The sequence below is a fragment of the Gouania willdenowi genome, chromosome 5 (genome assembly GCF_900634775.1).
Source record: "Gouania willdenowi chromosome 5, fGouWil2.1, whole genome shotgun sequence".
Classification (NCBI taxonomy): Eukaryota; Metazoa; Chordata; class Actinopteri; order Blenniiformes; family Gobiesocidae; genus Gouania; species Gouania willdenowi.
This window is the reverse complement of record NC_041048.1, coordinates 36,584,880-36,706,503: the sequence shown is the minus strand read 5'-3', so window position 1 is coordinate 36,706,503 and position 121,624 is coordinate 36,584,880. Positions and strand designations below refer to the sequence as shown.

The 121,624-nt window shown below is 36.8% G+C and overlaps 3 protein-coding genes, 1 long non-coding RNA gene and 2 other non-coding genes across 10 annotated transcripts; 4 read left to right on the top strand and 2 right to left on the bottom strand.

Annotated features, from left to right (window-relative positions):
- Positions 1-26,936: 26,936 nt before the first annotated feature.
- On the bottom strand, positions 26,937-29,736 carry LOC114463839 (uncharacterized). The gene is made up of 4 exons (XM_028447661.1): positions 28,948-29,736; positions 28,613-28,768; positions 27,707-27,799; positions 26,937-27,228 (listed from the first exon to the last, which is right to left on the bottom strand). Exons 1-4 carry the CDS (start codon positions 29,335-29,337, stop codon positions 26,968-26,970), a joined length of 900 nt encoding a protein of 299 aa, XP_028303462.1. The 5' UTR covers positions 29,338-29,736; the 3' UTR covers positions 26,937-26,967.
- Positions 29,737-29,746: 10 nt separating this feature from the next.
- Positions 29,747-32,377, bottom strand: LOC114463840 (uncharacterized). Its single transcript, XR_003674128.1, has 3 exons — positions 32,337-32,377; positions 30,262-30,363; positions 29,747-29,957 (listed from the first exon to the last, which is right to left on the bottom strand). It is a non-coding gene; the product is annotated as an uncharacterized LOC114463840 (long non-coding RNA).
- A 35,402-nt stretch (positions 32,378-67,779) lies between these two features.
- On the top strand, positions 67,780-86,007 carry tmf1 (TATA element modulatory factor 1). The gene is made up of 17 exons (XM_028447496.1): positions 67,780-67,918; positions 69,233-70,512; positions 72,418-72,521; positions 73,548-73,674; positions 73,972-74,077; positions 75,011-75,153; positions 75,675-75,841; positions 77,333-77,489; positions 77,597-77,689; positions 79,389-79,545; positions 79,652-79,844; positions 81,916-81,985; positions 82,069-82,161; positions 82,246-82,368; positions 82,467-82,625; positions 84,163-84,288; positions 85,316-86,007. The coding sequence occupies exons 1-17, from the start codon at positions 67,780-67,782 to the stop codon at positions 85,454-85,456; spliced, it is 3,378 nt and encodes a 1,125-aa protein (XP_028303297.1). The 3' UTR covers positions 85,457-86,007.
- On the top strand, positions 80,336-80,408 carry trnar-acg (transfer RNA arginine (anticodon ACG)). Its single transcript has one exon. It is a non-coding gene; the product is annotated as a tRNA-Arg (tRNA).
- Positions 81,665-81,737, top strand: trnar-acg (transfer RNA arginine (anticodon ACG)). The gene has a single exon. It is a non-coding gene; the product is annotated as a tRNA-Arg (tRNA).
- A 1,399-nt stretch (positions 86,008-87,406) lies between the features above and the next one.
- eogt (EGF domain-specific O-linked N-acetylglucosamine (GlcNAc) transferase) lies at positions 87,407-118,674 on the top strand. 5 transcript variants are annotated; one of them, XM_028447630.1, is made up of 16 exons: positions 87,407-87,541; positions 90,598-90,847; positions 92,260-92,360; positions 92,523-92,631; positions 94,354-94,448; positions 94,527-94,631; positions 98,059-98,159; positions 99,233-99,336; positions 100,446-100,538; positions 105,103-105,174; positions 105,765-105,851; positions 109,345-109,413; positions 109,715-109,776; positions 111,192-111,311; positions 114,575-114,677; positions 116,119-118,674. In XM_028447630.1, exons 2-16 carry the CDS (start codon positions 90,650-90,652, stop codon positions 116,263-116,265), a joined length of 1,566 nt encoding a protein of 521 aa, XP_028303431.1. In that variant the 5' UTR covers positions 87,407-87,541; positions 90,598-90,649; the 3' UTR covers positions 116,266-118,674. The 5 variants fall into 5 exon arrangements, with proteins under 5 accessions (XP_028303431.1, XP_028303430.1, XP_028303434.1 ...); XM_028447629.1 differs by lacking the exon at positions 87,407-87,541 and having other exon boundaries at positions 90,480-90,847; XM_028447633.1 differs by lacking the exons at positions 87,407-87,541; positions 105,765-105,851 and having other exon boundaries at positions 90,480-90,847.
- The last annotated feature ends 2,950 nt before the right edge of the window (positions 118,675-121,624 follow it).

Sequence of the window (121,624 nt, the reverse complement as noted above, 5' to 3'; positions counted from 1 at the left end):
TATCTCTAGGACACCACAGTATTTTCAGTCTAGGCTGCACTTCCTGGCATCGGCATCTGTTGCATGACTGAGTGAATGCAACCAGTTTAAAACCCCCTCCTCATAACAGGAAACTGTTCTCCCAGTTTCCTGCACAACAGGCAACACTTCCTTAACAACACATTAACCCCTTATACCAGTGGGTCCCAAAACTTTTCACGGTACTATACCCCTTCACACCTATAACCTCAAGCCATGTACCCCCTACTCCTGTACACTAACGTCATATACGATGCAGCCCTACAGTGAAAGTAGTCTCTGAATTTTACCAGCATTAGCCAAGCAACAGCATTAACTTAGTATTAGCTTTAACCTAGCAATAGAATTAGCAAACGTTAGCATTAACCTAGTATTAGCTTTGACCTAGCAATATCATTTACCTAGTATTAGTATTAGGCTAACATTAGCAATAACCTAGCAATAGCACTAACGTAGTAATCACCTATCATTAGCCTAGCAATAGCAATTATCTTGTAGTAGAACAGGAAAAACCATTATAACCAGTAAAATGAGTTAGAAGGCCGTTTTACACAGTAGTATGTGTTAAAAACCCAGTATAAAGGGAAAACCAGTAAAAAAAAAAACCACTCACTGGATTTGATGCGAATCCATTTAAAAAATAGCCAATATAGCATCATGAATGTGATGGCGAGGAAAACATTATAGGCCCCTCCCACTGATCAAAGCCTGGTTTTTCATCAGCGACATCTTATACAGTAAGTTTCATCCAGTATTTTTAGGTCAACATGACATATCGTCTTTCCGCTAGAGCTGTTAGCGTCGAATGTTTGCAACTGATTTTTTTCATTGTGCCAAATTATAGAATTTTTCACCTGGTCTGAGGTGCGTGCCAATTTTTTTTAGAAGACTTTTACATTTAAATTCCAAACAACCCTACATGGGAAAAACACTGATTTAGTGCCTCCAGAATAGATTTATTTCTGTAGTTTTTATCATGTGGTGTGGGACCAAAACTGACCCTTGTATTTTCATTTCATGTTCTAATCAAGATCATTTCTATCATAATTATTATGATTATAATTTTTTTAAACTAAAAATAAACATTATAAAACCCATATTTTTCATTTGTTCATTTTCCACTCTCTCTCTCTCTCTCTCTCTCTCTGGAAAGTACCCCGTATGGGGCCATCTCGTACCCCTAGGGGTACACGTACTCCTCTTTGAGAAACACTGGTTTATATCACGTAAATGCAGTCATTTGTTGTGAAAGAACAAAAAAAATTCCACAAAATTCCTCTAAATTACATAAAAATTTGTTACAAAATCAATAATTTTTAAAACAAAGATCAAGCAGGGACTGATATTAAGAACCAAGGCACAATTGATGTTAAAACTGTTATTTTTCCCACCTAAGATCTGCAATTTTTGAGATTAAACTGAACTAAAATGAGTTTGACTTCCCTGCTCTGACAATTTGCGTACCCCTGGGGGTACACATACCCCACTTTGGGAACCTGGGCCTTATAGATATAACCTAATTGTGCAGTTAACTTGTGCTCTCTGCTCTGCGAGAGGATTTGGGTAACATAAAAAAAAAAAAAAACTTTAAACAGCTTCAGGATGGAGAGATTCCAAGGGCAGAGACACCTTGTGTACCCCAGGAAGGCTGCCTTCATCGCCCTGTTTGGGGTCTTTGATTTGACAGCTCCCAATGCTGGTTAAACGCCCACACATTGAGATGGGACCAGTCCTCATCTCATCCTCCCCCATCTTCTTTTTTACTTGAAGGTCAAACAAACGCAGCACAGCACACCTCTGGGATTTTCACAGTGGAGATGAAGTTGATGGAGATAGGTCGGAGAAGAACAATGAAAGAATGAGCTGTACTGGACAGCCACAAGGCCCGACTGACACACACACACACACACACACACACACACACACACACACACACACCACACACACGCACGCACACACGCACACAAACACACACGGTGCATACATATCAAGAGAAAAAAAAAATTCATCCTTTATGTTATGGTGTGGGAAGAAATAGACTTTGCTGCAGGTGCAAAGCAACATGAGGTTCAGAAAGATGATGCTAGTGCTTGTAATCAGCATTGCATTAACATTAACATTAATCAGCGTTACATTAACATTAACATTAATCAGTGTTACATTATCATTGGCACAGGGTCATTTCATGAATTAATAAATGGTTTAAGCCAGATCTGGGCACTTTGGGGGGCAACAAAAATGTGTTTGTGTGATCAAAGGGCCACATGATCAACATTCATGTCAGCATTTAGAATAATGACCAATCTGAGCATTAACACAGGAAACTACAAAGGGTTATTATAGTAATTTTGTGTGTTTTCCTGTCATTCACTTGTATGTTTGTTGTTGTCTTGCTTGTTATGCTTGCATTATATGCATTTCTGTTGTCCCTTTGTGTGTTTGTGTTTTTTGCAGTCAAATTGTGGATTTATGTTGTCATTTTGTGTTTTTAGAGGGATTTTTGTGTATTTCTGTTGTCGTTTTGCTTGTTTGTTAGTACTGTAGGTTTGTGGAGTCATTTTTTGTGTTTTTCATCTCTTTTGTGTATGTTTGTTGTATTTTTGTATATTTTTCCTTTAAAATGTATGTTTTTTGGAGTCATTTTGTGTATTTTTGTTGTCGTTTTGTTTATTTATTGTTCATTTTTTTCTTTCAAATTTATGTTTTTTGGAGGGATTTTTGGGTATTTATGCTCTCGTTTTTGTGTTATTTGGAGTAATTTTGTGTTTTACTGTTGTTGTTTTGTTCATTGTTGTAGTATTTTTGTGTGCTTTTGAAGTATTTTTTGTGTTTTTCATGTCTTTTACTGTATTTTCCAACAATGTTGTAATTCTGTGTATTTTTTTATGTATTCTTGCTTTTGTTTTGTGTATTCTTTCGTCATTTTGTACGTTTACTTTGGGGGGCGCATAAAATTAGACTGAGGCGAGGGCCGCTGGTGGCCCCCGGCCCGCCAGTTGCCTATGTTTGGTTTAAGCGATTATAACACACTGAAAAAAAGTAAAACATCGGATGAAATAAAAAAACAATTGAGGTAATCATTCACATCTAATGATTTATCATTGATTCAATGTAAAATAATATTTTCAATTTAATTATATTGTTTTGAATCCCTGCCAACTGTTTTATTTCATTGAGGCAAAGAAATTACCTACATTTAAAATAAATAAATAAATAAATAAATAAATAAATAATGTTTTCACTGGCACAATGTAAAAAATTATTTCACTTTAAACTTAAATGATTGATTGCATTTAACATAAATAAAGGCTAGAGCAAACAAATGACTGTATATTAAATGGCTCTAAATTAATAAATGTCCTATAATAAACTTTTAATACAAATTGCTGTTATGTCACAACCAATATTTAAAAATGCTTTATATTTGAATAAAATTTGAATAAACAATTATTTGAGAAAACATGTTTTGTTTTTTGTTTAAACATTTACAAACTGTGAAATATGGAAACACTTTGTTGACTAATGTGAAAATGAGTCCTTTATGACTGCTGCAGTATTTATTTATTTATTTTTTAAATGATTCTTTATTTACATTTTATTCTGTGAAGCTGAGTAATGTATTTTCCAATGTGCTCCACTAAACTAACCCAATCTCTGTGACTCAGATGTTTTGCTTCCACTTGTCACAGTATTATGTTCTAATATTCATTGTGCAGTATTGATGCCAAGTTATTTTTTTATGCTAGTAGTAGCACATTTATTGCTGTGGCGGAGAACCCTTTTGTTTTTGAATCGGATGACTAAAGATAGCCACGCTCTGCTTTCTTTTCTGGCTGTGAACTCACAATTGGCACAAATCAATGAACTTTTTTTTTTTGCTTTCTTTTCAACATAATATGTTTTGCTCTTGCTGGGTGTGCAAAGAGAACCTGTCAAGAGTATTGTATAATATTGCTGTTTAAAAGAATAGCTTGAGGAGTAAATAGTAGCCCCCCCCCACCTCCTCCCCTCCCACAGATGTGGAGCAGACGGTCAAAACATGTTTTTAGACACAGGACACGAGTTTCCTGGGCAGCTTGTAGCTGTGCACTGTCACCCCACCTGGAACATGGCTTGCCTGGAAGTGAGAAAGTGAGGATGGAGACTTTAGTAATAACATGTTGTAGTAGCAGAGAACACACCTACTGTATCTTCCCCAATCACCGCAGCTGTACAGTTAAAAACAAACAGAAATAGGGTCAGATCAGGAGGAGAGGTGAGGTCCATAGCACCGATAATCAGCTGTAAAAGTCATAGATTACAAGTACTGACCAGTGACATGCAGTCAGGGTAGGCAAGGTAGGCAATGCCTAGCCAAGGGTGAATTGATATTTTCATTATTTGTTTTAATTATAATATATTAATAATATAATTATAAAGGGTTTATTTTTCAATTCCCGGTAGCCTACAGTATATAAGTCTGAAAGTGTCAGTATTTTGTGCGTTTCATAGCCCAAATGACTAGTCATCGCTATTTCCTGGTACGGCAGAGACGCTACACAGTCTCAACCCGCTGTAAGGCAGGAGGAGGCCACACCCCCTCCCAAAAGCACATTACTGCTCTGCCTCTGGCCTCACAGCATGTTTTTATGTGTTTGCACATGTGCGGTCAGTTCCCCAAGATGAAAACCCTTTACGTAAAAAGGTAGCTCTCCACGCTGCCTTTGGACATAACCGCGCTATGCAAAATGCTGTACGTAGTTCACAATGCATTAGTGAATTGATCCAACGTGGCCTCTGCTAAGTTCTCTCGCTAGTGGGTGGGATAACACTACAGTCAGGATGACAGCGCTATGATAAAGAAACTTTCTTTCGAGGAAAAACGACAGCTTTTAAAAGATGGGAGACCAACACCTGAGCTACCAGACCTTCAGCAAAGGTAAGGTCAGAAAATTGTTTGTACTATAAACAGTGAATGGTACAAAAGGAAGGATTGGCATTGTGGATGCTCCTCACTGAGGATGAGTTGTTGTTGTTGTTATTTTCTCTGTGCTTCTGTGTTTCCAACACAAACAACGGATGCGCTGCCGTGTCATGAGATATATCTTGTTGGGAGATTATGGAAGCTATTTTAAATAATTGCTTATGTTTCTTTAATGGTGTTTTACAATGTTTATTTTGTTTGATTAACACTTGCCAGCAGAAACATGAAATTGTCATTGGTGGTCTCGATTTGCAACGTGCCTACCCAACCCTAGTGGTCATGGCACGTCACTGGTACTGACGCTACTGTAATTGAGCTGCTTTTATGGATACTTGTACATTTTTGAGTATATTTCTAAATCAGTAATTGTACTTGTACTTAGAGCAACACCTTGTAACTAGACCTGTAACTTTCATGTCGAGCGCCCCGAGTGGCCACAAGTGCCCCAGCACTGTTGCAAAAATCAACAGTCAGTCAGGCCAGTCTCCCTTGTCTTTTGACAAGTGCCATATTGCTGGTAGCAATTTACATCCCTCCTGGCTCCACCAACAACAGGAGTGAGGCTCTGAATGATCTCCACAAACACATCAGTGCGCAGCAGACAGCACACCCTGATGCTTTTCTCATCCTGGCTGGGGACTTCAACCACGCGAACCCCAAGAGTGTGCTTCCACAACTTCATGGCCACATCAAGTTTCCCACTAGAGGTAATAATATTCTGGACAATGTTTACACTGTAAACAAAGGGGCCTACAAAGCCCTCCCCCTCCCCCACCTCGGAGCCTCAGACCACTCCACTGTTATGCTAATGCCAGCATACAGGCCACTGGTTAAAGCCATCAAACCAGTTAGGAAGCAGGTACGGGTGTGGCCTGAGGGGTCCACAGAAGCACTCCAGGACTGCTTTTCCACCACTGACTGGAGTATGTTCAAACAAGCAGCCACCAACAATAACATCACCGACCTCCAGGAGTACACAGAGACCGTCACGTCCTACATGGAAAAGTGCATGGACGATGTCACGGTCACCAAGACCTTTACCATTCGGGCCAATCAGAAGCCATGGCTGACAGGTGAAGTCCATAGGCTCCTGAAGGCCAGGAACACTGCCTTCAGAGCTGGGGACGCGGGGGGCCTAAGGACTGCCAGGGCCAACCTGTCACGAGGCATCAGATTGGCCAGGAGGAAATACTCCAGGAGGATCGCAGACCGGTTCACCGACAGCAGAGATACCAGGAACCTGTGGCGGGGGGTCCAGACCATCACGGACTACAAGCCCCCTCCGCAGACCTGTGACAGTTCCACCTCTCTGCTAAACAACCTCAACAACTTCTTTGCTCGTTTTGAGGCAGACAACAGCACCCCAGCACAGAAGACGCCACCTTCTCCTGGCGACCAGGTACTGACGCTTTCCCGGGATAGCGTGAAGCGATCCCTCCAGAGAACAAATGCACGGAAAGCGCCAGGTCCTGACAACATCCCAGGTCGTGTCCTGAGAGACTGTGCAGAGGAGCTCACAGATGTCCTCACCGACATCTTCAACACGTCACTGAGCCAAGCTGTTGTCCCCACATGCTTCAAAGCCACCACCATCATCCCGGTCCCCAAGAAGCCGTCTCCATCCTGCTACAATGACTACCGCCCGGTCGCACTAACCCCCATCCTCATGAAGTGCTTCGAGCGGCTGGTCATGCAGCACATCAAGTCTGCCCTCCCCTCCACCCTGGACCCCTACCAGTTTGCATATCGGCCTAACCGATCGACCGACGACGCCATCTCCACTGCCCTCCACTCAGCCCTCACCCACCTGGAGACCAAGGACGCCCACGTCAGAATGCTGTTCATCGACTTCAGCTCAGCATTCAACACCATCATCCCGCAGCAGCTCATCCACAAACTGGACAACCTGGGCCTAAGCACCCCCATGTGCAACTGGCTGCTGGACTTCCTGACAGGGAGACCACAGGCAGTTCGGGTCGGCAGTAACACCTCCAGCACCATCATGATGAACACGGGGGCCCCCCAAGGATGTGTGCTGAGCCCCCTCCTCTTTACTCTGCTGACCCATGACTGCGCCCCATCTTCCAGCTCCAACCTCTTCGTTAAGTTCGCGGACGACACGACTGTGGTGGGTCTCATCAACAACAACGATGAGTCAATCTACAGGAGTGAGGTGAGCAGGCTGGCCTCGTGGTGCAAGGACAATAATCTCCATCTGAACGTGGAGAAGACGAAGGAGATTGTTGTGGACTTCAGGAGAACGCACACCCAGCATGCTCCTCTGACCATCGACGGTGCTGCAGTGGAGAGGGTGAGCAGCACCAAGTTCCTGGGTGTGCACATCTCCGAAGACCTGTCCTGGTGCCTCAACTCTGCATCACTGGCCAAAAAAGCTAATCAGCGCCTTTACTTCCTCCGCAAACTGAGGAGAGCAAGAGCCCCATCCTCCATCATGCACACATTCTACAGTGGCACCATTGAGAGCATCATGTCCAGCTGCATCACCGTGTGGTACGGCGCTTGCACCGTGTCCTGCCGTAAGTCTCTGCGGCGCATCGTGAGAATAGCTGAGAAGATCATTGGTGTCTCTCTTCCCCCCCTTCTGGACATTTACAACTCACGTTTCACCCGCAAAGCCACCAGGATTGCAGGTGACCCCACCCACCCGTCCTACAGCCTCTTCAGCCTGCTGCCATCTGGGAGGAGACTGCAGAGTCTCTGTGCTCGAACGAGCAGGCTCAAGAACAGTTTATTCCACCAGGCTGTCAGGAGACTCAACTCCCTCCCTGCTCTCCCTCCCATTCGTCCACTCATCCCCTTTCCCTTTCCTGCCCCTGCCTCCATCCCCCCTTCGCCTCCTTCCACCCTCTGCCCTCAGTTCTCTACCCTCCTTCACCCCTCTGCCCCCTCTGCCCTCCATCCCCCCCCTTTCATCCTGCCACAGTCTGCCCCTACAGGACCTGGCATCACCCCCCTCCACCTCCACCCCCCGCGTGCTCCACTAATTCACGCACCCTAAATTCTGCACAGCCGTCATTGTATTGTTATGCTATTTGTACTATTTGCACACTACCTCACTTTTTAACTTCGTAATTTAATCTTCACTCTGTTTATATTATTAATACTGTAATTTATTTATATTCTACCTCATAGTAATTTATCCACATTCTACCTCATAGTGGAACACTCACAAGTGCCTTGTCTGTCGATTGTCTGTTGTTCGTTATTTGTTGTCCGAATGTCTTTAGTTAAGTTATTTGTTGTATAGTACTGCTAGTTGTTTTTTTGTGTGTTTGTTGTGTGTTTTTGTGTTTTAAGTGCTCTTTTTATGCACTGCAGGTTTGCACTGGGGATTGGGGGGGGATTGCAATTTCATCTGTGCTGTATGTTTAACATGGTGCATATTTGACAATAAAGAACCTTGAACTTGAACTTGAACTTGATTGTGTATGCAGACAGTAGTTGACCTGTTGGTTGAAGAGAGATCATCGACTCACTATTAAAAAAAGTCAAGTTAGTTTTATGTAAGTAGGAATCTGTCGTGCGTTCACACCGAACGCGACTGAAGTGACTTAAGCGATTAGATTACATTCATATCAATGTATATGACGCAACCTCAAGTTATCCCCCCTCAAGCGATGTGACTTGCGTGATTTGAGCGACGAGGTCAAGCGTCACTCAAAATTAAAAAATTTCAACTTTTAAGCGACTTCCAGCGACAACTCTCCCATCCTTCACTGTCTGTAGAGCCGCGGCAGCAGCCCCTCCCACCCGCTAAAGTGCAGACGGCTGCAGCAGAGGGATGTACTACACTTCCACAATTTTTCAGGGCAAAATTAAAGCGGTTAACTTCTTGAATAAGCCTGAATTCTGCACACAACCGGTGTGGAGCAGCAGCCCCCAGCCAAAGGCGCCCCGGACCCACCCACCAGTCCGCAGTTAGCAGGAACAGCTAAAGATGGGTGCTCCCCATCCAACCTATATTTATATATTCGTGGCCATACCAGCCTGTCATTGCCCGATCCCGTTAGATCTTGGAAGCTAAGCATGTCTGGGGACCACTGAGAATTCCAGGTGCCACAGTGGGGTGGCAGTCGCTGCAGTGGTATCTGTCATTGTGTCCTTGGGCAAGGCACTTCACCTACATTGCCTAGTATGAACGTAGTGTGTGAGTGAGTGTTGGTGCTGGTCGGAGGGTCCGATGGCGCACTATGGCAGCCTCGCTTCCGTCAGTCTGCCCCAGGGCAGCTGTGGCTACAACAGTAGTTTGCCACCACAAAGTGTGGAGTGAAAGAATAAGGCCTTAATTCTGTAAAGCATCTTTGAGTGTCTATGATAACGCGCTATATAAAATTGATGCATTATTATTATTATATGTATATATGTGTATGTGGTGCAATAGCTCCGGAGGGTGGAAGTGGTGGTCCCATCCTCCGGGGGGTGGTGTGTTGAGGTGTAATTAAAATTGGAGGGATTAGTAGGGCAGCTAGAGGTGGGAGTGCACTACTTAGTAGCACAGGCAGCGGGCCCCTCCACCCCTTGCCCCACCATCCAGCCCCCCAAAGGTTGGGTATATGTGTGTGGTGCACCAAGTGGGTGAGCCAGACCAGCTGGGAGTAAGTGAAGTGAAGTGTCCATGTAGAAGGCCTGTCTGGTATGAGCCCGGCCCGTTCACAAATGGCGGGCCACCGGAGAGGGTAGATGGAGCACACTGGCACGCGGCGCTGTGGGCCCCAGGGACTTGCTGAGCAGCACAGCTGGAGACCCACCCCGCAGGCACCTCCCGAACCATGCCGGCCACACGGAGCACGGCGGGACCCGGGCAGATGGTGGGGGAGCGCACCCCGAGTCGCCGAACCCAAAGACCCACCCCCGGGAACACCCCCATCCCAACACCGCACCCCAGCCAGCAGACCAACCACCGGCGACGCGGATCCGCCAGGACAAGAGCCACAGGCCGCGCCCCCACATACACCCACCCAGCACGACCCCAAGGTACGCCCCACAGTCACTGTGTTTTATGGCACTTAAAATGATTGTATATTATGTGCATTATATTAACCCTCACCCCCACCCCACCAAACTCCACTTATGGTAGAACTTTTCTCATTTCACGGGTTCCCGGTATATTCATAATACTGATGCACAGACTACAGGAGAACCCAAGGAGAAGTAGTTCCTGTGCTTCGTGGGTGTTCATTTTAGTTTATAATAACACTGGATGGAAAACAAAAACAAATTATGAAAGAAAGAGTTTATCGATCATCAGAGCTCTTATAGCCTCTGCTACAACCTCAATGCTAAACATGTAGCGGCTAGCACGGACAGCTAACACGGCCACTCGGGCAGTGCTAGCCTCAACATGCTCCGAGCAGGCAGTTTTGCCAATCCACACTCTGGATGACAGGGTTTAGAGCTAAAATGAATACGTCCAATGAGTGATAAATACACATTGTCAGTGGATAAATGATTGTAAACAGTCCACCACTCTCGGTGGAAGAGGATGTGGGCGGGGCTAGAAGCGGTACTACAGATAGCATTGTCTGACCTAACTTATCAGCTCCTATGTAGAAAGACTATTTCAAACTAAATTCATCAGCTTCATCCGTTGCTCTGTTTATTCCATGTCACAGATATTCTAACTCTTTTGCACTCTTCAGTTTCTACTTCTCTGGAATGTTCTGTACTGTGTTTTTTTTTGTTTTGTTTTTTTATTTTAATACACACAAATAAATAAAAAATGTTTTAGAAAGTTTACAGAACATTTGGAAAAGCATGAATAAAGCTTGGTTAAATTTAAGTTTGTGCTTTGTGAACAATGCAATCATAATATTCTTTATTCATATTGCGTATTATGTTAACACTCAGTGATGAAAATAATGAACACAATTTTGTTGTTTAAGCTCATTTACTGTGATTCAGTCGTATACCAAAATCCATTTAAATTGGGAAAATGTTGCTTCTTTGGTCAAATACTGTTCGGCAATTAATTCAGATTAATCAAGATTAAATGATTACAAAGTTTCTAATAAATGAGCTTTTTTTTTAAATTCTAGTCCCACCACTAGTTTTAATACTACATCACATCAATGGATGATGCATAAAAGTAGAGCATGGAGTCTCACAGCTGCACAAACTGGTCATAATAAGTAAAGTGTATCATTTTCAGCTATCGATTCATCAGGCAAAGGTCTTTCACTGCTTAAAGTGACCCCCACACACCTTTGTAATTAGATGGCAAAGCGTTTGACCACTGCAGTGGGTCGAATCTTCATTGACAGGTTTTATTGATTGTGAGCAATGCACAACCAGGACCATGTTTTCCTCTAAGATGTTTACTATGAGCTTTAGATTCCGTTTGAGAAACTTCAGAGCTGATGATATGAAAGCAGGGTTCTCGCCAGCGCTGTTGAGCGTAGGGGCTCCCAACGCTGTGATTTTCATCCCCTATGTTGTGACGTCGGCCCCTACAAGAGGGATTTCTAGGCGTGCATTGGTTGTTTTACCTCTCTTTTTAATCTGCATTACCAAGAATGAAGACAAGCTTTGAGGAGAGACTGGCAGATGAGCTACATATGTACTGACACCTTTAAAACACGTCCAAGAAAGAGTACAAGGACTACAGAGAAGCATTAAGGATTGTGGGAAATGTAGGATTTTACTGGAAACTACGATGCGGCGGTGCACTCTATGTGCACTCGAGTATGAAAGCCCCCAACCTCTCGATCAGCCACGACCCCTCTACCACCTGGCCTTTAAAATTTTATGAATTTCGAACTTCTTACAAATCTTGCGCGTCAGAAAATACAGTTGTTATTTAATCAAACCATGGACTTTCTCCGCTAATTGTAGAGAAGAACTCTTCTCACACTTCTCCAGTGGCAGCAAAATACAGCAATATTCCTTCTAGGCAGAATGCATTATTGTTTCATGGCAAGAGATTATGTGTTCAAACGCATAACTCCTACTTCATCTTAAAACACAAATATGCAAATATTCTTCTGCCTTTGCACAATTATGAACATTGGTTAAAAAAGGTAGTTTAGCTGCTGATTTCAGTGTGAGAGAGAAATAGTTCACTGACAAAAGTATACAAGGATGTGGGATATCCTCAGGCTTGGCAAGTAACGGTAGTTACACATTTAGGCTCTCAGGTGTGAAAAAAACTACTCAATAAACAAACATATATTATGTCATAAAGCTCTCTACAAGAGCAACTAACATAAGAATATTTAATTATCATTGTACAACTATATTAACTGAATTTCTTTACAATCCACTGTGAGTGAACACAGCCATGACTAGAGCATGAATGCAGAATGCACAGAATCAAATCAGGACCTCCAAGCAGGAGGCAAAAATGCAAATCATTACACCACCATTAAGCTCTACCTGTGTTTTTATCGTCAGCAATATGATGAAGTATTAAACTGAAAAACAAAAGGAACAGGCACATGATTGTGTCACTGGAATAGCCTAATGCATATTTAATCTAAACCAGGCACACAATAGGTAGCCTACAGTATTAGAGCTCACTTAAATACACACTAGTTTCACTTCAAGTATTCTACTGAATAGTTAAAGCTGATGGGAAGTACAACTAAGTTTTTATAATGGCACCAACAAAGACATATAAAGACTTACAGATCAATAACTTTAAATAAAGGTATTTCTTCCACAATTTGGGAGGGGAGAACAAAGGTGCACATAGTTTCACAAAGATTGAAAGACTCATAAACAATGGCTTTGTTGACAAATGGTCATGTGATTTAAACTTCTGAAAGGTTTCGCGCATTGCTTTGTAGGACTGCGAGTTACGTAGACAGGGCCGGCCTTCCCGACAGGCAACACAGGCGGCCGCTTATGGTGCCATCTGCTGTAGGGGCGCCAAATTGCACCCCCCAATTTTATTTTATTTTTTCCAAATAATAATTTAAAAAGGTATAATAAACGTGAAACACACCCTTTACATTGTACATGTTTTCTCTTAATTGAATATTAATATTAAAAAAGTGTAACTATACCTGCTAATCTTTTGCCCATATTTATATTTATTTTATTTTCATTCTTGTCCTACATAATGTTGTTTGCACATTGTGTTCTTGGTTTTAAGATTTGTGTTAGTGACTAGTAAAACCAAACAGGAAAGTAGAAAGTCCACTCTTGCCTAGGGTACCGAATGACCTAAAGCCTGCTCTGTATGTAGAGGAATGCAAAGAGGGCGCAGAAGTGGAAACGTTTCTTTAATTTGTGTTTTTACTTCATTATTACTATGATTTGTTGTGTTTCTACGGCAGACAAGGAAGATAGTGATCCACTTCACTGTACTTTTGTTCTGGATTCTTTATGTTGTTCCCCCGTGTTATGACGTTTCTCCAATTTCTACCGAGGTTTTGAGGTTACACTGGCATCAATAGTGGATGAGAACAACTTTTGGATGAAATAGGGATACAGTTAAAAAAATATATGATTTATAATTCCCAGCAGCTTTAAAACGATAAGCAACTTTACCTTTGCTGTTATTGAACAAATGTGTTTTTGAACTGGAGGAGGAAACCAAGCCCCCAGAGAAATCTCTCTTCATCTTCACAGAGCAGACAGTGTCGTTGCATTATGTTAACATTTTAGGCTGCAATCAACACATCAGTTCATATCCATGTAAGCATGAAAACTTCCTATAACAGTGAGAATAAACTTTACCTCAGGTATGCTGTTACCTGACCCCAATTGCCTGCAACCACTGAAGCTGTACAGTAATAAAATAGTAGTCCACTGGCTAAAAATAAAACTATGTTAAGGGACTGTGTGCAAAGCAAACATTTGTGTCCTCAGACACCGTCTGTTGTAAGGACTGATGAGCAGGCATGGTCTACCTCTGTAGGTTGCACTGTTATCCTGCTTATTCTGTGCTTTTCTTTCTCACTTTAATATCCACAGACATTCACAAGCCCTGTGTGGTTGGATCCAATGAGCTCCCTGAGCCTGAAAGGTAAAGGTGCTCTTTGTTAAGGCTGAATGGAGCTGTGCATGTCCTACATCCAAAGTGTGTAAATGTGTGTGCTGTTTGGGCAGTGTGTAGATACTAAATATGGGGAAAAGAAGATGGACACAAAAAAGAGCTTATGAGCCAGAATTTACACTTACTTGATTGAACTCCATTAAGTTAAAGAATGAAAGCTTTTCATGTGGTTTCATACCAGTCCAAGACTTGGCGGTTCAGTGGTAGAGTGGGGCGTCCAATAATAACTCCATTCCCAGTCATTGTTGTTGTGTCCTTGGGCAAGGCATTTTACCCACATTGCCTTTTATTAATAAGTATGAAATAGATCTGGGCAATATATTGTGATTCAAGATGTACTAAGGTTTTTTATTTTTGATATAGAAAATGACAATATCGCCGATATCGAATTATCTCTTTTTTGATTTATACAATCACACCGTATAAATCATCATACAAGTATTTAATATTCATAGAGTACAGTCAAACATTGTCCTTCTTTACAATTTTTCAATATTTCTGAGGTATATATTTTATAGCTTATTTTGTATTAAAATATTAGTTTTAGGAGTCGCTGCTTTTGTTACTTCCCAGAACAGCTCAGTTGGATAGATTTCTGAGTGCGTCCTATAACCCAGACCTTCATCTAAACAAGCCACACTACAGAACTCACTCACACGTGCTGTCCCTTAGAAAAGAAAAGCCAAAAGTGACACACATTGGGCAGCTGTTTGGTAATTAATGTTCCTGTGTGGCATTTTTATCAGCAAATTTAACCTAGAAATGTCTTTCTGGTAAGACTTAATGGAGTCAAAAATATTAAGATTTATATTGTATATCGCCATTTTCAGACAAAATATTGAGTTGTCAGTTTTGGTCTATATTGCCCAGTCCTATGAATCATGCATGAATGTTGGTGGTGGTCAGAGGGGCAGCCACGCTTCTGTCAGTATGTCCCAAGGCAGATGTAGCTTACCACCACCACCACCACCACCACCACCACTACAAATGGTGTGAATGAAAAATGGTTTCTATAATGCACTTTGAGTCTCATCAAAAAAGCACTATATAAATCCAAGCCATTATTATTATTACTTGTAAGCAATGAGGAAGAGCCATGAAGGAATCAGTGTTAGCTCTGGTCAATGTTGTGATTGAAGTCTTTTTAGATATACTGTACATTTAGCTCCTGAGTATTAAAGATGCTTGGAACATTCTTTTTTTTTTTACCATATAAAGACAGTGCAGAATAGATCAATATATTAAAGATAATTTGTTTGCATTGTGTGATGTGGAGTCCGTGAACGGATGCTATAGAAGTTATTTTACTTCATTCTCACTGTGGTTTAATGTGTTTCTTTAGCAGACAAGGAGAAAAGTGTTTCTCTTGACACCCTTTTTGTTCTAGTTTTTTGCTGGTGTTCCCCGTGATATCACCTCACTCCGTGAGACATTTCATTTTGGCTTGATTTGGATCTTTCTGCGTAAACACCAAATTAAACATCTGGAACTGTTTTGATGCAATTTTCAGTGAAAACACCAGAAATGTGTTGGAAAGTCACTTTGGCAGAATTTATGAAGGCAAACACAAGAAATAATGGCAAGAATGACAGAAAAGCACTTATATGGATCAATATAAGGGACTCCACATCCCACAATACAATGCATGACACTTTTCCAACAATGTCAATGAGAGTGTTTACAATTGAGATCAAAACAAACTTTCAACATGCAATTTCAACCTTTTACATGTGTGGTTTTTTTTTTGGCAAATTATCTTTAATGTATTAATCAATGAGGCCTACACAATGTCTTTATCTATAAACACAGGTATTGTCCCTGTAGAGCTATAATTAATGAATTCATTAAGTAATTCCAAGACATTGTCCAAAACTTGCAGGTTTTTGTGCAGCTGTGTCAGGGTTTAAGATTCAGATCTCCTCACAGACACAGTACAGAAGGAGTCATAACCTACAATCTCTGCACCGATAGGGTGTTATGCTAAGAAATGCTTTGTTGATTAGCCCCATGAAACCTTTGTGCTACATTTCAAAAAGAGCAAAAAATTAAGGGGATTTCCAGCTTATTTTCACAATACGTGTTTTGTGTTTTCCACATGCACAGATATCGCTTTCCCTGGCTGAGATAATCAAACCGACGCATGTGGAAAACACAGATGGTTGTTGCTTTTGCTACTTCCGCCAGATCTTTGTGACCTTTTTACACAAAGATAACAGTGCAGTCGCTTATTCATAGGGCACCCCCCCCCTCCCGCATGTGCGCACACATACAAACACAATCCCCCCCAAGCCAACCCTCGCGGCTCAGACAATGGACTTCCTTCTTTCAAGCTGTCTGATAGAACCGTATCAACAGTCAGCGCCGCTGTAACCTTCTGTTTGTGTCTCCTGTGCGCTTTTGCTTTTGTGTAATTGGGTTTTCACTAATCAAGGCCCCTCTTTGAAATGGAGGTCAGAAAATCAGAGCTTTTAAAAAAGGTCATGTCTTCACCTTCGTAACAAAAGCAATTTTTGGTCATTTTCAGAAAAACATAAATCTAACATGAGAAAAATCTCAAAAGGCACCTTGTTATGAGGGTAAAGATGCATACAAATATATTTTATTAAAAAATTGTATTATAATGGGTTTAAGACAAAAACAGAACCAGAACCAATGATGCAAAGTTTTCAAAAACCTGCGGATGATGGTGAATTAAACTACCAAACCTTTTGGTTCTGCTGAAAACAAATGTATTTGGTATATAGAAGTGTTGGTGACTGATTCTTGTCCAACTCTTGACATTTTTGTCTAAGTCTTTGAATTTGACGTTGTTTGTCGTAAAAAGTCAGTGACTGCCCTCTATGGGTTGAAACCCAGCTATTACAATCCAATTTAGCTATTGACTGAGAATTAAAGTTTAGATTTTAGGCCCAACCAGGATGTCACGCATTAGAGTCGGGTTCGGGTCAGATAGGGCTTCAATATTTTATTATTTTTTTTTTTAAATCTCTATAATATTATTTTTTAATAAACACAAAAACACTTCTATATTGTTGTGGTATCATTTCTAAAGTGATTTCTGCTAGTAGTGGGACGGGATATTGACAGCGTTATGTTGCGTTTTGTTGTTCAGCGTTCACATTCACTGAATATTATTTGCCGATTTTGCTCATTCCTCACTTGCTGCTGGAGTGCAGGGAACAAATATGATTGGTGCTTCAGTCAGGTCTGCGCTTCACACACGGGCCGCCCGGTCTGGTCTGCATACTGTAACGGACTGGGTTCTATGTTCTGGTTAAATTCCACTTGTGTGTATTCAGTGGTTAACTGATGCTGAGATTTCCCATGGCCGACAAGGCATCATGGTTAGTAACCATTGGCTACGTGCAGCTTTCTCTGCCAATGTGTGTCTTTGTTTACATGTGTTCTGAGTGTTGATTGGCTGGGAGGCTGGGGGAAGGGCGGGCGTAAGCGGGGAAAAGAGTGAACAATTCTGTTCCCACGGTAGTGTGATGGTGTATGATGGTGTAAGACGGTTTTTTCGGGCCTACAATTTAAGTTAATGGGTCGAGCTCGGGTCGAGTCAGGCTTTATGCCTGCGGGCTCAGGTTGGTTTGGGCTGGATTTTTTGGGCCCGATTTAACCTCTTCTGAGAATGGTGGTTTGTGTTGTTTTGGTGGCTTCTTACATCATGAACCACCGCTGTTGGCCCCGCCCCTCCTATAAAAACTAGCACCTGTGGACCCTGCAATGAGTGGTAGGTAGGTTGGATTGAGAGAATAGTGAATAGAGAGGTATAGTGAGTACAGTGACGTGCAGGCAGGTCATCATGAAATGTAAAATGCTAACAATAGAAAAATAGGAAAAGTTATAATCCAAATTTCACACATAAACAAGACCCTTGAACCCCAAACTTCAAGATCCGATCACTCAGTTTTCATTTTTATTTTGTAAAAGAGAAATCAGCTACGCCCAAAAAAAAGTTTTTTTCACCTTATAATTAAAAAATTATTTTCTTGCTATTGACTTGTTAAAGAATGATAGAATAATCATAGCTTTTAAAACAAAAAATGTTTCAATCAAGGTCAAAATTGAAATATAATCAGATTCTTCACTGTAAATTCTAATCAAACCATTTCAGTGCAAGAACATAGAATATATGCAAAAATATCTTCTAGCGATTGCAGGATGAAAATGAATTAAAGTAAAAGTATGAGGAATGAACTGCTCCCCATTCACAAATATAGAATGATATTAAATAAATGCTCCAGGAGCCAAACATTCAAGGCATGGTTAGAATTTCCAGCATAGATGCATATCAGCCAAAACCGTGGGATTTAATAACTCTTTAAAGAATAAGTGATGGTTACATCTTGATTTTACAATCAATTGATGTAAATTCCTTTGATTGTATCTGTGTGTTTACTTCACTGTAACCCTGATCTTCAATGAGCTTTTGCAGGAGAGCGGAGGTTGTTTCTTGTTTTTTAGCTCTGTGAGACAAATTTAAGATCAGAGTGGAATTCCAGATGCTGGGTTACATCAAGGTAAATACACGAAATGCAAGGATGAAAAAACATTGGCATTAGCCATGCAGGGTGAGGGGTTGTGCGGTCATTTAACAAAGGGTGACGCACAAGGACACAGACAGGACATCAGACAAAGAAGCAAACATCTGCAGTATGTCAGTTATATTTAACACATTATCTCGTTCTTGGTCGTTAGTGTGACTTTTCTTCAGCTGATCCTTTGCTTCCCTGCACGATTATTGATGGGGATGATCCAAACACTCTTATATACAACCCTCAAACCTGCACACTTTCTTTCCCTTTGTGTCCTCTAATTCTCATGAGTGAAGTGCACCCAAGGGACACAAGCGGTCCAGCAGTCCCTCCTGTGGTTAGAAATTCTGCTGAGGTGTTTTCATTTGTGGCTGTGGAGGGTGTGTCCGGTTGGTACGTGGATGCTTCATATACAAAGAGGAAGGTTTCCTCAGCATCAGCAAAAAAGACAGAAAAAAAGGTCAATCTTTGTTTGTTGGAGCTGCAAAAATCACTAAACTGTGGAATTACCTTCACCATGTAAATCTGATCATGTGATGAACGTATCAGTACAAACACAAGGAAGAGTGTTTTTTTTAATTTACCACAAAGAAAACATTTGACCAACTGCCCTTATGATTACTTCAGATTTTACATTGTATTTATACAATAAACATTACACACTTGTAGGGCCCAAAGCTTAATTCCCTGTTGATAGTGATTCAACAGAAATGTCTTTAAATATTTGAAATTCAAAATTACATACATTTGCCTTCCGTAATATAGCACTGTGAATATAATTGGAAAAACTGTACTGTCGGGTGAACAGAAGCTGGGTTTTCATTACAGATTTTCGGCGTGAAACGACCTTGGGTAGATCTGATTCAGAGACAAAGATTTTAGGTGGTGGCCGTGGGGATGAGGAGGAGGAGTGAACAGAGCGTCATTCTACACGAACATCCTGGAGAATAGAGAAATAAACCAGCCTTGAATGGCTGGCTGTCTAGGGCAGTGGTTCCCAAACTGGGGTACTTGAACACCTCTCAGGAGGTACACAGAAACATTTGTCAGTTTATTTTAACATTATAAATTTATTTTTTTACATGCATACGGAATTTTTTCTCATTCATCAATAATGGTTTGTGGCACAACTCTTTAAAATACACCAAAAGGTGAATTTCAAATTCAAAACATAAAAAATAAATGAATAAAAAGGCCTAAATTCGAGGTTAATGTTTGACGAGACACAGGAAAGAGTTTAGACGAGCCTGCAGACACAAATAAATAATGTATAACATGAGCTAAGGGGTACATAAAGTTTGGGAAACACTGGTCTAGGGGGAGCCAATGTAGATAAACAATTTGTTTTTGGCCAGGCTAAGCACAATTTCCGTCAACAGTATATCCAATATGGTGGACCTTATCTTGAAAGCTGAGCAAGAAGAGAAAAAATGAAACATTTCAATATAGAAACATCTGAAATTCCTCCTCATGTAAGCGTTTTTGCAATATTTGAGTGATTTTTCAAAATTCGGGTGTTTTATTGCGCTTTTTAGATTTTGCGCATTTCCGAGGGAAATGGAAACGCAGCTAATGTAAGAGTTTGAATTATTTTTCTTTGAGCAAATTAGAAAATCTTCAAAAAAAATCCATGCACATTCTCATGAATACGTGAATGCAAGTGAAAAACACTTTCACACGAGTAAATAATATAAATATTTTACAAATTCATTGTAAGAATGTTTTTATTTCTTTTCTGACCAGCTTTTGACAAGAATCTTGATCTTTTTTGTTAATTTTAACATTCTGCCAATGAGGTCATATTTTCATCGCTATTTGTTTATTTGTTTGTTTGTTGTTTTATTAGAATTACGTCAAAAGTACTTCGCGAAATTTGTCTAAATTTGAACTGAAGATAGACCTTGTGCCATGGAAGATATCAGTATATTTTGGAGGGGATCCAGATCCAAATACTGATTCTGGATCAGTTTCAATAATCAAAAAATCCCTTTCACACATAATTGGTGAAATAAAATAAAAATAAAAAAATCTCATCTCGGTTCATAATTAACAGATCTTTATGAAATTTAACTCAGTTATGTTGGGTCGTTCCTCAACTGTTCCTCAATTACCCCCACCAAGTTTCATCCAGGTCGGATCTGGATTGCGTGTTTTATTGCGATTTTTGAAAAATATAGGTGTGCCCATACATTTGGACCTACTTTATCGTTATTAATGGAGATCTCAAAATAATTGCTTTGTGCTCTCTGAGTGATCTGGAAGCAATTAAGTCCAAAAGCAAAAGACAATCCAAGGAACAAAAACCCTGAACTGAAAACTCAGAATAGAATAGAATAGAATAGAATAGAATAGAATAGAATAGATTAAAATAGAATAGAATAGAATCAACTTTATTGGCCAAGTTATGTAAGTTATACACATGAGGAATTTGACTTGGTGAACTGTGCTCTCTCCAATAGTGTAAACATTAAATAATAACAATTAACTAGAAAAAAAATATAAACATAAATATAAACAGTAGTTAGACTAATATGTGCAAAACTAAATAAAATAATATAACAAGATAACAATAACAAGATAAGATAATAATAATAATAATAATAATAATAATAATAATAATAATAATAATAATAATGAGATAATAGTGCAGTAGAAAGGGGAAGACGCCGCTGGAGGTTGAACAAAGACTAGACAATAATCAGGCAGCTACTCTGTGACGGAGGCCAATCAGGAAAACAAGAACACCTGGGTGACAAACAGGATAAGCCTAATCACTCACAGAACAAACACACTTGTGAGGACATAAGCAGGACTACATGGAAACGCAAAAAGAGACTAGAGTTACCAGAAGGACACATAAAGAAACCTCCATCCATCCATCTTCATACCCACTTATTCCCGTTTATCAGGGTCGCGGGGATAAAGAAACCTAAAAAGTCCAAATGTAAATGAACAGGGACCAATTTAAATAAACCCAAAGAGGGCAAAAAACACACAAAACATGCCAGACCTAGACACAAGTGGCTGTTACTTTTTCTGAGTCATATAGAAATCATATCAAAAAGATGATCTAAGTTACATTAATCTGGAATCTAACAAATTTAAAACAAAGTCTTGGGATTTTTACAATTGAAGTTCATCCAGAAGCATGTGGGTGAACATCTGTTGCAATATCTCAGAAACAAATGTCCTCTTCTGCCTATCTAATCATACAGCATAGTGAAAGATAACTGTGATCATTCTGTTGAAGTAGCTGTACATGAACTTCATAATACCCTCTTTTCCTAGTCGAGTTGCTTGTCTTCTAGTCGGTCTGACGTACTGACTTTACGTTCCTTTGTAACTATTTTTGCAGACTGGCTCTACGGACCCTGTGGCACTACACAGAGTGATAACAACCAATCGCTGCTCAAGGTTAACAACTCATCAGAAGGAAGGCTTTTACCTTGTGTTGGTTACACAAGTCATTATCAAAATCCCTTTTAAATACAAGGAGACTGAAGAAATACTGAGATTCATGATGGACTCACACCCACACTAATGAAACTATTGACGCCTTGGTCTATTAGTTTGTCTCTGCATATTGTAATAATAAACCAACATGTGTGTATCTGACCAAAGACTCGTCATCCTTGGCTTTTAGGTCAACACCACAAAATTCAACGTTTGGTAGCTTATCCGTGATCTAAATACAACAGAAACTGAGGTATGGGCAAGTGTTTATTTCTTTAGACTCTAAAGCTTCTGAGGACAATAACGGAAGTAAAGACATAGTGTGGGCTTCATAGATAGAACAATTAAATGGTATTTCTTCTTATATACAGTGAAATATGCACATAAACAAATGTCAAAGGTTGAAATTGCTGCTCGCAAGATTGTTTTTGATTCCATCACAAACGATGGGTTTGTTAACAATTGGTCATGTGACTTGAACTCTGGCTTTGTGGGATTGGGAATTCTATAGAAGATTACAAAGATTGTTCAAAAAATATGAAACATTTTTACTCTATTCTGACCAAGATTCACCAGACAAGGAAGCTACTGGCTGTGTTAGAAATTGCACACTCCGTACTATGCACTACAAACTCAATGAGTATATACTGTCTACTATATGGTTAGAATGATGACCATTTTCACTGAAGTATACTTCCAAGTTTACCAAGATGCATTTCAAACCTACAACAACAAAAAACCTAAGGCTAAATATCTCTGTTGATTCTCCACTTTTGAAAGTTCGAAAAGCATTTTAAGTGAGAAAGTGACCAAGTAGAATATCAGCATGTGCTCATTTGATCCATAAAACGTGTGGAAACACATTTCATGCTCACATTTTGGAGATTTTCCAAGACCATCCATTGTGCTACTGACAAATATTCTGATTAACTTCAAAACAAGAACTCTATTTACAAAAGCTAAATATAAAAAAAACTATTGGAAAACAAGAAGAGATGCATTGACTTTTAGCTTGAAGCCAGTCACTGGACGATTTTACATTCCATCATGAGGTGGTTGAGTATGACTAGTGTGCCCACCGTGCATACTTAAAAAATATCCCGATATCGTATACATCCTGGTACTTCTTGCGTACTCAAACGTTCCATACTATCTAATGTGAATACACTACATGCTCATTTTGACGTCAGACTTGTTATGAGTAGTAAATTTTTTAAAACTGACACTCATTTGCTTGGTGTCATTTACAGGACGTCACTCCGCTAGACATTAAATTTCCACTATCAACATTTGCCATTGTTTTAACTCAACTGTCAATCTTGGAAAACAACAAAAATGTCCCTTTGGCAGTGTTTTTGAGATCACACTGGCACTAGTAATGGATTAGAACCACTTTTGGATGATGTACAGGTGCAGCTTCAAAAATGCCATGCCTGTTGATAGGTGACTTGATTTGAAAGAAACATAAAACAGTAGATTTTTTTTGTTGGACTGTTGAAAAGAGCCACAAGTGTGTCCCCCACAGGAAGGCGCCTCGTAACTGCAGGAAGATGGACATTCTCCATTCCTTTGGTGTTTCACATCTAATGTGGCACTAATATTTTTTTTAGTATAATACTAAGAAATGTCCCAGTCTCCTCTTCTGTCTACATGTATCGTGCTATGTTTTCTTGGAGAGCAGTGGTCATGTGACCAGGTATACTCATATTCTGTCATGTATTTGCGGAAAAAGTGTTTCCATCACACTTTTGCGACACTTTTCAACATTGAAACATCTGAAATTCCTCATGAAAGCGTAAAAACTTTTTAGCGATATTTGAGTGTTTTTTTTAAATGAATGTCTCCATTACCAGTTTTTATTGCGTTTTTTAGAATTTGCGCATTTCCAAAGGTAATGGAAATGCAGCTGTTGATTAATACATTTTTAGTATGAAACTAGATAGCACATGAAATATCTACAAAAGTATAGCATCGATGTACACTAGTATAGATTAGCTGAAAGGGTGCACAGTGTAAAACCCAGGCTGGGTTGTATTTAAGGAACAAATTAAAGTCCTGAAGCTTTTAACATCACATCAACTGAAGCTAAAGCCCTGCTGCTGTGTTCACATAAGATATTTTACCAATGAATCTATTGTAAAACACATTTAAATGAATATCCTTACAGTAATTTAGTTTTTATGACTGGAATATTTTAAGAACATATCCGCACTGCTTTAAAACTTTTACTCATTTCATATGATGTTACTTTTAATAACTAAAGTCTTTTTTTCATTCAAGTATTTTTACTTTTATTCAAGTATTATATGATGGGTTGTTATTCTTAGCACATGTCAGCGGATGTCAATCAACACAAATCCGTCCTCTGAAGATGATGTGCTCCCATGGCAGCCTAGAGGTGAAATAGGTCATCTTTGATACAATAAGCCTCGATCAATCGTTACCGCCGTCACCTCACATTGGCAGGATGATATTGTGTTGTCATTATTTGGAGCAATGAAAATCCCTCTTGCTGCTTCTCAGGGGACTCACATCCCTCCTCACCCCTCATTGACCCAATGGCCATTGTCAGTAATGCCCACACTGCTATTGGTTTTTAAATCCAGCACTGTGGCGCCAGTGCAATAACCAGGATTTAAATATCAGGTGATGGAGCCTCTTAAGAGTTACGTCAGTAATAAAGATTTATAGCCACAAGTAAGTGTCTTTTCCTCCATTAAAGGCATTAAGGTTAAAACGTGTTTAAGTTTCATGTGTAAATGTGTCGGGGATTTTGATCTGAAGGTGGAGCCCAGCCAACGTTATTATCAGACAAAACAAACAGCATTTATTTTCATCATCTTTGGATCAATCAAGTTTCATTCCTTTGGGGAGGAGCCATATCAGCGCCATTGTGCTCAATGTTGGTGTAAATAACTGTTGTAATAATAAAAACAGCTGATGTAAAATAACTATACATAATCAAAGAAAATGTCTTTAGAAATGACTGCCATTTTGCATCATTTCTAATTGTAGTCATTTGTTTAATAAATGAATAAATACATATTTAAAATAAATGCAAATTGAAGTGTTTAGGGTTTAGGTTGTTATTAGTTATTAGTTATCAATACATCATATACATTATAGGTGGGTCGATATATATCACATGCCAAGATAGTGCAATAATAAAATGTCACAAGATGTATTGTCGAGGGTACGAGTGGTATCGAGTAAAATCCACATTTTCATTCTTTTTAATATTTCTATTTAGCTGAAAAGATCATACCCAGAGTAAGTATGTAAGTATGTCTAGAGTTAAAGTCAAATAAAAGTATAGTTATTTTTCCAACTGCAATTTTTTTTTTTACCTTTTCATAAATATTGCATCGTATCGTTATCACAAACCCATTATCGTCCACTGTATTGTAAACTCAGTGAGCTGTTCCAACTGTGCACGCGATAATGAACACTTTGAACTATGGATTGTACACGCCTACTTGTGCGAAAGTTAATTCTCAGCATTGACAAAATTTTTTAAAAAATACAGAAAAAGACTTTGCATGAATTCAGGATTAAAGACTCAGAGTTTATGCATCCTCTCAACCTCATCCTTCTCATTAAAGTTGTCAAAAGCTGTATTTGTGTTTCAGGCTGATGAATATATGTATTACTGGTTCAATCAACAAATGTTTTTTTAAACAATTGTACAGTATATGACATTACTTTCTTTACTCTACACGGCGGCCCAGCCATTAACAGAGGGGCTGGGTCTCCACCCGACAGGCCCAAATGTGTGACGCTACCCACCACCCTGTTATAGTGCCTCTCCATTCCCCAATAGAGAGGGACTTCCCTATCCCCTGAGTGAATGTGTGTTTAGTGAATGTATGAAGTGCTATTTAAAAAAGGTGGATGGAGGGGAGCGGTGCCCCCCATCCAACCTATGTGTATATATGTGTATGTGGTGCAATAGCTCCGGAGGGTGGAAGTGGTGGTCCCACCCTCTGAAGTATATGACATTACATTATGATATTATTTAAGTGTGCACACTCAAAAAAACAACTCTTTGAATGAACATAAAAAAATCATGGAAAGTATTTCCACATAATTAAATGGCTTTCTTTCAGCATTAAGCAATTTTGTTAGTCCAACTTGATGCACTTGACTTGGTTCAACACTATATATTAGGGTTGATTTAACTTATTTTCTAGGTTTGGGACCTACTTAATTTAGATGTGTTGGATCAATTAATTCATTAGGGTTGATTTAACTTGATTCTTAGGGCTAGAACTGACTCAATATAATAGTATTAGATCCACTAATTTGACAGTAGTGAAATTACAAAACTATCTTAAGTTGATCCAACCCAAGTAAAATAAGTTAGCCCAACAGAAATGGTTAATGCTGAAAAAAAGCCATTAAATCACATGGAAATACTTTCCATGATTTAATTAAGGTAAGTTAAAGAATGCAATTCAAGTGTAAACACTTAAAGGTTTGCAGTGAATAGTATCAACAAAGACTACAGACTGCTTGGTGTCATGGGTAGAAAGAAAAGACAAATAGTAGATATTGCCATAAAAATGTATTTTGTCAAAAGTGCAAAGTTTTACACGAACAGTTGCTTGCCACAGAACAAAAATTGTTAAAACTTTTTTTAAATGACAATCTGGTGTAATACAGCATACACCGCTTTTTTTTTTTCTTTTTTTTTTAAGTGCCAAGAGAATGAATTATAGCACCTAGTGCTATAAAGGAAAAAATCATAACATGTAGATGCTGCCACAAAACTTTTTTTCTCCAAATAAACAATAATGCAACATTTTTTGCACCTGTATGTGCTGTTGAACTTACTGAAACACAGGTTAACAGAAGAACATGTTCATACCACATTTAGGGGATTTACAGTAAAAAACCAGTTCCAATGTAACTAAGAAAAATAAAAGTACTTCTTAACCCCCACCTGAACCAAGCACATTGTCTCCAGTTTGGCATTACCCAAATCTAAAAGCTGGAAAGCTCATAACAGCAACAAAATTGTGACAAAAGAGTAAGAGGTAAGAGGTTTTGACAATCTGTGTCAGGGACTCCTTCACAGCAAAAGGCACATTTACCAACCCATCGAGTACTTCCACCCCCTCCAGAATGATTCCAACATCCTCAGGGTCATCACCAGGCTGTGCTCCTTCATGTCGCATGACAAAGATTCCAAAGACCGTCTCTGCCATGGCCGTTCCAATGTTTTCGTCAGCCGTCTGACAAAAAACAAAACAAAAACATTAACAAAGCTCCTTCATTAGCCGTCCAGACATGGATCTCTTTAACTTCATGTCTCTGTGACATGAAGTTCAGTGATTGGAAGGAAGAGACAGAAGGAGTTAAAGAATAACTAACACCTGGACACAATTTTGTTGCACAATGAAAAATAAAGCACTTATGTACTTACTTACAAGATTACAAGAGACGGGGTGTGTCAATGTAGGATTACAAAATACATTTTGAGCAATGATACACCGATCATTCCAGTTGGCCAAACACATTTTTCTTATGTGCAGGTATCAATTTGTAAGTTAAGTGATTTGTTTAGAAATGCAATGCAGTTGGCAAGTAGGTAGATTTCAAAGAGGTTTTTAAGACCTTATCTTTCCAAATTTTACAGCTGATTGGAACCCAGAGGAAACCCCATTCATACCAAATGATCAAAATCTCAGCAAACATAAAAGATAAACATACCGTGTATTCCTTAACCAGCTTCTCCGGATCTTCATTCAAGTAGACACAAAGACCTTTGAGGACGCATTCTCGTCTGACGTCAATGCTGTCCGTCTAAGTATTCAGATCAGAGAGGAAATGCAAAACAAAAGTTAGGAAAACCATCTCAACCTTCTAGCAGAGAAGGTTTTTACAAAGTTTAGACAACTTTTAACTAGTTTCACAGGAAGTCACAACTTTGAAGCCATTTAGAGATTAGAGTAGTAGTGAATACAGTGGTTCTCCAAAGGATTGTGAACCCGTCATGAATAGTCTGACCTTTTCATAAAAGATTATTTGCACAATTTCAAACTGAAGCTTCTTTTCTTGTAAATCTACCCTCTTCAGTTAAATTTATGAAAGTGTACAGGAATTGATTTGAGCATGTCCTTTACTTTTATAACATTAGCCATTTCCACAATGGTCAGGCTTTCAGTTAAATCGTAACCCCTACTTTAACTAAGCACATGTTCTCCAGTTTGATTTGACCCAAAGCTTCATCAAAAAAAGTGGCAAAATAGCTACAAAAAAGAGACGTAAATGAGGATGAAAATGCAGCAAAACAGGCGACAAAGGAGCAACAAAAAAGCGTCCAAAATGTATATGAAAAAGCAACAAAGACAAATGAGACAAGTGAAAATGAGAACGCAGCAAAATGCATTAAAAAGCTACAAAAACACCAATAATATGATGAAAACGTGACGATATTGCGAGACAAAGTCTCAGATCAGTTTTTAAAGTCAATAAGGTTGTAAGCTCCAGTAGAGAAGCTTTTAGATTTGGGTAAAGCTGAACAAGAGATAATGTGCTCGGTTTAAGTGGGAGTTAAGAGGTTCAGTTTAAAAATATGACAGCAGTACAGGTTGAACAGTTTTGTTTTTTCCATACCTGGGTTATGGGTACCATGATGTTCTTGATTTTTCTCCCTTGAACACCACCTTTCTTGGCATACACCTTGAGCAGATTTGCAGAGTGAGCATCCAGCTCAGCAAAGAACTTTGACTGCAGATGCGTTGTTGTGATTCTCTTGAATTCGGAACTCACCTACAACAATAAAAAAAAAAAAACAATGGTAAACAGGACTCAACTCTGCCTATTTTGAGATCAATGTTACATTTGATATGGCAGTACATCTTCTTACTCTTAAGGAGTTTTGCATTTCTCTAATGTAGCACTGTGTATTAAATTAGTATCAGTTTATTCCGTCAAACATTCATTCTTACCTCACGCACATGGAAGAGAGCCGGCCACCTTGTCTTGAAATCTGCAATCATGGGTGCCTCTCGTACTACCTCTTCTCTTCCCTTCCCGTCATTATTTCTTTTCTGTACTTCTGACAGGAGGGCCACTCTTATCACTTCTAGCGTCTCTGCTGTTTCATCAGTTGTATAGGCTGGGCAATAATTCACTTCTGCTTTTTTTGGCCTCTTAACACCATAGGCAGGACTGACTTTGCCTTCAGGCTTTTGTTTTAGGGAATTCAATGTAACTTCACGGCACCCAAGCCCCCTGAGCTTTGTTCTGTAGTTAGCGAGTTTATATTTCAAGCTTGCCTTCCAGCCGCCATATCCAGAGACAGAACCTGGCTCTTTCAAACATGGATGCTTTGACATAAGAGCTTCTGCCACGTCATCAAACTTTGAGTCAGAGAGGTACACTTTGTACTGAATGATCTTTTCAGCTAAGCCATTAAGAATGGCAGATTTTAGTTTCACATCAGGATTGAACAAAGTTCCGGTTGCTTTGAAAGCAGCATTGGCCCTGTCCAGCTGTAGCTCAGCATCATAGGAGAACCTGGGAACTTGGAAGACCACTGGCCATGCAGTCAATCTTGAGGAGGTGGACTCGGGAGAAGATAGTATGTCTGTATCAAAAGAGCTACCAGATGAAACGGAGGAGTCATTTGGAGAGCAGGACGACGATGAAGCTAAGGAAGGAGGTGGTGCGAAGGGAGGGGGTGTGGAGCCACCAGGTTGGGCATCTGAAATATAGATGACCTTAATGGTACCTTTGTCCTGGACATCCGATATTGACAGCAAGTTGCTGAATTCATTCCCAAATTCTGCATCCATGAATTGAAGCCTGAAAACACCTTCTATTCCACACTGTCTCTTAATTTGCTGTGCGAGTTCATTGACAGACTCTGGAATCCCATCTGGAAGAATCAATCTCTGGGAATTGTTGTCTCCTAGTATAATTCTGAGCTTCACCGGAGCAGCCATTACACAACAGACTGTGTAAAGAATATGGAAAAAGAATATTGTAAGTTTAAACAAGAGTACATCTGAATTTTAACAGCAATAAGGACAAAAGACTAATCTATTATGCATTATCTCTCATCAATCCCTCATATGTTCTCTCTCTCTCCCTCTGAAGGTTACCCCACCTTATAAATGTATGTGTCTTTTTAACGTCACCATTCTGAGATGTCCCACAAAGTAATGTTGCCTATGACGGTGCTGTAGTCTCATGTTTTAGTAGCTCAAATCTACCGGATAGAGATACGTTACACTCCTTACAGTTCCACATCTCCTCACCTAAAGAAATTCACTGTTTCAGGTCGACGAATTTTTCGAGCAGGCACTTATGCAGTTGAATGGCAGCGTGGTCAGACAGGACACTCTTGTGGTCAGAAGTTGCTGTAATAAATTGAGAGAACAATTAATAATTATATCAATTAATGCCCATGAAAAAAAGCATGTAATCACTGACAGACGTGGATCTACAGCTCACAGACAGACTAGGAATTGATCAATAAACAGACATGAGTTCAAAACATAACCTTTTAAAAATGATATTAGTGTTTTCATGTTAACAAGACAGAAAAGTCTCATGTGTATCCGTATGCATTTCAAACGTAAATGAGCCATAAATAACATGATTATGATAAAAGTGCTCTCGTGACTGATATTTCTAGCACCGTTTCTGAATGTTTTGTATCATTGTAATATGAAATGGCTTTTCTTGTACTTTGAGTCATGTTATCAAATATTTTCAAATATGATATTCTGTTTCCAAGAAATTAAGAGGAAATTTACTCATTATTACATCTCATTTTTTATAGACAGACTTTTACACAGCAGATTAATTAATAATTAAGTTTCTTTACTCGTTTACATTTCCTTGAGCAAAGTCGAATTCCCTTTAAAAGAAAAGTTATAGCTGACAGAATCTAACATATGAATTTTATTTTTTTATTGCACTGTTCATCAGAGACAAAACAGTCCATGTCCACAATTTACTCATTGCCTGAGCTGTATTCATTTAATGAATAGTACTTATCACTAACTGGCCTCTTTTTGCTTTTGTACAACTGTGTGGATTTCCCTTTACGTGTGTTTTGTAGACAAGAGAAACTTTGCCATTTGCCTAGACCACAGCATTTCGATTATTTTTGCTCCATCTAAATTTCGTTCAATATGGACATGCTATATCTCTATCATTTGCATTTTCTGAGTACTTTTTAGTCGCTGGGTTAGTTTTGCAGATAAATTAACCCTCTGGGGTCTAAGATGTTTTTGCTGTTTTTTCATTGTGTTTGATTTTATCTTTATATATATATATATATATATATATATTATATTATATACATATCTTTATATTTCATATATGGAAATCCATAAACCTTGCATGTTTGGTATCATTTTTTTCAGGAGAACCTCCCAAATATGACTGAAGTATTTTCTTTAATACGGCATACTGTATTACACAGTGGATCTAAAACCACTATGAAAACTAAAATTTGAGTGGGAAAAAGTTAGTTTTTTTTGCTATAAAAGTCAAACATTTTTAACGAATCATTTTAATTGCTTGCAATCTATATAGCAAATCTAAACTATATATTTCAAAAACTTATAAACAGATGAATCAAAAAACACAGTTATATATAGCTATTTACAGTGAAATGGAAGCAATGTCTCAGGTGATTTTGTACAACTATTTACAAAAAAGTATGATTCACAAATACAGGGAAAGGCAAATTATTTCTGCCTCATTGTGTTGATATAAAACAATAAACTAGACACTACACTCTAATGTCACTCACTACACACTAACTAAACAGTCAAATCACAGTAATAAGCACTATAATCTCAAATCTCTCAACTCACCCTCTCTTTCTCTGTCTCTGTTTACCTGACGCTTGAAAACAAAAATACCGCTATATGTGGACATGATGATTGGACAATGGCCTTCTTGCTTCACAACACTTTCGCTTTCGTTTTAGACGCGCTCTTCCTGCACGGACAGCTCAAGAAAATGTCACCAAAAAAACACACGCACATTTTCCCTCATAACTCCACTTCTATTTGGCCTATCAACATGATTTAAAAACTGGTTTGTAGTTTGACATCCGCACTTTCGACACGGGTTGAACGGAGATCTAAGGACGCGTAAAGCGGCTTAACAAACGCCCAAGCCGCTAATGTTGCTAACTAGCCGGCTAGCGGCTAGTTAGCAACATTAGCGGCTTGTAAGCACTGCAGACCCAGCACTGAGGCACAAAAAGACAACATTTAGCTCTGGTTAAATCTAGCACTGGTTCTGATTTAGGTAGAGATCTGTGAGTAAAACCGCTCTATGAGGAATATTGTATTTCCATGGAAGAACTCACCAGTGTGTTGCTCTGAGCTCTCACCTGAGAGGAGTGTCCCGTAGGTGCGCTGCGCCGCACACCAAGTGGTATCAGTTACTTTTATCGAGACCACATTGCACCCTCCAGTGCAAAGCACATCTGATAAACTTCAGTAGCTTCTCGATCACTCGTACAGATGCGCCTTTTTTAAAAAAATATTGTACTGTCTGTGGACAAAACAGAGACAAAATAAAAGAAACACAAAATTAAAAAAAAAAAAAAACTGTCGCACATGCAACCACTTTAGCCTCAGTCTAGATCCTTGTCAGACGGTCGACTGTCAATATTTTTAAAAACAAATAATTTTGACTAAATATCGCTATAAATGATGGACTACTGCTATTTCTGCATAGTATTTCGTTTGCATTAAGATGGATGACAATAGATTTCTACTTACCAATTCCATGTGCACAGCAAAGGAGGTCGTCGTCCCATGTTTCCTTGTAAAGTATCGCGAGAGCAGGGTCTTCTCGTTCAATATGCGCTTTGCTTTTCCCGCCCACCATTAGGACGCAATTGCCTCACTTTATGCCAACATGAATGAATCTAATAAATTCAATGAGTTGTCAGATTTCATGCATTCATCATGATTTTATCATGTTCATCTTGGAAACATAAAATTATAGCTTTAATTATACATGTTACACTTTAGTAAATGTAACAGCCCACCAGTTTGCCTTTTTTGAGTGCAGGAGTAGGGGTACATACCTTCAGGTTAAATGTTTGAAGGGGTACGGGACTGTGAAAGGTTTGGGAACCACTGGTCTACAGAGCAGGAACAAGTAGATTTCCTTCTGATCCTCTCCAAGGACACAATGAACTGTTTGTATGGCTTTGTGGTTCTCTTTGTATTCACTACAACTCACTTAATCGCCTGATTACACGTGAATTAGCGAGACCTCCTCACAACAGATACTCATCACAGACGGAGGCGGTGGGGATTGAAGGACAGTCGATTACGCAACGGAGATGTTACGGAGTAGTTACGCATTCAGAGGAAATCCGGTGTTACACACACAGCTCAGCTACCTGCTCATTATGTTACACACACAGCTCAGCTACCTGCTCATTATGTTACACACAGAGCTCCAGAACGAATCAGCATCCATTTGTGCGTCTTTCTCATGCTAATGGAAACACAACACCTGACCATTCATTTATCGCCCAAACCAGTTCGGGCAAAGATTTAAAGCTATAATTCAGATCACACAGATGATATCAAAGATCACATGCATATAGGAACTAATTCCCTTGTAGCAGCCCCCTGTAGGACTGTTACCATGGAAAGACCCTTCATCCTTACTCTATAGTATTTTATGAGCTCCATTACACGGATTGCCCAAACATGGACATGCATAGACAATAAAATGCATGATAACGTCCTTTGGGCAAAAGATTAGATTCCTGTTCTTGAAGCTATGGACACTTAAAAATCACCACCAGTACCTTTCAGGGTATTTTTCCTCTGTGCAGATGCAGCGAGGTTTAAGTGTGTAATAGCAGGGGTCGGCCCACTTTCTTCCACACCAGCACATTTCATTACTCTGTCGAGGTGAGGTCAATAGGGTGAGGTCTGCTCAGGTCTTAAAGTGTTGGTGCACCGCTAATGTCAGAGAAATGTGATGTAATATGTGGCCAAGTGATTTTTTTTATAAAACAGCACGTCCTCCAGGGCAGACAGTGAGTGAAGCTTCTGTGGCGACAAGAGAAGGAAATGAAGCTTTCACTTTCTTAGTCAGATGGATGCCTCTGAGCTCCCTGTGGAGAGCGTCAGCGGACCACAGCGTGAATCACAAGGTGGACTCATTTCCACCTGCTGGTGGCCTCCATGGCTCAGCAGGAACACATAAACAAATCCTGAAATCAATGAGCCGTTTGCACATTTGCTGAAATCAGAGTTCCGTTTTTGCACGACCGTGACTGCTTTAGTAAAGCTCCAGAGGACAAGGCTGCTGCCACAATCTCATCACTGATGTGCATCCATTACTGAGGGAAATTAGAATGGGTCAGAGTCCTCACAAGGGCAGAGCACAACACTAACATGATTATGGTGATGACTGCCGACAGCTACTCCTCCACGCCCAGTGGGAACGGCACCTAAAAGGCTATTCCTAACAATTAATATCAACACAGAAATAGACCTAATGACAACCACTTTAACCCCTGCCTGACCATAGACTGGTGAATGTCAGAGGTGTACTGATGTATTCCACTCAAGTAGAAGTACTGTTACTTGATTGAAATTGTACTCAAGTACAATTAGATGTACATGTAGTGCTCGTCTCATGTAACTAAATTAATAACACTGTACTTGTATTATTACAGTAATTAATTAATCACACTGCTCATCGATTATGTACAATGAGCAGGGCCCTGGGTGTATTAATACTGAAACAGGAGAAACAGTGAAATATCCTTTGATGTCAGTGCCTCCAACTAAGTAGAAAAATAAGCGGTTGCTTTTATTCTACCAAGTGTTTTGTTAAATATGAACTCTGATGATTGTAAATATAATTATAGATAACCCTTAAAGAAAAACACAGAAGTAATGTAATCAAACAACAGATTTTAGTATTTAAAACAAAGATTAAACACAATAACATAGACAAGTGTCAGTCTTTGAGCTCTGTGGTACCCTTTCTTTGCAGGCCTGATGATGCTTGGAAAAAGTGGCAAAAAAATAAAAATGTTTTTGAGTACTTAAATGAATAAATGAATGACTTATTGAGTCTAAATTGACAACTTTAAACCAAGATACATACATAAAATATTCAAGTACAAGTAAAACGTAGCTCAGTTCAAAAGTACTGAAAGTAAAAGTTACTCATTACTTTCACCCCTCATGTTTATTTTTGGTAATAAATCTAGTTCCCTTGCATACTGTAAACATCTCATGTATAAACTTAAAAAGGAAGAGATGAAATCTTGCACATTTGGAACTCATTTTATATTCCAAAAATGTATCTGTATAAAATTAAAGTTTTGTCAAAATGTACAATTATTTAAAATAAATAAATAAATAAATAACACCAATTAATTCAATTCAAAATAAAAAATAAAAACATTCTCAGGCTGTAAGTATTGCTATGAACTCTAAAACTGAGAAAATAACCACCATTCAATGCTGTTTTGGTGCTGTGCATTACGTTTAATCTGGTTGTGATGCATTTGATTGTTGTCTAGTCATTTCATTTTTTTTGTAGTTTCACAATGTTTGTTGATCATTTTAAAACAAAAAAATGTAATTTACTCAGTAATGGTTGGGTGTAGAAATGTAACTAATTACTTCTTTTAAAACATTCTTAAGTACAAGTAAAATTACTGATTTGGAAATTTACTCAAAAAAGTACGAGTACAAATAACAGCAACTCAGTTACAGTAGCATGAGTACTTGTACTCCATTACTTTCACCTCGGGGGAATGTTGATATCTCAGCAGCCCTTCAACATGGCTGGTCACATTACATCAACTCAAGGTTTACTTAACATTTTGTCAGCAAATGTAATTAGTCAAAAACATACATTTCTGTGTCTCTAACAAATACAATTACCCGTTGTAATAAGATTTTTCCTCTCAAGGGGATTTCCTCTGGAATTCCTAATTAGTGAAGAGAGAAAACACAATTTTCATGCAGCCTGATCTGTAATGATAGTGCAAATAATGATTTTAATTATACAAGGTTTAGGGGGCAAAGAAGACTGTCGTGAAGCTATGATTCAAATACATTTAATTGTATTTAGATAACACCAAATACAGCACAATTATCTGATGGCAAATATAAAACATTAAAGACTTATTGTTTAGTGAAACAAGCAACATTTTTACATGAGCAAGCATAGAGAAAAAAAACAACTACTTACTATTAACTTAAAGTATAACGACATCAGACTCAGAGGTGGGGCCAGGAAAAGAGACGAATATGCAGGATGGACCAGGAGAGAACGTCAGTGGATGACCAGCTGATTGAACCACCAACTACAGATCAGGAATCTTCTGCTCCAAAGCCAGAAACGAGGAGAAAGAGAGGAAGAAAAGAGAAACAAACTGCAAAGGTGGAAAAATTATTAAGCTTTTAAGAATGTAACTGAAACATTTTTCACCAGCAGCCTAAACATATAGCAGCATGACTATAAAAAGACACACCATGCAGCTGAGGAAATGCACAACATCAGGAGTGATGAGATGAGGTAAGAAGAAAAAAATGTAAATATCACTTTCAAAAAATGTTTAGAGACTGTATAATAAAAGTACTTAATGACATATTTTTATGGTACTTATACATCAATGCAGTGTTGAAAAACCTATTTTTGTATTTAAATATGAAAGAACTTTCAATGGTTTGTTAAGTTGTATCTTATTATTATATATATTACATATAATAATAATTTTTATAAATTATCATTAATTCATTAATTATACTTATTTTTTATTAGGTGTGTCATTATATTTACCTGTAACACAATGTGTATAATATATATATTAAAAAAAAAAAAACCTCTTCCTCACCCACCGCGGGCGGGTCTCTTTTTCCTCCAAGCTCGGGTCCTCTACCAGAGGCCTGGGAGCTTGAGGGTTCTGCAGTGTCTTTGCTGTTCCTAGCACTGTGTTCCTTTTTCCTGATGTTGCAGTCACTCGGTATTGCTATGTCAACCACAACGGCTTTCCTCTGCTCTTTGTCCACCACCACAATGTCCGGTTGGTTCGCCATTACCATTCTGTCCGTCTGTATCTGGAAGTCCCACAGGATCTTAGCTCGGTCATTTTCTACCACCTTTGGAGGTGTTTCCCACTTTGACCTTGAGGTTTCCAGACCATACTCTGCACAGATGTTTTTGTACACTATGCCAACCACTTGGTTATGGCGCTCCATGTAAGCTTTCCTTCCCAGCATCTTCCACCCTGCAGTTATGTGCTGGATTGTCTCAGGGGCCTCTTTGCACAGCCTACACCTGGGGTCTTGACTGGTGTGGTAGATCTGGGCCTCTATTGCTCCTGTGCAGCCATGATGAGTGTCTCTGTGCTGTGCTTCAGTTCAGCTCTGTCTAGCCATTGGTACGATTTCCTGATATTTGCCACTTCAGTTATGTTTCAGTGGTACATCCCATGTAGGGGTTTGTCTAACACAAATATAAAATCCATGTAAAAATGTGTTCATGTGTATGTAAAATATGTACTTACAATATAGATGACACATTTATTATATGAAAAAAAGAAAAAAAATACAAAACCACTGTTAATGCGATAAAGTCCCAGCCATAATTTATATTTATAGAATATATGCATATCTATAGGGCTCAGTTGTGGATGCCCGCTTTTAGTCCGCATACATTTTGCCCGAGTATAATTGTGCCTTTAGACTATTGCTTCTCCACATTGTTTTTCCTTTTTTCTGCGTGTAAGCTGTTGTGCCTAATGCCACGATGGGGACTTTTTCTGCCGAAACTCCTGCAATTGAACTCATACTACCGATGGGACGTGAACAAACATCAACTTTAGTCAAGCAGCCAATAGACCCCTTAATGACCCATGTCACAAGTGACGTGGCGAGAGGCAAAAACAGGAAACGCCGCTGGCTAAAGCATAGATATACTGTATGTATATACACTAGATGACGCAAGCGGGATTTGCCAGCGTTGCTCAACGGCGGCCACCTTACCTCAGACAACTAATTTTCTGACATTCTGATGCGCTCTTTGGTATCTGTTGGAAGGTGAGTGATCAGCTTTAACAAAAATACCCTTAACTCGATGAAATATTGACGGATTTACAAACGGTTGGCCTTATTACAAACCTTATTATATGTAGGTATGACATAAGATGCTTGTACATGTTGAAATTGCTACTTGCCATTTGAAAATTGGTTGAAAACTGAGCAAGTTATTTAAATAGTACTTGCACCATTGACATCGATGTAATGAGCAGGGCCAGCTATCTGAGGTAAAATGGCTGCCACGTTGCTACGTCGCTCCCATTGTCTAATAGCGCGGGTAAGTCATCTAGTGTTTATATATACTGTATCTATGGTGGTTTGCCTCCAGGCTAAGCCCCGCCCAACAAAATACGTCACAATGTTTACAAACAATCAAAGGGTCAATAGTAACGTACAAAACAGCTCATGAAGCACTTGGTTTGATAACAGATCTCTGATTGGTTGTAAAAAAGCTTCACGCTCCTGGTTTTCAAAAGCTTGGATGCAAAGCCAAGAGAAGGCTCAGCGGTCCAGTGTCCTCTCAGAATACTTTGAATTACACAACACTCAATGGTTAGTATGATATCTTTTACGTACTTTAATTATGATTTTATGATTGACAATTATGAATTGATTCATACATTTCCAAATTATAATACAAACCAGGCGAGTTCCTCTAATAACTATTAGGAATGAGCCAGGACTGTAAATGATCCCATGGTGAAATATCACCGCATTTACATAATTTACCTTAAATGCATTTTTTGACACAGGTCTGACATAATTAGAAGAAGAATGTGGAGAAGATGAATGGATGAATGGATGGATGGATGGATGGATGGATGGATGGAATGTCCTTCACAATGACACTTCGTTGCAAACTCTTTCAATTACTGCATTTAAACGGCTTTAAGCAGCTGAATTAGCACTTCTGGAACTTTAATACAGTATATCTACTAACAGTTTGTAAACAGCCCAAGGCGCTCTCTGTATTTGAATTGGAACAGTTATAACTGACTGATTTCAGGATGAAGTTTTGTCTCAGCACAGCAGGGGACAGCTGCAGGCTCTCAATGGTGTCAAGCTACACTGCAATTTGAAGCAGGCAGTTGATTCCCACACAAGCACGTGGAAAATGCAGATTTAAAGGAAGAATTTTAAAGCTGATGGAGATGAAACATTTTTTATAGGTATCACTAAATCAAAGACCATTATTACTTCATTCTTACTGTGATTTCTTGTGTTTCTTCATCAGACAAAGATGATTGTGATTCACTTGACACTATTTTTGTTCTAGTTGTTTCCGGTATTCCCCCGTGATACCACCTCACTATGAGACACATTCAATTTCATCTTTGTAAACCCCAAAATTGAAATCTACCATTGTTTGCCACAACTTTAAATTTCACGAAAACACCAGAAATTTTTTTTTGGAGGCGAGTGTTTGAGGAAAACACAAGAAATCCCAGTAAAAATTAAGTAAAATTATGTCTATGCAACCATCTACGTGACTCCACATCCCACAATGCAATGTGCAAAACTTTTAGACAACATTGGTAACAAACTTTTGAGCGGCAATTTCATCATTTTACATCTATTTTTCCAGCAATTGATAATAAATGTATTGTTCTTGACGCTTACACTAGTGTTGTAGTACTCGAGACCAGTCGAGACCAGCACTGATTTCTGCCATTCTTCAACTTTATTGATGTGATAACAAGGATAAGAATCAACCCTGTGATAGTGCATGAGTGAAAGGTGGTGAAAGGTGGTGACCTTGAATTTTTAGTTGTTTTTGCATGTCAGTGGCTATTCGTACGGTTGCCGTATCAATATACCAACATTCTACCTGTACGCAGAGCCCCTCATTGGCCAGTTTAGGTCACATGATACATCAGTCATTGGCCAGTTTTTTTAAATTGATTTTTATGGTCTTGGTCTTGTCTTGGTCTCTGTGCATTCTTGTCTCAGGGAAGTCTTGGACTCTGATACTGTGATCTTTAGTTCAACACCACTACATACTATGGGTTTATTTGATAGCGAATGTTCCTCTCCAGCAGCTTTAAATGTCAGTGCCCGATCCTTTCACATCCTTTCAACGCATGCGCGTAGACTGCGTCACTTCCTTCACTCGCAATATTTACGACAGAGCTCCTGGGACGTGGTATTTGAATGTAAACTGACCATACAATGTTTGTTAAATATTTTAATAGTACACATGTAAATATATGACTGTTTTTGTGATGTTTTTAATCGTTAATTTAAAAAAAGAAAAATGACAAAAAGAAAAAACTACTTCAAGACAATATGTACAAAAATGGATCAAAACACAATACACAACAATGACAATCAAAAACCGAAAAACCGAAAATAAAATAAATACCTAAATAAATTGGAATTCACTCAAAACATATAATTTTGAATTCTTTTTAAATAGCAGGATTTCAACCTTTTAAAAAGTACAAGAACTGCCGTAAAATAGGTCTACCGGATGTAAAAACGTTTTGCTCATGGGTTGAAAGGATCCAAAATCAGGCCCGTGAAAGGATTGGGCAGTGACAGCTATCTCTAAACTAAATACAAAACTTTTTTGTAAATTCTTTTCACAAGGGTTGCACTGGACATATCTGGAAGCTGATTGGACACCCCAGAAGGTGATACCAGTTTTGACACGAGGATTGAGCCCCGCCTTCCCTTGTAACCAAGACCATACAGAGGCCTTACGGATACTTGTAATAAAAACATTTTTAAATGTGTCCTGGAGACATCTGTAGTATTTATATAAATTTGTGTGGTGTTTACATGTTCTCCTTGACCAAATCTGGGGTCGTTATGCATCATTTTGTTTCCTATAATAAGCTGGTTCGATTCACTGAAATCTAAATGTGTTTATCTAAGATTATCTTTTTTGTATTTGCTCTCTGATGGACAGAAATACCCCATATATATCTCCCTGTGTAATAAGACCCACACCTTGAACAAGATAAGCAGGCATAGAAAATTAGTGGCACTTTAATAACCTCAATGAAGTGATGATTATCTGTAAAATCCATGGATTATAGAGGAAGAAGAAGAGAAGGGTGGTAAACCAAAGAATGTTCTACACTGATGTTCACAAAAAGACATCAAGCTCTATAACAAAGCAGTTTTTTATTTTGTTTACTTTAACATGGATTCTTTATTTTTTCTCCCACAGATCATCACACACACAACCTATGGGCAAACAAATCTCTCAGCGCTTCCTCAAACTTGTCAACACTGGGATTTAGGATGTGTGTGATGTTGCTGAAGGATCAATGCAACTTCATCAAGAGTGAGTCGTCGTAATAACCATCCAACCTTTATGACAAAAATCGAACACACAAAACACACACAGGGCGACTTTAATAGGGTTTGTTTTTCCAGCTCAGTCAACCTCAAAACATCTCCAACATCCTCGGTTAAGCTTAAAGCTGCTTCCAGTCACGGTGCATTGAAATATTACACGCCTCTGATAGGAGCTTTATATTGTGTATGTTTTTATGTGTTTGATTTAGAGCGTGTGCTTCTGTGTAACACATGAGTCGAGTCATATCTATAAAGTGTAGGAAGTGTTGATGTGTCGGTTCGGAGCTTTCCCAGAGTGGCACTGAAGTTGAATAATTGCAATCTTTGTTAGAGGGACGCGATAAAGACATACAGTAAATACAGCAAAACTGAGGAAAAAAACCATGTTTGTTGGAGTTTATGTTTTTCATATCTGAAAATTCGTCATCTCCTCTAAGATATTAATATAACATTAAAATCATAAAACAGAACAGAGAAAAATTACGATGGAAAGCAACCTCATAAAAATACATAGAATTGGCACAATTTAGCTTTAAAAAAAAACAAACAAAAAAAAGAAAAACCGAAAGACTAATACAATAATAATAATAATACATTTTATTTAAAAGTGCTTTTCAGGCAACCCAAGGACACTTTACGACACGTGTCCAACTCAACCCAAATCCAGCCCTTTGTAGCATGTAATGCAAAAATGACAGAGAAAACATGAATTATTCCATAAATGGAACTCAACAATATTTGCAGGGCCTCACAGTTTTCCCAGTGCTTATATCGCATGATGGCAGTCATTTTGAATGTTAAACTGATGAGAAAAAAAAATGAGCATTGCATTAGTTCAGGCAGGCACAGAAGTCAAGCTACAACTGACAGCATCCATCTCCTAATCAGGTAATCAACCAGCTGATTATTTTCAATGCTTCTCATTGGTTAGAGTTGGTCTCAGCGCTGCATTTAAACCATGGCAACATGCCTACTTCCGCACGCTTCATCTGCAAATGCCTCGCAACCCACCTTCACCCCAGCTCCTCCTCCTCTGTCTAATTAACCACTGTCTTTTGTTGTCATTTATACATCTGTGCTTCTGTTCCAGGGGTTCCTGCTGACCGATCTCTCTGCTTATGCCTCTCCATGTAGCTAGTGGAAAAGTGAATGGGAGTGGTAAGGCTCCCATTCGGTTTTCCTTGTTGGGACTGATATCTGTCACTTATTGCTTGGATATTGTCGGTTTGTTACATATTTTGTATTTCATGTATACGTACAAGTGCCAACTAGGGCACAATAATGTTGAAATCACTCGTTTTCCCGCATAAAATCTGTAGCCCTCTTGTGATCAAACTGCTCCAAATTTGGCCCCTGAACTAAAATGAGTTTGACACCTCTGCTTTACACTAAAAACAGAATAATAAAAACAGTGCAATAGAAAATAAAACGGAATAATACAAAAAGGATGAAAAAAGAACAATGTAGGAGAAATTATGAAATAAGATGATACAATAGATTGCAGAGAATATGCAGTGGGTACAGTGAGGTGGATGGAGAATGAAGACCTGACTTCAATCTGACAAATAAACCCATTTTAAAAAATTGTGATGTGCAAATTAAAAGAAAAAAAAAATGGCAAAAGTGAAGATGCTAATAGAGTGAGAAACAAATCAAAGCTAAAACAGAAGATGAGGAAGTGTGAAGGAGAGAGAGAGAGAGAGAGAGAGAGAGAGAGATGGAAGGTTAGTTCACGGTGCATAATTTCTAAGTGTAGTGGGATAGTTCGTTAGAAGGTGGTGTCATGCAGGAGCTGTTAGGATTTACACCCTTGGATGTGTGCAGATGTTCTGAACTGTAGAAGATCCAATCAGGGAAGTGTGAAGTAGAAAGTGTTAGATGAAAGCACAGGAAATTAGATGATGGAATATGTATGAAAGATAAAATAATTCTATGTAGAAGATAATATATAGAAGATAATGGTCACGCTGACGTCCATTATAGTCATTGCAGTCCCTCAGTAGCTCCTCCAGCAGCGGCATGCCACCACCTCCACCATCACCACCTCCATCACACCACCTTCACCACCACCACTACCACCACCATTCCCATTATCTCCACACCACCATTATTTACCATTATCACTACCACCATTACCACCTCCACCCCCACCACTACCATTATAACTACCACCACTATCACCACCACCCCCACCCAGCAGGAGGCTTCATCCCATCTGCAGTGAGAACAGTAAGGAACATGACACCCTACATTAACCACAGCACACAACTGAACTCAGGATGAATCCAATAAGCACACGTTCACATTATGTCCATGTTGTACCCCATAAGAAATGATGCACAACACAATACAATGGTATTTATTGATTTTAATAAATGTGTACTCTTAGTTCTGTACTTGATGTGCTTCTATTAATCATTTTTCAATTAGTGGTGAGAATCTATAAGAACCTCACGACTCGATTCAATTACAATTATAAGGACAGCAATTCAATTATAATTTTTCACAGCATTTCTTTGTTTCTCACCGTGACCACTAATCAGTGTTGGGAACGTTACTTTAAAAAAGTAATTAGTTATAGTTACTCACTACTTGTTCCAAAAAGTAACTGCGTTAGTAACTGAATTACTCTATAATAAAAGTAACTCATTACCAAGGAAAGTAAATATTTGCGTTGCTGTTAAAAAAAAAAAAAAAGTTGCTATATGTCAAAGAATTCAGATTTTTTTAGATGCGTGTGTCATTATGAGGTGCTTCATTAAATTTGTGTGTGTGTGTGTGTCGTGTGTGTGTGTGTCACGTGTGTGTGTCGTCTGTGTGTGTTGTGTGTGTGTGTGTGTGTGTCACGTGTGGCACGTCACCTTAGCCAATCATAATCGCTCACCTTGTTTTCAACCCGCCTCCTCTTGCTGGCACATAAGTAAAAACACTGGCTCTGATTGGCTACCATGAAACATGACGCAGTCTAAGCCAATCATAATTTCTCACCTTGTTTTAAACCCACCTCCTCACAACAGTTGAGTCAGAAGCCGGGGATGCTTTCGGATAACAGTTTATTTAATCAATGCATGTAACGCACCACATTTAACGTTCAGTAAAGATAAAGGCGTTGTAACGGATTACCCGTTACTGAAAAACAAACGCCGTTACCTAACGCCGTTATTTTAAACGCCGTTATTCCAAACACTGCCACTAATGAGTAGCAATTTTAAAAAACATAGAAATTGCATTCACACACAGGAGAGTAATTTAATTTAGCTTTTTATTTTATTTTGCCTTTTATGGAAGCAGCAGAGCATATAAATCTACTGTTCAGTTAGAACTGCATGGCAAAGTTTGTTAAAGAAAAAGTTTGCAGATCACCGGAGCTCTTCCACCTCAATGCTAAACATGTAGCAGCTAGCACGGACATCGGCCTTAGTGGGAGCAAACAGTACCACCAGTCCTAGGGTTCAGACTCCATGAGTGACAAACTAACTAAGTCAGTGGATAAATGATTGTAGTGAACAGTCGACCATTTTCAGTGGTAGAGGATGTGGGCGGGGCTAGAAGCGCTGCTCAGATATCATTGATATCTGACCTAACTTATCAACTGCTATGTAGAAAGACTATTTAAAAAAATAAAAAATAAATAAATATATATATATATATATATATATATATTTATTTATTTTATATGTTTATTTATTTTTTTCAGCATCATTAGGTGATTTGTTTATTTCATGCCACAGATATTCCAACTATTTTGCAAAGGTCTGTTTCCACTTCTCTGGAATGTTATGTACTCAGTGCAGTTTTTATTTTATTTTGATCCTCAAAAGCATTGATAAAAAATCCTGAAAAGCATTAATATAACTTACTTAATGCAATTATAACATTCTTTATTCATATTGCACATTAGGTTAGCACTCAGTGATGAAAATAACAAACATTATTTTGTTGTTTAAAGTCATTTATTGATTGTTTTCATTGATTCAGTCACATACCAAAATACTATACATTTAAAATGGAAAAAACGTTGCCTCTTGTGTCAAATATTGTTTGGTGATTAATTTGGATTAATCAATTATAAAGTCTCCGATTAATTTCATTCATTTTTTTTTAAAATTGAGTCCTACCTCTAATATATTTATACTGTGTATGTATATATATATATATATGTTCCTATCATATTTTTAGTAAAGTAATGAATGCATTTGTTGTCATGTACACTTTTATGACACAAAATACATTCACACCTCACATCATAAGAAGTAGAAGTAATGTTCCTGCCTCTCATTGCATTTTGTGAATTATTTTCACATGGGATGATTCAGTCACAGTTTAGTGCATAATATAGGGATGTTTACTGATAAATAATAAAACAAACTACGGTTTTTAGACACAAAGGCCCAGTATGTCTTTTTAATTATATGCTTAGGACACAGATTTGTTGCCGGGGCTTTCAGGTTAATGGTCGGGTTACTGTCGCTAACGTGTGAAACACTAAAAGAAAGTTACCCAGCCTCAAGTGACAGAACATTTCAATGGCTTCATCTATAATAAAACATTCTGGTGAACTTGTGCCAACATTTATGACCACTATACAAGAACCATCATGTAACAGCGACAGAGAGAAATAAACCTAACGACTCAGCATAATCTCATTTTCTACTTCATTATTAATCTGCTCCTCCGCAGCTGTTATCAGGAGGGAAAATCTGTTGGAAATGAGCGGCTTTTATCGCATGTGCTGAAGTCGCAGAGCGGTAGGATGAAGCGATATTAAATATGCATTACAATTAGAAAGCTAATGTATACGACTGGATCTTTTTTTAAGGAAATGAAGCACAAAAGTCATAGAAAAAAACCTTTTAGTGTCTGATTCAGGGGAGCGTTATTGGAGCTAATAGTCCATGTGATGCTGCCTCGCTCACTGTGTCGTGTCAGTTTATTACAAAATCTAAAAAGATCTTTTTCAAATTCAACAAGAAATATAGTTGAAAAATCTATGAGCTGCAGCGTAATTTACTTCCACAAAGACTTGAGTTGTGGAGAGGCTGGATTTGGAAAAGCAGTAAATCTCTGCACTTGATTGGGCTGTGATCCCTTCTTGCTATGGATCTCAAAATGGTAATAGCAACCCCCACAACCCCAAGGCTGCCGGAAGAAAGCACAACCAGGATTTACCCGCTTTATTACCTCGACAGAGCATTTAATTTCCTGCGTATTTGGTTGGGTTGGTGGTACAAGAAGGCGTGTGTCAGGACTGGCAATCAGTCAGGGTGATGCTGGGAGACAGTGACAGACTGGGCAAGTGAAGGAAGAAGAAAAGCTTTGTTGGATAACAAGCGGCTTCACACAGGAGTGTATTGCATTCACTTGTGTTTTCTGAATAATTTATTTTTGGGGGAGTTTTCAGACTATTTTTTCATGTTTTTGGACTAATTTCTTTTGCTTCTTTTTTTGAGTATTTTTTTCTGTTTTTCATGATAATTTTTTTTTTTCGATTTTTCTGATTAATTGTTTTGTTTTGTTTTAATTTGATTTTAAAAAAAAATACTTTCAACTTGGTTTAATACAGAAACGTATTGCATTCAGTTGAAAAAGAAGAAAAGATAAACATTTTTTTTTCTGAATAATTTATTTTTTCTTGTTTGTTTTTCTGGCAATTTTTCATGTTTTTTGGACTATTTTTTTTTTCTTTTTTCTTTTTTGAGTATTTTCTTCTGCTTTTCATGATAATTTTTTTTAGTTTTTTGGATAAATTATTTGCACTTTTTTTTCCCTAGTTTTTTATGCTATTTCGGACTACTTTAATTTGATTTTAAAAAAAAAATTACTTTCAACTTGGTTTAATATGGAAGCGTTTTACATTCACTTGAAAAAAGAAAAAAAAAAATCATTTTTTTCTGAATTATTTATTTATTTTTTTTGGTTTGTTTTTGGGTAATTTTTTTAATTTTTTCCATGTTTTTTGGACAAATTTTTCTTTATTTTGTTTTTTTGGAGTAATTTTTTTCAGTTTTTCTTGTTAATTTTTTTCAATTTTTTGTGCTAATTTTTCTCTGTTTTTCAGACTACTTTTTTCTTTCTGAGCTTAGAGGGCATTTGAAACATTTAGTGCATTTATTTATTTATTGAGAGCAAACATGGCCAGCTTGTTTAATTTGATAAAAATGTACTTTAAACTATAGGTTTAATACGGAAGCGTGTTGCATTCACTTATAAAAATAAAAAAAACATTTGTTTTCTAAATAATTTTTTTTGGTTTCTTTTTCTGTCTTTTTTTCTCTTCTTTGTTTTGGAGTAATTTTTCTTTCTTCTGTTTTTTGGAGTCATTTTTTCTGTTTTTCAAGCTAATTTGTTACTCCGAAGTTTGTCTGAAAAACTAAAAAATAGCCCAAAAAAGAAATTAAATATTTATTATTTAATTATGAAGATTTTTTTTTTTTTTTTTTTTTTGCAATTGAATGCAAAACGCTTCCGTAGCTTCACGTGTCCTGCTTTTTAGGAAAATGCATCTCATAGATGTGTCCATGTGCTGATGTTTGTTGTAAGGTATATCACTGATTAACAATGCAGACGTTACTTCATTAAGTGGCCCGCAGGAGCTGGAACACACCGTGTGACTAACGCCGCAATTAACAGATGGTTCACGTCCAAACTGGCTCTCATTCAAAATGCAGTTTATTAACTGTCACTTTAACTACATTATAGAACACTGGGGTGGACAGCGGATTGCTTTCTTTCACATGATACTTTTCAGAGTTTTAAACCTCCTAATATCCTTGGGATCACACAATTTCATGACTTTTCCCAATTTAATGGGTACAATTGATTAAGTAAAAATTTATCATAATGATATTTTTTCAATGTGCTTAACACATATTGCACACATTGGTGCTCCTCTGGGTTCAATTTGACCACACACTGTATTAGCTGTCTAAAACTTTGTGACCCATGTGTGACTTTGGAAAAGCTCTTTCACAGTGAAAGTGACATAGAGGAAAATGTCTCTGAATTGGATAAAAACTATTCAAGATATATTAATTCAAATTTAAAAGTTTTGGTCTGATGGTGGCGCTAGAGAACAGGTTAAAATTTCATTATCAATGGTTTATTTATGTATTCAACAAATAAACAATGTGCCTGACAAAAAAACTTGGTCAACTATTTTCTGAAAATCATTTCGGCAAGTTTCCCTGGTCAGAGTGACCCCAAGGGAAAAATGTAGGAGTAATACTTGAAGATAATAGGAGAGTTAAATGGATTTTAAACAATTGAATCAGTTGAAGATGATGAATCCATTCTGTGGGCCTCAGGGCCGGTTGTTGGCAGGCATATACTGTATGAGGGGGCAGTCAGAAATGTGAAGGGGGCATCATATGTACACGTCACTTGTTTCCCCTGTGCTTATAGTAACAGTGTTTTCTTCATTGTATTGGGTTGTTAGCTATGTGTCCCACACCAACCTAGAGAAGTGGATTGCACTCAGTCAGGCCTCTACCTTCAGACCTGTCCAACTTGGGTGTCCCACCTGAAGACGAAGCTCCTGCTTGTATAGCTCTTAAGGTCACTGACGCATGCAAACCCCCTGACCACAATGAGGTGGCAAACCCTCAGAAAAATAAAATAAAATAAAAATATAGCCTTCATTCAGATTTTATCAACCAACAACATAACACATCTCTTAACTGGATGATTTTGATTTTGGTTCTGTGTTGATGAGTTCACCAGGAGGGAGGGGCCGTGGGGTCCTCTGGGGTTTTGGTGAAACAGTTTGTGTCAGATGGGAGTGAATTTCAACAGTAGTGGCTGTTTCAGCATGGTAGTCGAGGTAACCATTGAGTATGGTCTAGTGACAACAGGGGGTGAAATGGGGGAAAGGGGGGTCGGGGGGCTTTGGGCTCAGGGGTGGGCCTTGTCCACCTCTGCTACAGCCCTGGAGTCAGCTGAAATGTGCACAGAACCAATGCATACATGTGACTAAAGTGATGTCAACAGTCTGTGTATATAGCTTGAAACTGATCAAATTACAGGGAGCTGAGGCATATGCTATATTATTTACTGAAGGCCCAAACATGTTCCAGCCCCAAATCCTGACAAACTTTTATTCCAATTTTGACGGGCTAGGATGTCCACCAGACAGGATGGAAAGCGGATTCCGAGAGAGTAGGTGAAGCTGTATTACTAAACCAAATTTCAGCTTCCTATGTGATGTAGTTCCTGAGATATTGGAAGCTGAAAATGAAAGTAAAATAGGGATGCAAGAAAATTGACACATAGCCCCCTCACTAAGTTAGCCATACCTCAAAAAGTATTCATCCGATCAAACTAAAAATTAAGGGTGCCTATTGAATAATCGCGGAACAATTGGTAAAAAAATTCAGACATTTTTTAGACCGAAGTGCGTGGACCATTTGCTGAAATGACATGAAATGACCCTGAAATGAAATGCTGTTTTTTGGAAAGCGTTTTGCGCATTGCATTGTGGGTTGTGGAGTCCCATAGACGGATGCATAGAAATGTTTTTACTTTGTTCTTGCTGTGATTTCTGAGCATGAAGTCACTGTCCTCGTTGTCTTTCTTAAAGAAACCATAAAACGTTTACCTATTTATTTATTACCTTTTTATGTCAAACTGCATCATTTCTACTCTCTTGTATGTTAAATGCACTGTCTATTTTTATTGCTACAATACAATCTACTGTGGACTGTTAAGCAAGGCTTTTCCCTTCAGTAGTTCTTTCTATGCGAGGCTATAAAAATATAGCGACAAGTTACACTTTCATGGAGCAATCTAATTACAAACACAATGTCGTATATTTGGAAATGGGTACACATGCTCCCAGACAGTCTGACAAGTCGTAACTTATGTCACGTTAATCACACAAGATATCTTTGATGGAGGAGAAAACTTGGATACCGCTGCTCAAATTCAACAAGCGTGATTGCACTTCATTTTGTTATTGTGATCATCAAAAACCATCCTTCATTTTGAGGATTATGTGTAAGTGGCATAAATCACAACTCGTAACAAACTAGGTTGTATTTAAACATATTGCATTGTTATTCATGTGTTATTATTATGTTAATATGATTGTTATTGTGCTCAGCAGTCACCCAGCAGTGCCTGCTGTCAGCATTACAGACAGCCTTTGAGCTCTGGTCTCAATAACAAAGCTGATAAAACGTCATAATTCCTTATAGTGATCCAACCTCTGGTAATCGAGTTTTTGATGTAATATTAAACGCTTACAAAAATGACTTATTATTCCGTTGAAGTGAACATCTTAATCACTCAAATCCTGAGTTACATTTTAAAGCTTCAATGAACCTGTCACAGTGGAAGAGCATGTTTTCTTTTACGTGTCACTTTTACAATGCAAATCAACCTGTCACTTTCCCCTTCACCGTCACATCGCTGCCAAGTGAACTTCTGGGAATTATTTTACCAGGCAAGGCGAAATATTTCAAAATCTCTTGTGACTGCTCATTATGAATATAACTGTAGCGCAGACTTAGGCAACTGGTGGCCCGGGGGCCACATGCGGCCCCCAAAGCAATTACACAAATTACCTCTAGAAATTAGAAAATGACTCCCAAAACACACATAATGACAACAAATACATGCAAAAGCATAGAATCAATAACACACAACACAACAAAATGTAGAAAAGCTAAAACTTGCAAATGACACCAAAAACACGCCAAAGGATAGATATATATATATATACAGAATGATCCCAAAAACACCAAATGACATCAATAACAAAAAAAAACAACCAAATGTAGAAAAACTAAAACTCACAAATGACATCAAAAGCATGAATAATGACAACAAAAACATACAAAAGTATAGAAATATATACAGAATGATCCCAAGACCAAAAAATTGCAACAAAAACACATCAGACAACAAAACGTAGAAAAACAAAAACACACAAATGAGATCAAAAACAAGAATAATGACAACAAAAACATACAAAAGCATAGATATATATAGACAGAATGATCCCAAAAACACCAAATGACATCAAAAACACACAAACACAACCAAAAAAGTAAAATATAGAAAATGACTCCAAAACCAAAACCCTTTGTTATTTCCTGTATTAATGCTCAGATTGATCTTTATTTGAAATGCTGAAATTAATGTTGACAACGAGGACCTCAGATCACATTTTTGTGGCCCCCGCTTTGATAAAATGTTTCCATTTCAGTCACTCAGAGCAGACCCTCTTACCAGTGCTGATTTATCATCTCTCTTGTCTTAATACAAGGAGGTGGAACATTCCCAGTCCTTAGACTCCACCCACCTGGCCCCTATATTTTCAGTTGGGAAAAAAAGGACAGGAAAAATACTGAATTCAAGTATTGGGTTTTTTCCAGTCTAATCATGTAGTCCTCTTTAAAGAATTCCATACCCCAACGTGTGGAACGTGACTCAACTCATTCTGGTTTCCACTGGAAATTGTTCAGTTTTAATAGGACTATAGGGATACCAAGTAAGCCTAAATCAAAATTATTTCTAATTGTTGACTGAGATCAGTGGTGATATACATAACAAAGAAAATTACAGGAGTAGGTAATGAAATATGATGTGACTTTTCCTGATTCAGTCATTGTAATGTTTTGCTACATTCGAGGATGTGTCTGTTTTTTTTCCATATGGTGACTTCCAACCACAATTCAATTGAATGACTGTGATGACAAAGTGTGAGAAACTACAAAGACAATGGGTAACTTAGGGTAGCAGATGTTAGTAAACCTGATTCATATCCAACAGTCTGTTCTCCTTAGGGATGTCCCAATACAACTTTTTCATTTCCGATATGATACCGATATTGCAGCTTTGCAGCGTGAATCATACATACTTTTGTTACTTTTTTAAAATAAAAAAATAATAATTACTTATTTTGTAGTGTGGAATGTTAGAAAATACTTGATCAAGTGATGTTACTCAAACAGAGAACAATAGTCAGCAACAGTAGGTATGAGAAAAACTCATTTATTAGTAACCAATTGGTAACATAAATTTTAACCTTCAACATAATATCTACAGTATTCTATAAATGAATGAAATAAATAAAATATTAATTGCAAAAAAATTAAAAAGAATCGGAAATTTGAATCCAATATCCGATATTCCTTTTCAGGTAATGTGGAGGATATTGGCTCTATATTTGATCATAACGGTGAATCTTTGTGAATTTGAGCAACACGTGTTAGCTCCAGTATTGATTGGTGTCCCTTCTTGGGAGTTCTGAATCAGATGGGATGGGCTCTAATGCCCCCTGGCACTTAGTAGGAAATGGCCCAGAGAAAAAATGGATTGTAGCAATCTTAGCGACGGTTAGCTGGTTAAACCTCTACAGCAGAGATGGTCATCGTCTATCACAGTGGGGGCCACAAACATATGATTATCTGATCCGAGGGTAAAATTATCAACATTAATGTCAGAAGAATGACCAATCTGAGCACTTATATAGGGAAATATTTGTCATACTTTTGTTTTTTGTTTTTTTGAAATTGTTTTTAAGGGGGGTTTTTTTCACACATTTTGTTTGTTTTTTAATTCATTTGATCTATTTTCTTGTCAGTTCGGTAAATTTTTGTTGTCTTTACATGTGTTTTTCGAGTCATTATTTGTGTTTTAGTTATAATTTGTGTGTTACTGTTGTCATATTGTGTATTGTTGTGTCATTTTGGTGACATTTTGTGTTTCTTTGAAGTGTTTTTGTATATGTTGTTGTCTTTGTAGTCCTTTTGTGTGTTTAAGGGGTTGTTTAGTGTTTATTTGTTGTCATGTTGTGTGTGTTGGACTGTGAATGAAAGGACTCGTGAAATTGTTTGGAGGTTGTTTCCACCATGCACAACTGACACAAGTGATGGAGACGCAGGAAACATGCTGAGAACTACAGGAAAGAGGAAGCATGAGCAGGAATAAAGCTTGTTGATATAACTGGAGAGAAAATATCCGTTTGGCTGTCTTGACTTTGTCCTGTAAGGAATCCTATAGCTGTCTTTAAAGGAAACATAGAATCAGCCTCTCATAGACTGCAGCTAATAGAGAGAGTCCATTTTTTTACATCGCAGGCTTGTTCCTACATTAGATCATGTGTCAAACTCAAGTTCTATTGGCTACATCCGGCCCTTTGGAACATTCAATTCAACCCACAGGAGATAGTTAAAAAAAAATGACAGAGGAAACAGAAATCAAGTAAATTACCAACTAATTATTAATTATGTCCAAATACACAAATTCAATGGAACGCCACAGTATTTGCTTATGCTTACATCATGTATGGCCGTCATTTGTAATCACTAATTTCACTCAAAACTTGTCAAAAATCTTGCAATTTTCCTTAAAGTATTCTACAATATTTCTCTAAATTAAACAGAAATGGGTCACAAATTTAAAGTAAAGATTACAGCCCACACCATTGAGACGATGATGGGGAAATGAAAAGCTACGTGTACCAAACACGAGCCATATTTGAATATCACACAGACCAAAACATCGGATGAATGGAAATGTCAGAGTGTAAAAGCCCTAAGACAAAAGCTTTTAAAACATGTACAGTATGTTTGAGAAATGAGAAATAATCATTTAAAAAAAATAGTTAGATTGGTAAATTTGTTTTCATTCTTTATTTGTGAAGCAAAACACTCCCACACACTGTCTTCAACTTTTGCAGTCAAATTGTTTTTCATCAAACAAAGATTTATTACACATTTGATTTGACTTCTTTGGGATTTTTTATATCGTATCGTGAATCATATATTGTATTTCATATTGCATCATGAGCCCACTATTGTGTTTCATATCGAATCGTGAGTATTTCGTATTACGAGACCTATATTGTATTTCATATTGTATCGTATTTCATATCGTATCACGGGTATTTCATATTGCAAGATCTATGTCGTATTTCATATTGTATCGCAAGTATTTTGCATCGTGAGACCTACTGTATATCGTATTGCATATGAGTATCTCGTATCGCGAGACCTACAGTATATCGTATTTCAGATTGTATCATGAGTATTTTGTATCGGGATACCTATATTGTGTTCCATATTGTATCGTATTTCATATCGTATCACAAATATTTCGTATCGTTAGCCCTATATCATATTTCATGTTGTATCATGAGTATTTCATATCATGAGACCTATATATTAATTCAAATTGTATCGTGAGTTGATTATTACGTTAGACCCCTAATATATACTGTATTTGCATCTCAGGTAGAGCAAATGTTAGCCTGGCCCTAACTCTGATCCTGCTTTATTTGTTACACTTTGGCTCCAAATGTTTTTCTAAAACTCACTTAAAACTTCATACATCCATTTTCTGACCTGCTTGATGCTCTATTTCAGGGCCACGGGGGTCTGCTGGGGCCTACCTCTAGCTCTTATTGGGCGTTACAACAGAAACATTAAAACTGGGAAAAGAAGAGAAAGAGAAGAAAGAACAGCTGACAGATACAGATGAACAGATTTATCTTGATAGTAGAAGATGAAAATGACAGGAATTTGTTCATTGTTTATCAGAGAACAAAATCTACCACCGTGTTGTAAAAAGAAACGCATATAGAATGAAAAGCAGATAAGTGGATAATATATTTCTCCTGTCTGATTTCAAAACACAACACCACCCTCCACTTGCTTTAGGTCTTTCCAATTTCTTGGTAATATAAAGTGAATACACTCCAGGCACATTCTGTCAGAGGTAAACACATCCATCATATGTGAACTGATTTGATAATTACATCTCTTGCAGCACGCTTCCTGTGTGCATTTCCTCTTTTACAGCACCAAGAAGAAACTCCGCCATTGTTTTTTTCGCTGGAAGTCTTCTCGGGCTTGGAAAGCTTCAGATGCACATCGATGCATTATAATGTGATAAATGTATGAAGAAAACTTGAATATAAAGTCACCAGCACATATTGACATCATAGGAAGACGCCAGTGTTTTGTAGAGTGTGTATATAGAGTCTAATTGCGTTGTAAGCAGCAGTGATAAATCACTGGAGTCTTAATCAAAGCACTACAACAGAGTGAGTCATCAATCACTTACTACAGCACGGAACAACGGCAGCCGATAGCTTCTCACTGTCTTCTGTCTGCCAGCCCTCGCTACTTCATGCCTTACATCGCTGCTATGGCACAATATCATTAGCACAATCAGCACCACTTTAGATGTCACGACAGAAAGCCATCAAGCCACAAATGGATATGGAGATATATGAGCCCATAAAGCTGACAATCCCTGATTCCCCCTTCAGTGCAATGATAGGAGAACAACAAGTACTGAAGGTGTCATTCCTTTAGATCAGGGGTTCTCAACCTTGAGGTTGGGACAGGGTTGGAGTCAGTAACATTTTTCAGTTACAATTACAATTTCAATTTCCCATGTTCAATTACTCAACTCAACTTTATTTATATAGCGCAAATTACGGCAAAGTCATCGCAGCACGCTTATCAAAATATATGGTCAGTAGTAAGAAAGAAAGAACTCAAAAAGATCCACATGAACAAGCATTTAGCGACAGTGGGAAGAAAAACTCCTTCCCTTACAATTACAGTGACCAGCATTTTTTCCAATTAAAATAAAAAAATTTTATCCTCAAAAAGTCAATTACAGTAAAGTTCTCAATTACTAAAGTTCAATTACAATTAATCACAAATGTAAATTAAAAGAACACCATGGACTTTGTGACCTAAAGAGTTATTTTAAATGATTCCTCAGGCCAATATACAGCGTTTGACAGTATCAATGCTCCGAGCGGGGATTCCCTCTTGAAATACCAACTATGTAAGTTTGGAGGAGAAGGACTGTCTTTCACCAGGTCATGTGACCTGGTGAAAGAAGGATTCTTTAGTAAGGGAAGTCGGCAAGTTAGATCCGTAACTTTGGCATTAGGATCGGCCCAGCACCGCTTCGCACTCTAGCCAGAGCGACCCAGCCCTGACAGCCGATTCTCATTCCAAAGTTACAGGTCAACTACTGTCTGCATACACAATCAAAAGAGAAGGTAGTCTGACCCGACTGACTGTTTGTTGATTTTTGCGACAATGCTGCGGCGCTTGAAGCCACTGGGGCACTTAACGTGAAAGTTACAGGTCTAGCGCCCCTAATGGTCAAAGGTTACACAGTGTGCCTCATTCATCTTGTGTTAGCTTTCTGTTAGCATCTCTAATGATAGCAGGTCCTAAATCAGCTATAAAATACTCCAAAAACAATTATCTATCATCTAATTTCTTTCCTATCTATTGGTTACCTTGTTAGTCTTCCTAATCAATGAAAATATAGGTTTTAATATTTTTGGTGTGGGCATCTGAGCCTTTTTTGTCAGTATATATAGATTTAAATATTTTCTAAATGGTCAAATGTGGAAAAGCTTGATATGAAACATATTTTAAAAATTGTTAACTACATATGTGTAGAACTGTACATAGAACTGTAATGTGGTTCCCAAGTTTTGCATTAAATTATAATTGACCATTTTCATGGAAGTTAGAATTACAAAGTCAATGATCTGAACTCAATTAGAATTTAATTACAATTACAACAGCAACAATTTTTTATTACAATAAAAAATTATAATTACTCCATAACTGTTATTAATTATCAATTATGCAAATTACAAATAGAATTGACCCCAACAATAGGGTCGGGACCCTGTTGGATGTTGCGAGACACTGGGTGGGGGGTCGCCAGATGCCTTTAAGAAACTAAGAATATTTTTTGAACAATTTACAATACCCATTTTCTGCAACTACACCAAACTTGCCATATTTTTGCTCCTTTTAATGCATTTTTGCAACATTGCTCCCATTTCTGTCACTTCTCCATCAAATTTCAATGCTTTTTCTGCACTTTTGTTTTTTTTTTCCATTATCAAGACATTTATAACACTTATAAACCTTTTCCACCTAATGTTACATATGTTGACCCATTATTGTCACTTTTAACCTCTTTTTACCATATATCATGCTTATCTTTTGCCAATTTAACCACATTCAGGATTTGTCATGCCTGTTTTTTGCCAGTTTAATTGTTTTTTTTTTAATTGTTCCTACTATATTTCCAATATAGACACTTTGAACCCTTTTTTTATCACTTTTTCTGTCCGTTTTTGTCCACTCTAATTTGCAACTTTTAAAATCCCATATTTCACCATCTTTTCCACTATTTTTGGTCACTTTTAACCGATTTTTATTTCTGATTGAAACAAGGACTTACATCTTTGAGATGATGGCCCAAATAATAATAAACTTCCTGGATAATAGTGGATAAAAAAAAATAGATTAAAGATTGAATAAATAAATGTGGTCATCACAGATTCATAGAACTATGGACTAACATTTTGCTGACTTTATGGATGGACAGTGGGGGTCCCCGGTCTCTGGTAGCTTTATTTTGGCGGTCGCAGACTGAAAAGGTTGAGAACACTGCTTTAGATAGGCCGCTGTGATCTGCTTCCAGGAAGACTTTTCAATCTCTGAAGGTGTGTTTGCTGCACTGGAGCAGTGATGGATCGCAGAGAGCTGGGTCATCTCAAAGGCACCGTGGTGACATTCACAGTGTCGTATAGCTTTAGGTGGAGAAATGACAGATGGCATTTCAATTGAATCCATAAAAATGTGTCAGTGATGAGAGACGTTGACTTCTTGTCCTCCGCTGGCCTACTTTAGATCTGTATTTTAACACTGGTTACTTCAACAATTAGTGCAGAAAGATTGCTGTACGTTGATGATTTAGATACACCTGTATGTACACATTCAGCTCACTTTCCTCACATTTAGCAATTTTTTCTTTAATATAGAGACAGAAATTCATGTAAAACAGCATGTTCTATATCATTGTTAAATGTGTGCGCATGCTAAATCTAAAAATAAAATGTAAACCTAAATGTTAAATCTAAATGTTAAGTCTAATTGTAAATGATAAATATAAATGTGAAATGTAAATATAAATGTTAAATTTATATCTACATCTAAATGGTAAATCTAAATGGTAAATGTAAATGTAAATATTAAATCTAAATGGTAAATGTAAATTTAAATATTAAATCCAAATCTATCCATTCATCCATCTATCCGTTTTCAGACCTGCTTTGTCCTATTTGAGGGTCGTGGGGAAATCTAAACCTAAATGTTAAATTTATATCTAAATCTAAATGCTAAATCCAAATGTTAGATGTAAATTTAAATGTTAAATTCATATCTAAATCTAAAAAACAAAATGTTAAGAAATTATGCAAAGTGGGCAGGTCAGTGCCTATCATTCACTTTTGCCAGTGATGAAGACACAGAGGATGCAGAAGACCTTGGAGGGTGGGGTGTGTGCAGTGTGGGCGACAGGCACTGACACGCCCACTTTGTATAATCTCTAAATATTTAGCTTGACACTCTGCGACCGATTTAATCTTCCCATTTAGATTTTCATTTAACATTTAGATTTATATTTAGATTTAAATTTAACGCTTAAATTTAACTTTTACAATTGCATTTGTTTTACATTTTTACACATTTTTAACTATAACTGGGGCCAAAAAAGTTTGAGAACCACTGATATTTACATGAATTTGTCTCAAATGGAAGAAAAATTAGCTAAACATGTCGGCTATGAATTTGGCACCCCATACAAACTGAAGTGTTTATGAACAATCCTCCTCCTCGAACGCATCTCATTTGTAATCTCCACATCTTCCGGTCCTACAACTTTTGTCTTGATGAAGTGTCATCATCCCATGGCTGTGGCTGTGGTTAAACGATCAGACCGACAGCACAAATAAAGAAAGGAGAAGTGAGACGGTGGGCAGTCAGCTATGAAGGACATGACAGCAGCACTTATTCTAGTTATCAGTTTTCAGAGGCTGTCATTTGGAACATCTCATTAAAATCTGAATAAAAAGCGTTCAAGTCACCAAAACGGAACAAAGAGTTGACGTGTTGTGCACGGACACCAGCAGCATAGACAATTACACACCAGTGTTAGAGCATGTCAGAGGACATCTGATGGTAATGTTGCCTGTTTACATATACTTTAGTAATGTGATCAAACTGCTTAACGCCTTTACAAAGTGGGGCCATGAATAAGTGTCTAATGTAGTTTTTTATGCATTTTTCACAAAGAGACTTAAATATTCCTCTAATTTACAAACCATAAATATCACAGTGATTCAGCAGATCATCCCCTTTTGATTGTCACCTAAACACGGATTTGTTCATTATTTAAACGGTTTGTGTCAAATGTTAGCCACTAAAGGTTCAAAGCTAATATGTTATGATATTTTTTAGGAAATTTTCTTAGAAATTTGACTTCAATCTCCTGACATGTTTCGACTGCCAACTGTCAGTCTTCCTCAGTGGCGTGGCCAGCCTGACAGAACCGTCAAGTTGACCACGCCCAGAAAGGATTCATAAGGACACATCAAAGCAATCAGCAGATGCCTCTGAGGGAGACTGATAGTTGGCAGGAGATCAAAGTAAATTTCAAAGTAAAAGAAGACAAAATGAACTTGCTGGAAGGTTTAAAGCTGCTGGAGACGATAACGTTCATCAGATGAAGATAGTGTAGAGCTCATAGATCAATAAATGGAAAATTATTTAGTCACAAACCAGTGTTAATATTGACAGCAAATTTTAATTCGGTTTTAGTCTCAGTTTCAGTCCAAATTTAGTCATGAGTACGATTTCAGTCATAGTCTAGTTTTAGTCAACTAAATGACACTATGATTTTATATACAGCTTAATTCAATTAAATTAATGCTACTTTATTTATATTGCGCAAATTACCAAAATAGTCATCTCGTAGCGTTTATCAAAATATAGAATAAAAAATTATCAATTATCATTAATCAACTTGATATGGGATGGTATTAATGTTTGTTAAGAACACACAAACAGGTTTGATATGATCAATGCTTGAGGCCACATGATCACATCAGTTCTGATTGGATTTTGTCCCATGTGACGAAAATGTATTTTCGTTTTTCAGTTGACGAAAATATAAATATATTTTCATATAGTTTTCATTCACATGTATTTTTTAAAATAGTCATAGTCTAGTCATTGTCTACAGAAACAGATGAGGGACAATTTGGATGGAGAAAATAATTTTGGGCAAATCAAGAATAAAGTCGGAATGTCGAGAATAAAGTTGAACTATATTGTCGAGATTAAAGTTTTTATCACAATACTGTATTCTGAGTTTATTTTCGAAATTTGGACTCTACTCTTGTCTTTTCGATTTTAATCTCGCCACCATATTTCGACTTTATTCTCGAAATTTTAACTTTAATCTTGACATTTTGACTTTATTCTTGATTTGCTCAAATTGACTTTCTCCATCAAAATGTAGTCAACAAAAAATATGACTAAAATCTTCAGTTAGCAAAATGAAAACTGTCGGAAACAAATGTGAAAGGGTAAAATTACCGCTCAAAAGTCTGCTTTGATCTCCAATGTAAACAATAGGTTTGTTGACTTTGTCGGTAAAGTTTTGCGCATTGCATTGTGGGATGTGGAGTTCCTGGGACGAATGCCAAAACCGAAACTTTTGTATTAAAATATCTATTTCTGCTCCCACAGAGACATCATCTTCTCCACTGTAGAAACGTGTGAGACCATCTTAGAGGAAATGTACAAACTTATTGCGCTATTTTGCTCTTTACTGTAAAATGCTTTACTTTAACCTGTAAATTCATATATTCTAAGTCTTATTGCTTACATTGGCAGCTTTTTGTTATCCTTCTTAAAATATATCCTCCCTATTATCTTTATTATAAGAGGGGATGTGAACAGATTCATTATGTTCATGGACCAATAGGCAGTTCTTTTTAAATGCACAGGCAGTCTATGCTTTATTAACCATTCTGTAATGAGAGATCATGACTGAGATTGATTAAAGAATGCAGAAATTCACTAATGTGTACTTGTAAGGTCGATAAAGATAATTTTATTATAACAGTTTTAGCGTTATCATGCTTGGTGCACCACAGCACAAGTAAAAAAAAAAAAAAGAGCTCCAAACAATGCAGGTTTTAATGCTGTTGCTGCACATTAATAATTCCAATATTAACACTGGATGGACTTTTGCAAGCAAGTCAGACTCTGGAATCAAATGAAATTTGCGTACATGTTAATTTAACTCAAATGGACCATTTCTCTCTCCCAGACTCTCAGTGACAGTTAACTGGTTTTATTGGTAATTGCAGAAGTTATGGTGCTGGAGCATGAAGAGCAGAGCAATTATCAAGTCATTATCAAGATAGGTGCTCATAAAGCTATTGGCTCTCTTTTCAATTGTTAAAATTACAGTAACCTTTTAAAGTGGAAAACTTTACCTTACATGATGAAGCCTATAGAGACAGAATTTTCAGAATCATTCGAGCAACCTTTGTAGAATGTAAAAAAAAAATCTTTTTTTGCTCTTTAAGCCAGAATAAAAATTAAAGAAACAGAAACAGTCATGCAATAGCTATAAAGCAGTATGTGGTCATTATACAGTATATATTTGATTTATTTTCTTCATTACGGGTCTGTATACAGTATGTTGAGTCATCCCGAGCCCTGTTCGGGAAACGTTTTTGTGGAGGCAACAAAATAAAACAAAGTGTGTTTCAGTGTTTTGCTCAAAGCAACGTGATAAATAAAATCGGCATCAAAGCCCAAAAAGAACAAAAACAATCAATTCTATAGAAAGAAGAATAGAGGTGTGATAAGGGTGTAAAAGGACATCCATTCATTCTACTGGGATCATATCATGTTTTCTTGGCCCAACAATTGGCAAATTCAGTCAATAAAGAATTAATAAATATTCAGTAAAAAGAGGAGAGAAAAATGTAGGTATGGAAGAGGATTAGGGCCATCAAAAACTAAAAAAAAAATCAGAACCACTAGTGGAAGGAAGAAAAAGATCTCGGAATTTTACACCACTTGGTTAATTAATTTATTTGTCTGGGTATTTTACTCTTGATTTTTATTTATTTATTTACCATTTTTTGTTTGGGTGTAATAAAAAAAATAATAATAATTAAATGTAATTTTGTCTGGGTTTCATTTTTTCTCACTTTTACCTGTTACACAAAAAACAAAATAAAAATAAAAACAATTTAAAAAAATTTAAATAGTGTAAAAAAAAATTTTTCTCCCATAGTCTGATTTCTTTCCAGTGGCTGTAATCATCTTCTGTATAAAGGGAATTTTCATCCAATGAGTGCAATCATCTACTTTTTATTGTTGCCAACAGTAATTTAACTACTATAATGTTTGGACCTTCAATTAAGGCAAGTTTCTGTTCTCAATTGAGTAATTTTGGAAAAATGCCTGTATAATTATACATAAGGGATATTTTCATTTGTGCGCCTATATTCCATATAATGCATAACAGTGCATCTCACTGTTTGCTGCATACTGAGAGGAAAGCCATAGTAACACAACAGAGCTTTCTGCATATTTAACAATGAATATCACAAACTCTTCAGCAAACACAAATAAACTGGTAGTAGTAGTTTTTATTCAGTCATTTCATTCCATTAAACAAACATTTCCATTATTTTGTGTACAACATGACTGAAAGGGTTTAGGCTGAAGTTAAGAAATACGCATGCATTTCAAATTGTCATTTTAACATAAATTTCAATATTCCAATATATATATGTATATATACAATTTGTTTTATGTTATTTTATTTTTAAACTAAATCATATCATTAAATCCGTTATGAATCTATTAAGGTGTTTTCATTAGTTGCTTACTTTATTTATCCTGAGCTTATATATTTTTGAATTATAGTAGATTTATACATCTTTTTGAAAGCTTTGACAGTTCCAGACTGTTTTAATTGATCTTTCGAGTCGTTCCACAGATTATTACCTCTTACAGGAATACATTGATTTTTTTTTTTAAATTTGTTCTAGCTTTTACTTTTTTTTTTGAAAATGCCTGTTCATCTGAGGTTATACTGACTTTTCCTGTGTTCAAAAAGCTCCTGGATGTGAGGAGGGAGAATATTATTATCTGCCTAGTACACCATTACTAATGTGTTAAGGTCAACAAGATCATGGATATTCAACAGATTTACCTCTACAAAAATAGGGTTTGTTGATGCATAGAAATCCGCTTTAGTTATCATACTTATTGCCTTTTTTGTAGTAGGAAAATAAGATGAGTATTGGATTTGTAGTTGTTTCATATTTCCAAACCATAATTTAGGTAAGGAAGAATGAGGGAGTTATTTAGTTGTAGAAGAGATTTTTTGTCAAGTACAGTTTTCAAGTACTTAAAGTTTAAATTACATTTTATGAATGTTATCTATTCTAAATGTTGATATATTTCTGTTTTTATCTTAAAAGTAGTTTTGATCTTTCGGTGATTTTCTCATTTATTATTTTGCCATTAATCCATTTTCTGACCCGCTTGCTCCTTTTTTAGGGTCTCAGCCCGGGTCATTTATTACTATTATTATTTAAAATTTTACCTTTGATCTGCAGGCTTTTCCTTTGTTCAGTCTTCGGTCACTTGTTCTATTTAAGAAAACACTTCCTGGTTTTTCAGTTTATCTTGTTTGTTTTTTGTTTTTTTTGTTCTTCATATTACTTTATATGGTAATTTTTTTTAATAACACATAGCCATATCTACAGCAGATATAGGCAACATCCGGTCCGGGGTCTAATATTGTGTGGCCCCCAAAACAAAATAGTAATTCATGAAGTTTGAAGTTATAAGAAGGCCAATATATTACACAAAACAACAGCAAAATGCACAAATTGTCAACAAAAGTACACAAAATAACAACAGACACAAAAATATATTTAAAAAAAACAAAAAAATGATTCATAAAACACACAAAATTACAACAAAGACACACTAAACAACCACTTACACACAAAATGGCTACAAAACAACATCATCATATACAAAAGGACTTCCAAGACACACATAATGCCAAGGAAATTACACAAAAATAACAGAAAAATACACGAAATAACACAAAAATGACAAAAACACACCTAATGACTCAAAGAACACACAAAAATGTGCTGTATTGACAAGAAAATAGACAAAATTGATTTAAAAAACACAAAATGTCTAAAAACTCAAAAAGACACACACAAAAGGACTATGCGGTCAATGTGTTGTGCTATCATTCTTATCCAGAACATCTAGTAAAACTAGTGTTTAATCTTACTGAAATCTTATGTTTAATTAAATGGAAACAATAGAAGCTTTTGATGTAGATGCATTTTTTTCCATAGAAACTGAGTAGTGAGTAGAGTTGTATAATATCCTATGCAGCAAAGGCTAAATGCTACCATCTCTTGGAGCTCTTAAGAAACTGCTATGTCATTTACAGGCAACAAAGCATTTATAGAAACTACTATATTTACTATAATTAATAAAAGTAAAACCATTTACATAAAAAAAAAAAAAACTTGATCTGTATGTTTTTCTGTGGTTATCTCAAGAACTTTAAAGGAAACACATTAATTGTGTTAAATGTCTGAGCTATTATGTTTTATCCCTAATGGAGGATACTGTACTAATAGAAAATGCTTTGACATCATAGATACAATGTAATGTTTTGTACAGTACATTTTTCATCTTTACTTTCTTAATGTTTCTATTACTTTTACCAATGTAAATGCCTCCTGTGGACAGGTTAAGGTGTTAAATGAGCAATAATAGACTGTGATAAGCCGTGCCAGACATGGGAACGAAAATAATTTTCTAGCCACTTTTTCATGGTTCACCTTATGACCTATAACACTTGAAGCAATACATCTGAGTCGTCACCAATGCATTTTTGTACGTGAAATAAACAAACAAAAAATAAAATAATTTAATGTTTTCAATAAAAATAGCCACTTGATATGATTTTTGAAAGATTGTATTTTTCAAATTTTTCAGTGGAATTTAGAGATGCAACGATTAATCGTAAGGCAGTTAAAAATTGATTCATAGGTATCACGGTTGACGGTTCATATCGATACTCTGAAAATTGAATCGCAGTACTTTTTTTAAACAGCAGATACTATTTATCCTTCTCTTGTCCAGAAGTGTAGGCGGCAGGCAGAATCTGCTAATACTTTCTTTCTGGCTGCCTTCTATTCTTAAACATATTCATAAATGATTCCTTACCCCTTTAGCACCGAAAGATCTGTAAAAGTCACGTTTTTATATTAGCTCTGTCTGCTAGCATAGCATCACTTTTTCACTGCAAGAATATCTGCATGCCAACCGACCACTGGGTTACCAGCGCCCTCTGCTGGTCCAAATAAATCTCTGATGTAAATACAGTGCAATGACTGTTTTTTTTTTTAAGTCCAATAATTAAGGCACAAAATACATTTTCAGTTGCACTTTTAAAAAGAAAAAAAACTATTATGCAGTTTTGCATTGTTTACTATAGAACCAAATTTTAAATTAATGGGCTTCTTCTTCATTTGTATTATTCCTTTATTTATTTCCTTTAAGATTTATTTTTAGCTAAATTGCATTGTTTTGAATAGTTTATCAAGGGATTCTTTTGACAATGAAAAATAAAAGGAAAATAGTACAGTATATTTTCTAGTTTTTTTCCCGAAAAAAATAAAGGAATATTTTACATTATATCATCATTTGTCTGCAGTCCCATTTTGTAAAATAAATTGTGAGCGAATCGTATCGGGAATCAAATCGTATCGGGAGTTGAGTGAATCATTACATCCCTATCATTATTTTTTTGTATGAATACAAGACAAAGTTGCTATATTGTTTAAATTCAGACAGAAAGCTTACAAAAAGGGGAGAAGATTTGTTGAATTTACATTTGTATGTGTAGAATTTACCATATAAAATGAACAGGTTTACAATTGTCAAGTCAATCTTGAAACAAACTCCTCTTTTCTGGATGGTGTTTCCTGGACTTCACTCAAAGAACCAGACCTTCAATTACTTCTTTCTTTTTATGTAAAGTACTGTCTGTAGGTTGGTGCATCAGCTTAGGTGAAAAACCTAAGGAAAATACACAGTACAACAATTAGACAACCATTCATTCATTGAAATCAAATTTAACTCTTCAAATTTGTAACTTTTCCCAAGTAATTCATTAGTTGTTAGAGTTTTAAATCAGTACCATTTTTTAAAACAAGGTTTTCCACTTTAATATTAATCAATCATATTAAATTATTGGCAATTTGACAACCAAATTTCAAAAGTATTTAACATCTATGTCTGCTATTTATTTGCCAAGTTTTAACAAAGAAACAAATCAGATATTTATAATCATCATTCCTTTTAACTACGTCTTTTAACAAAATCAAATTGTTAAAGTAAGTTAACTTAATACTTTAACTCAGGTATTTTTAAACAGTTTTAAACCACAGCATTTTTTAAACAATGTAAATCATTTTTAAACTACTTATTTAACCATTTTATCTTAGCTTATTTGTGGTTCACATCAATCATTAATCTAGTTTTAACTATGTGGTTAACATGGTATTGGATATAAGCATAATCAACCTTTAAACTAAACAAGTTCCAACTTCAATAATCATTCCTTGCATTGGCTGTTGAACAATAAACAATTTGTCAAAATTTACAAATAAATTAACAGGAAATGCATTCAACTTAACTTTCAATGCTAAACGATGTGGAAGTCCAAGTCTCCTGATTGCTTTTGAATGAATTGTCCAAGTTTTTTTATCAGCCTGTGGTTATTTAGAGTTGCTTACCAGAAAGAACAACAATGAAATCAACTTAATTTTTCTTATGTTTTAAGTAATAGAACAAATTGTAAGAGATTCTGGTTCATTATTGCAAAACTGCATTTATTGTCTGTATCTAAAAATGTGGAGAAATATAGATTGGTTGGATAAATATTGTGCAGGAGTTTAATATGATTTTTTTTTTTTTTTTTTTATTCCTGTTGTTAACAAAAAATGTGTAAGGCAGCCTTCCAATCAATGTTTGTAAATAGGTTTACCTGCTGCCACAGTCAGATCCGTGTATGACATATTTGTGACGTCATTCGCCTACGTGGACAGGAAGTAGGTGACGCGCTAATGCTAGCTGTGCTACATGTTGAAGGCGACCAAAACAAACGATGAAGACCAAGCAGAGAAGCCGAGATAAGCTCAAATTTAAAATGAATTTACGATAAACCAAACCGGCATGGGGTTTTTTATGTAGTGGTATCGGATAAACTTGTATTCACACAAGCTGACGGGTGTAAATCTTAGCTTTTTCGAAGTCAAACTATCTTGTTGACGTTTTCCGTGTACAGCAGCGGTATGCAGCTGTTCTAACTCGCTTTTTATTTTTATGGTAACTATCTGTAAAACGTGAACAATTGTTTACGTTTTGTCGCCGCGTTAAATACTCTCTCCTCGTGAAGTTTGTGGTTGAGCTAGTTTTATCCGTCAGGATGAGCTGGTTTAACACTTCTCACCTGTCCAGCTTTGCTAAACAAGCTCTGACACAGGCTCAGAAGTCTATTGACCGAGTGTTGGACATCCAGGAAGAAGAAGGCCAATGGAGCGATACAACAGTGATGCCCTACGACGGTAGGTGCTACCAAAAATTACACTTTTAGTTACAATTACGTCGTCAAGCCAGTTGCCAGCATTTTCCCCCAATTATAATTAAATTACAATTATTTCGTTTCCTCAGAAAGTCGGTTCCAATTACGTGCTCAACTACTAAAGTTCAGTTAAAAATGAATCATAATTACTGAACCTGAAGTAAATAACCTATTAAAAGTTAGCCTCCCTCTTGTGTTAGCTTTGTTAGCATCTCTTTCGATAATGACTCCTGAATCAGCTGTAAAATACACTAAAAACAAATATCTATTACCTAACTTCTAACCCAGCGATTCTCAACTAGTGGGTCGGGGACCTGTACTGGGTGGGTTGTGGATAGCTGGTAAAATAAATAAATAAATAAAAAGTTAATATCTCACATGTTGGACTTGTCTTTTATTTCGAAAGAAACTTTTCTTTTAACAGGCATGCTGTGAAATGCATGCTGCGCAGGAAAATATAAAGATTTGTAAAAAAAAAAAATGAAAAAAAGATAAGCAAAATAGCAAAATAATCTGTTTTCAACAGCTTATTTTGAAAAACTAAATTTGTGGGTCCGAGGGTGAGACCAGTTGAGAACCCCTTGTTCTACCCAAACTATTGGTTACCTTGTTAGGCTTCCAAATAAAAAAAAAAATAGGTTTTAACATTTTTGATTTGGGTATCGGAGCCTTTTTGTGTCAATATACCCCTCCATTATTTTTTCTTTTTTTAAATTGTAAAATGTGGGAACGCTTGATATGAAACATATTTTGATAATTGTTAACTACACATGTGTAGAACTGTACATAGAACTGTAATATGGTTCCCTAGGGTTACGTTAAATAATAATTGACCATTTTTGTAGAATTCTCATGGCAATTACAATTGCAAAGTCAGTTATCTGAACTCAGTTACCGTTCAATTATGATAGCAACATATTTGAATTTGAATTTATTTTGGCAGTCTTCAGAAAGACAAAAATACAGAGCAAACAAAACTCTATTATCTAACTAAATAGCCCAAAGCGTATAGGTAGAAGCAAAAGCTTATACACACCTACCCCTTCACAAAAAACAAAACAAGTCTCTCTAGATAATATAAAAATATATTATAATAAGGAAACTAATGTCACTAGTTTTACAATACACATTCAATATATATTCTACACAAAGGTTATATACAGTTTATACATGCACATCAAACATTGGTACATTCACCACACATAATATTAATATTATACCATTCAAATTTTACTACACAAATTTTTGAGTGAAATTGCGCATGCCAATGACTAACGATGTCGCCTTATTTGATCAGATGTGTCGTTACCTGGAAAGCTGTCGTTAAGTGGAGGATGGGGGATGGCGCAGTGGGAAGCACCGATGGAAGACAAGATCATTACCCCTCCTCCTTCGTCAGAGGCCATCACTACCCCCGTCACTCGCACTGTTGTAGACGAATCCGAGAACTTCTTCACCGGCTTTCTGCCACCTGGAGATGTTCCAACCCAGGTAGTGTCCGTTGCCCCGGCTAAATCCCAGCGGAGGCCTCGGGAGAAGGAGCAGAAGAGAAGCAAAGAAGCTGTGATCCAAAAAGATGTGGAAGCTGACGTCCCTGATGAGGGTCATGAAAACACAACAGCAGAAAAAATCCTCCTGCAACAAATTACTCCAGTTTCTACATCAAGTGATGTTTCATGTGAGTCGGACTCTAAAGCTACTAGTGAGGAAACGGATATTAGCTCAACTCTTCCCATGGACTCCAAAGCAGAAGAACTCAACACACCTTCAGAACAGGATTGCATCGATGCCCCCCAAAGTCACATTTCTGAACCTAAAACACCAGACCCTCCAGATCCTCCACCCACTTTATCCACCACAGTGACACTTTTAGACCATAAAGACACGAAGGTAGAGGATCGTCAAAGTGATACCCCGTCACCTCCAGTCAGTGCGTTTTCCTCAGGAACCTCCACCACCAGTGACATCGAAGTCCTGGACCATGAAAGCGTGTTAAGCGAGAGCTCGGCCAGCTCCAGACAGGAAACCGGAGAGAGCAAGGCCGGCCTTCACCTAATGCACGGCTCCTTCCAGCTTCTCACCGCCTCCACGTGTGGAGATTTCCCTCGACTGGAGGACTATCCCAAACTGTCAGAGAGCTGCGGATCCTCCTCAGATGCTTTCGAGCGCATCGACTCCTTTAGCGTGCAGTCGTTGGACAGCAGGAGTGTCAGCGAGGTCAACTCGGACGATGACATTCCTGCGAGTCGGACGCTGGCGTCGGTCACTTCAGGTCCTGGTCTGTTAGCGACATCGAGCCACAAGCAGCAGGCGGCTGAAGAGGGAGAGGGAGATAAAGACGAGCAGGTGAATGAGGACGGAGTGACGGAAACGATGCAGGAGCAGTCGCTGGATGAGATGGAGGAGAGCGGGCGAAGTGCAACACCTGTGAATAGTGAACCACCAGAGGAGTTAACAGAGTCGGAGTCAGAGGTCCCTGGCTCTGATCCCACTTCCCAGGTCGTTGAGCAGATCATACCACCAATCACTGAAGACATGAAAAGCGTCTCAACCGTGCAGATTTTAGAGCTTCAAAAGGTAACACACCATGCAAACCTCATACACTGCCAGGCTGTAAATATTTGCTTTGTGCACATGACTTTCCTCGAGTTATATTCGAGGTTGTGTAAATATCAATGTTGTAAAAACGCCATTATAATCAGTTTAAATGTGATCATGTATCACAGGAACAAGCTCTGGAATTTATGGAATATTCAAAAAATATAAACTTTTCATGGGAATGAATTGGAAATTGGGAGTAACTTTTAATTAACTTATGCTGTTTTTTTTTAGATCAATATCTAAAAATCTCCTGTTAATTCCCATGGAAAGTTTCGACCTTTGAAAATCCCCAGAATTCCCCAGAACAACTCCTGGGAAGGGTGTGAACCCCCCCCCCCCCATATATGAAACCTTTTTTTATGTTATGTTTGCAAAGTTTTAAAGAAGAACAGTCATAATTATTGCCTTTCAATAAATGTTAAAATGTATTATTTACCCGTTTCATTGAAATTTTGTTCAGCTGGGGGTCATGAAAAATGTTTAATTCTTCAAAGGGGGGCAAATTAGAAAAAATTGGAAAACCACTGCATTAGACTAAGACAGATATTGAGATGTTTCTATAGACATTTTCACTGGATAATATAAAGCAATGTACTCCACTAAGTCAATTTGTTGTCATCAAATGTGTGAACAAACCATACGTTACACAATACATGGATCATGATTCAGCGATTCTGTATAATCGATATATTGTAAGAAAATCACACAATAGTACTTTGCAATATCAGTCTCAAATATTTAAAACAAGTTCTGATGATCTACGGCCGGGCCCGCGGAACGTCTCCGCGCTGAATGTTCCATGTTCCCGAGAATTCAGTGAAATGACTCGCTTCCAGAGTAAAACAAATTAAATAAAGTAAAATCAGAATCTAATTTGAAATACCTTTAAAACCATATGTCACATGACTATGCTCCAATAAATGTAGAAATTACCAGAAGAAATGCTCCCTGAGAGGCTCTTGACATCCGCTCATAGAATATCCATGTCCAATTACAGCCCCATTCAATGAGCATTAATGGAGGAGTTGTCATTTGAAAAACCTGGCACCCCCGTTACATGTACGGGGTAATGGGCCCCATTTATATATTGGTATGTGCCAATGATTTGGTACCACCACCGATGTATTATTTGACTCGCAAATAAATGGGAAATCTTTCTTTTGGGGCCTCAAATCAAAAATCGGGCTCCGAGCGTCGATGCGTACACATCCATAGATTATACCTACCAAATTTCAGCCCGATCCGTTTTCAAATGTCAGAGGAGTAGAAGAAGAACAAGAACAAAGTTAGTGGCGGTTTGAGTCCGGTAGCTTGGCCTAATAAAAAGCTGCAACACTGTTCACTGCAGAAGTTTTTTTATTGTCAGTTTCACAAAATCCGACACAGACTGAGATGTAATACTGAACTTAAAATAAACTACAGGTACCTTTTAAGTGTCTAAAGTCAATCCAACCAGTACGGCCTTTTATCTAATTAAATGCATTATTTTGTCCTTTATAACTCCTTTACCCATTTCTTACCCCCTTAGGTCTAATAGTAAAGTTTAGCTCACCTTTCCTTATGGCTGTGACACATACCCATTATATATATATACAGTATATACATACTTACACTGTGTGTAGTTGAAAAGATTACGCTACATGTATTTTTAAGCTAAAACAACAAATGCAACATGATTAAAAATGTAAATAAATAAAAAATATTAATGTTTAACTCCAGCATATCACTTATTGCACCACCCATAGAACTCACGTTATAGTTTTCTGAGTCAAATAATATTGTTAGTCTAAATTTGTGGTTTTATCAGACTTCATTCCTCAATAGAGGTTTTATTTTCCAACCTTGTCTGTAAACACAAAACATGTTGTGGGTGTGTTGTAGGTCATCGATGAGCTCTCAGGGCGCCTCGAGAAGAGAGAATCACAGCTGCTTACAGCTAGCAAAGACAAGGCCAGGCTGGAGGAGGAGGTGGACAATCTCAAAGAGTGAGTAGACTGCATTCACTGCTGGGGAAGAGAAGCACTATATAGTACATAGGGCTCTATGAAATATATTTCTTTTTTTTTTTTTTAATTCTGTATTTTCCGCTTTATTTCTTTAATTCTTTTTTTTATATTTTATCAATTTTTTCCAGAAAATATTAGTTTTCAACTCCTGTGAGGAAACAAAATAAATAATGATAAAATAAAGAAAATGTAATTAAACAAAAATGTATGTAAAAAATGAAAATGTAATTTAAAACTATTTGTAAGCTCCAATTAAAAGGTAGATATAAGTTGTACTGACATTAGTTTTAATTATTCGTAATTATTTGTCATATGAGGATTTATGAGAGCAGCATTAATTTCACCCAATTCTCCCTCAGGGATCAATGGTTTACTGAATCTGATCAGGTTTATTAAGTTTTCATCAACCTAATTTAAATGATCCTGATTACTTCATTTCAGACCATAATTATTGGACAAAAATAAATAGACACAAGGATGCATCAGTTATTTCACCATTAGGGGTTAAAATATTTGACAGTAATAGAAACTATCAAGTTATCATTAACCTACGACAATGTTTTTCAACCTTGGGGTCGTGACCCTATGTCGGGTCGCCTGAAATGTCTAGTAATTGATAAAAGTAATTACTGATTAAAAAAATATTTTCACATTTTTTAAATTATTATTCTTATTCAAATTAAAACAACACACAATCCTAAACAACTGTATCAACTGTAATATAAATCTAGTTCAAACAAAAAGCAGTATAAAGAAAAGGAAGGAAAATACAAATAAAATACAAAAAAAAGTTAAATAATCCGAGCTACTCTGTATTTGTTACATAGTATACCAAACAATCAAAAATGAGCTGTAGATTGTTCACTGTTTTGATGGCAATCCCTGAGATGTTACTGATTTAAGAACATTTTTGTTGGGCGTAAAAACATCACCGAATATTAAATGACTTTTGGTTACTTTATCTTCGTGGTTATCTTTATTAACTTTGCCTTTGTTTTTCTGCAGTAAAGTGATAAGCCTGAAAGAGGAAAGCACCAGTGTTCACTCTCTGAAAGATGAATTCACGCAGCGCATAGCAGATGCAGAACGGAAGGCTCAGCTGGCGTGTAAAGAGAGGGACATAGCTAAGAAGGTCAGTTGGATTACAACGTGCCAGAGGACACACTGCTGCACACAGGACAACAACTTTGTTTTTCTTTCTACATCATTGAGAAAATGTGTGAAAGCATCTGTATGAATGATCATAATTATAATGGTGTGGTTTTCATTGTTTTTATACCCTCGCTAGAAAGAGATCACCAAAAACATCTTAGAAATACAGAAAACAACATGTCCAAGACTAAGAGACAACATTTGTGCAATCAGAAAAAAAAGAAAGTCCCATCAATGCTTTTGATGAAGTTATATTTTTCTTCTTTTTGTGGTACAGGAGATCAAAGGCTTGCGTGAGGAGCTTTCAACACGTCTAAACTCTAGTGATACAATGGAAATCATCAAGGAGAAGGAGGAGCAGATTAGAGGTCTGCTTGAAGAAGGTAATAAACTCTTCTGCTGCCCGTCCAAGTGATGTCCCCTGTCCCTGCTCTGGGTTTTACTTATACATAAGATTTGGTCTTGTATCTGCAAATGGGTTTTATTAATAAGTGACAGAATAAGGGCTCTCTAAGTATTTAACTTAGTTTTTTGGTTAGGTTCGTACAGAGATGGGTAGTGATTATCTGTTCAGAGGGCCACATTATTAACATTCATGTCAATTAGAATAACGACCAATCTGAGCATTATTACAGGAAAGAGCAAAGGAATTGGCCTGTTTTTGTTGTTTTCTCTGGTTTTATTGTCATTTTGTTTGTTTTTGTTGTCATTTTATGAATTTTTCTGTCATTTTGTGTATTTTGGTTGTGCTTGTGTGTTTTTGGAGTCATTTTTTCTATTTGTTATTCTTTTGTGTATTTTTTTGTTATTTAGTGAGTTTTTTAAATCAATTTGGGCATTTTTCTATTTTGTGCATTTTTGGAGTCCTTATTTGCATTTTTGTTGTATGGGTTTTTGGAGATATTTTTGTGCGTTTTTGCTTCTTGTTGTCCTTTTGTATATTGTTCTGTCATTTTATGTGTTCTGTATTGTTTTGTTACGTATGTTTTGGGAGAATTTGTTTGCATTTTTGTTGTTTTTGGAGTTATTATTGTGTGTTTCTATTGTCCTTAGTGTATTTTTGTTGTTCTTTTGTATATTTTTCTGTCAATTGGTGTGTTTTTGGAGTCATTTTGGGCATTTACTTTGGGGGCCATACAAAATTTGTGACACAGGGACCGCCAGTTGCCGACCAGCCATAAACTTGTGATTTGCACAAGCTAGACTTCAATGGGAGAGGTTTTTTGGTTTGTTGTTGTTTTTCCTTTAGTTTTTTACTGTTCTTTCAGTCCTAATCATTGTGTCAACTCATAATATGTGCATTCTGTTGCTTTTAGGGGAAAAGTTATCCAAGCAGCAGCTGCAGCACTGCAACATCATCAAAAAGCTGCGAGTGAAGGAGAAAGAGAGCGAAACAACGATCACGAAGCAGCAGAAGAAGATCAAGGAGCAGGAGGAGGAACTCATTCACCTGCAGCAGGTCTGAACTCTATCCCTTACAATGTGGACATGATTTTTAGACACCAAGAACCAAGGTTGGAAATAGAGGATTTCAGCATTAGTTCCTCATTTTATTCAACATAGATATGTCACAGTGTGAGTTTTTTTATTCTTGATCTGCAAAATTGGACATTGAATTGTAAACAATGTCCAATGCAAAGTGAAATGTCTGGATCTTTGCATTTTTACAGTGTGGTTTTTTTTTATATTTGTGTGATTTTCTTAAAACGAGCACAAAACAGCATTCTGGTTGCACGTTTACAATAATCAGCATGAGTTTTTTTCGTGTTAAACTGTCAAATACATACTTACCTGCAACATTCCTTCTCTTGTTATTTTTTTTATACGTTTTAGCATTGTAATTTTAGGTAATCCGTCTGGCGTCTTCATCACTTGTCCCTTTTAAAATGTGTTTGACTTGGCATGTTTACTTTCAGAGTACAGAAATAGAGAACAAGTTCAGTGTTCAAACATTATTTTGCATTATCATGATTTGATCAGGTTCTGGATGGAAAAGAGGAGGTGGAGAAACAGCACAGGGAGAACATTAAGAAGCTGAATGCTGTGGTGGAACGGCAGGAAAAGGAACTGTATGGGATGCAGTCGGACTCTGAAGAGCTGAAGGAGAAAAACCGGAGTGTCCAGGCTGCTCTGGACAACGCTTATAAGTAAATACTAACACTTATTCACAGGCGACAAAAACGTCCATATTAAATATACTATTTATTTTTCATCATTTACGTCATTTCAAGTCATAATACAAAGTTTATCACTCATCAAATGCTAGCTAAACTTAGAAACTTGATTGTGGCTTTATTTTTTTTGATGGTGTTAGTTATATGAGTTGTGACACCTTGTGGTGGGCTTGCTTTGTCCTCAAGTACTCCTCTGCCATGTCTCTCCCACCACATCTTTGGAAGTAGGCTGCACAAAAAAAAAAAAAAAAAAAAAAAAAAAAAGGAAGTAGGCTGCACACTCTCGTGTGGGGGATTTAGTGCATTAAGCCCCACCCTCTTAGGGAAGGAAAAAGAAAGAGAAACTAGGAGGGCGAATGAGTGGAAATAATCTAATTTGCATTTAAAATAATATATATCCTTTATTATTATGTTAAACACATATTATCAATGAAATAATAGTGTTTTAATGTTATTAAGATAAGATATGAAACAAGATACCTTATATTTGTGACGCACTATGAGAAAACCAGAATCAAGAGAAACAAAAACCTTGATTTTCTGGGAAAATTGTTTTTTCTGGTTGTTGAAATTTTAAGGAAAGCACTCCATGCTTCAAATAGCAAAATTGAAGGGTTTAAAACGGTAAACTTTGTCTGTCTAGTGGCGTCCTTGCTTGAGTTTGTGGAATTCCAACAGCTGATTACCATAGTGATTGTCTTTGGCTATCCACACACTCTTATTGTTTTCAGCCAATAAACCACATGTTTTAGTAAAGCACTTGGCTACTTAAGCATCTATTCTGATGATATGTCTGACTAAGGCTGCTTTATGAAGTGCGTTTGCAGCAGCAGCTTTTGTCCTCCTCACCTCTTCTAACCATGGAAACAATACATTTAGGATGATAATCCTTTGTTTTTTTCTAACGCTGCGTCATATTTAGTCACAAACAGCACGTCAGCTCATCTGATAAAGGCAATAAGCAGGGAATACAGCTGCTAAAAGTATGACTGTTTTTGAAAGATATTAACTGGCTGTGAATTGCATTTCAAGAGTTAAGACAGCTATTGACAACCATTTGGTTTAATGCAAAGTGATGCAAACACAGACTTTGTTAAGGTTCCTCATTTGGCTGCTCCAGAGGTGACAATTACTACAGAATCTTTCAAGCCCTTTTTCTCTGTTATTTAGTTTGGTGATGACCAATATTTAAACAGCTTTAACTTCATCAAATAGTCGTGAATTTAATAGTGTGTGACACCATTGGAAAGCTTAGAATACACCCTTTCAGAATGTGTAAGTATCTCAAAACGCCCCGTGGCCGACTCGTTCTTGTTTCTTTTCATGGTACATCACATATTCGTCAAATGTCATTGTGGGATTTCAGAACTTTTGTAATACATAGTTTGTCAGCTGTATTTTATTTTTTTATTATAAAGAGTTTTATCAGTTTTATGTTATGTTGTTGAACATCTCTGATCACAGGGAGTTGGCAGAGCTTCACAAGGTGAATGCCAGCAGAGTCAGCGAGGCTGAGGAAGTGGCTCTGAGCAGAGAAACACAGGCCAAGGAGCAGTTGAGTGTTGCTCTGGAGAAAGCAGAGTGTGAGGCCAAGATACAGCAAGAGGCCCTGGTCAACCAGGTATCACACACCCACAATCAACATGCGCCAACTGTTTGTTTGTTTTTTTTTTCTCACCAGTATGTTTTGTTTTTCAGTCGTTAACTGTATGACTTTTGTTTTTACAGGTAGCTGACCTTAGATTAGCTCTGCAGAGAGCTGAGCAACAACAGGCACGAAAGGAAGACTATTTAAGAGATGAGATCAATGAGCTTCAACAGGTAACGCAATTCTAACACAATCATAAGATTTAGCTTTGATGAAATTAAACAGAAAGAAAGATGCCACGTTTACATGAGAGCTTTAATTCAGATTAAAAATTCAATCCTCTTTAAAATTACCTCGTAAACACCTAATTTCGATTGAAAATGGCCATTCTGAATTATCTTACAACTGAAATAAGTGGCTGGTTTATTCTGATTTTAATTCCGAATGGAATAGTTCCTCAATCTGGAATATGTTTAATTCCGCTTTAAATTAATTCTGGTTCATCCTGTCGCGATGATGTGCTAATGACGACATAATCCAAGATGGTTGCCAAAGCAAGTGTTGGACTTCAGCAGAGATTATTTATTTAATAAGAGCCTTAAAGGACATGATTTAATGAAAAGAGTGAATGGACTGAAGCATAAACATGCGGACATTCACACAGACATACTGTATTACACACACACATTGGCAAATGAAACAGGCTTCATCGGGGACATGAAGCCCTGCACCAGGACGCAGGGCTTCACCAACAAAGTGCGGGTTGTCATAAAGTTCTTCCACTTAACATCCTGTAGAGTGGCGCGAGAGCAGTCTTTGCACTAATGGCTGGCTTTGATTGGCCAAAATCAAAGGACAATAAAACATAACGAACAACATAAATACACACTACTCCAAAGACCCAAAATGAGAAAAATGCACAAAAACCAAAAAGGACAATATACAAAGGACAACATAAATCCATAAGAAATGACTCAAAAACCCAAAACCACAACAAAAAATGCACTTAAGCTGAACAAATATACACAACATGACTTAAAAAACAAAAAATGGCAGAAAAATACACACAAAGGACAACAAAATCTACACATATTCACAGATTGAGCTACATAAACAAGTTTGGATGATCTACGGCCAGGCAGAATAGCTGAAAAGCACGTACCACGTTCCTGAGAATTCAGTCAAATAACTCAGTTCCCCCGAGTAAAACAAATCAAAATGGGCGACGTAAAACCGTAGTCTACATTGAATTTCCTTTGAAACGATATATCACACAACTACGTTCCGAAATTTAGAAATGACCGGAAATAGTCCCGAGAATATCCTTGTCAAATTACAGCCCGATTCAACGAGCATTAACAGAGGAGTAGTCATTTGAAAAATGTGGCCTGGCACCCCTTTGACACGTACAGGGTAATGGGCCCCATTTATATATTGATATGTGTCAATGATTCGGTACCACCAACCGTCGTATTATTTGACTCGCAAATAAATGAAAGATCGACTTTGGTTTTTTTTTTTTTTTTAGGGCCTCTTGGGGCACACATCCATAGATTATATCTACCAAATTGCAGCCTGATTCGATTCACGAATAACAGAGAAATAGTGATTTTCATTAAGAAGAAGAAGAACAAAGTGAGTGACGTTTTGAGTCCGGTAGCCCGGCCTAAAAAGACAAAATCCAGTAAGAATACATAAAGGAAAAAAACGGATTACTCCTTATAAAAAAGATCAAGCCAGCCAGGAGTCGAACCTAAAATTTTCTGATCTGTAGTCAGACGCGTTATCCATTGCGCCCCTGGCCCTGTTTTTCCCCCTATATGATAACTATTTCCATGTAAACATGAAGCAGAATACTAATACTACTAATAATTAATTCCTCATTAAAAAACATCATGTAACAGTGGCCAACATTTGGTTAATATTTTTCAGAGACTACAAGAAGCAGAGACCAGAAACCAGGAGCTCAGCCAGAGCGTTACCTCAGCCACACGGCCTCTACTCCGGCAAATTGAAAACTTACAGGCGTCGCTAGGCGGACAAACGGCATCATGGGAGAAACTGGAGAAGAACATCTCTGATAGGCTGGGTAAGAAGTTTATAACTGTGTTTAAAGACTCAAACCTTTAACCCAAAGAGTGGGCAGAGAAGTCCAGTAACTGGTCCTGATAGTCTGTCCTGCTTGTTTTCATCAGCTGAAGCACAGGCACAGCTGGCTGTCGCTGTGGAGAAAGAGCGATCAGCCAATGAGGAGCTGAGGTCTAACAAATCACAACAGGCCTCTCTGGATTCCCAGAATTCCATCCTGCGTCAGGAGAAGGCAAGACTGTTGGCACAGCTGGATGCTGAGAGGAACAAAAGAGAGACGCTAGAAGACGACAGAAACAGGTGACGTTATGAGATGAAATTTCATATAAATACATCCTCACTTGTTTAATGGCTTCAATCATAGTTTTGCATTAAGAATTTTCTTAAATTGAATGCCAAGAGATGTAGGAAGTTCCCTTTTTTTCTGCTGAAAAGAAATGTATTCAGTGTGAAGTAGTGTTGTTCATTAATTATTTTCCAACTCTTGATATTTTAGTCAAGGTATTTCAATGTAGTGTATTTAGAGTGACTGCCATCTATTGGCTGAAAATGTTAGTTTGTGATGTTTTGGTGGTTTCCAAAATCGCAAACTAACACTGTTGGCCCCGCCCCTCCAATGAAAACTAGCACCTGTGGACTCTGCAATTTGTGGGGAGAATATTGTGAATAGAGAGGTAGAGTGAGTATAGAGGAGCTAATTAGCATAGCATAGATTGTTTCTTGCGGATTTCGTTTACAGTATAGACTGGGCTCGTCTTACCCACTTATATTTTCTCATGCAACCCATGTATGGGCCAGTGGCGCAATGGATAACGCGTCTGACTACGGATCAGAAGATTCTAGGTTCGACTCCTGGCTGGCTCGGATTTTTTTTTCATTATTTTCCTTTATGTATTTTTACATCAGACGTCGGTAACTGTTTCCTGTATTTTCTCCTTTTTTATGTTCCTAACGTCTGGTTCCGGAACCGTTACAAAGACGAAGTTTTCATTTCAATTCTTTTTTTCTATTCCTTTGTGTGTTTTCCTTTGTTGTATTTTTGTGAAAGTTTGTTGTATTTTTGAATGTGTTTTTTTTTACTTCTCCTTTTCAGATATTTTGTGTAATCGTGTTGTCCTTTTGTGTATTTTTCTGTCATTTGTTGTGGTTTTTTGGGATTTTAGAATCATTTTATGCATACAGTATATGTGTGTATAGCTCAGAAGATTCTAGGTTCAACTCCTTGCTGGCTCATTATTTTTACATGAGTAATGTGTTTTTTTTCTTTATGTAATGTTACATCAGACATTGGTAGTTTTTTCCTGTATTTTTTCTGCAAATATGTTGTGTGTTTTTGAAGTCATTTTGTGTATATTTGTTCTCCTTTAATGTGGTTTCTGTTTTTTGTGTGCTTTTTTGTTGTGGCCTTTAGTTTTAAGTTTTTAAGTTATTTTATGGATTTATGTTGTCCTCTTGTTAATTGTCCTTTTGGGTTTTTGTTGTCTTTCACATTTTATTTCATTTTGTGTCTTTGGAGTAGTATGTTGCCTTTTATGTGGCTTTATTGTCCTTTTGTATATTTTCTGTCATTTTGTGTGTTTTTGGAGTCATTTTTGTGTTATCGTGTTGTCCTTTTGTGTATTTTTCCTTTGTTTTTTGTGTTCATGTCCTCGGTTGTATTTGTTTTTGGCGTCATTTTTGTGTGAATTTGTTGACCCATCTCAGCTGCATTTTTATGTCTTTTGGAATGTGTTTTTTTTTTTCTTCTTCTTCTTTCGAATCATTTTGTGTAATCGTGTTGTCCTTTTGTTTATTTATTTGCGGTGTTGTTTTGTGCATTCACTTTGGGGCTTCACAAAATTAGATAGAGGGTCACATGTGGCCCCCGGGCCATCAGTTGGTCATGTCTGATGTAAGAATATAGCACTATTCTCTTCCAAACTGTAGCATCACACACACATTAAGTTTTACTGAAGACAGCATTGAAACATTCACATGCAAGGAGAAAGAAGTTCTCTGTAGAGGATGAGCGTTAAAGTTGTCTCTGCAGCCCTGCTTCACCCCACTCCCCCCATCCCCTTTTCAGCCCTATTGTTGCCATTGTGGTATTCTATTGTGAAGGAGAGAAAAGGAGTTTTACAGGGCCAGTGGCGCAATGGATAACGCGTCTGACTACGGATCAGAAGATTCTAGGTTCGACTCCTGGCTGGTTCGAACTTTTTTTTTTTTTTTTTATGAGTAATCCATTTTGTCCTTTATTTTATTAAAGTAATCCACAAGCATTTCTCGAATATGCACTAAATGTTTGATGGTTTTCTATTTAATCCTCCTCCTTTTTTTCTTTTAATGAATGATGTTGTATATTAGCTCATGTTTTTTTTTCCCATTGCAGGGAGCACGTGGAGTTGGAAAACCTGCGAGGGGAACACACTCGAACGCTTGAGGAAACCAAAAAAGAAAAGGTGCTGCTGCGTTGTTTGAGAATATGAACCTCTTTAAAAAAAAAACATAGTTAACGTCTGCTTCCTTTCATTCTTTCCACCAGCTACTGCTGACCAATCAGCTTGAGATGGAGAAAATGAAGGTGGAGCAAGAGAAGAAGAAATGCTACTTAGCTCAAGAGGCCCTTAAGGAAAAGGTTGAAATACAATTTAAATTTGAAAGATCAGATTTGTAATTTCTGTCTCTGTTATTTACCTTTAATTAATTAATCCTTCATCAGGAGAGGAAGTCCATGAGCTATTCTGTTGGAGAGCTCCCCGGCTCTTCTACACCCTCGTTGTCTCGATCAAGCTCCATCAGCGGGACAGATAATGCAGGACTACACACCTCTATGCTCTCTCAGGTGCTCCTTTCTCATTGGTTATCTTAGTTTCATTGCGAGTGTCAAATGCTTTGATGTCTATTTTTACTTTTTATATTTTATTTTTTTATAACCAACAGGATGACACCACAGATCACTCACTGGGCACCATGAACATGTCCATGTCCATGACCAGCACCAACCTGTACGAGGCTGCCAGACTCTCTGGTGGCTCCAACATCTTAGAAAACCTCCAGTCTCAGCTGAAACTGAGGGAAGGAGAGATAGCACAGCTGCAGGTAAGATTGATCATAACAATGCATACACAAAGGGTCTGTACTGTGAAGCTGGATGAGTATATCTTGTACCAAAACAATGGCATAAAATCAAAAATATACAGCGGCAAAAATCCGCAATGATGACAAATAGTGTCTTACCTTTGTTTCTTATCAAACGTTGCTCCATTGTGCATAAAACTCCATATTTTGATAAATCCAAATTTTGTCATCAGGTAGTTACCACCATTACATATATCCATCCATTTGTCAGTCGAGAAATCAGTTTACTGAGCGTATAGCGCTCGTGCGTAAAATGGCAGGTCCCTCCTTTATCCAGCTCTTATTGGCCAGGGCTAAACCCGGTCCCATAGTATTTGATATCACCAATTACTACAGGTTCTGAGCAGGTTCTGACACACCAGAAACCTGAATAAAAATGGATGTGTTTATTTCAAGCCAAATTGCAACATCTAGTTGTCAAACATAAGACTAACAATGATTGGAATCAATTTGACTGACATATTACAGTTACACACTTGTTCCCAAACTTGTGGAAAACTTTGGCACAGTTGTGGCAAAGTGGGCTACCGCCTGAATTGTTTTTTTTTTACAAAAACGTTTTATCTGGCCAATTGTTTATTATTATCTCCAAACTTGCTGCAGTTTATGTCCATACATTAGTTCAATTATTTCTGCTTTTACAGCCTTCCCTTTTGAGAATTGGCTTTATATTTGATGTAAATCTCTAGGGTTTTTTTGAGCACACTACAGTTTTCTGTATTTAAAACATGATTTATTGTCACTCAGTATGAAATATTTCCAAAATTTCTCATCATCTGTAACCACTAAGGGTCTTACTTTAATCTGAAAAAAAAAATTAGCTTGAAAAATGTTATTTGTCTTGGGTATTTGATTTTCTGAGAAAAGTGCCTTGGGGCCTAAGAGGTTATGGCACAGACATGTTTCTATTCAGGTAGTCCTCCTCAATTTATCACTGGGATGAGAGCGCATTGTTTCACTGTAATATGTTCCTGCTGATGTTGTCAGTATCTTTATAGCTTATGTATGAATTAATGAAATGACTTGATCCGTCTGCAATGCGTAGAGTGCCTGAAACTTGCTTCATCAGCTGACTGTAGATCAGTCCATCAGATTTAAATCTTTATCTTTCATATAGGATGTCATTGGTACATGAAAGGATTGCATTTATACATTAATATTCTTTCTTTCCTAAACGCAGCTGTCAGATCTGCACCAACCAGGATCTTCTAACATTGGGTAGCTCATTTTACAAGAGAACGGATTGGTAACGAGGCAGAACTTTAGTACTCGCTCAGATCTTATCCAGAATAAAACTTGCTCCCGACCAGGCTAGGTGTTCAGCCTAAGTTACCACGGTGATTTAGCCCAGTAAGAAGTTAGCCAACGTCGTAGTACAGCACGCACCGATTAAGTCCCGGAAGTTAGTGCGATAGGAGGAAATTCAGCTTCATATAACAGGTCCATGAGCTCTCAGTGGGAATGACATTTCAGAATGCACTTCTCTGTGTTTGTATAGCTTGAAATCTCCAGTTTGGAGAGGAGTCGCTCTGTGATGGCAGAAGAACTGGTTCGACTGACAAATCTAAACGACGAAATGGAGGAGCAAGTGAAGGAGATCCCCAAGCTCAAGGTTCAGCTAAAGGTACAAGTATGGAAAATAAAACCCAAAAACAGTGGTGTATAAAGTACTGATAGATCATACTCTGGTAGAAGTACTGTTACTTGTTTGAAATTGTACTCAAGTAATAGTAAGTCAGTCATAAATTACTCAAGTACAAGTAAAAGTAGCTCAATTAAATAGTACTCAAAGTAAAAGTTAGTAGTTACGTTCACCCCCCATGTTTATTTTTGGTAATAAATTTTGCCGTAGTTCCCTTGCATACAGTAAACATCTAATGTATAAATTCAAAAAGAAAGAGACCAAATCTTGCACAAAAATTGGAACTTAATTTATATTCCACAAAGGCATCTGTATAAAATGAAAGGTTTGTCCAAAATGTAATATTACTTTTTTACATAAAATAACACTAATTAATTCAATTCAATATATATTTTTTTATCATGCTCTAAAACAGTGCCGTGCCATGTAGGTAAAAACATAGTAGGCATTAACCTCAAAAAATCCAAGAAAGTGACGGGGTGTTGATCAGAAATGGCACGACTAAGAACATATGGATTATGTTTAATGTAACTACTGACCTGAAATCAATTCAGTACTGCGATTTAAGGTGTCACCCTACTCATTTACAGTTGGGTGTAGTCATGTAACAAATTACTTCTTTTGAAACAGGGCTGTGACCAATTTTTTTTTTATTTGGGGAATTTTGAGGAAAAATGTTGGATTTACAAAAAAATTGAGATTAAAAATGACTTCCATCATGTGATATAGGCATGGGACAACTGAGCCCTGTAAATATAAATAATTGTAAAGTTTCATTACATTTTTGTATTAGGAGGTACTGATATCTACTGTAAATCTGAAACAGTTGGTGATTTACACAATGAGTCGTGTTTTTGCTCTCATTTTGACTATTTACGAATGGGAGGCTTTAAAGGGCCCGATCTGGCCCCCGGGCCTTGAGTTTGACACATGTTTTAAAACCTACTTAAGCACAAGTAAAATTAATTAAAAGAAGTTGTTCTGACGAGTTCTGGGATCTGATTTTCAGGATCTGGAGCAGAGACACAACACTATCCTGCAGATGTACGGGGAAAAGGCCGAGGAAGCAGAGGAACTAAGGCTGGACCTGGAAGATGTAAAGAACATGTACAAAACCCAGATTGATGAACTGCTGAAGAACCAGAAATAAACACCCGTTTCTTCCTGTTTGCGTACACACGCACATGCACACACGCACGTGCGCTTTGCCTCTGGATCACAAACACATCCAGAGGAACGGCAGGTAGAGGTATGAGAGTGGGACAATAATTCATCTTTATTTGTGTTTCTGCTCTAGGTGATGATCAAAGTATTATTTAATCCTCATTACTGATAATTGACTTTATTTAATTTAGGATTGTGCACATCATAGTGTGCACATAATATCACAGAATCAAGAAGGAGAGCTACAGTCAACCAATAAATCTCATTAATTGACCCTTAAACATCTTCTTGTGTTGGACGTTTTTATTTGTGAGACAGGGGGAAGAATCTTTTGCACTATACTACACATTTATTCATTTGTTCACTTCATCAAGACGATTCAAGAAACTCACCACAGCATCGCAGATAGAAATGTAACTATTGTTTTAACACCGTGCAGTTTCCTGTTTGTGTTGAGCTGATTATAAATGGTGATGGAGGTCTGTACACATCTGTAAATGAATAAACGTTTATTTGGGTGGTGGGAAAACCCCACGATTGTACTTGTTTTATTGGTGTGAACACATGTTGGCACTTTGCTTTTACACACCTCATTTCACTGACGCACACAAATGATATATGTTGTAAAAAGTTTAGTTAATCATTGCACTTTAGTAAAGTTAAAGCATTTTCAAAAAAATATTAAAAGTGAAATTGCATTTCTTTAAGATTAAAAGTTTTACACAATGTTTGGAAAAGAAGTTTATTTTGTCACCTTTATTGAAAATTTAATTTTGACTATTTAATGATTTGGTGAATTTATTACTGAAGTAATGTGTATGAATGTCTGATCCGAGGGGTACGTTATCAACATTTATGTCAGCATTAGAATCATGAGCTATCTTGGCATTAATACAGGAAAGAACAAAGGGTTTGCATATTTTTTTTAGTTAAATTGTGCATTTTTTTATGTGGGCTTTCGTTTTTGAATCATTGTCTTTTTTGTGGTCACTTTTTGTATATTGCCTTTGCACGTACAGTATGCATCTTTTGTTTGTTTTTTTTTTTAAATCATTTTTGAGTGTGTTGTCCTCTTGTGTATTTTTTTGTCATTTTGTGTGTATTTGTTGTCGTTTTAAATGTTTGTGGAGTAATTCTGTTGTCCTTTCGTTTGTTTTTATTGTCCTTATGTACTGTGTTTGATCTGTTTTTGTTGTCCTTTTGTGTATTTTTCTGCTGTTTTGTGTGTTTTTGGGGTCATTTTGTGTGGATCTGTTCTTTTATGTACTTTTCATCCGTCTTTTATTGTAATTTAGGTCTTTATGGTCATATTTATGTTGGCGTTTTGTGTGTTTCTTTTTAACCCCTTTTTACCCATTTCTTTGGCTATTTTGCAACTTTGTCCCTTTTTGCCCCTTTTCAAAAAGTTCTGGCACTGTTTTCACACTTCAGCTAACTTTCCCCGCTAAATATCCCCCTTTTTTGTCAATTTTTGTATGTTCTTTTTGACACTTTTGTCCAATTTTTCTCTTTTCTTTAATATTTTTTTTTTTTGCCATTTTCTTCCAAATAATCTAACTTTTGACCAATACATTCCCATTCTCCTGCATTTTGCCTCTTTTTGTTCCACATTTTGACCATTTAAGCACCTGGTTCCTCTTTATTTACACATTTTTTCCGCACTTTTGGCCCATTTTAGTCACTTTTCATTCTTTTTTTGTGCCATTTTTGGCCACTGACTGTTTGTTATGCCTGATTTACATCGCTGACGTAGATCGTTGGGGTGACGTCACTAGTTTAAAACTTTTTATGCGGGAAACTCAACTCGGGCTTGTTGAGACCAGATTTACAGACTTTAAACCCTGAATGCTTCTCTACTATTTGAAGCTTTCCATCCTCCAAATACAATATGATAGTCCGTTCAGGATGGGATTATTAGACTTTAAAATAGAGCAATGGGATTAACACGCACTGCCATCTTGTGGTTGATGTCGGTCTCGTGCTGGTGTGACGTTTCCGGTGTTATGGCGACCACCGGCAGCATCTCTCACTGTGTGTGAACGTGATGGTAGAAACTGCTCTGTTTATCCAGGTAAACTGACTGCTTTCCTATCGCTTTAGCACCTATTTACTCTGTAATATAAGACGTTTGAATGGCTACTGCCAGGTTTAGCATTCTGTAACTCCAAACACATTTATAGTCAGTTTGTTTAGACACTTTAGACCTCACATTATTCCTCTTTGTTTGAAAGTAAAGCTACATATTAGCCTGTAACCACTGTGTTAGTAACTTTAGATAAACTATTTGATGTTTCATCGATGAGTTGTAACTTTAATGTGGAGCTAATTGATCTCATGCTAGCTAAAAGTTTGATATACAGCAGCAGGTTGTTGGTTCCTAACATGTGCTCATTAAATGTTTCAAAGGTGGACATATTTGTTTCCTCTACTTAATCCACTGAGAATACACACTTTTACCATCTAATATTACATAGATGGACAACTTTTGCTTATGTTTTATTTCCTCATTTTGGGTGTTTATGCAGTCACTTTGTGTATATTTGTTGCTTTTGTACACAATTTCCTATGCATTTAGATGTTTGTTGTTTTCCTTTTTGTATATTTATGTTGTCCTCTTCTTGTGCATTTTTCTGTCATTTTGTGTATATCTGTTCTCTTTTTATGTATGTATTTCTTATTTTTTATGTGCATTTTTTGTTGTGGTTTTGGGTTTTTGAGTCTTTATGGATTATGTTTCCCTCGTATATTGACCTTGTGTGTTTTTTGTTGTTGTTGTTTTTGTTTGCATTTTTCTGTCATTTTGTATGTCTTGAGTTATTTTTGTGTAATCATGTTTTCCTTTTGTGTATTTCTGTTGTCTTTTCTGTGTCTTTATCGTCATTTTGTATATTTTTTCTTTTATTACAGTAGGGGCCACAGAAATGGGATCATATCAGACCCAAGGGCCACATTATCAATTATATTCATGTTAAGATTTATCTTAATGATCAATGTGATTTGATTTATTTCAATCATGTAAAAGATAACTTAAAAACAGTTGATAATATAAGGAAATAAATTAACATCAAGAAATAAAAACAAAACAGTGTCTTGCTTCTCCAGATTCTTTCATATCTTTGTTTACATGAACAAAAAGGATTAGGAAAAAATATAATCTAACCTATCCTACTGTTCCTACCCCTTTAATTTTTTCTAGATTTCCTAACTTAAATGTTAACAAAGTCTCAATTTACTAACACTAGCAATCAATGCATTATAATCTTCGCACAGAAACCGTTCAGTAATTGTTTTTTAACATTAACCAATAACCATACCTTCTTTACAAACAATGCACCATATCTCACAACTTTTTACTCTAAATAACAACAAGCACCTTGTGGTCTTTCATCTGAACATTAATACATGGTTTGTTTTTGTTGCTGGTGTGTGTGTAAAGTAATTTAGTGTGTTTTTCTTGTTTTGTGTATTATGATGAATTTTTCCTATTTTTGTTGTCAATTTGTGTTCATGGAATTATTTATGTTTTTTTAATGTCAATTTTTGTATTAATGTCAGACAAGCGATGGATTTTTTTCAGCTTTTTTTTCCCCTTTAAAAATATAAAAATAGATACAAGGGCTGTCAATCCTTTTATGTTTGAACCAAATAATTTTAATAGATTTTTAAAATATAATCATTATTATTTTTTGCTTTATTTAGAAATAGTGTGGTTAAAAACACTTTAAAAAGCAAAAAAATACTTAAAAATAGTTTTAAAAATGTCAAATTTAATATTGGAAAACCAAAGGGAACTGTGAATGGTTTTTGTTAATAGTAATGCTTTAGCAAAATATAAAGAAAACTAAGCTGTTTGTGGCGTCTGAACTGTCTAGGACATGGCTGTCCAATTTGGGGCCCGCGGGCCAAAGTTGGCCCGCAGCAATCGATTAGTTTTGGCCCACTGCTCATATTTAAAGTTGTTGTTTTTTTTTTTTTTTGTTTTTTTGATATTTTTAAAAACATTTAAAAAAAATAAAATAATACAGTACAGTGATTTATTAGAAAAAATCTAAAGTTTCCTGTAAAGGGTCAGGATCAGGAAACAATGTTCTCCTCCTCTGACCACTGCTCTGTCTTCTTGGACTCACTTTTAAAAGTGTTTTTGTCAGATTTCCGCTAACGTGACCAGCTGCCCGCCAGCTTAAAAAATGGCTGCTTTTCGTTTTTAGAGGAACGTCGATAACCCCGCCTAGCACGGCGGGTGCTAGGCGGGTGCCAAAAACAAAAGCGTAGCTCTCGTTTTTAGCTCTGAGAGCTGGAGCTATGTTGGTGGGAACAGAATGACACGGAGCCAAAACACACGCTAGCTCCAAGTTAGCTCTAGCTCCTGCCCGGTGGAAAAACGGTGTGAGTTTTCTTTGAAATGCGCTATATAAAACTCTATTATTTTTCTCGAGTTTTTATGGATTTTTCCAAGCAGTGGAAAATTTAGTGTTTTGATCTTATAAGCAAGTATGTTGTGTCCCATTTTGTTGAATTTATTGCACTAAATGTCTTTGAAGACTTTTAGATGTTTCATAAATGAAACACAATAAAGAAAAGTGTTCTTTAATTTCAAAACCACTTTCAGTGTTTATTTTGTACAGTTATGTTATTGGCATATTTAATTTCATGCACTGGAGCATGAATGTTTAGTTTTGGCCTGTGGCCCTCCACCATAATTAATAAAAAAAAAAAAGTTGCACCCCTGGTCTAGAAATTAAAACCTGTCTATGTCTATTGTCATGGCCTGACTGTCACTATAAATAAAGATTAAAAAAAAAAAAAGAAAATCCATGTTATATGAGGAATGACATTGACATGAGCCACATTGTTACTTTTTATTTGCTTTTTAAGTGGCAGACAACAGACGGAAGGAGGCAGTAATGTTTCCTGTAACAGGAGTTTTTCCTCATGTGGGACTCAGACCTCCCTGAACTTCACACACACACACACACACACACACACACACACACACACACACACACACACACACACACACACACACACACACACGTTTATTGCCCCATGCTTGTAAACTGTGGCATTAAGCCGTGAAGTCAGATTACAGAGGGAAAGTTAGTGTCCTGTCTTTTCTCTGTCTCACAGGGGGCTTCAGAGAGAGGTGATCGTTCCATGATATGACAGAGTAACACTGACTATGCTGCTGTTAGTAGCACTGAGCATAGTTTTGTCTCCTGCTGCAGTCACTTCTGAGAAAAAAAACACCGGCTCACCAGCAGCGCAGCTTTCCAACTACAGCTGGATTTCACTGCCGCAACAGCACCTGCCGTACTTCTTCCACAACAACAAGAGAGTGGCCAAACAATGTCGTCTGGACCCGTTCTGCCCTTTTAAAGTAAGCACTGAGCTCCACTCGGGGAAGAAATGTGACTTAATGATAACATGGCTGAAGTTTAACTCTCTTTTAAAAGATTTGTCTTTTGGATCAGGATATAAAGCTTTCAGACTTTTAGTTATGTTATGGAAGTTTACCGCTTCCATTCAAATACTAGGAACTACAATCTTCCCTTTCCAATAGTGTATATGATTTATTTACCAGTATTTATTTATTTACTTATCTATTATCTTATCGATTTGCTTATTTATTCATCATCTTTTGAATCTTTTGACTTGTAACTATGTTGTGACGTGAATTTAAATTGCAATAAGAGGGCCTAAAAGTTAGTATCGATAACAAAAATGATAACATTTATAATAATAACAATTTTCTCCTTCAATTGTGTTTTTAGTTTTCTAGCAATATTTGCATGAGGTGTATTTTGGAGCTCGGATTAGAATTGCACAATTACTGTTATGTCTGAAATAAATAGAAGTTTTGTATTTTATTTGTTAACGTTGATTCTTTTCTGTCCTTTTTTTAAACACTAGGAACTACAATCAACCCTTTCCAGTTGTGTTAATGCCATTTTTATTAAATATTCATTTATTTATCTATTCGGTCTTTTTACTTATAACTTAGTTGTGAGGTGTACAGTATTTAAATTTCAATAGAAGGGGAATTAGGATGACGAGCGTTCCCACTGAAGTATACTTCCAAGTGGGAACATGTGCTCATTTGATCCATAAAACTCATGTAAACACATTTCATGCTGACATTTCAGAGATTTGCGGAGACCCTCCATTGTGTTACTGACAAAACTTCTGCTTAATTTTAAAACAAGAGCCTTATTTACAAAAGAGTTAAAAACTAATGGAAGACAAGAAGAGATGCTTTGATTTTGAAAAGAGTATGGTTGATTTTCAGCATGAAGCTGGTGCCCGCATGATTTTACTTCCCGCTTGCAATGCATCATGGGACGGTTGTGTCCACCATGCATACTTAAAAAATGTCCCCATATATAGTATACATCCGGGTATTACTCAATCTTTCCATACTATCTAAAGTGAATGTATTACATACTAACTTTGACGTCAGACTTGGTATGAGTAGTACGTTACGTTAGTATGATGTTTCGTATACAGCCTAAGTTTAGAATTTCACAATTACTGTTATATCTGAAATAAGTAGAAGTAGATTTTGGGTTAGTTAGGTTCGTATTTTATTTTATTTATTTATTTTTTTAAAGAAAATTATCTTATTGAATCAATTGTTGTGGAACTTTGCTAATGGACTTAAAAATAAATAAAATATTAAATATGATAAATATCAATAAATAAAAATACATATGTATTGGTAAATGCCTTTACCTACACTGTAATAAAATCTGTATAAATCTATATGTGATGCCACATGTTTTTTCCTCACAGGCGTCATTGCAGGACGTGTCACTGTGTTGGGGTTATGAGAAAAACTGTGATCTAAAGAAATGCTTCAGCTACCCTGTCTGCACCAAGGCCGACTCTGGATGGTACTTTTACACATTTACTATGTCAGGTTTTTTTTTTTTTTTTTTTTAACATCCTCAAGAGTGTTTCAGTCTCACAATTAATGATTGAAAGAGTTTAAACACAATGCATGATATATGAGCTGTAGCAGCTTTAATGATGGGCCTATCTCTGTGATCTGTCAGGGCCCGTTCACTCGAGGCAGCCCAGGAGCTATTCTGGAAGCAGGCGGATTTTGGTTACGTCAAGGAGCGCCTCTCGGAGCTCAAAACACTCTGCAAGGCCAACACGCCGGTAGGTCTGCTTGTTTCCTTGGTTCCCACGCTCGCACAGAGTGAACAGGAAGAAAACAAGTAGAAATAGATGCAGACAATAGGCGTCTAGTCATTACAGGGTAAAAGCATTTGAGAAAACATAGGCAACCGGCGGTTCTGGCCACATGTGACCCTCGGTCGGATTTTGTGCGGCCCCCCAAAACAAAGTTATATTTCATGAAGTTGGAAGTCCTATGAAGAACAACATAATTACATAACAATACTCTAGAAACACAGATAACGGGAGCAAAATGCACAAATGATCAAAAAAGTAACAAAAAGATAAAAAAAACAATACAAATTCATAAAACACACTAATAGACAACAAGGACTCACCCACTGAACCCCCCCCACCACCCGATCACCACCTCCATGATGACATTATCTGCTGCACTGTATATATATATATATACAGTATATATATATATATATATATATTTATCCCTCATCCTTTATATTTATCATTATTATTATTATTATTATTATTATTATTTTTGTTGCTGTGTTGTTTCTTTGTTCTTTGTTTTTTGTTTCGTGCACCGACTACCAAGACAAATTCCTTGTACTGTCCTAAAAACTGTACTTGGCCATTAAAACATTTCTGATTCTGATTCTGACACACTGAACAACTGCCAAAACACAGAAAATGACTAGAAAAACCACAACATATACAAAAGGACTTCAAAGACGCACAAAATTACACAAAATGACAACAAAAACAGAAAAAATATAACAAAAACACACTTGAAATGACTTGGAAAAACACACAAAAAGACAAAAAAAAATTAAAAAAAACAACAAAATATACTAAAGGACTTCAAAGACGCACGAAATTACACAAAATGTCAGAAAAATCCACAATATGACAGAAAAAATATAACAAAAACACACACAATGACTTGAAAAACACACAAAAAGACAACAAAAATTAAAAAAAAAAAAATTAAAAAAATCAAATGTATTTATGTATCACACAAATTGACACCAAAGACACACTAAACAACCGCTTCAACACAAAATTACTAGAAAAATAACAACATTTTCAAAAGGACTTCAATGACGCATAAAATGACAGTAAATACACAAAATGACAACAAAAACAGAAAAAACATAACAAAAAGACACATAATGACTTGAAACACATAAAAACAACAACAATTTGCCATATTGCCCAGAAAATCTACAAAATGAATTCAAAAACACACGAAATGTCTAAATACTCAAAAAAACACCAAGAAAACCCACACTAAAGGACTACAAAGACAAAACCCTTTGTTCTTTCCTGTATTAATGCTCAGATTGGTCATTATTCTAAATGCTGACATGAATGTTGATAATGTGGCCCTCGGATGAGACGATCACATTTTTGTGGCCCCCACTGTGATACATCTCTGCATTGGGCGACCGTGGCTCAGGTGGTAGTGGGTCGTCTTCTGATCGAGAGGTTGGGGGTTCGATCCCAGTACCTGACTATGTGTCGAAGTGTCCTTGGGCAAGACACTGAACCCTAAGTTGCTCTCAGTGGTCGCCTAGCGCCTTGCATGGCAGTCCTGTCCCACTGGTGTGTGAATGTGAGAGTGAATATGTAAAGCGCTTTGAGACTGCTTCAGTGTGGTGATAAAGCGCTATATAAAATCAAGTCCATTTACTATTTTACCATTGTCCATCAATATTTACATTTTAGTAACTCATTCTGTTCCAGGATGGTTCGTCTTTAAAATGCAGTAAACACACCAGGTTTTGTAAAGCAACCAATCTTTACCTCGACCTACGGAACCCCCGAAGAAGCCAAGAGAGGTTCGTGCTGTTTTTTTGTGTGTGTTTTGGCCCCAAGTCAATGACAGCTGTGAAAGCTGTGTTTCCCTCATGCTGCAGATACAGAGAGGACTTCATTCAGACAGGAGAGATTGGTGGAAGCTGCAGACTAAACAAGCAGGCACTGGCTGCAGAGGGAGACCACAAGAGCCCTTTACAGTCCTGGTAAGGGTGGGACACTTCTGTGACTTTTTTTTTGTTGGTTAATTTGGAAGCAGTTTTTGCGATGCAATTCTTTCACTAAATCTATGTGTTTAAATATAGTAGATATATTGTACAAAATATTGTAGATATATTGTACAAAAGTAGTAAGTAGCTTGACCAATATGGGGTTTTTAAGGCCAAAACTGATATTGGTGGTTTTGAAAAGCCGATATCTATCAATATCATACAGTATATCTACCCAATATATAGCTTGATATATCAGCCGATATATGAAATAAGAACATTGATATACAGTGTTGCACCTTTGTAATAATTACTGCTGATTAAAAAGTGGCATGTTAGAGTCAGATATGTAACAATGATCCGAATTGTTATTTAAAAAAAAAAAAAAAAAAAAAAAAAAAAAATGGAATAAAACCCATAATGTAATAACTGATCAATAATGTAACAGGAGGCTGAGCCCAAAAGGTAAAAACAACTTTTGTTGTTTTTATTACATTATGGGGCAGGCAGAACATTTTCCCCTAATAGTGTAATTCTTTTTATAATCTTATTTCATCATAGAGTGAGTCAGTGATTTATGGATGAAATAACTTATTGCTTCAATGTAGAGTGTAGTATCATACACAAATGTGTATGCGTAAATATGTGTGTGTGTAATTAAAGCCTTGTGGAGAACCATAACATTTTTGACAATCTGTTTTCTTACTTTTATTTTTTTTCTATGTATGTAGAAAAATATAGAATTTTATATATATATATATATAAAATATGAATTGTCTGATGACTGAGTTACAGACAATGCCCATTAATGTTGAAGTTTAAAGGTCAACGCTCTTTGACAAAAAGAGGCATTTGTTAAAATTTGTACATATACACTGTATACAGTATATGTGTATGTATGTATACAGTATATGTCTTTTCTTACTTCCATATTTATATACAGTATATACATATATATAGGCAAGGCTAATGTATTTGTATAGCGCATTTCATACACGAGACAACTCATTGTGCTTTACATGATCAAAAACAACAGAAAACATTCAACAGCTTAAAAATCAATATGAACATTAAAATCAGCAGCAGAAACATTTCAAATCAACATAAAGACATTTAAAATCATCAACAAACACATTACATCAGCCACAACATGAACATCAAAAATCTCCTTCTATATGCTGTATATATATATATATATATATATATAAGTTTAAATATATAAAATAGGCAAAACATTTTAGGATCCGCATTTTGTTACATTATTGACCGTTTGTAACATTTTGGGTTTCATTACAATTTTTTTTATTACATTTCTGGTTTTATGACATTTTTTTAAATAAGAATTTGGCTATTGTTACATTTCGGTTCATTGTTACGTATCAGGCTCTAACATGGCAGTTTATAAAGCAGAAAGCACAGCAAATAAAAAGGTTATACGTCAGATTAATCTGCTTGGCTATTGACCGATGTTCATTAATCGGTGAAAGCTAAAATCGGCCTAATTAATCAGCATCGGTCACTGTTGGAGGCCAATGCCATCAGAATAATGTTTTATTATGACCTTATTTAAGGGTGGAGCAGCGATTTAGAAGATAAGGGTGTTTTGTAGCAGTCAAATAAATCTATGCTCTAATTATATGTGACGTGTAAGCACATGCTAAATATACTGACATCAGAGGGAAAGCACATTTTTACAGAACTCAACGACTTGTTTTCACATGCTGCCACGGTGTGTGAAGCTAGTCGTCAATGCGACTACGAGCCTGTAGAGAACAGGAAAGCCATTCACAGTCTGAAAAGGAGAATAACATCTATTCATTTCCTTTACTTACTGATCATTAGTGCTAGAAACTGCCACCTTTAGCCCAGTGGTTACTAACCGCCAATTAAACACACATTTATTGCATTACATTAACTGAGAGTGGAAGCAAAGCAAGGTGCCCACAGAACATCAATGCACAATTAGAGAAGCTGTACAACATAAGAACATTAAGGACACATCGCCTGGGAGAGTAACATTCACATTATTTACTTTAATGTCAGAGATGGGCAACTTTTATCACATCTGAGGGCCACATTATCAACATTCATGTCAGCATTTAGAAGAATAACAGGTTTGAGCATTAATACAGGAAAGAACAAAGGGTTTGGTCTGTTTCTGTTGCTGCTTTGTGTGTTTGTTTCTGGTGTTGTTTTGTGTATTTTTAAAGTTATTATGTATATTTATAGTTGTCTTGTGATTTGTTTTTGGAGTCTTTGTGTGTTCTTCTAGTATATTTTTGTTGTTTTGTGTGTTTCTGGAGTTATTTTTCATTATTTCTCTTGTCCTGTGTATATTTGTTGTCTTTTTGTTTATTTTTACATAATTTTGTGTGTTTTGGGAGTTTTTTTTGTGTATATTTGTTGTCTTTTTGTTTATTTGTACGTCATTTTGTGTGTTTTTGGAGTTTTATTTGTGTATTTCTGTTGTTTTTTTGTTTATTTTTACATCATTTTGTGTGTTTGTTTTAGTTTTGTGTATTTCTGTTGTCTTTTTGTGGCCATTTTGAGTTTTGTGAAGTAATATCTATATTTGTTGTCCCTCTTACGTATTCTCCTGTATCTTTCTGTCATGTTGTCTTATTTTTAAGTAATTTTTTGCACTTATTTTGGGGGCCGCACAAAATTAGACCGAGGGCCGCCAGTTGGTTTATTTTGTTACATTTTAGTTGTAAGGTTGTACCAAAGACTGTAAAAAAAAATGGACAGGACGAGCTCCCGAGGAAGTGAAGCTTTTATTTTTAGAGCTCCCCCTGCTGACTGGCTGCAGTATAGGGCATAAGCCCCGCCTCCTAAATGATAACGGATTGGATGTGGGTCAAACTGTAAAGTTAAAATACTGATGATCATTAGTTATTATCAACCTACATTGTGTTCAAGTGCTAATTTTTCTGTGAAGTTTGTTTAAATAAGTTATTTGAGGTTGAAAAACGGGATTTGACGTCATATATGACAATGATTGACAGCCTTGGATCTTGCGTAGCTCTCTTTGTGAATAGAAGGAAGGAATGAAGGAAAGCCGAGACGTCATTTAACTTTTCCGTTCAGTTTTTTCGTCTTTTTTTAGCTCCTAGTACTAATATTAACCTCTATGATCTGATCATCTGAGCAAGACGTTGGCAGAATTTCCAGTGGGAAAGATACTCAAGTTTGTGGCGTAGCTGGGCTGCGTATGTCATCAGGGCTGTACGCTAAATGGGTGGGACGTGTTACCAGGGCTCCTCCCACCGTACCCTACTTTGCAGACTCTGGCTCCAAATGACGTCAAAATTGCAAGATGGAAGCTGCCCTAAGCGCTGCATTTTGGCTTCAAGAATGTTGAGTGGGAACAGCTACAGTGCACGCCCACTGGGTTGTACTAACAGGTGTAACGCTGTGTATACAGGTACGCTGAGCTACAATCATACGTGGAGATGAACTATGATCCCTCTGAACACTGTGACATCATCGTTGAAAAACCAACTATTTTTATGAAACTGGATGCTGGTGAGTTTGTCCATCTGCTCAATGAGGAAAAGATGTTCTGAATCAGGAACATTTTGTTTACATTTGTTGCATTTTTCAGTAGTTTCCTGTAATTCTGTCACTTTTGGAGTTATTTTGGGTATTTTTTACCTCTGCCAAGGAGGTAAGATTTTCAGCGTTATATACAGCGTTTATTTACTTGTGTTTTTGTCTGGATTTTGATAAACTTTTACCCAAAAATAGACCTCACGCCATGGAAGATTCTGTTAAATTCTGGGTGAGATCCAAAACAATATACTGGATCACTGGATCGGATTCCAAAATGGTTTTAGGTACACTTTTAGGTTTTATAAAGAAATATGTTGTTTTTTTGTTACCTCTGCCAAGGAGATTCAGATCAATATATTTTGATTCTGGATTGGTTTCAAAAATGGAAAAATCCCTATCCCTCATCATTGGCGAAACTTTAAAAATTCATATATCTGTTCCTAATTGACAGATTTACTGTATATGAAATTTGACTCAGTTATGTTGGGTTGGTTCCTAAATTACCCTACCGAGTTTCAACCGTATTGTGATTTCCAGAAAAAATTGGGGGGGGGGTCCATCCCATTGGACCTATTGTCTGAGTTATTTCTGTGTATTTTTGTTGTTCTCTTGTGTATTTTTCTGTTTTTTTGTGAGTTTTTGGAGTTATTTTTTATTTTTTGTTGTCCTTTTGTGCATTTTTATGTAATTTTGTGTATTTTTGGAGTTGACTCTGACTTTCGTGGGCCACACAAAAGTCTATTTATCCATGCTCTAGAGATCAATCTTATTATTCTGGTCTTCATTAGGTTCTTTGTGATTAGAATAATTTAACTAAAGTATACATGTTGCATTTTAAGCAGACACATTGTATATTCACCCACCAAGCCTTACAGCTCTTGTATGAAAATTTACGATGTATAAAAACTTCATCATTGATGTGCATTAAATGATTGGCTTTCAACCTTTTTTTTTTCTTGTATTTTGGTTGATCAACAAAGACACTCAATCCCTTGTTTTCCATTTTAAAAGACCAAACATATTTACTGGCATGTATTTTGTTGCAGGAATTAATATGTATCATCATTTTTGTGACTTTGTCAACTTGTACATCTCCCAGCACATTAATAACTCCTTCAGTTTGGACGTTAACATCGTCATGTGGGACACGGTGAGTACCTGAACGATTAATTTGTAGTTTCTGTTAGGGATGTAAAGATGAATCATAAGGCAGTTAAAAATTGATTCATAGGTATCGCGGTTCACATCGATACTCTGAAAATTGAATCGCATTATTTTTTTTAAACAGCAGAGAGCGCTATATATTTATCCTTCTCTTGTCCAGAAGTGTAGGCGGCGGGCGGAATCTCCTACTACTTACTTTCTGGACGCCTTCTACTCTTAAACGTGTTCATAAATGATTCCTTACCCCTTTAGCACCGAAAGAATATCTGTAATATTACGTGAATATCTGTAAAAGTCACGTTTTTAGCTCTGTCTGCTAGCGCATAGCATCTCTTCGTCACTGCAAGAATATCTACATGCCAACCGACCACTGGTCCAGCACCCTCTGCTGGTCCAAACAAATATATGACGTAAATACAGTGCAATGACTGTTTTTTGTTCTTTTTTTAAAGTCCAATTGTTAAGGCACAAAATACATTTTCAGTTGCATTTTTAAAAAGAAAAAGAGCTATTATTCAGTTTTGCATTGTTTACTATAGAACCAGAATTTAAATTAATAGGCTTCTTCTTCATTTGTATTATTCCTTTATTTCATCCAAGATTTGTTTTTAGTTAAATTGCATTGTTTTGAATAGTTTATCAAGGGATTCTTTTGACAATGAAAAATAAAAGGAAAATAGTACAGTTTTATAAGAAATATTTTTCAGTCATTTGTGTACAGTCCCATTTTGTAAAATAAATTGTGAGCGAATCATATTTTGAATCGAATCGTATCGGGAGTTGAGTGAATAGGTATATCCCTAGTTTCTGTATATGCCATTAAAGGAGGAGACTATCTTTTGTTAGACTTTTAACTCTACCATAAACATCTCTCAATATCAAACCTAAAACATGCATTTTTGTGCTTTTCTAAAAGCCTTTTTTCAATTTAAGGAACATTTGGACACTGTTTTACTAGCTATCATACAAGAGTGAAGTGTTTTGTAAAAACAATGATTTGTATCTGTTGAGGAATGACAGAAATGTGGAAATACAGGATGATTTACAGTTTTGTTAAATAAGGTGAAATTGTGTTGATTTTGTGTCTCTTTCTAGAGTTTCTATAGTTACGGGGATCTTTTTAGTGAAACATGGCGGGCCTTCTCAGAGAATGACATCATCCACCTAAAGACATACGACTCAAAAAGAGTGAGTTATAGATTTCATCTCTCTATGAAGGTTTTGATTTGGTTTCAGGACAGGATTGATTCCTGACAAAGTCTTATCACTATTCCTTTAGGCTACCACTCCATTATTCAGGTATTTGTTCTAAATCTGAGGTAAATGACCAAATACGGAGCAGTTTGTCTTAAGAGGGCTGCAGATTTTAGGTGGGATAATTAGTAATTTACGGTAATCATTATTGTGCTCTAGTTTGCACTTCCACATATAAATAAATTGTGAAATATGTAAGGCATCAATGATAGCAAAGCAATAAGTGACCGATGTCACTCCCTGCAGGATCTTCACTTTCAATTTATTTTTTGATTTTTTTACCAATTTTTAAATAATTTTGGGAGATTTTGTGGAATAATTTGAGCAAAATTGCTGGAATTTGGAAAAATTGAGTAATTTTTTAGATTAAAAACGGATTGCCATCATGCGATGTAAGCATGGGGAAAATGTGAGCCCCGCTAATATTGTGGAGTTTCATTGAATTTGTGTAATATTCTGGAGATATGTAGCTGAGATATTTACTACTGAATTAGTTGGTAATTTACACAATGATTTATGGTTTGTCTGACTTTTTAGCTTTCTGCTGCGGGCCGAATTGAATGCTCTAAACGGCCGGTGTGGTCTTGAGTTTGACACAAGTGACCTATAACTAAGCAATTGACTGTGAGAGACTGTTCAGTGCTAAATAAACATATATTTTTAATTGATTTATTCTTTGAAGTATTAATATTGCAATGTCTTGATTTTAATGATGTTAGTACACGGTCATATCCATAAATACATATTATTTTCTGTAGTTTTTCAGACTTGGTTTCCTCATTTTTGGTTTCAGCGAAGAAATTTCATTTTGGTGCATCTCTACGGTATATATACATATTGACAAGACAGGGCTGTAGAAAGACAGATGACTCATGAACCACAGACAAAGATTAAACTAAAAGCAACACATTAATAAATAAAACATTACTAAGCTGGGAAATACCACTAAATTAAAAAGGACCCCACAACCTTCAGAAAACAAGAATTAAACCTGAATGCTACACTTAAATAACTCAAAACATCAAGGAAAAATATACGTAAAATCCAACCAATCCAACCATAACAATCTCTGGCAGTTTTTTACAGAATAATCTTGCTTTTTAAAAAGTCATTTTGTTTCATTAGATTTGATGAACTGAATAAAAAACTTCCCCAAAGCTGTTAGAAGAATTTGTAAAGAACTTCAGATGTTCAGGTGTTTTCAGTTTTGACAAAATGTATTACTTCTATCTTCTGGTTTTAATTTTGATTTAATTTCTTTTCATTTTTAACTTTTGTGAATGGGTTGCCTTTGGAAAAGAATCTTGTGTTCTTTGAGTAAAAACTGTTTTTATTTTGGTTTTTCACTGAACAAAAACCTGCACCGATATTGTTATGTGTGTATTTGATACCTTAAAACAATCTTTGTTTAAGGTTAGACATTATATAACTAATAATATCATATAAGAAGTTAGTACATTTTGCGTGTAGTGTTTTTTTAAGCAACCAGGTTAGTAATCATTGAATACATGTTTAAAGCTGCTTAATCACATAAATCACATTGTTTAAACTGTACGTCATCCAAAAGTTGTTCTCATCCACCACTGATGCCAAAGTGACATTTCTGGGGTTTTCATGGATTGAAAGTTGTGCCAAAACAAGTGACCGCATATCATACAACACAATAAATGAAGCAGAACAAAACTGACATCACTTTTTGGTGAAGAAATGCAAGAAATCATGGTAATAATGATGTAAAAATGCTTTTTAAAGGAACTTTTTCTGCTTCTGCATCATCGCTGTATTCGTCTATGGGACGCCAAGTCCCACAATGCAAGGCGGGAAACTTTTTCAAAGTTGAAGTCACATGATCTTTTAACAACAAACCTCGCAATTTCTAACTTAAAATTTGTTTGTGAGTAAATCCCGATCAGAAGATTAATGAGAAAAACATTTGGATGACGTACGGGTTCAGTTTAAAAAATGTGAGGTAGGTTAAACAGATTCAAACGGATGAAAGGTTTGGACCTTTTTACAGAGGTGATGAGTAAAGAAGTATATAAGTAGTTTTTTCTGGTAACTGTACTTCACTTGAGTATTTATTTTTTTCATGACTTTACTTTTACTTCTTGCTTTTTTAAACAAATATCAGTAATTTCTACTCATTACGTTTTAAACATGAGCTCATTACTTTTAAGACCTTTAAAGATGACGTCACGACGTAAGAAGACGCAAAATTTTGGTAGTTTGAGTTTTTTTCTGTTAGGCAGGTCCCTTAGGTTTATGGTTAACATTTTCAAGTTTTTAAAAATGTTATACTCAAAGCTGCTCTGGGTTTCATTTACAGTGCCTTGCGAAAGCATTCGGCCCCCTTGAACTTTTCGACCTTTTGCCACATTTCAGCCTTCAAACTTAAAGATATAAAACTGTAATTTTTTGTGAAGAATCAACAAGTGGGACACAATCATGAAGTGAAACGAAATTTATTGGATATTTCAAACATTTTTAACAAATAAAAAACTGAAAAATTGGGCGTGCAAAATTATTCAGCCCCCTTAAGTTTATACTTTGTAGCGCCACCTTTTGCTGCGATAACTGCTGTAAGTCGCTTGGGGTATGTCTCCATCAGTTTTGCACATTGAGAGACTGGAATATTTGCCCATTCCTCCTTGCAAAACAGCTCGAGCTCAGTGACGTTGGATGGACAGCGTTTGTGAACAGCAGTTTTCAGTTGTTTCCACAGATTCTCGATTGGATTCAGGTCTGGACTTTGACTTGGCCATTCTAACACCTGGATATGTTTATTTGTGAACCACTCCATTGTAGATTTTGCTTTATGTTTTGGATCATTGTCTTGTTGGAAGACAAATCTCCGTCTTAGTCTCAGGTCTTTTGGAGACTCCATCAGGTTTTCTTCCAGAATGGTCCTGTATTTGGCTCCATCCATCTTCCCATCAATTTTAACCGTCTTCCCTGTCCCTGCTGAAGAAAAGCAGGCCCAAACCATGATGCCGCCACCACCATGTTTGACAGTGGGGATGGTGTGTTCAGGGTGATGAGCTGTGTTGCGTTTACACCAAACATAACGTTTTGCATTGTTGCCAAAAAGTCATCCGACCAGAGCACCTTCTTCCACATGTTTGGTGTGTCTCCCAGGTGGCTTGTGGCAAACTTTAAACGACACTTTTTATGGATATCTTTAAGAAATTGCTTTCTTCTTGCCACTCTTCCATAAAGGCCAGAGTTGTGCAGTATACGACTGATTGTTGTCCTGTGGACGGAGTCTCCCACCTCAGCTGTACATTTCTGCAGTTCATCCAGAGTGATCATGGGCCTCTTGGCAGCATCTCTGACCAGTTTTCTCCTTGTATGAGCTGAAAGTTTAGAGTGACGGCCGGGTCTTTGTAGATTTGCAGTGGTCTGATACTCCTTCCATTTCAATATTATCGCTTGCACAGTGCTCCTTGGGATGTTTAAAGCTTGCGAAATCTTTTTGTATCCAAATCCGGCTTTAAACTTCTCCACAACAGTATCTCGGACCTGCCTGGTGTGTTCCTTGGTCTTCATGATGCTCTCTGCGCTTTAAACTGACCTCTGAGACTATCACAGAGCAGGTGCATTTATACGGAGACTTGATTACACACAGGTGGATTCTATTTATCATCATTAGTCGTTCAGGTCAACATTGGATCATTCAGAGATCCTCACTGAACTTTTGGAGAGAGTTTGCTGCACTGAAAGTAAAGGGGCTGAATAATTTTGCAATCCCAATTTTTCAGTTTTTTATTTGTTAAAAATGTTTGAAATATCCAATAAATTTTGTTTCACTTCATGATTGTGTCCCACTTGTTGTTGATTCTTCACAAAAAATTACTGTTTTATATCTTTAAGTTTGAAGGCTGAAAAGTGGCAAAAGGTCGAAAAGTTCAAGGGGGCCGAATACTTTCGCAAGTCACTGTAGCTTTTGCATCTTTTTTTTCTTAAAACATTTTATTTATAAATTGTATCTATAAGGAGCGCTAAATTATGCCAGTGTTAATAAAAGGTAACAGATTGAACTTGTTTTCATGTATCAGTTTTCTACATGTTTTTAAAAATGTTAAACTCAAAGCTGCTCTGGGTTTAATTGAGTATTTGCATTTTTTTTTTCTTGACACATTTTATGTACATTTTATTTATTATCAGTGCTAAATTCTCCAGGTGTTCAAAGGTAACAGATTTAACTTGTTTTCATGAACCAGTTTTCTACAAGTTTTTCTACAAGTTTAAATATATACAGTATGTATATATATGTCTTATTATTGACAGGACATCTCTTTTACTTAAGTACATTAAGTAGCATGTACTTTTTTACTCTTACTCAAATAAGGGAGCGACTTCAATACTTTTACCAGAGTCGTTTGTATTCAATTATCTATACTTTTGCTTGAGTTCTGAAGACTAGTACTTTTGTCACCTCTGACCATTTACAACATTAGATACAAGTTTTTATTTTATTATATACTGTATTTGTTTCCAGGTATGTTTTAAAGATGTCGTCTTTGCCCTTCTACCGAGAATGAGATATGGTCTTTTTTACAACACACCACTAGTAAGTTTTGTGTGTGTGTGTGTGTGTGACATTGCCTTTTTTTGCTTGTATTTCCAAGTTTCCATGTCATCCTTTGTGTTTTCTGTCGTTATTGTGATTTGTGTAGTCCTACACATGCGCTTTGTGGTAAATATTAATGTCATGTATTCAGCAGCTCAGCGGGGCCTCGTGTAATTTGAATAATAATTCCAAGGAGATTACAGTAAAGATGATACCATATAAATACATGTGATCCTGACTTCCTTCCCAGCCTTGAGATGTAAAGTATTGATAGGTCAGCCACAAGCTGGTGAGTTAGATTACCTTCACAACACAAATCATGTTTATATTCATGTATTTACATTTACACCAGGAGATGTGTGTGCGTGTGTGTGTGTGTGTGTGTCAGGAATATCTCACCACCTGACTCGTATTCGTATTGCATTCACACCAAGGAGATTATAAAATATGTTGCATGTGAACACATTTCCCGTCATCACAGCCTCATGCCGCAGCAAAAACAGATTAAATGATCTTGGAATGTTTTATATAAAGTAGATTTTTTTTGTTTGTTTTTGAGTTGACCTTTAAATGTGTTCGTCTGATGGCAGATCTCCGACTGCTCCAGTGAAGGAATGTTCAGGGCGTTTTCCCAGCATGTCCTCCATCGGCTGGACATCGCACAAGCAGGGCCAGAGGTGGGAAGAATGACTGGAGACCATGTATCGCTTCCTGTGCAATGTAGAAACAGCTTCCACATGTATACAGTGATCTATTCCAACCTGGGTGTTAAAGCCGGTCTGATCTCAATCTATTTAATGGAACATGAGCTTGTTTACTCAATTCAAAAACCTTAGCGTTATAATATTCTACCTGATACGTATAGGTCTCCTTTAATTCTCTAACACAGTGGATTTTCAAACTTTTTAAGCCAGCGACCCCCAAAATAAAGGTTCCAGAGACCGTGGACCCCCACTGTAGCTGAAGGTGGTTGAACACAGACAGGAAGTGGCTCATCCTTTATGGCCCATCCATAAAGTCAGCAGAAATGATGGTCCAGTGTTGTATGAATCACATTTATATATTTATCTGAATAATATCAAGGAGGTTTGTTATTATTATTTGCACCATCGTGTATATACATGGTCCCCACAGTCATGAAATTCCTGGAAAAGTTGTGGGATTTGAAAAAAACACTTTTCCAGTCTTGAAAAATCATGGAATAATTGACCTGCTTTGGAAAAGTTTTGTAAATATAGCCTATTTTATTTTAATTTTTAAAAATCCAACCTTCACTATTACTATGGGAAGTTAAGCAAGTCCCTTAACCCTAACATCTTGTGTAAATGTATCTGCAAATTTAAAATGTAATTTTATAATCTTATATTTAAACATGGTAGTGCTATATGAGAGATCAGTGATGGACACAACTTGCATTCCCTGTGCCACATTTTTGCTACTAAGCATGGCACACTGTCAGACCTCTGTTTTTACATTCTATTGGTCTTGAATAGATCTTAGCAGTTCAAAACTCAGTGATTTTATTTGATAAAATATTTTGGAAAAGTTTTGAAAAACCATTGTGAAAAAGTGTGTGAAACCTGTATAGTGTCACCTTAAAGATCCTTGTTTTAATCAGAAATAAAATGGGTTAAAAGTGTCAGTATTGTCTTAATAGTTGCAGAAATTGAGTATGGAGGCTTGAGCAAATACAATTTAAAAAGTAGGAAAAATTAGTTTAAACTGGCAAATATTGGGCATGTCAAATGGTGAATATGGTTAAATTGACAAAAAATAAGTATGAAAAATGGTGAAAAGAGATTAAAAGTGACAATAATGTGTCAACATATGTAATATTTGGTGGAAAAAGTGGTGGAAAGAGTTCATAAGTGTGGAAAATGTCTTGAAAGTGTAAAAATGTGCAGAAAAGGCATCGAAATTTGATGAAGTGTTAGAAATGGCAGTAATGTAGCAAAAATGCATTAAAAGGAGCCAAAATATGGCAAGAAAAAGTGATGAAAATAAGTTTGGTACAGAAAAAGGGTAAAAATAAGAAAAAATTGTCTCAAATTGTTCAAAAAAATATTCTTAGTTTCTTGAAGGCATCTGGCAACCCCCTACCAGTATGTTGCAACCCCAAATGGGGTCCTGACCCCAAGGTTGAGAACCCCTGCCCTAGAGGAGAAAAGGCCATTAATTAATGTGTTAATAAATGTGCCTGGCATTTTTCATCAGCAAATTGAACCCAGAATTGTCTTTCTGGTCAGAATTTATTAAGTTAAAAAATATCTAGATTTATATCGTATATTACCATTTTTAGAAAAAATGTCGAGATAGGAGTTTTGGTCCATATGGCCCAGCTCTACCCTATATTATATAATGAAGTGCTGGGATTTGTAGTCCAGGCTGTGTCTGATGAAAGGACAAACCTGAAGCCAGGGAAAAACCTCTTTCCTCCATGTGCTTGTGCCTGAAAGACTACATGGATAATCCTTTAGATTCCAGTATCATTTAACCGGAACACCTCATTTTTTACTTTGTGACTGACTATCTTTACGAGCAGCAAAGCCTGATAACATCTTCCTTCCTGTGGGAAGGAACTCATTCTGTATTCATATCCTCTGCCAGAAATATGCTAAGAAGCTTTTCAGGAGGCGCAGCGCTGCCAGTGATAGCATGACTGAGGCTGAATGAAAGGTCCTCTCGGTCCTGACCCGCTCCCCCATCCCCACCTTTCATACTCAGATTAATGTGCATGTGCTTCTACCTTCCATTGTGTGCTATCCAATGTGGTTTTATCTACACTTATCACAAGTTGCTTTAGCCTTGTGTCGTTTGGAATGGCACGGTTTTCATTACATGAAAGAAGGTGCACATACACTTAACTCTCCGATTATCCTTTGGGTCAATTTGACCCCATTCAATGTTTATCATTCAAAAAAATAATGAGAAAAGTCATGAAATGTGAAACAAAAAAAAAAGTCTAATTTGATGGGTACAATTCATTAAGCATAAAATTATGATATTGATATTGATAGTGCATGCGTGCGTGTCTTAGTCTTACTACTCACATCTACCAAAGTAGAACTGATATTTCCCGTGGGGTATTTCCACAAGGACAGTGGTAGTTCAAGCAAACTATGGGAGGAGCAAACATATAAAAGCTATCATGGCAGCCCTTTATCCAAATCATTTCTCATTGTGTTCTGTTTGTATTGCATTCTCTCTCTTTAAAATGTCCTCTAGGAAAAGTTTTACTGTCGATGAGGTTTTGGAACAGCTCTTTCACAGTGAAAGTGAAAGTTGACGTAGAGGAGAATGTTTCTGAGACAGTGGACTTTATAGTGAATGACCCCAAAACAAAAGAATATTTTTATGAAAGGGGGGGGGTCCCTAACATCAATCAATATGGTTTATTCTGAGAGTCATGAATGTGCACCCCAAAGTAGAAAAGATTTAAGTGAAATATTTTCAAGATACGTAAACTCTAAAACTTAAAAGTTTGACCTGATGGTGGCGCTGCAGGAAAAGGGTTCATACTCTTGTGGTCATTAATGTTGCCAATAAATTTGAGAAATTTGGATGAAAACTATTCAAGATAAATTAATCATAATTTAAAAGTTTGGCCTGATGGTGGAACTAGAGACCAGGTCAATGTTTCATTATTAAGGGGTTATTTATTTATTAAACAAATACACAAAGTGTCTGACACAAAAACTTGGTCAATAACTATCTAATATCAAATATCCCTTGGTCAGATTGACCCCAAGGGTAAAAGGTGTTTGTAATATTTGAGGATAATAGGAGGGTTAAAGTAGGTTATCAATGTTTATGGGTAGGATTATTGATTTTATGTTGATCTTTTTGCATATATTTCTTGTATTATGTTGGTCTAAAATATAAAGTTCTCTTTGTGAACACAGGGTGGCAGTGTAAGACCATGCTTTAAATGGGTTTGACTCACTGTATCCAGTGATTAAAGCAGAAGCCGACCTATTTTGGACAAAAACAGATTCAGTGTTTTCAGTTTTTCAGTCAGTTTACCTTTAGTGCTGATCTATTTACTGGTGACACTGGGAGTGAGCTTCTTAGTCCCATTTTCATTAAATCCCAGTGTGTGTTATTGCAGCCAATGGTTTCTGACTCAGGGTGATAGATTATTGTTACTTTGCTGTTTTTTTTTTTTTCCAGGAAGGGCGTGTCCGTGTTACCCTGCTGGCCCGCAGCACAGAATACAGACGCATCTTAAACCAAGCAGAGGTGAGGTATTCTCTGTGTCCTAGTGTTATTTGCTTGTTCTTCACCCTCCATCTTCCCCTTTTCCTCCTCCTGTTTGATTTCTTTCTTTACTTTACACATTGCTTCCCTCCCTCTGCTCCTCCCCCGCCCTCTGCTATTGATTTACTGCCCACCTCTGTTAAGTGCCTATTTAAAATCTTATTGGCCATAAACAGTAAACGAAAAAAAAAAAAAAAAAAAGTCCTGTGAATTATTTTGTTAATGCCCACATTTGTTTGCTCTCACATCAATCACAGCGTATGTTTCTCTGCTGTTTTTACAGCTGCTAAATGCCCTGAAGACTGTGCCTCTGCTGGAGGTCAGTGTGGTGGACTACAAATACAAGTGAGTTTTATCACTAAGTTTCAATTGACAAGTTACAAAGGACAAAAACTTCTTACTGTACTCAATTAGTTTTTTATGGTATCTGTACTTTACTTGAATATTTATTTTTTTTGGCGACATTTTGCTTTTACTCCTTACTTTTTTAGACAAATATCAGTACTTTCTACTCCTTACATTTTAAAAATGAACTTGTTACTTTTAAGAGCTTTGAAGATGACATCACAATTTTGGTAGTTTTTCTGTTTGGCAGATCCCATAGTTTAATGGTTAACATTTTCAAGTTTTTAACAATTTTGAATTAAATTGCTCTGGGTTTTATTGAGCATTTACATTTTTTTTTCTTGAGACTCTTTATTTACAAATGTTATCTATAATGAGTGCTAAATTCTCCAGGTGTTCATAAAGGGTATCAGATTTAATTTGTTTCCATGTACCAGTTTTTTACGAGTTCTTAAAAAGGTTAAACTCAAAGCACATAATTATTTTTACTTTTATTATCTATACTTTTGCTTGAGTACTGAAGACGAGTACTTTTGCCTCTGGAAGATTTTGGATAATGGATTTGATCAAATATTGAAAATGGGTTGGTCAAAACTAAAACCAGATTCAGAGATCGGATTAGATCACGTAATCCAGTCTTGGTTTTAATCCAGGTCAAACCCTCAGTTTGTGTTGTTCAAAACTTTTTAGTAGGATTAGGATAACTCTGATCCAAGAAAATCTGTGTTGGATTCAGGGTGGATTTCAATTAAATGCTTAACTGGTCAAATGAATTACAGTTATCATGCAGAAGATATACATTTATTTATTGATATTTTTTAACTGGTTTTTAAAGCATACAGTTGAATTTATAGACTAGTTCTCCCCACAGACCAGTAGAATTCAAATAATCCTTGCAAAAACTGTCAAAATCAAACAAACTGCATGTCCAGTAACTCATCCTCCTCACACAGAGGGACATCCCTTTTTTCACAGAAGAAGAAAAAGGCTGAATGTTCTCATGGTTGAAATTTTAAGTGTGAATTTTTAGCATATGGAATGTGTATTTACTTTTCTTTCCCTTCTTTTTTATGTGGCTGATATGGTCTGGCTGGTCACAATACATTATATTATTAAAGGTATTTTTATTTATTTTATTTCTTAATAATTACATTTGAGTGACCCCATGCTGGCTTTTTACCTCACTTTTTTTTTTCTTTTTTTTTTTTACGCAGACATAGTAGCCTTCAGTGTGATATGCTGTCTAATTTAGCACTCATTATCCAGATATTACGTGATCCTGGATAGTAAAAAAAAAAAGGGATTTGATCCGGATTACACCTTTTGAACAACTGGGCCTAAAGGATAGGTTTGTAACAGAGTTTAGATTTTTACGTATTACACAAAAACAGGACTGGTGTTTATTTGTGTGTCAGGGACGTTCCCTTCCTGGAGCAGCTGAGGATCACCCACAACTCTGACATCTTCATAGGAATGCACGGAGCGGGGCTCACACACCTCCTCTTCCTCCCAGACTGGGCCGTCATCTTTGAGCTGTGAGTAATTAAAGTGTTCACGTCCCAAACCTGTTTGATCCTGCCCACCATATCCTGAGCATCCTATTGTTTATTGTCATAACCGAGGGAAGATGATCATATGCCGTGTAATACACTCTATATTTAGGGGCACGTAACCCCCCCCCCCAGAAACAATAAGTTATAATGTAGCGTATAACTGCAATACAATTTTTTCATCGAGAAAATAATTTACAGAAATATGTTTATTTAATATTGTGTATTTTTATTTACTCAGTTTTCAGTATTATTTTGGGTTTTATAAAAAAACAATTTGGTTTTCTTTCATCCTTTATATAAGGAGACCCAGATCAATATACTGATTCTGGATCAGTTAAAAAATAAATAAATTGAAAAATCCATATCTCTCACCATTGGTGAAATGTCAAAATTCATTTCTCAGTTTAATCTGAGTCAAATCCGGATTGTGCATTAAGTTGCAATTTTTCAAATAAAATGATAGTGCCCATACATTTAGACTTACTGTATGGTTATTAATGGGCATATCATGTTCTTCCAAGCCTTTAAAGGGATCCAGGTAACTACCAATATCTGTCAATGAGGATATTTGATGTATGGTGGAGGCTTGTGCTGACTGAGTGCTCTGGTTTGTTATATTTGAAAATCCATTTAATTTAAAAGTAGTTTGACTGTGGAAGAAAACACCTGTACTCCCAATTTGCATATGGGTCATTCCACAAATGGCCCACACACTTCAGTCTAAAAAAAAGTCAGAAATTTACACAATGCATGATTCTAAGACACAGAGGTAAACTACAAATGGACTCATGTAAAGGATCTTCAATATCTGCGAGTGGTGAAATAACCCAAAGCTGGAGTCCAAGAAGTCACCTTTATACTATAAATTAAAACATAATTTTTCTTCTCACATGCAGTTATGAGCCAATGAAAATAGATTTCAAGAGCGTGTCACTCAGGAACCAATCTATATATGTGACTAATCATTAGTGATGTGAACTGTCTATGTACATTGCTCAAAGTTGATCAAATTACAGGGAGCTGAGGTATATGCAAAGCAGTGTATTTAAGACCCAAACATGTTCCAGACCCAAACCCCAAATAACTTTATTTCAAGTTTGAGGTGTTGGCATGGCCTCCAGATAGGATGTATATTCTGAGAAAGAGTTAAAGTTGAGTTTATTTGTCATTGCACATGTTACAGAGCAACAAAGTTACATTTCAGTTTCATCCCATTCAAGAAAACATGAAAAGACAATCATAACATGGGAGCACAGGAGCGGGAGAACTGCGGTTCACCACAAGGGCGGCGCCCCTTATTTAGATGAGAAATGGGATAACAACGATGGGGAGGAAGAAGAGATAAAAAAAGGCAAAAACCAAACTAGGCCCTAAGGAGGTAGAGCTGTATGACTATACCAAATTTCAGGTTCCCATGTGTTACGGACCCCTCCAGGATGTTACACCAAAAGGCTTGAGTGGCCGTTGACCCAGCATCCACCCTCTAAACTACAAAAAGTTACAAAAGACAAACTACATAAAGCTGAAAACAGGACTACCAGAAATCTCCTGACCAAACTAAAATAACAAACTGACAGGATGTCAAGTGGGGAGCAGAAGAACTCTCCCCACATGTCTGCTGCTGGTGGTGTTCTGATGTTGTGCCCCTCTCAGCCCTTTAAACAGCTCATCCTCCCTTTGCACCTGATTACTGATGTGAATCAGGTGTGTTAGGTGTGAGGGAGGAAGGGCAGGCTGAGAGGCCAGGAGGCACCAGCTGTAACACTCTCACCCTTAAAATTGTGAATGGGGAGCTTTGCTTCCCCATTCACAATACAAAATTCTCAGGTGACCCGGAACAGCTGAAAAATAAAACAAAAGGGTGAGTGACACAAAATGGAGCTCAATTTTGAAAACAAGGCGTGACATAATAATGATCACAAATTAAAGAACCGGGAACCAGAGTGCTAAAAGCAAAGAATTAACTGAAATGATGGTGCAAATTACTGACAAAGTATTAAAGTAACATACCTAGAGCTGGGCCACAACCCAAAAACAATAGGTGGAACAAAAGTTACGTTAATACAAGCACAGACTAAACAAAGTAACATACTGTATCTAGAGCCATCATCAAGACTGAATACTACACTACTAAAAGTTGCTGCCACAGTTTGCCAAAGTAGTGGCAATTAAACAAAGTAGTGTGGTGAAAATTCCAAGGCCAGTGGGTTTTATAGTAACTCAAGGGAAAAACAGTCACCACAGCCCAATTACCACTACAAAACACAAAGCCAGTAAAACTAAATCTGCACCAATCAGATGAAACAAAATGTCACTCAGGGAAGCTGACCCTAATGATAAGGGGGCCACCAAAAGTGATCCCAGACAAGCCCCCAATTTATGTTAAGGCCCCCTCTAGGATGGTAGACCAAAAGGCTTGAGGGGCCGCAACATAAAAGATGCCGAACAGAAATCAAAGGTTTGCAAAGTATTTATTAACAAAAGTTCTTAAAAGTACCAATAGAACAAAATAAAAAGGGCTGGCGATCCTGGCAAAACTAAACAAAAGTAGGAGGACACTGGGCCAACCCTATATAGGGCCACCGACCCAGCGTCCACCCTCTAAACTACAAAAGTTACAAATGACTAAAACTACATAGAGTAAAGACGAAAATAGGACTACCAGAAATCTCCAGCCAAAACTAAAATAACAAACTTACAGGGCATCATGTGGGGTTTCTGGTCTGATGTTGTGCCTCTCTCCTTCTGGTCCTCTCAGCCCTTTATACAGCTCCTCCTCCCTCCGCTCCTCATTACTGATGTGAATCAGCTGTGTTAGGTGTGAGGGAGGAAGGGCAGACTGAGAGGCCAGGAGGCACCAGCCGATGTAATTTTTGAGATATTGGAAACTGAAAATGGAAAAAAAAATAATTAACGACTCAAAAATCAACACATACCCCCCTCACTAAATGGTTCATATCTCAAAAGTATTCATCCGATCAAATTAAACATTTACAGTGAGTCTATTGAATATTCACGGAACAGTTAAAAAAAAAATTCTGAATTTTTTGAGACCGAAGCTTGTGGGATGTTCTGGAAATTTGTTGAAATGGCATGGTTTGACCCACATGATACAGTATATGATGTTGTCAATTTGAAGTGACTCAAATGGAACAAACCTCTATGAAGCCAACACGAGACGGAGTGAGGAGAACAGGGGTTAGAAAAAGAGTTGGAGATGAAACATCAGCATGTGTCCCTCACAGATATAACTGTCAGGACGAGAGCTGCTATCGAGATCTGGCTCGGTTACGCGGCATCAGATATGTGACTTGGCAGAAAACGGACAAAGTGCTCCCACAAGACAAGGTGGGGGAACTCCCACACAGACCATTAGCTTACTGGGACACCATGTCACAGATCACACACAAACACACTGATGGACACCAGGGTTGGGGTCAATTACATTTTTCAGTTACAATTACTTTTTCAATTATCTATGTTCAATTACGATTACAATTACCTGCATTTTTTTCAATTACAATTAAATTACAATTATTATTTTTTTTTCAGAAAGTCAATTACAATGACGTTCTCAATTACTAAATTTCAATTATTCACAATTACTGAGCCTGAAATAAATAACCTAATAAAAGTGAACCTTCCTCTTTTGTTACCTTTCTGTTAGCATCTCTTATGATAACAGGTCCTAAATCAGCTGTAAAATACACTAAAAACAAACGTCTATCTATCTAATTTCTTTCCTATCTATTGGTTATTTTGTTAGACTTCCTAATCAATGAAAATATAGGTTTTAATATTTTTGGTGCGGATATCTGAGCCTTTTTTGTGTCAGTATACTTCTCGATTTAAATAATAAAATGTGGGAAAGCTTGATATGTAACAATTTTGTAATTGTTTACTACATATGTGTAGAACTGTAACATGGTTCCCCAGTTTTGCGTTAAATTGACAATTTTTATAAAATTTTCATGGCAATTACAATTACAAACTCAATTATCTAAACTAAATTACAATTTCATTACGATTACAACAGCAACATTATTTTACAATTACAATTATAATTAAAGCTGCAAGCGCCGTCGTAGGGTCCAAAGAAGTGGCCGATGTCGGCAACCCAGGGTTGGGTATCCTAATGTTGGGGATCGGGGTTTGGTCTGAGCAAATTTGGTTCAAATTGGTGGAAAAACAGCTGAGATATTACATTTGAATACTTTAGCATTAGCATTAACCTAGCAATAGCATTAGCTTAACATTAGCATTATGCTAACATTAGCATTAACCTAGCAATAGTATTAGCTTAGCATTAGCATTGTGCTAACATTAGCATTAACATTACCTGGCATTAGCCTAGCATTAGCATTGTGCTATCATTAGCATTAGCCTAGCAATAACATTAGCCGAGCATTAGCATTGTGCTCACAATAACATTAACCTAGCAATAGCATTAATCTAGCCATAACATTAGCCTAGCGTTAGCAATGTGCTAACATAATTAGCATGGCATTAGCTTTAGCCTAGCAATAGCATTAACCTAGCATTAGCATTGTGCTAACATTAGAATTAGCCTAGCATTAGCATTGTGCTGACATTAGCTTTAACCTGGCATTAGCATTAGCCTAGCAATAGCAGTAACCTAGCAATAGCATTAGCAATAATTTTCAGTTATAATTACACTATAATTGTAATTAATTATCAAATACGCATTTTCAATTATAATTGACCCCAACCCTGACAGACAGATTGAATAATAATGTAAATATCATACTCTCTCTGTTGCTTCCCTTAGGGCCACCACCCCACGATTGGGGACCACCCCAAGTTCACCAACTACTCTTTTGAAGTGGGCGAGTTCATGCGTATCGTGCTGGAGGCAGTGGATTACGTCACACGACACCCTAAATGGCCGCGTGGCGTCTTTCATGATGAACTTTAAGCGATTGTCATGTACCGGTAATCTGGAGCTTTAATCTGACCCTGCCTGTGAGGGATTAAGTTCTTTCTCTGCACACGGTCACAGGAGTGTTTAATGTTTATTTAATGTCGGTGAATCTCTGCCCTCAGTGGGTTCATTATTCATCACCTCCTCTGATTGGTCCAGATGAGTGAGAACAGCCGCAGTTTGAGGAGCTTTCAGCAGCTCTATTAGTGTCAGATCAGTTCAAAGACTTGGCACGTGCACTCGCAGCATCTGGAGCGCGATAAGACACGTCCTATGTTTCTTCATTACATCCAAGCGTGTCCGTTTCATTCCATGTCCACAAAGTTAACAAATGAGCAGCTGTTGTTGCATTCCACCACACACGCACGCACACGCCATCTTGTCCCATTTCATCATCTCACAGTTTTTGACGATGGCACAAAAGTTACGGTTATCTGAGCGTGGAGATATAGCGATGTTCTAAGCAGGTCACGGAACTGTAAGATAGAAGAAAGTGTTTGTTAACCTTATTTAATCTGTGCTGGGGTTCACGTGTTAAAATATATCAAACACTACAGAATAATGACCAATCTGAACATATAGGGCCTGTACTATGAAGCTGGATACATATATCCTGCACAGCAACTTATGTATCAATTGAGGAATAATTCTTTAAAAATCCATTATTCAAACCAAAAACAACACTGTTGCTGCAGAGAAAGCAGGAAGGAAATAATGACTGATGACTGTTAATACTTAAATTTGTGAGATTATACTTTATGAATTAATCAGAGAATAAACGGACAGTGATCAGTTTCACTTAAGGCACAGATGTGTTTCTATTCACGCTGCAGTTTGTGGCTGTGATGCTACGTTCATACAGCTCAGTAATATTTATATTGTATACAGTCTGTATTATCTTACAGGACTGAGACTCTCAGAGATGCCACAGCATATATGAATAAATGAATTAATTACTTTATTGTGGGTCAATCCATCAGATTAAAATCTATATCTTTCCTATAGGATGTCATTGGTGAAATGGAGCGGCTGCATCTATTCATTCTTGGGCAGGTCATTTTCTAAGAGAACTGATTGGTCAGGAGGCGGGGCTTTTATACTCGCTCAGATCTTATCCTAGCTCTTCACCCGGTCCCGACCAGGTTAGCCGTTCAGCTTAAGTTACCATGGAGGTTTTGAAGTTAAAGGGATCCTCCACCGTTTTTACAAATGTGGCGTAAAACCTTTGAAATATCCTTATTAGAAGATCTATGCCTAACAAAACGCAATATTTTGCACCATATTTGTTTAATTAACTTTTAAAATAGGGACTATTTTACCCTGTGCGCCATCGTGTTGAAATGATGTCATCGGTGACGTGTTTCACCCGTTAGCCCATTGTGTTTATAGTACAGCACACATTGAATGATTACCGGAAGTTAGTGCAATAAGAGGAAATCCAGCTTCATAGTACAGGCCCTAAGACAGAAAACAACAAAGGCTTTTTGTTGTTGTTTTGGAATCCTTTTTGTGGTTTTATATACTTTTCTGTTATTTTTGGAGTCATCATCGTCTGGTTTTTTTGAATCGTCATTTTGTAAAATGTTCTCTTATACGTCTGGCTTTTTAGGCGTCTGTGCAATTATTTATTATTATTTTTTACTATTTCTGATGTTTTTTGTATACATTTTCTGTTATCTTAGAGGCAGAGTTTGTTCCTGCCTTTCTTTCTGTAACTTTATGTTTTTTGGGGGGTTTTTGTTCATCATTTAGTGCGTTTACTTTAGGGGCTGCACATTATCAGACCAAGGGCCACATGTGGACAGATTCTTTTTTTTAAACTTTTTACTGGAGTACTTTTAGTTTATGGATATTAATTAAATTACTGACATTACATAAGTATTTTGTCATATACTGTAAATTCAGTGAGAATTTTTTTTTTTTGTTTTTTGTTTTTTGGTCAAAAACATTTCATTGCTCTGACTACCGTACTTTGATTGTTTGTTTTGTTTAAGGTTTTATTTTGTACTCATTGTTTTTTTTTTTTATTGTTGTTTTTTAATATTGTCTATTTGAATATATTTGATACTGATTCATTGTAATGTAGAATAGACTGAATTGAATTGAAAAAAAAAACCAACCAAAGGAAGTATTCCTGGCGTAAATCTCCACATCGCTGCTATTAGCACAGTTTTATATTCCATGGTAAATTTATGTGAAAGGGAATAAACTTGATTCACATGCAGTGCATGCAAATCCAGTTTGAGCAATCAGATGACCTTTTACGTGTTTTTCCACCTCTGCAGTAGCTTGAAAACTTTATTTATTGGTTAAATCACAAAGCACAACCCATTACGGTCACACTTTGCTGGACTATATCAGCCAATTTACACTCCATAGCTGTGTAATATTTTGGAAATAAACAACTGGGAAAAAACACTCCATGCACAGTGTCTTTATGTGTGTGTGTGTGGGCTGTGCTAAGCATTACAGATTTTATGTGTACTGACAAAATCCATTTTCTTTTGTAGCGTGACCTTGAAGGGCAGGCACTAAAACCTGGTCCTGCTGCTTCCTGCTGATGTCACACAACCCTTTACTGGGACTTTCATTATCGTAGCAGGTTCAGGTCTAAAGAGGGAAAGGGCCTTTCACTAAAGGGCATTTGCTCACTTTTTACTGTCACCATAATAAATCTAAATGACCTAAAAAAAAAACCTTTGTAACAGTGTGTTTAGTGGCCACATGATGGCAGTATGACACCACACATGAGGATGACTTTCCTCATCCTGTAAAACAGGGATTGGAAACTATCACAACGGGCCCCCAAGAAAGTGATTGTATCTGATCTGAAGGCCATGTTATCAATATTCATGTCAGCATTTAGAATAATGATCAATCAAAGCATTAACACGGGGAAAAATGGGTTCTGTCAGTTTTTAGTGATTTTGTGTGTTTTTATTTTAAATGTTGTGTATTTTTGGGGGTCACTTTCTGTATTTTTGTTGTTTTTTGTATTTTCCTGTCATTTTGTGCAATTTTGTTGACAGTTTGTGTGTCTTTGGAGCTCTTCTGTAATGTGCTGTTGTGTTTTTGTAGTCATTCTGAGTATTTCTTTTGTGTATTATGTCTTTATATTCCTTCCAACTTCTTGAATTACATTTTTTTGGGGACCACACGTAATTGGACCGAGGGCCACATGTGGCCCCCGAGCCACCAGTTGCCCATGTCTGCTGTAAAAAGTCCTTCGGTGATGTAGTTAGCATTACTTTATTTTACAAAGCTTATCTGCACTAATAAATACATGTATGAAGCTTATCTGCACTAATTAATCGATTATTATTACTATTGCCGTTTGTAAAAGTTACAGATAAGTAATGAATGTGAATATTTAACTAACTTGTGATTATATATCAGAAAATTGATTTTATCAAACGTCATAAAATTGTTTTAACAAACTTTCTGCCATGCCCACATACTGCAAAGGTGAACAGGATAGCACTTTTAAGATCAGGTCACAGATTACTTGGATCTATTTTAGTTTTAAAATCTAAATTGTATCTTAACTAGGAAGTAAAAAAAAAAAAATGCTTTTGTTGAATAAAAATGTTGGACACAAATACATCTCTTTCTTAAATGTAAAAGATCTTATTAGGGATTTTTTTTACGAATTGTAAGAAGTAATTTAGACTTTCGAAACATGCAAAATCATTTTATTTAAAACCAATACGATTGATTACATGAATTTGTCCAAATATATGTATATGTATATATATCTTTATATATACATATTCATTTTACTTAATTTAGTTAAAGTATGATGTAGTTGACAAGTGAATGTTTTTTAAGTCTGTTAAACTACCATTTTTGTTTGGTTTTTTTTGCTTTTTCTTCAAAATGATTCCTAGAAAAATACAAATTTTTGAATTTCCAAAATATAAAAAAAAAAACCCCAAGATTTTCACTTAACTCACTTTTTTCTTTTGTTGTTGTATTTAAGCGTTTGTTTTTACACACACTGTAAACCCAAAATAAGTTACTCATTAATTGCCTCATTTTTTTTTTCAAGTTAATCAACTTAAAATTTGAAATTTTGCAAAACTTACTTTACTTGTAGTTTTTGAAAACAGTTAAATGAAAGTGCGATATAAATAAAGTTTATTTTTTATTTTCATTCCTATTTGAAACAATAGGATTTTTTTTATCATTCTCAGCATGTAATTACTTAATTCTCTTAAGTTCTACTTACATTGTGTTTTTAAGTTATATTACTTATAAAACAAATATAGTTCCATTTACTCAAACATTATTAGTTAAAGTTACTCCAAAAGGAAGAACATGTTTCACCAACTTGACATAAGTAAGTTAGTAGAACTTTTTTCTATCACTTTGAGTGTAAACTATTTAATCTGTTTTAATGACTTTGAACGTTTAGGTTTACACAATGTGATGCTTGTAGTGAGAAGGATTTACTCACAAACATCTACAGCAGGTCAATGTTTGTTTTCTTCACTATCACACATTTAGTGCGGATGTTGTGTGTGAACGTTTGCTAGTATTGATGAACTCGGGGTTCTGTCTGTCTGCGATGGACACTGTTTATGGGCCTCCCCGGGTTACTGCCATGTGACCTCGTAAAGAAATGAAGAATCTCTGTTGGTGGTGGTGGGGAAGAGATGCAGGTTCAAAAGCAGAAGAACCAAGATGTCTGTGTCGTTAACCTTCAGGGTCACTGGGAATCGATGGGATGATGTGCAGAAAATCCACTGGATGTATCGGAGATGAAGCTTGTGATTTGAAAACTATAGAATAGTCGATGAGAACCACGTTGAATCTTTGAATTCTGGCATTTTCTGTGCAGACCAGCCCACTACATTATCAGCAACATCATGTAGAAGCTGTTGTTAAAACCCTTTTCCACTGTTGTTTGCCACTTTTTGCCCAGTAAAGCTACCGTTTGCCATTACACACCACCTGTTCCCTCTTTATTTGCCCATTTTTTGGCCACTCTTTGACTGTTTTTGGCCCATTTTAATCACTTTACACTCTTTTTTTTGTCACTTTTCAAAAAGTTTTGACACTTTTTGCAGACTTTAGCTACCTTTTGCCAATAAATATAATTTTTTTCCTATTTTTTGTCCTATTTGCAAGTTCTTTTTGACACTTTTATCCAATTTTTGTCCTTTCTTTCATTGTTTTTTTGGTCACTTTTCATCCAAATAAGCAAATTTTTGCCCAAGAAACACCACTTGTTTCTTTTTTTTCCTACTTTTTGCATCTTTTTATTCCACATTTTTGCTCTTTTAGCTTTTGCTTGCCGTGTTTTGCTGTTTTAAGCCACCTTTTGCCATTACATACCACCTGGTTCCTCTTT

Coding starts and splice junctions, on each gene's coding strand:
- LOC114463839 (XM_028447661.1), bottom strand. CDS start 29,337: ATGTCAAAGCATCCATGTTTGAAAGAGCCAGGTTCTGTCTCTGGATAT. Junction 28,769..28,947: donor CTCTCTTCCATGTGCGTGAG/GTAAGAATGAAT, acceptor TTATTGTTGTAG/GTGAGTTCCGAATTCAAGAG. Junction 27,800..28,612: donor TCATGGTACCCATAACCCAG/GTATGGAAAAAA, acceptor CTGAATACTTAG/ACGGACAGCATTGACGTCAG.
- tmf1 (XM_028447496.1), top strand. CDS start 67,780: ATGAGCTGGTTTAACACTTCTCACCTGTCCAGCTTTGCTAAACAAGCT. Junction 81,986..82,068: donor AGGAAACCAAAAAAGAAAAG/GTGCTGCTGCGT, acceptor TCTTTCCACCAG/CTACTGCTGACCAATCAGCT. Junction 82,162..82,245: donor AAGAGGCCCTTAAGGAAAAG/GTTGAAATACAA, acceptor ATCCTTCATCAG/GAGAGGAAGTCCATGAGCTA.
- eogt (XM_028447630.1), top strand. CDS start 90,650: ATGCTGCTGTTAGTAGCACTGAGCATAGTTTTGTCTCCTGCTGCAGTC. Junction 90,848..92,259: donor ACCCGTTCTGCCCTTTTAAA/GTAAGCACTGAG, acceptor TTTTCCTCACAG/GCGTCATTGCAGGACGTGTC. Junction 111,312..114,574: donor TGGGCCGTCATCTTTGAGCT/GTGAGTAATTAA, acceptor TGTCCCTCACAG/ATATAACTGTCAGGACGAGA.